At 39.6% G+C, this 144179-nt stretch overlaps 2 protein-coding genes and 1 long non-coding RNA gene across 5 annotated transcripts in view; 1 reads left to right on the forward strand and 2 right to left on the reverse strand.

Moving 5' to 3' along the window:
• Positions 1 to 581: 581 nt before the first annotated feature.
• On the reverse strand, positions 582 to 68559 carry exoc3l4 (exocyst complex component 3-like 4). Its single transcript, XM_020917301.2, has 15 exons — positions 68108 to 68559; positions 59717 to 59956; positions 58762 to 58845; positions 56257 to 56487; positions 53477 to 53693; positions 48987 to 49388; positions 40505 to 40619; positions 34824 to 34949; positions 34132 to 34232; positions 32649 to 32747; positions 29566 to 29689; positions 24539 to 24661; positions 14074 to 14226; positions 9992 to 10113; positions 582 to 1973 (listed from the first exon to the last, which is right to left on the reverse strand). The coding sequence occupies exons 2-15, from the start codon at positions 59889 to 59891 to the stop codon at positions 1760 to 1762; spliced, it is 2286 nt and encodes a 761-aa protein (XP_020772960.2). The 5' UTR covers positions 59892 to 59956; positions 68108 to 68559; the 3' UTR covers positions 582 to 1759.
• Positions 17032 to 18175, forward strand: LOC129410664 (uncharacterized). Its single transcript, XR_008632974.1, has 2 exons — positions 17032 to 17120; positions 17751 to 18175. It is a non-coding gene; the product is annotated as an uncharacterized LOC129410664 (long non-coding RNA).
• Positions 68560 to 73082: 4523 nt separating the features above from the next.
• mideasb (mitotic deacetylase associated SANT domain protein b) overlaps positions 73083 to 144179 on the reverse strand; it is an 85349-nt gene continuing 14252 nt past the window's right edge. For all 3 annotated transcript variants that reach the window (XM_055161463.1, XM_055161470.1, XM_020917297.2), the window contains 12 exons: positions 127904 to 129295; positions 111057 to 111302; positions 107722 to 108061; positions 106973 to 107039; positions 106319 to 106461; positions 103946 to 104049; positions 97902 to 97977; positions 94085 to 94173; positions 90620 to 90760; positions 89642 to 89737; positions 85047 to 85237; positions 73083 to 80959 (listed from right to left, as the gene is read on the reverse strand). In XM_055161463.1, the coding sequence (XP_055017438.1) occupies positions 80734 to 80959; positions 85047 to 85237; positions 89642 to 89737; positions 90620 to 90760; positions 94085 to 94173; positions 97902 to 97977; positions 103946 to 104049; positions 106319 to 106461; positions 106973 to 107039; positions 107722 to 108061; positions 111057 to 111302; positions 127904 to 129133 (2949 nt within the window). In that variant the 5' untranslated portion in view covers positions 129134 to 129295 and the 3' untranslated portion in view covers positions 73083 to 80733. The remainder of the gene's footprint in view (positions 80960 to 85046; positions 85238 to 89641; positions 89738 to 90619; positions 90761 to 94084; positions 94174 to 97901; positions 97978 to 103945; positions 104050 to 106318; positions 106462 to 106972; positions 107040 to 107721; positions 108062 to 111056; positions 111303 to 127903; positions 129296 to 144179) is intronic.

Here is a 144179-nt window from a genome sequence, read left to right on the forward strand (position 1 = left end):
AAAAAACTCACAATATTGCAATACCTGATCTTTTTTACGACTGTTCTCACTCTTTAATGCTCTAAGTGTAAAACGAGAGAGAAAGAGAAATTCTGCAAAATGCTTTTCATGTTATTATGTTGATACTTCCTCAAAAACAGATCTGGACTTGTGTTTTGTTTCATTCAGATGTTTGAGTAACTCTTTGTAATTACTGTCTACATCTCCAAACCTCAAAATGCTCTGTTCCACCTGGTGATGTCATGAGTAGTGGTAGTTTTCAAGTAAACATCTCCTTTTACCTTTAGGTCAGGAGAGATTTACAATTCCAGGGCTGAAAATGATCCAAATGATTCTAGTGAAGGTGTGTGGAGTTTAAAAACACGACGGAGAACTTCCTGTATCACCACATGACATCATAAAGTGGAGCAGAGTGTTTTCTGTTTGAGAGAAGAACTAAGTCTAAGTTTAAATGTGCAGAGTTTGTGTGTTAAACATGTGAATGAAACAAAAACACAACTCCAGGTCTGAGGAAACGACATTAGAACATAGATCAGAAAATAAAAAAATAAATCAATAAATTCAATCAAGAAAGTCAAAAGTTAAAAGTTAAAGTAAAATAGCTTTATTCTCCAAATAAAATAGAACATGAGGATTTGTACCTAAATGCCCTGAGTTAGTCATTCATAATTATTACATTTATTCACAAAAACACAACATATATTCTGTTTGAAAGTAAAAGTTCTGTCTACAGCATTTTTATTCATTTTGTTTTCAGTAAAGACGTTTAAGGCGGATCACAGACTTATTTTACACAACACAAAAACACTCACGTGAATTTACAAAACTAATATTAGCAGTGTTTGGAATTTCATATTTACACAAAGTCTAAGGCAAAAAGTAGGAGTCAGAGGAATTGTACCCACAACCTACTCACTGAGGTCTAAACCAGGACCAAACAAGGTCTAAACAAAGTCTAAACCAGGATTAAACCAGGACTAAACCAGGACTAAATCAGGACTAAACCAAGTCTAAATGAGGACTAAACCAGGACTAAACCAGGTCTAAACCAAATCTAAACCAGGACTAAACCAAGTCTAAACCAGGTCTAAACCAAGTCTAAACCAGGATTAAACCAAGTCTAAATCAGGCCTAAACCAAGTCTAAACCAGGTCTAAACCAAGTCTAAACCAGGTCTAAACCAAGTCTAAATCAGGACTAAACCAAGTCTAAACCAAGTCTAAATCAGGACTAAACCAGGTCTAAACCAAGTCTAAACCAGGACTAAACCAGGTCTAAATCAGGACTAAACCAGGACTAAACCAAGTTTAAATGAGGACTAAACCAGGTCTAAACCAGGATTAAACCAGGTCTAAACCAAGTCTAAATCAGGACTAAACCAAGTCTAAACCAGGACTACATCAGGACTAAACCAAGTCTAAATCAGGACTAAACCATTTCTAAACCAGGACTAAACCAGAATTAAACCAGGATTAAACCAGGTCTAAACCAAGTCTAAACCAGGACTAAACCAGGTCTAAATCAGGACTAAACCAGGACTAAACCAGGATTAAACCAGGTCTAAACCAAGTCTAAATCAGGACTAAACCAAGTCTAAACCAGGTCTAAACCAAGTCTAAACCAGGACTACATCAGGACTAAACCAAGTCTAAATCAGGACTAAACCATTTCTAAACCAGGACTAAACCAGAACTAAACCAGGATTAAACCAGGTCTAAACCAGGACTAAACCAGGACTAAACTGGGTCTAAAGCAGGTCTCAGTGTTGTGGTGTGCAGAAGCTGAGGCAGGAGTAGGGCAGGTTGGACAGACAGCCCTGGTTCGTGGTCACTTGCATCTCACTGAACAGGAGTCTTTGTTTATCTGGGGTTGGTGCCTTCTTCTTCAGCTCGGACAGTTTTTGTAGAACCTGACGATGATCTCGGCCCCGAACCAGACCCCGAAACCACAGCACGGCCACCAGGTGCTTCCTCCTGCACAAAACAAAAACCACACTGTGTCAGATGCCCTCCCGTCCTCCTACAGATCCCGAGCAAATGATGGAATTCCTAAACATTCCTTGAAAACTCCACATTGTGATGTCATGCATGGGTGATACAGGAAGTGCTCCACAGACATCTTCACTAGAATCATCTGGATAACTTCAGACCTGGAAGTGTCAGTCTCTACTGAACTAAAGGTAAAAGGTAAAAGGAGCTGTTAACTTGAAAACTACACCTTCATGACATCACAAGGTGGAACAGAACATCTTGAGCTTTGGAGATGAAGACAGTGCGAAAGAAACAAAACACATCTCCAGTATGTTTTTGAGAGGTAACATTCTAACATGTTTTAAAGCTCACAAGAGTCCATTTAAGTTCAACATAAATTAAGTCCACTGTAGTGTGTACTGTGCATCTAATTATCGGCGAGTTTCATTGTTGACAAAAGCGTGCGTTGCATGCTGGGAATTATTTTGGTCGACGGCAATAAACACTAATTCAACATCACGGACGGAGCGAGAAAACACGTAAAGGGTATTGATCCTGGTTATTTATCCACTCTAACGGCAGAGGACCCAAGACCATTTGACCAGAAATTGGTCATAACCATCGATGGAGCCAAATCTCCCTTTTCAACCCTGACAGAGTCTGGACCAAACCAAATTTCTGGTCTGAATCACCAACTACCTGGACAAATATTCACTTTGGTGATATCCACAATGACTTGGTGGAAACTCCTGGGCCATTCACAGCAGAAAAGATGAAAACCTCCAAGAGTCTCCATGTGTTGTTGAACTTGTTGGAGTCCACGGTTTGTTAGGATCTTCTACGTTTGCTCTGCAAATGTTTGAAAGTCGTTTAATTCACCGTTAGTGGTTCTTTTCACTCAGAATACGAAAAAGACATTTTCCTTCTTCCGTGCTTCTATTTGTGCATCCGATAATGCAGCAGGAATTTACCATTATCAGGGATAAATACACGAGGTTACACACTGTGTTTGACGCTACCGTGTTTCTTGCCTCCGACCAAAATATTTCCCAGCATGCAACGCGGGCTTTTAATAACAATGACGTCAGCTGAAACTCGCCTATAAAGCGTTTTATTGTCCACGAATCAGGAAGTGAGTAATTATCATGATAGTTATTAACAGTGTTTGCACAGTTTAAACCACAGTATTCATCTAAAACAAATGAATAAAAGAAACAACTGCATTAGAAAACTATGTTGCCATAAACATCAACACAACATTTTCCTAAGATGCGACGCTGCCAAATCCCACGAGTTTCACCGATTAAGAAAATCAAATTGGAGAACAAAGTACTTCTCAGTAGGTATGTACCGGTGGAGCTGAAAACTGGAAAATAAGTGATTAAAGGTGACACAAACTTGCACAAATTGCTCCAAATACAACTTCAGATGGTCAGTGAGAAGAAATGACTATAGCCCTGTTCACATGGGGTGCACATTTGTAAATCGTAGGATGGTAGGGGAAGGGAAGGTCCCCCTCCTCGCCTCTGATTGGCTAGAATGGCTCTCCTCCAATAGACGCATCAAGAATCTCGGACTTCCAGTCATTGTGCAATTCATACTGGGAAGGATTTTCCAAAAAAAGTGAACATCAAACCTCCATGTTTGTTTTCCCAGTGGGATGTGTCTATTGACAAAGTCGATCTTTTCAAGTCTTTTGAACCATATCACTTTTGTTTCTCGTTCTGATATTGTCATATTTTAGTTTTGGGATTCAGACATCATAATTGTGTGGGTGTTGGATCCTAACAGCGGAAAACGGCTCGAAAAATGTGTTTGCGAACTCTATAAATGCAAAAGGGAATCAGATGTGTGTGACTCAAACCTCTGTTCAAACTGTTTCTCTTCCCAACGGAATTGAAAAATAGTGAAAGGTGAAGGCGATGGGCAGGACTGATCCACAGGAAGAACCAAAAAGGAAACATTTGACTGCCTAAATCATCCCGAGTTTGCAGAGAACATTTTGTATGTGGAGAACCAACAAAGAGGGATCCTGTTTGTTAAGTGAGAGGTGCAGAAGACAAACAGACTGAGCTGCACTTTCTTGTTCCTGTAGTTTTATAGCGACACTTTACAGTAGTAGTTGTAGTTTACAACATCACGTCTTGGTCTCTTTGCAGTGGAAGGTGTTTCTTGGTGAACAGTTGGAGTCTTTCACTTTGGCGTTGACTTTTTAAATTCGTGAACAAGGTTGAGTGAGGAATCTGGGTCCCGCTTTGATGGCACTTCACACACAAAATTGTTCTCTGCAAACTCAGGATGATTTAGTCAGTCAAATGTTTCCTTTTTGGTTCTTCCTGTGGATCAGTCCTGCCCATCACCTTCACCTTTCACTATTTTTCAATTCCGTTGGGAAGGGAAACAGTTTGAACAGAGGTTTGCAGTCACACACATCTGATTCCCTTTTGCATTTATGGAGTTCGCAAACAAATTTCTCGAGCTGTTTTCCGCTGTTAGGATCCAACAACCACACAATTACGATGTCCGAATCCCAAAACTAAAATATGACAATATCAGAACTAGAAACAAAAGTGATAAGTTTCAAAAGACTTGAAAAGATCGACTTTGTCAATAGACACATCCCACTGGGAAAACAAACATGGAGGTTTGATGCTCACTTTTTTGGAAAATCCTTCCCAGTATGAATTGCACAATGACTGGAAGTCCGAGATTCTTGATGCGTGTATTGGCTTTTTCATTTGGTCACGAAAACATCACATCACGTTCAGGCTGTGGGTGATTTGCGATGCTGCAGCCTCCGTCTTTACATCTTATTCATTAACATTTTTACTTGTAATCATTTGTACTGTACTACTGCATTTAGATTTTTTTCTAATAATTTAAAAGTCTAGAGCTGATGGATTCATGACGCACATGCTGATATAAGCGCTGTTAAGCAGGAAGCAGGTTAGAGCACATGTGTGGTCACCTCAGGAGCCTTACTGAACTCTGTGTGGCTGTTCTGTTCATTATTCTGATGTTCATGTTGCTCAGTGTCGTGTGACAGTCACTCCATTTCTCTCTGTGTTCCAAACCTCACCCCCCTGTTTATCTGTGGATTATTTAATGAACGTGTTGAATGATTCTGATGTGGCCTTTCATTCATTTGCATGAGTGTAGAAAAGGAACTGTACACAGACTCTGACTCCACAGTGTGACTGATTAGAGTGAATGTGTTTATGTGGACACAGGCAGTTGTGTGCATTGGTGCGTGTGTGTTTATGATGTTTAACTTCCAGCTGTGTCCACTTGTTTATTTGCTGTCTTGGCCACCAGTAAAAGCCACACTTTTCTTCTAGATTCTAGATTTCTAGAAGAAGAATTTTGAAGATGTATTGATACCAAAGCTGTGTAAGAAGGTAGAATCTAAACCATAGACACAGTAAACCATAAGCAACTTTATTTTGTACAGATTCCCCACTTGAAGTAAAAGAAAGAGAACAAAGTGCAGTGAGTGTGTGTGAAGGCAGTGTGTGTAAGGGACTGTGAACACACATGAGACGACAGCTCAGCTTTTACCTCAGTTGTTCAACGATGAATGTGAGATGGTGTTTTTGTGGGCCTCCATCTTACGATTCACAAATTCATGCACAGGATAAGTACAACCTGAGGACATCTGGTCATTTGTAAATGAGCGGCCCACCTATGTGTTACTCACAGCACGTTCGTACAGGATCAGTGACGTCTGTAAATGACTCTATTTTACTGAAATACACTATTTTACTGAGATTGAAAGAGAAAAGAACATGGAGAGTAAAGAAAGAAATAGAAAAGGCGCAATTACAACAACAAACCCTGAGGTGCAGATTGGCACGGGACAAGTGTTATCACCGGACGTCTGTGTTTGGTCTAAATCTAGTAGATCATGTGCGGCAGAATATTTACCCATGACAGACATGGCGCATTTGCACAGGATTAAAATCTCAGGCATCCTCCGCAATTATTACAAATCACCAAAAGTCCACAGGTAACACTAATCCCGTGTGAATAGTGCTGTTAACATGGGTACAAGTTCTGAAAAGCCCAGTTTGCATAACATTTCCACACTACACTTTCATCTTAAGTTAAAACTGAAAGTTCTTCTGCTAAAATCTTATATAATTTCAAGTCTTCAGCTCAAACTTCTGATAATGAGGAACCTGACATGGGAAAAACTCCTGTGCTCACTCAGGTCTTCCCCTGTAACTGTGTCAAACCACAACTTGACTTTTCATATGACCTTCCACCATCTGCCAAGACCTTTTTAAAACAGAACTAGTTCATTTGAAAAGCTTTGCAGTGGTCACAACGGCCGAAATATTCTTCACAAAAGTTTCACACCTTTCAGAGACCAGAGCTTTGACATCACAATAAGCGCCCAGCAACTAGCATAACAATGCACTTCCTGATTGCCTGAGTACAGAAATGCTTTATAATTAGATGCAGACAATACCAGGTCTAAACCAGGTCTAAACCAGGTCTAAACCAGGTCTAAACCAGGACTAATTCAAGTCTAAACTAGGTCTAAACCAGGACTAATTCAAGTCTAAACCAGGTCTAAACCAGGTCTAAACCAGGACTAAACCAGGTCTAAACTAGGTCTAAACCAGGACTAAACCAGGTCTAAACTAGGTCTAAACCAGGACTAAACCAGGACTAAACCAGGACTAAACCAGGTCTAAACCAGGTCTAAACCAGGACTAATTCAAGTCTAAACCAGGACTAAACCAGGTCTAAACCAGGACTAATTCAAGTCTAAACCAGGACTAAACCAGGTCTAAACCAGGACTAAACCAGGACTAATTCAAGTCTAAACCAGGACTAAACCAGGTCTAAACGAGGTCTAAACCAGGTCTAAACCAGGACTAAACCAGGTCTAAACCAGGTCTAAACCAGGTCTAAACCATGATGTGAAGTATCATAGAGATAGATCAGTTTTATGTCATATGGTGGAACATTTTATCTAAAGCACAAACATTTCCATGGCGACAGGCATGTGGAGGTTTCGTCTGAGTCAGGTTTGTGGAGATGCAAGCCGGCTCACATTAAGGGAACATGTTTGTTTTTCAGTGCAATAAAAACACATGTTTTTACTTTAGTCTGTTTTTTTTTTTTTTTTTTTTTTTTTTTGCTAAAAAGTTCCACAGTGGATCTTTAATTATTCTGGAGTTTATTATCATTTATTTGTTTCAATATTGTAATGTGTGAGCTTCAGTGTCATTTTCCTTGTGAATCAGTAAAGCTTATCTAAGTATCAACAGTGAAACTCTGAAAATGATGCACCTTTCCTGAACACCTTTAAAGAGGGAGTACTATACATTATTATTTAGATATTGTTTTGAAAATGTTATATTTACCAAAAACAATGTAGTAAAATGTTTTATTTCTTTCATTTGCTGCTGCTGAGTCCATCTCCGCACTAAGTCACTCCCCCTTCACAGCACCATCACAATGAAACTCCTGCACATCGCATCGGGTTTGTGAAGTCGTTGTCACAGTTTTGGATCATGTTTTTGTATATTTATGGAGAATTATTGGGCTTGTGGGCGGAGCCTTGTACAAAATCCTACGGCTAAACATAAGGAGGGTTCGAATAGGGCCCGGGAGAGATCTCTAGATTACTCAAACATGCATGTCTGACTTCTAAAGCTCTTGTATGGTCTTCATCTAGACCACAGTAACACAGTGGCACAGTAAAGAAAAGACATAATTTATTCAGAAAATTACATTATATTGTTTCCATTATTTTTAAGTTTCCATATCTTTTTAAATAATATCAAAAAGAGTAAATGGAGTACTGCGACAGCGTCAAATACACATCCTGTTTGTTTTCTATGAGCCACAGTTCACTCAAGAATCACCGCGAGGAGTTTATGAACACTTTTCCAAACTCACAGGTCGCAGCTTTGCCATTACAATAATGTTTACAGCTAGAAACCTAACAGCGCACTTCCTGATTAGGACTAAACCAGACCCAAACCAGGCCTTCACCAGGATCAAACCAGAACTACACCAGGACTAAACCAGAACTTAGCTAGGATTAAACCAGGTCTAAACAAGGACTAAATCAGGTCTAAACCAGAACCACACCAGGTCTAAACCAGAACTACACCAGGTCTAAACAAGGACTAAACCAGAACTACACCAGGTCTAAACCAAAATTACACCAGGTCTAAACCTGAACTACACCAGGTCTAAACCAGAACTACACCAGGTCTAAACCAGAACTACACCAGGTCTAAACCAGAACTACACCAGGTCTAAACCAGAACTACACCAGGTCTAAACCAGAACTACATCAGGTCTAAACCAGAACTACACCAGGTCTAAACCAGAACTAAACTAGGACTAAGCCAGATGTAAATCAGGACTACACTAGGATCAAACCAGGTCTAAACCAGGACTAAACCAGGACCAAACCAGGTCAAATCATGTCTAAACCATGTCTGAACCATGCCAGTATTATAAGTCTGTCCATTCTCTTGTAGTTTGGAGCCGTTTGAGTATCAGAACTTGAGTTTGAAGTGTGAGTGTTGCGACAGCGTCATACAGATCCTGTTTTGGTTGTTGTTATGGCTTTAAAAACGGGCCACAGTTCAGTGGAAAATCCCATTAACAGTCTGGCCACAACTTCCTCACAGGTGTCTAAGATTTCCTGCTTTATTGTATATTTTGCTGATAAAACCAAAATGTCCAAAATGCCAACCATGTGAACAATTGCATCACAGTGTTAAAAATATATTTCAAAATACTCGATTGTGACAGAACACGTGGGGACTATTATGAAATCAGACCTGATCCTGAACTCTTTACATGCAACCACAGCAAACAAAGGTTTTCATTTCAGCTTTTCAATCAAATCAAATAAGTGCCTTTTTTTGCACTGTCGAATTGTTGTTCTTATGTTCTATGAAGTATGAATAGGCCTATTCATACTTCATAGAACATAACAACTTTGTTCTTGCACCCAGGGTTGGCCGAACATAATGATGTCATTTTGTTGGGCCAGCTCCTGTTGGGCAGTTCTTGCCATTTGTTCTCGGTACTTCAGCTGAGCAGAACTTTGTTCGGCAGTTCAGCAGCACTGGCGTGGTTGATCTGCTTCCTCGCCGGTGTGGAGCAAGGAAAAAAAAGGATGGTTTTGAGTCACAGCTGGCGGAAATAGAGAGAAAATAAAAACATCAGTATGACACGACGCTCAGTGACTATAAAGATGCCAAAAGGCAAGAAATTCATGGAGGGAGATCGCCGACATTCTAGGCCCGGACAAAAATCCGTTTAGAAAAAGGGTCACCAAAAAACAGAGCGGTCAGGCTGGAGGACGAAAAGAAATACCCTCCCAACAGAGGGGGTGAAGCAGCTGGGCAGAAGAACATCTTTTGAAGTATGAAATGTCAGATGTCAACTGAACTTTGTTCTTGTTCTTATCACCTCAAGAACTAGAACAAAGTTCTTATGTTCTTATGAAGTATGAATAAGCCTTTAGAGTTTTGTCATTGATGTCAGTCCCTAAATCTTGATAAAAATACATGTTTACTTTGTTTATGCCTTTATTCTCGTAAAATTGTGACTTTGTTGTTGAGATGTTCATTCTGGTTTATATTTTTAATATGACTCTTTATACTTCATCGTAAAACCTGAACTTAAACCCCTAACATTCAAATGGAAAATATCCAATCTCCCAGTGGTCTTGAAAGCAGCAGATGCACCAAAATGTATCCATAGAATAAACTTTTCAAGACAACTCACTCAGGACACAGAGACACATAGACAGTAGAAATGTTACGCAGTGAGGCTTTAACTACTACATGCTCTTGTAGCTATTGCTGTTTTTCACTGACATAACCTTGACAAGAGTTTCCAGAGAGCTCACAGCAAACATTTGCAGCATAGCTGCTTCATCTGTGATGATCAAGTCAATAATTATCCAAAGGGGAAAACCCAGTATTAGTAATAGCATTAGCTTTAGCTTTAGCATTAGCAGCACATGAGGAGAATCTTACCCAAAGTCTGGACAGTGCTGGACTATGGGCCCCAGGTGGCTCTTGATGTCAGACGCATGTTTCTGTCCAATGATGTCACACAGAGCGCCACCTACTGGATACAGCCAGTCATGACAAGACTCCTGAAACAAAACACACAGAAGTATGAAATACAACCACTGACAATAACTCTGTGTTCTTGTGTATTTATCTGTATTTATCCTAGTTTAAATAAATGGCACAAAGCCTCTGTAGCTGGTTCAGGTGTGCTGTGATGTGAATATGTCAACAAAAACATTTTTATTAGGCATATTAAGGGTAATAGCCAACCTAGCCTCATCTAGACTATCTACCTTATTTTGTTTTTTGTCTTGTTTTGTTTTTTATCACAGAGATAGCACCATTATTAAATTTAAAAATCAGATACTGTTGCAGGAATTGGGAGCAAGTCTGTCTGTGTGTGTCTGTGTGTCTGTCTGTGTGTGTGTGTTTCATGTTGCTATTTGGACATGCCGCTATTTAGACATTGACGTCTAATTGTCGGAGAAGAGGCATAAACATTATTTTTCAAGCGTCCCACTACTTTGATTATTTTTTTTTCTTTCATTGTCGGAGTAGTGGCACTTTACTATTTTTCAAACATTTGGCTTTTCCGACATGAATAATATTAATGTAATAGCCTATTATACTTTGTGTTCTCATATATCATAAGACGCCACAGAGGATTATCAGACAGTGGGAAAATGTCTTCACTGATCGACATGGGATACACTTGGCTACAGTGTGTGTCGGTTTTGTGTGCGACTTGATAGTTGTTGAGATTCAGAACATTGAAGAACAGTGAACACGCCTGGGGACATTATCACAACTCTCAAAAAAAAAAACCTAAATAAATAATGACATGTCAGAATAGCGATACTAAAAACTGTCAGATAACCACCGTGTCTAAATAGAGACATGTCGGAATGAAGAGATGTCGGAATAGACAGCAGACTCCATCTGTGTATATGTGTGTGTGTGTGTGTGTGTGCGTGTGTGTGTATGTGTGTGTATATGAGTGTATATGTGTATGTATGTGTGTATATGTGTACGTGTGTATATGTGTGTATATGTGTATGTGTGTATATGTGTGTATATGTGTATGTGTGTATATGTGGGTCTAAACCAGGTCTAAACCAGGTCTAAACCAGGTCTAAACCAGGTCTAAACCAGGACTAATTTAAGTCTAAACCAGGACTAAACCAGGACTAAACCAGGTCTAAACCAGGTCTAAACCAGGACTAATTCAAGTCTAAACCAGGACTAAACCAGGTCTAAACCAGGACTAAACCAGGTCTAAACTAGGTCTAAACCAGGACTAAACCAGGTCTAAACAAGGTCTAAACCAGGTCTAAACCAGGACTAAACCAGGACTAATTCAAGTCTAAACCAGGACTAAACCAGGTCTAAACCAGGTCTAAACCAGGACTAAACCAGGACTAATTCAAGTCTAAACCAGGACTAAACCAGGTCTAAACCAGGTCTAAACCAGGACTAAACCAGGACTAAACCAGGTCTAAACCAGGACTAATTCAAGTCTAAACCAGGACTAAACCAGGTCTAAACCAGGTCTAAACCAGGACTAAACCAGGTCTAAACTAGGTCTAAACCAGGACTAAACCAGGTCTAAACAAGGTCTAAACCAGGTCTAAACCAGGACTAAACTAGGACTAATTCAACTCTAAACCAGGACTAAACCAGGTCTAAACCAGGTCTAAACCAGGACTAAACCAGGACTAATTCAAGTCTAAACCAGGACTAAACCAGGACTAAACCAGGTCTAAACCAGGTCTAAACCAGGACTAAACCAGGACTAATTCAAGTCTAAACCAGGACTAAACCAGGTCTAAACCAGGTCTAAACCATGACGTGAAGTATCATAGAGATAGATCAGTTTTATGTCATATGGTGGAACATTTTATCTAAAGCACAAACATTTCCATGGCGACAGGCATGTGGAGGTTTCGTCTGAGTCAGGTTTGTGGAGATGCAAGCCGGCTCACATTAAGGGAACATGTTTGTTTTTCAGTGCAATAAAAACACATGTTTTTACTTTAGTCTGTTTTTTGTTTTTTGTTTTTTTTTGCTAAAAAGTTCCACAGTGGATCTTTAATTATTCTGGAGTTTATTATCATTTATTTGTTTCAATATTGTAATGTGTGAGCTTCAGTGTCATTTTCCTTGTGAATCAGTAAAGCTTATCTAAGTATCAACAGTGAAACTCTGAAAATGATGCACCTTTCCTGAACACCTTTAAAGAGGGAGTACTATACATTATTATTTAGATATTGTTTTATATGTGTGTGTATGTGTATGTATGTGTGTGTGTGTGTATATGTGTGTGTATAAGTGTGTGTGTGTGTATATGTGTGTGTATATGTGTGTATATGAGTGTATATGTGTATGTGTATAGGGGTGTGTGTGTGTATATGTGTATGTGTATGTTTTGTAATGTAAACCTCTAAGTTTTGTTTTCTGTCTATTGTATTGTATTGTATTGTATTGTGTAATATTAATGTTTTTAGACACCCTCAAAAACAAGATGGCACATCTCAAGGGGCTTTCCAATGAAATTAAAACATCATCTGCAGAACTCTCTGCAAAATGGACTTTGTATTCAGAGTGATTTGTGAATGTTTGAACAGTCATTAATCATTTATTTTCAAGACGACATTTAATGGATTTACTGGTACACAGCCACTGTTCTGTACTTTATTGATTATTAATTTAATAATTGACCATCTGCTACTTTATGTTTTGGTTCAAGGGCATTCACATCAAAAGCACACATCTATTTTAAATGGAAAGTAAGTCTTTAGTTGCTGACTAATTAAATCAAGGTTAGTCCCGGCTCTAGAAAACTAGCTGTTTGTGCTTTAGATTGATGGAAAATTCAGATTAATCCACCCAGACACTGGAAGAACATGCAAAAGGTCCTATATTACACAAAATGTGACTCTTTTGAGCTTTAAGACATGTTATTTTATTATTATTTTATTATTTTGTTTCATTCACACATGTTTGAGTACCGTATTTTCCGGGCTATTAGACGTGCTCTTAAGCCTCTAACCCCATCAAAAAACAACTGCGCGCCACAATCCAGATCGCCCCACACACGAATCCACTCGGGTGTCCCAGCACGACTTCAGTAAACTACAAAGCCGCACCACCCACAGAACACACAAACACACACGGAGCAGACAGCGACCACACTCATCACTCCACGCCGACGAGGAGGAACGAACCGAAAAAGCGAGTGCAATGTGCCACTTCTAGACACAACTGAACAACTGAGTCACTGTGAACACGCCGACAATCCAGTGGTCCCAGACACACCCTCCCTACACGCCACAACTGAACAAAGCCCAGAGTCACCGTGAACGACACAAACAAACAAAACCACTCACCCATCACACTGTTGGGTTTCATTTAAAGTCGGGTGTGGTTTATTTGTGAAAAAAGTTCGAAACTAAACCATTCAGTGACAATGCTCCTTATAATCCAGAGCGCCTAATAGTGCGGAAAATACGTTAAGTCTTTAATCGCTGACTAATTAAATCATAGTTAGTACCAGCTCTAGAAAACTGGCTGTTTAAGCTTTAGCTTGATGGAAAATTCAGATTACTCCACACCCAGACACTGGAAGAACATGCAAAAGGTCCTATATTACACAAAATGTGACTCTTGTGAGCTTTAGGCCATGTTATTTTATTATTTTATTATTTTGTTTCATTCACACATGTTTGAGTAACCCTTTATTATTAGTCTGTTTCTCCAAGCCACCTGTCATCTCTAAAGCTCAAAATGCTCTGTTCCACCTTGTGATGTCATGTCCTGTCTACCTTTTAACTTTCGTTCAGTAGAGATCGGCAATTCCAGGACTGAAATCATCCAAATGATTCTAGTGAAGGTGTGTGCAGTTTAAAAACACAGTGGAGTACTTCCTGTATTACTAGATATGCAGGATTTGTGTGTTAAACATGTGTGAATGAAACAAAAGAATAGTGTAATATGGGCTTTTTAAAGTGTCTGGCTGGTTGGTTCAGACAGGAGCGTGTGCGTACCATAGTCCTGAAGAGCTCCTGTAGCTGCCTCCACTGCGCTCTGATCTTTTCGGCCGCTCTCTCGTGTTTCCGGTTTTTACATGAATAATTACTTTTCATCAGCTGACCCAGGTACTCGCGGCTGACATAGAGGTGCAGGGCGCTGGCAAGCTCCTGTCAAAACACACAAAAGCACAGATAAGAGGGTCACAAAACAGGAAGAACATGGAAAGACAATACTAAATTTAATGAACTTGATTGCAATACTAAGGAGTAGACTCGATACTCAATACTGATTCCGATTTTAGTCTTAGTTAGTTAGTCCGGTCTTGGTCTAGAGAGCGGCCTCTAGACAGCTTTTTATGGTCTTGTTTCGGTCTTGGTGGTGCTTGGTCTCGGTCTTGTAAGGTCTGACACTCTATGATCATATTTCATTACGGTCTGTAAATGTGCAGAGGCTAAACATCACTGCAAATCCCGTAAGAGAATGTAACTGTAAATGTTATGAACTTGAAAAAACTTTGAAGTTGTTTTGTGTAAAGTGTCAGTGGAAGTGGGATTAAAGAAGAGGTTCTCAAACTGTGGGTGAGGGTCCAAAAAGGGGGTACAGAGTGTTTAAGTGCAGTACAGTTTGCCTCTGCTTATTTTAAGATTAAATGAACATTAATCAGATCAAATGGAGATAGATTTATCAAAACATTGATATACAGATGTGGACAAAATTGTTGGTGCCCTCTGGTAATGAAAGAAAAATCAACAATGGTGACTGAAATAACTTGAAACAAAGAAAAGCAATAATAAATAAAAATGTACTGAAAAATAACCAATAAAGATCAGACACTGTTTTTGAATTGTTGTTGAGCAGTTTATATATATATATATATAAAAAAAAAAAAAACTAATAAAACTGGCCTGGACAAAAATAATGGTTCCCCTAGAAAAGATTGTAAATACTTGAACAACAGGGATATGTTAAATTTGGGTGTGTCTCTAATCTGCATCACAGGTTCTTCAAACTTGTCCTCAGTCAGTCTGTCTGTTTAAAGTGGGACATGTGTCATTGTGTTTGGAGACGTGATGGACACAACACTGAACATGGACCAGAGAAAGAGAAGAAGAGAACTGTGTCAGGAGACTAGAAAGAAAATGATAGACAAACAGGTTAAAGATAAAGACAATAAGATCATCTCCAAGCAGCTTGATGTTCCTGTGATTACAGTTACACATGTTCTTCAGAAGTTTAAGGTCCACAGGACTGAAGCCAACCTCCCTGGACGCGGCTGCAAGAGGAAAAGTTATGACAAATTGAAGATATGGGTCATGCGAATGGAACCAAAGAGCCCAGAACAACCTCCAAACAAATTAAATGTGAACTTGAAGGTCAAAGTACATGAGTGTCAGATCACACCATCCATCAGCGTTTGAGAAAAGTGGACTTCATATGAGGACACCACTGCTGAGAGAAAATCATACAAAAGTGAGACTAGAATTTGTCACAATGTATATTGACAAGCCACAAAGCTTCTGCTAGAATGTTCTTTGTACAGATGAGACAAAACTAGAGCTCTTTGGCAAGACACATCAGCTCTATGTTCACAGACGCAAAAATGAAGCAGACCAAGAAAAGAACACTGTCCTACTGTGAAACACGGAGGAGGTTTGGTTTTGTTCTGTGCCTGTTTTGCTGCATCTGCCACAGGGCATCTTGAATCTTTGCAAAATACAACGGAATCTCCAAACTATCGAAGTATTTTGGAATGAAATGTGCCTAGTGTCAGAAAGCTTGGTCTCAGTCTTAGGTCATGGGTCTTCCAACAGGACAATGACCCAAAACACACAGCTAAAAACACAAAAGAACGGCTAAGTACAAAACACTGGACTGTTCTGGAGTGTTCTTCTGTGAGCCCAGATCTCAGTCCTACTGAACATCTGTGAAAGGAGCTGAAACATGCGTCTGGAGAAGGAACCTTCAAACCTGAGACAACTAGAGCCGTTTGCTCACGAGAAATGGGTCAAAATACCAGTTGAACAGTGCAGAAGTCTCACTGACAGTTACAGAAATTGTTTGTTTGCAGAGTTTGCCTCAAAAGGTTGTGTAACAAAATATTAAGTTAAGGGCACAATCATTTTTGTCCAGGCCAGTTTCATTATATTGTTTTTTGCAGATTTTTCTTTCATTGCCAGAGGGGTACCAACAAATTCCATGTCTGTATATGGGCCAAAATAACTGTAAAATACAAATAAATGTAGGAAATGACAAAGATGGTCTTGATTTGGTCTCGATGGGCTGTGGTCTCCGTCTTGTCTCGTCTGGACCCTCAGAGGTCTTGGTCTTGTCCTGGTCTTGGGACCCTGTGGTCTCAGACTGGTCTTGATCTCGATTATTATTATTGCTCTTAACTACAACACTAGAGGACATTATGAAGACAGTTCCGCTCTGTGTCTTAAACTTGATTTTTTTTTCCATTTATTTGAGCAAAATGTGTCTTGCTCCAGTACAGATACACAGTGTAAGCAGCTCTTGAGCTCATAATAAGCATATGAAGCATTTTACTGTGTGATAATCAGGAAGTACATGGTTAGCATGCTAGTTGTTGTTAGCTTTATTGTGATGGCTCTGGAAATAGTGAAAAACACTTATATACTCACCATGGTGAATAATGCAGATGCTCTGAATGTATAAGGTAAGTGAGGAGGAACTTTAGAGCACTGCAAACTGTTTACAATGAACTCGTTGTGTTTTTCACTTTTCTGGGACAGGAAAAATCAGTACAGCACCTTTAACATTTTGAGTTTACATAATGCTCCACCTTTGACATTAAAATTATTACAAAAACAGCAGGAAGTTTTGAAATGACAATGAGTCAGACACCTCAGGACACATGGGTTTCTAAAGGGTAAAATGTGGGTTTCTTGTGAAAGATAATCAGTGATTGTTTTGGCAACAATTTTTATAGCAACTTCAAAGTGAGGAAATGAGTTCAACACGACTTGATTGAAAGTATGGACCTGCAACCAGCCTGGCAAGATGTAATTGTGCTCTTGAGTCTTGGACCTTGACAATTATGGTGAGTGTAGTTAGTGTAGTTGTTGTTTTTTTAAAGGTCTTATATTACACAAAACTGACTCTTGTGCTTTAAGTCACGTTATTATGTTGTTACTTCATCAAAAACAGACCTGGAGTTGTGTTTTGTTTCATTCACATGTCTGAGACCCCGGTTACACTGAAACAAATCCATGTGTCACCGTGTCACCGTATCGGAAACGATCTGCGTCCAGACACGTCGTTTCTGTGTCCACAATCCTTCCTTATCCACACAACTTTGAACATATTTGTTTACGTTTTACAGAAATTAAACCTAAAACTGCATGGCTAATTTGCATAAACTGAGGACTCAAAAAAACAGCTCACTATTGTGCGCTGATGTGGTTCAGCTTCTGTCAGACTAAAGGACACGACTCAGTGTTCTTTCTGTGACTTATGTTTAACTTCTGCAAATCAAAACAGCTATATTTCTGGGATACTTCTAAAATCGGCTAAATTACCTTAAAGTTTAAAAACGGTGACGAGATCTGCATTATTAAATATTATTATCATTGTTAACAGCGCCACATACAGGTGTGGCACATGTATTACATCATTTTCACTCAGTGCTCCGTTATCGTGTGAATATTTATTGATCTGAATTTTTTTTCAGCCCGCAAAGAAAAAAATCCAGGAGCGTTGTTGTGAGACTTAAAAGCAGAGGGACAGGACCTTCTCTGTGGTCGGCCCTAAACTCTGGAACACTCTGCCCCTTCACGTTTGAACAGCCCCCGCAGTGGAGAGTTTTAAATCTCATTTTAAGACCCACTTTTACTCTCTGGCTTTAAGCACCGCGTGAGTTGTGTGCTCCTCTGTGTCTTTTATTTATTTTTTATGTATTTTATTGGCTTTATTTATTTATTCCTATTCCAGGATTTTGCTCTTATTTTATTTTACTGGTTTTATTATTTTAAGACTAACATGATTAAATCTGAGCGTTTATTTAATCATTTTATTTTTGTTGTTATTATGTATTTGTGGAGCGCTTTGGAAACTCTTTGTGAAATGTGCTATAGAAATAAAATGGATTGGATTCTATGTTTATTTGAATGTATCGTAGTCTCTGCTCTACTGGATCTGTCCACTGTTGCTGTGACTATGACGATTCAATGGAAAATGAGATAATGAGATATGGACGGCGAGACTAATTTTCCAGTACTTTCCCGTCATTAAAGCCGTATGCCAGTATTCCAGGTTTTCCAGGAAGCTCAGCACACCTCCCAACCTCCTTCACTTCCAAGTCTGATGAACTCTGTCCGGTTTTGAACAATAGATTCTAAAACGGCCCTGCTGGAAGTTCCAAAACAGTCACTAACTAAACATGGGTTTCCTCATCTCTGCCTTTAGATCATTCATCATATCATTCATCCTGAAAATAATTCACAGAGCTGAGCATACACCGCTGGGAATTCTGGGCTCGAACCAATGTGATAAAATGTAGATTAGATTAGGTGAAAAATGACTCCCACTTTTGACCGCTGCCACATACTGACTGATGATTATCACAAAAAACACCCTTTCTTTAGACAATGGATGTGATTTTCAACATTAAATCATAGTCATTTCTTTTCTGTTCCGTTTCTGTAATCCCTCAGAGTCTATGTGCTTTATATTTGGTCTGATCCAGATCAACATCATTCTAAAGACATTCAGGAAAGGTTCATTTCTGTCCTCTGAATGGGAATTTTAGTCTTGACACCTGCTCAAATGAGTATCTTGTTCCGATACCAGTTTTAACAATGGTTAGTATCTGATTTTCGATACTTCTGACAACCTGTTTGGTGGTTTTCAGATTTTAGAACGGAGGGATGGACTGGGACCAAAAAATGGAGCTCAATTTGGGACATACCAGCCCAAATGTGGTCTGAGGTGGACCAGCCCACCAGGCATTTTGGTAGTCTGGATTACGAGTCCGAGCCTGCTAGAACGTGATGATGATGTGATACTCTCAGATGGGGGCAAGGGGCAGTTTTCCCTATTGATTACACTGTACTTTACCATGAAATATCCAAAAAGTAAATTCACAAATGTTGAATCTGGTATTTTTTATTTATTGATTAAATCCAAGAACTCACTGTATTACAACATAATTTTGCATTTTAACAATATTAATTTGAGCTGTCTCCCATTGTTATTAAATAATATTGCCCTATAAATTACAGTGACATCATCTGAAAACAGCAAAACTAGATCTGTCACAACACACATTTTGAAGTGCCAAATATTGCTGCAGAAAACATCAGAATATACAGATGAAGATAAAGATGTGAGACAGACCTCTACTTTAACAATGTTTAAATCCAGACTCAAAATGGTTCTCTTTAGCTGTGCTTATGACTGAAATGTTTTCATTCTGCACTCATCCCTCTCATTTAGAGTCTCTCTCTCTCTTTTAATGTTATGATGATTATTTATGTTTTGATTAGTTTGTATTGTGATTTGAATATATTTCTTATTTTTGTGTACAAACTGTGCTTTGCAAATAAACCTGCCTTGCCTATTTTTATTTATTTTATTAAGGAAAAGCCCCTTGAGGTGAGTCACCTCGTTTTCGAGGGGGATCCCTTTTTTTTTTTTTTTAGTTACGTTTATTTTATTTTATTATTGAAACTAATTTATGCCAGCATATCTCCAAAGACTGCTGAGTCCTGTCTGCATCTAATTATAAAGAGTTTGTAAGTTTGTATCGTCCAAGAATCAGGAATTGCATTGTTAGCATACTGGTTGTCATTACTTTTTTTTTTTTTTTTCCTGGTTTGGTCTCTAAAAGTTGTGCCGTTTTTAGATGCCAGAGCCATCACTTTAATGCTACAATGCAACAACTAGCATGCTAATCACATTCAACCATTACTTCCTGCTTCAAACTGTTTATACAATAACTGTACGGAGGTGAGACAAAATTTGCTCAAATACATGGACAAAAATCAGGTATAGCCCCTTTTAAGTCACCTTTGTGCATTTATACACTCTGGATTAAATTCTTTTCTAGATTTCTCAATCTAATTTGGTCTGTAACTACTGCACTAGACCGTTACATAACGATACAAGCCCTGGTTGGTCTATTGATTGAACTGTGCTAATTGATCGGAAAAGTTTGCTGTGACAGCTGCCGATCACCTGGCGCACGAGCCAACGCCCTGGCCTGAACAGCTGATTGTGCGCACGGTAGATCTGGAAGCAGCTGTTACGAGAAAAGAGGCCGAAAATGGGACCAAAGAGGGCACTAACGATCGAGGAGGTTGAGGACATTAAAAAATCACTCGACAATCTCACTGACAAAGTGTCATCTATCAACGTGAATCAAAAAGAAATCTTGGAGCTCGTCAAGGAAGTGAAGGCGCTACGCTTGCTTGTAGAAGAGAAGGACAAGCGCATCGCATCTCTTGAAAGGAGGGTGACTGATTTAGAACAATACACGAGGATGAACGACGTTATTGTCTCCGGGCTCCGTATCAAACCCCGGTCATACGCTCGGGCGGTGACCGCGAACAACGGGGATGAGCCCGGGGAGCTGGATATGAGCTCTACGGAGCAACAAGTCGCCGCTTTCTTGCAGGCGAAAGGAATTGAGATGAACCCCGAAAGCATCGAAGCGTGTCACCCACTACCCACGAGGAACGCCGCTGACAAACCCGCAGTCATAATGAGGTTTGTTAGCAGGAAAGATAAAATGGCGCTGCTCAGACAAGGATACAAACTGAGAGGATCAAACGTGCACCTAAACGAACACCTCACCAAACACAACGCAGACATCGCCAGGAAAGCTCCATACTTACACAAAGTAAAGAAGATTCAGAATACGTGGACAACAAATTGCAAAGTGTTCATCAAGTTGAATGGGACCCCAGAGGAGGCCAGGGTACTGGTCATTCGGAATATGGAGGATCTGGCAAAGTACGAGGAAGCCTGCTGGACCAATAAGGTAACAAACATACTATGGCTTGCATGTTAACACCAGAGAAAAATAATAGCCTGATGCAAATGGTACTGAACCATGACAATAAGGAACTACATACATCACAATACTCTGACTATAATATGCAGGACTTGGAATATCACATTGACCCGGACAACAATTTCTTCTCCTCCATATTAAATAACTGTGGTTATTATACTGATGAACAGTTCAACAGTGGCATTGATACTGAGGACAAACTCTCAATAATCCACTTTAACAGTAGAAGCATTTACACAAACTTCACCACTATAAAGGAGTATTTGCAACAATTGTCTCAGTCATTTAGCGTCATTGCTGCATCTGAAACTTGGCTTACAGAAAATAAAGGCACACAGTTCGTAATCGATGGTTATGAACTAAACTATTTAAATAGACAAAACAAAGGGGGTGGAGGAGTGGCTTTGTATGTAGACAACAGCTTGAACTACAAAATAATAGATCAAATGACAACAGCTATTGAAAATGTACTTGAAAGTATTACAGTTGAAATAAGAATGGAAAATCGTAAAAATGTAATTGTTAGCTGTGTGTACAGAGCACCTGGGTCTAATATTGAAATGTTCACAAACTGGTTAGAAGAAGCATACTCCCAAATATTGCATAAGAGGATATTTGTTTGTGGTGATTTTAATATTGACTTGCTAAATTCATACAAACATAAAATTACAGAGGAATGTATTGACACTATGTTCAGTTTAAATCCAAAAATATCCAAAAATAACAAAGCCTTCAAGGATAACAGCACATTCTGCCACGCTAATAGATAATATTATCACTAATGACACTGACAAACATACATTAAGCAGGTTGTTAATAAATGATATCACAGATCATCTGCCAGTTTTCATAGTTACTGATTTTAGATTGAGAAAAAAAGTGCCTGAAAAAATACAATACCACAGACGAATTCAATCAGACCAAACGATCACTGCCTTTAAAAATAGTTTACTTTCTCAAGACTGGGATGCAGAATGTGCATACAATGAATTTATAAAAATATTTCTAGAGTTATATAATAGAAACTGTCCGATTGTATACTATAATAAAAAAAGTAGATATAAAGAACACCCTTGGATAAAAAAAGGTCTTCAAAATGCTTGCAATAAGAAAAATAGTCTATTCAGAAATGTTATAAAAAAGAGAACGATTGAGACAGAGACTAGATATAAAACATATAAAAACAAATTAACTACAATTTTGCGTACAAGTAAGAGAGATTACTTTAGGAAATTATTAGATTATAATAAAAACAATGTGAAAAAGGTATGGAAAATAATGAACAGTGTCATAAATAATAAACCAAAAGCAGAAAACTATCCAAAATTCTTTACACATAATAATACAGATGAATATAACATGGAAATGGTGGCAAATAAGTTCAATCAGTTCTTTGCTAATGTGGGTCCAGATTTGGCAGCCAAAATCCCTCAACACACACAGGAGAACGCCAACAACTAACTGACAGAAATCCCCATTCCATGTTTATTTCCCCTGTGGGTGAAACGGAAATTGTCAATACAGTCATGAAATGTAAAAATAAGAAATCAACTGATTACAATGATTTGGACATGGCCCGGATAAAACAAATAATTACAGTAATTGCCAAACCATTAGCACACATCTTCAATCTATCATTTCAAACTGGTACAGTTCCACTACAGATGAAGATAGCAAAAGTCATACCTTTATTTAAATCTGGAAACAAGCAGGAATTTACCAACTACAGACCAGTTTCTCTACTACAACAATTCTCAAAAATATTAGAACAGCTCTACAACACTAGACTGGAACAATTCATAGGTCAACACAACCTCCTCAGTGATAGTCAGTACGGTTTCAGAACAAGCAGATCAACATCACTCGCTCTGATGGACTCAAATGAAGCAATAACCAATCACATTGATCAAAGGAGAATAATAGCGGGTATATTCATAGATTTAAAAAAGGCTTTTGACACAATAAATCATCAATTACTATTTAAAAAAATGGAAAGGTATGGAATAAGAGGGGCAGCTTTAAAGTGGCTAAAAAGTTATTTAGTAAACCGAAAACAATTTGTCAAACTGGGTGAACACTGCTCTTCACATGAGGACATTGTCTGTGGCCTGCCACAAGGGTCCGTGTTAGGACCTAAATTATTTATTTTATATATTAACGATCTATGCAAAGTGTCGACATTGTTTAAAGCAGTGTTATTTGCAGATGACACAAATTTATTTTGTTATGGAGACAACATACAACAGTTATTAGCTGATATAACATCTGAAATGATACAGCTAAAAATATGGTTTGACACAAATAAATTATCTCTAAATTTGAATAAAACTAAAATAATGCTATTTGGGAATTATAAGGAAGAAAAAATACAGTTACAGATACATGGTGTAAGAATAGAGCAGGTCAAGGAGAATACATTTTTAGGGGTCATAATTGATGAGAAGATTAACTGGAAAGCCCACATCCAATATATACATAATAAAATATCAAAAAGTATTGCAGTATTAAACAAAGCAAAGTATGTCTTAGATCACAGAGCACTACACACACTTTACTGTTCACTGGTTTTACCATATTTAACAGACTGTGCAGAAATTTGGGGCAATAACTATAAAACTGCAATAGAACCATTGATAAAACTTCAAAAAAAAGCAATAAGAATTGTTTATAATGTCAAATTTCATGACCACACTAATCCACTGTTTATTCATGCCAATTAGACACAGTATTTCAAAATACTGTGTGGAAGAAATGAGTGCTTAGTGTATATGTGTGCATGTATATGTATGTGTATGTATACGGGTGTATGTATATATGTATGTATATATATATATATATATATATATATATATATATATATATATATATATATATATATATATATATATATATATATATATATATATATATATATATGTACATATATATAGGTATGCATGGGTATGTGATGTGTATGTAGGTATGTATATATTATATCTGTGTATATGATGTGTACTATATCTGTCTACATAATATACATATATTTGTTAGTTTTCTGTTAGATTTGTAATGCAATGGAGGTACTGTGCAATTTGTTGCCTTATAATGTACAGGAAATGAGAGACGTCTGTATTTGTTCTTCGTTAATTTGGGACGGTAGAAAAAAGGGGTGGGGTTAAATAAGTATTTACTTCCTCCCACTCCTTTTTCGGACACAAGGAAAATCCAGCGTAACATTTATTTTGCCTGTTATTATAGAATAGAAATAGTTACTTTTTGTGTTGTATCTATGTATTTACGTTTTTTGGTTTTTTTTTATTATTTAGTTTTTTGTTTTTTATTTATGTTCTATGTATTACTGTCCGAATTAAATAAACATAATAAATAAATAAACATAATAATAATAATAATAACATAAAGTCCAAAAGCCTGAGTGTAGCGCCCCCTGCAGTGTGTGCTGGTATTACCTGATCATGTGGCTCCCGCAGGACGGAGCAGTGCTGGGACAGCTCCTCTGTTCTCTTGGACAGATCCTTAAAGTCTTCATCATTCGTCAGCCATTTTCTGCTCATCATCCTCCTCAAGGGAATCTGCAGCAGAGTTAAAGTGACAGTGACAGTGCTGAGAAATCGATAACCAAGAATTAATAAAAGATTGAACTAATCACAACATAGAAGAGTCCCTATAGTTCAGGGGTGTTGAACCTGTAGCTCGGGGAGCTCTTCACCCTCTTCCAAGTAGCTCACCAAAGGACTTCTGAATTATACGTACTGTCCTGAATAACGTATTTTTTGGACTATAAGTCGCACTTTTTTCATAGTTTGGGTGTTTCCTGTGACTTATACTCCGGTGCGACTTATATATTAAAATGTTCACTCTGACAGCCTCGAGAGGCTCTGGACTTTTGTATCAGCTTTCTGCTCATGTCTCTTGCAGAAAAAGCCTCTGTACTGCTGAAAGTAGTGAAATCTGCAGCAGAAAACAGTAAGTGAGCAGACGAAAGAAAGTTTGGAGTGAATGAGAAACTTGTGAGGGACTGACAGAAAGAGGGAATGGATGACAAAGCCTGGGCTTCAGTGACAACCAAAGTTGAGCAGAGTTGCTCAGAAGTGATACAGAGAATGAAGAATTCAGTGGATTCAATGGATTTAGTGATTTGGAGTGAGATGGAGAGTTTGGTAAACTTATGTTCTGTTGTTTATGCTAAAGTTATCTGAAGAACTGTTCATATGTGACATTAACATTAATGCCTGTTCAGTCTGTTGTTCTCTGTTCTGTTGTTATTACTAGAACTTACCTTTCAAGATAAAATGTCGGTTCCTGTTCTCTGATTTTATAAAATAAATTTCCCCCAAAAAGTGCGACTCATAGTCCGGTGTGACTTATATATGTTTTTTCTTCTTCATTACACATTTTTTGGCTGGTGCGACTTATACTCTGGGCCAACTTATAGTCTGAAAAATACAGTAAGTACAATTTGACCAGTTAAATGAAATGCCTATTATCATTGTAAATGTATCATTTTGATGTCTGACTTTGTATATTAGTAACTGGATAATGGTTTATGTTTAATAAACATCTGACTGTTCACTACCTAAAGCTCGCCTTGGCTCTAACATTTACTTAATTTCTTGTGACCACTAAAACTAGTAGCTCACTGGCATTTTCGTTTTGTAAAAGTAGGTCACTGGAGGAAATAGGTTGGAGACTCCTGCGTATAGTTCACACTGAGCTGCAGACAGGTGAGAATCGTCAGGTGGAGTTTGCTGTGTGTGTGTGTGTCAGACACTTACCCCAGTGTGTGTGTGCGCTGTGTACAAAACCTGAACAGTCTGAATCAGGCCTCTGCTTGAACAATGTTTAAATCCAGACTCAAAACAGTTCTGTTTAGCTGTGCATGTGACTGAAAGGTTTTCATTCTGCGCTCTTCTCTCTTATTTCTCTCACTTTTTTTATTTTATGATGATTATTTATGTTTTGATTTGTTTGTATTGTGATTTTAATGTATTTCTTATTTTGCAAAGCACTTAGAATGACTTGTGTACAAATTGTGCTTCATAAATAAACTTGCCATCCCTTCCCTTGCCTGCACTGGTGTATGAAAGTGTGTGTGTGAATGGATGAGTGGGTTCTTTGATTTAAAGTGCTTTGAGTGTCTTGAAGGTAGAAAAGCGCTCTATAAAAATGACCATTACCATTTTACCATGAAACAAAAGCTGGCACAAAGTTCAACGTCTTCTCTGTCAGGATAAATAAGTGTTTTTTGTTTGTTTTTTTCACAATAGCTTCAGAAAGTGGTGACAATATTCAAACCCAAAGACCTGATGGTTGTCTTGTGAAAGGAATTTAAACCATAAAATGAGTATGACAAGTTTATGGGGCTGATCCCAAACAAATAATGGTCCATTTTATTTTGGATTTCTTCCAAAAACAGTGAATCCCACATAGACTTTTTAATGGTGTCATGAGTTCAGACGGCGGGCACGGGCCTCAATAACAATTTAGTAGATTCACTGTTTTGTTTTTGAAAGAAATCCCCAAACTCCCGATCCATGAAAGCTGAACTTTGTCATTATTTGTTTTGGGATCAGCTCCATTAAAGTCCCTTCAACTGACAACAATCGCGCTATCGGGGTTGAATAGTGAAGCTGTTGTGAACAAATTATTTCACTTTTGTTTATTTATGCTGACAGAGAAGACGCTGAACTTTGTCCCAGTTTTTGTTTCAAGTGGATAGGCCAAGAAATTTGAGATGTGAACCATAAACCACAGCAAACTCCACCTGAGGATTCTGACCCGTCTCTAGCTCAGTTTAAAATATAGATTCAAATTTGACCTTTTGTTTTAATGGCGGCACATGTTTGGGTCACTTTTTGTTTAAAATGACTTAAAAGTAAATTTCCCTCTGTGCGATCCAGGAACGTGAATCTTGTGATGTTTGAGCAAAAATAGAAAGAAGTTGTGGGTAAAAGCAGAAGACTACAATGCACTGATTCCCTTTTTGACAAACCACAGAGTGTCAAAGAAGAAGTGAACTTTCGCCATATAAAAGTCCAGTATTTGTACCTGAAAGCCTGGGCGATATGACAAACACTGTATTTTTCTTTCTTCATACTCATGCTAACTGTGGGAACTGCTCTGTCTGAAGCTCTGTTACTTTAATAGTTCAGTTAGACTTTAATCTGATCTTTGTTTTAACACCATAGACGCATCAAGAATTTCAGACTTCCAGTCACTGCACAATTCATACGGGGAAGGATTCTCCGAAAAAGTGAGCATCAAACCTCCATGTTTGTTTTCCCAGTGGGATGTGTCTATTGACAAAGTCGATCTTTTCAAGTCTTTTGAACCATATCACTTTTGTTTCTGGTTCTGATATTGTCATATTTTAGTTTTGGGATTCGGACATCATTAATTGTGTGGTTGTTGGATCCTAACAGCGGAAAACGGCTCGAGAAATGTGTTTGCGAACTCCATAGATGCAAAAGGGAATCAGATGTGTGTGACTCAAACCTCTGTTCAAACTGTTTCTCTTCCCAACGGAATTGAAAAATAGTGAAAGGTGAAGGTGATGGGCAGGACTGATCCACAGGAAGAACCAAAAAGGAAACATTTGACTGACTAAATCATCCCGAGTTTGCAGAGAACATTTTGTATGTGGAGACATCAAAGCAAAATCCTGATTCCTCACTCATGGTTATAAATTTAAAAAGTCAACGCCAAAGTTTGCCAAGAAACACCTTCCACTGCAAAGAGACCAAAACTTAATGTTGCTGTAAAACCACAAGAACAAGAAAGTGCAGCTCAGTCTGTTTGTCTTCTGCACCTCTCAGTTAACAAACAGGATCCTGCTTTGATGTCGCTCCACATACAAAATCTTCTCTGGGAAACAGTTTGAACAGAGGTTTGAGTCACACACATCTGATTCCCTTTTGCATGTATGGAGTTCGCAAACACATTTCTCGAGCCGTTTTCCGCTGTTAGGATCCAACAACCACACAATTATGATGTCAGAATCCCAAAACTAAAATATGACAATATCAGAACCAGAAACAAAAGTGATATGGTTCAAAAGACTTGAAAAGATCGACTTTGTCAATAGACACATCCCACTGATAAAACAAACATGGAGGTTTGATGCTCACTTTTTCGGAGAATCCTTCCCAGTATGAATTGCGCAGTGACCAGAAGTCTGAGATTCTTGATGTGTCTATATGGCCACAAATAACAGATTTAGCTGGAATTACAACAGGTGAGCTGATTTGTGCTGTTAAACAAGTCCCTCTGATACACAGCCTTATCGGAGTTTGACTTAGAACAAATATTTGACTAGACTGATAAAGAAGTGCCATAGTGTTCAGCTCCAGTCAAATGAAGGTCACAAGGCGAGCAGTTACAGGGCTGACGCTGGAGTCGAGTAGGACAAAATATTTTTTTTTAAAACAGGATCTTGGGGTGATATGAACATTTTAAGGTCCAAAATGACGAGGCTCACAGCAGCAGTTACAGAGAGAGGGGACACAATGTCCTTTAGATGTCCTTTAACTTTCTCCAGCTAAATTAAAATAAGACCAAAATTATTCTATTTGGACCTTGCACTGACACCCTCACATCTGACCGTGGACCTCTTGTCACAGATTTGCACAGTTCAGCAAAGAACCTTGGTATTTTTATGGACTCTCTTTTAAAGTTTGAGAAACAAATTAAGACCAATCCTAACACGCAATAACTTTGAAACAATCATACATGCTTTTGTAACAAATAGACTGGACTCCTGTAATGCACTATATTCATGCTTCCCACAATCCGACATGGATGATTTGCCGAGTGTTTAGGGACTTCTCTCTGGTCTCATTCAGTGTAAATGATGCAGCAGCTCTCAGTGTGGACAGACTGGACAGTGTTATGGGACTGGAGCGTGTGGATGGAGGTCACTGTTCAGTCAGCTTCATTCATGAAGTGTTGTACTTAAGGCCTTTTAACAAACATTTCTAGCATTCACTAAACTTTTTCTTAACTGAAAATGTTCTTCTGGAAGAACAAATCCTCCAAACAGTCAGGAGCACTCGTAAGAACAAAAATTCTACTGTTTTAGAATATTATTACTCTGATAATGCAACAAAAAATTCCAATTCCTGCATGATTGTAAGTGATATATTTTGTTATATTATTTCCTATAAACATATGACTGATCCAGTAACATTCATGATGTGTTTTCTAGAGTCTGTGTCTTTTGTCCGAGCCCCAGCGTCTCCATATGGGCCACTGTCACTGCGCTGGACTCAACACAAACAGTCTGGTGCAGCGTTCTTTTTAAAGCGGAAATTCTGAACATTTTTAAAGAAAAGATTCATGAATGAGGCCCAGTGTTGTGGCATTTTGTATCAAGCAGTTTTTTGTATCCAGCTGTTTACTAAGATGTGTGTGTGAATGACGCTTTAGAAGAGACTGGATGTAAGTCTTGATTCATGTGTAATATAAATGCAGTCTTTACCTTCACACTGTCCTTGAACTGGTCCTGCAGGTCCTCGAGGAGTCTTCTGTTAAACCCCTTTATTTCTTTGGCCAAAGTCTCCACCTCAGAGGGACAGGTCTGTCTGTAGCCCTCCATGTGCTCCCTGTGAAACACAATCACACTGCATTATGACTGTCAGGGCAGAGCGACACTGACCCCAGTATCCTGATCGTTATATTCTGACAGTATTAACGCAACAGAAATGCATTAAAATGTGACCCTCCTCCAGACAGTACAAAAATAAATAAATAAATTTTGCAAAATGAAAATGGCTGCTATTCTTTGGATAAAAAAGTGACATATTGTGTCAGAAAAATACATTCTATTTGGACGTTTACAACAGAAGTTTGTTCCAGTGGTGACAGAGCTCTACAGTCTTATGTTCTTATATGAATGTGCATCTTGTCCTGTTTTTATTTTTAATGAGCCCTTTTTGCAGCACGTACAGAAAAAACAGAACACACAGAATCTTCAAAAATGCATTTTGTTTACAATGGACTAAATAGTGATCTACTCATATTTCAGCACTATCTAAAAAAGCATCAAATATCTTCTTTCTTTTCCCTCGAGCTCAGTGCTTGTGCACAGTAAAAGCGTCAGGCAGAGTGCAGGAGCAGAGTGTGTTTAAAGCATGTTTAAAGCGTGTTTAAAGTGTGTGTAAAGTGTGTGTAAAGTGTGCTGCACTCTTGTCTCTGGTCCTGTTCACACAGACCTCCAGCCCACAGCTTCTATATTTAGTGAGGGCAGCTGCACTATTTTAATAGACACTTGTGTACTTTCGATTTCAAGCGCTTCTCTGTCAGTGCCCCATTTCCCCTACAACACGTGACCAGTGCACCCCCCACACACATGTGTAATACTACACACGTGTAGAATTACACATGTGTAATATTACACATGTGTAATACTACACACATGTGTAATACTACACACATGTAATACTACACGTGTGTAATGTGACAAATGAAAGGTGACACTCTGGAGGTGTCACAAACACTTAAAACTGCTTTGTCCTGCTCCTTTTATGAGCGTGGGAAGAATATGTTTTTCTTTGTAATGCAACAGTGTGTATGTATGTGCCAGTTTGAAACTGGAGGGACTCCTCACATGAGTCAACTGTTCAACTATAAAATCCATTCTTTTATTAAGGAACAATTCATCTTAAAAGCGCAGGATTAAAGGTGTGGTGCACTATGTTGCCTAACTTGTAATAACGAAAGGACAAGACTGCAGATACAAGTGGTCAAAATGAGTTTCCTCCGCAGGGTGGCTGGGTGCTCTCTTAGATATAGGGTGAGGAGTTCAGTCACACGGGAGGAGCTTGGAGTAGAGCCGCTGCTCCTCCACATGAAGAGGCAGCTGAGGGGAGGGCATTTGTTCTGATGCCTCCTGGGCATCTCCCTCGGGAGGAGGACCCGGGGAAGACCCAGGACACACTGGAGGGACTTTGTCTCTCTGGGCTGGCCTGGGAACACCTCGGGTCCTCCTGGAGGAGCTGGAGGAAGTGTCCAGGGTGAGGGAAGTCTGGGAGTCTCTGTTTAGACTGCTGCCCCCGGAACCCAGCCCCAGATAAAGCAGAAGAAAATGGATGGATGGGATAGTTTAGCTCAGGAGTGTCCAACCTGTAGCTCGGGTGAGACCTGTAGCTCTCCACCCTCTTCCATGCAGCTCGCCAAAGGTTTTCGGAATTACACATATTGTGCTGAATAACTCAAATCTGATGAACTACTGTTGCAAATGTATCATTTTGATGCCTAAATTTGTGCACTCATAAATGGATAAAGGTTTGTGTTATATAAGGGCCCGGTCAAGCAGAAGTAAACAACAAGGCCAAAAATTCAAGTTAATTCATCTGATATAAAAATATATTGAACAGATACATATGTACTCTAGTTTATGAAACTGTTGACCTTTTTTCTGTACCATTTTTAGTTCTAAAGTTCCATACGTTTTAAACAGACCATGTATGAAACATGGAACAAAAATTATTTCCCAAAGACCTGCAAATCATGTAAATAAATGGATGTATTTCATCATATCTTGTGTTATTCCATCTTTGAACTGTTGATGAAGGTACAGGATTTTTCAAAAAAAAAAAAGTATTTAAAATGATAAGATATAGAAATAGTTTCTTTCATTTTGAAGTAATATTAAAGTGTTCAGAAGAAAAAAGCGACAAATGATGTAAAATCCTGCACAATTTTCCCTCTGTTACTTTTCCCTCCGTTACCATGAACTTTCTTAATAAAAAATCTCATGAGTCAAAAAGTAAGAGGTTTTTCAACCTAATCTTGCACCATATGGTAGAAAACTATATGAAGCAAATATTCAAACCAGTTTGTTAAGGATATGGAAGTGAGAACCAAGAGTTATCACTGTTTGGATTTATTGTCCAAAAAGTTCTGCATATTTCATTCCCTCCGTTACCGACATGAGTTTTAAAATTTTTTTGTCAACAACTTGAAAGAATATCACAGGTTTAACTTGACCCTGTTGGAGTGTAACTCTTTCCTACATTCTGATACTTTACTTATTTCAATAGTCCCTCTAGTTTCTGAATAAGAGACATTTGAATGTCAAAAATCTGCCCCTGTTTCCCTCCTTTACCACTTGACCGGACCCATAAGCGTCTGATTGTTCCCCATCTATGGTTTTCCTGCGCTCAGTTTCTTGTTATCGCTAAAATGAGCAGCTCTTTGGCATTTTCTTTTCGTAAAGCTCACCAGAAGAAAGAGGCTGGCAACCCCTGGTTTAGACTTTTACAAACATGTCCTGGAATGAAATGCATGGGATTCTTGTGTTAGTTCAGCAGGATCCCTAATGTCTCTCAAGTGTGAATACTTGTGTCCCGTCACTCAAAAGAGTCAGTTAGATGAAAAACGCACACACCCTCTGCTCTTTTAAATCTCTTGTATTAGCACAGACACGCACAGCTGAAGTGAAACAGACCTCAGCCGTGTGGTAAACAGCTGTCCTGGTGCATTGTGGGTGCTGAGGGGAGGTTCTGTGACTCAGACTACCCTAATGCATTGTGGGTAGTGAGAGAAAGTCACGTGACTTACAGTAAAGAGCTGAAGGAGTTGATGTATGTGATGTTGTATTGGGACCAGATGGGCTTCGGTTTGAGGGCATCACAGTGACGTCTGAAGTCCAACTCAAACCTGGGACCAGGAAATACACAACACAAAACAAGAAGGTTAATGAAAGAAAAAAGTCATGTTTATAGTTTAAGGAAAAAGAGAAAGTTAGCAGAAATAAAGTTGCCAAAATTGTTCTCAAGAAAAGTACAATTGCTTCAAAAAATATTACTCAAGTACAAGTACAAAGCAGTGGTTGAGCAAATTAGTCAAGCGAGAGTAAAAAGTATTTTGGAAAACCACTAATAAAGTAAGAGTCTGGGTGTAACATCAGATCTGAAGGAGAGGAGCGAGAAACACTGAAGTTCAAATCATTTCAAAGCTTTTGTCACTTTAAAGTGGGTAACTACAACTTTTACTTACATTTTTTTAACAACTTTTTTTTTTTTTTTTTTTTTTTTTAATTTGAGAACATTATTCATCTCCCACCTTCAAGTCACTTCACGTCAAAGAACCACTCACACATTCACACACACATTTATACATATGTCGTGCTGTCACTATGGCAACAATGAGGATTCATTTGGACTTTTAGATGAAATTGTCTCTATTAAAGTAGTTTTGTGTTGTTATCACAGGTCATTAGAGGTGCTATCTTACGCAAAATGGACTCTTTTGAACTTTAAGCCTTGTTAGAATGCTGATTAAAGCTGGGTATCATTAAGAATACACACTTCGATATGATACATACTTCGATACGACACCTTTTTCGATACAGTACTTTTGATTCAGTATTATATATTTCAAATCAATTCAATACAGTTCAGAGAAAGACAGAGGCTAAATCATGGCTGTGATACTAAGTCCACCAAGTCTGTGCAAAATTAAAATGAAAAACACTAATTTTACTCAAAACAGTGAAAATGTCAACACAATTGTAGCTCTTACAGAAAATAATTTTGTAAAATATACCTAAAAATACTCTTTTGACGATATAGCAATACAGCAACTACAATATCGATACTGTATCATTAAATTAAATACGATATGATATATCGACATTTCAACATTTTTGCACACTCTTAATGCTGATGCAAAATAATAATAATAATAAATGCGTAACTTTAGATCAGTAGAGCTTGGCAATTTCAAGTCTGAAATCATCTAAATAATTAGGTGTAGGTGTATGAAGTTTAAAAACACAGTGGAGCACTTCCTGTATTACCACATGACATCACAACATGAAACAAAGTGTTTTATGTCTGAGAGAAGAACTCAGCCTAAATCTGCAGAGTTTGTGTGTTAAACATGTGAATGAAACGAAACACACAACTCCAGGTCTGTTTGTGACGAGGAAACGACATCATAATAATAATAATGATAATAATAATAATATTGATAATGATAATAATAATAATAATAATAATAGTGTAATATGGGCGCTTTAAAGTGTGTGTTGTGTGTGTACCTTTTGGGGAAGTGTGTGAGCTCAGTGAGACAGCGGCAGGTCACTCTCTGCTCCAGCTCTGGCTCGATGGTTCTGGACTGGGTCACGAAGCCTTTCACAAACTGAACATTCAAATAACAAAGAGTTGTGCTGACACCATGTGGCAGAAACAGGGAACTGCACTTAGTGATACACACACTAGTAGATACACTGAACGTTTGAATTCTTATATTTTGTTTCTTTGCTTTTCGGTTGGAGGGTCTGCCACCTGCTTGTCTCCATGATGTTACTTTATTGCCCAGAATTAAAAAAGATCTGTGACTGAATAAATGAAGGAGAAGTTTAATGTTATACTGTGGAACATTCATTTCCATGGAGACAAACAAGCAGCAGTTACATAGTGCAGTCAAAGACAATAATACTTATAATAGGGGCACATTGTTTGAAAAATGTATGCATACATTTTTTTTAAATTCATGGTTCTTGTAGACTAAATTTTGAGAACTATTCACCATACGAAATATATATAATATTTACTGTAGTTTCAAATTGTCAATTGCTATGGCAACAATCCTATTTTATCGTCATTCTGTATGTATGGATATTCAAAGTTTTCAAGCTGTCAGCTGTACTTTGTTGTCATGGAAATTAAGCAATTTCAGTTTGTTATCATCTGGCAGAACCCTACAGATAAAATTATGCAAAATATTTACAGTCCAGATGTCCATGTGCATGTCTGACATGAGAGCGCCCTCTTCTGTCTCTGGCTCCTTTTCCACACTCCAGAACTCAGTGTTCTCCAAACCTGTGACGTTATCCAAAGATTTACGCAGCTCCTCCTGTCAGACACAACAAAACTGCATCAGCGCACAGGACCAGAGGAGAAAAACCAACAAAACACTCTGGAGGTAAACAGTAGGGGGCACTGTAACTCATAGAGTCATAGACTCATAAACCCTTTTCCCAAATATAACCTCGAGATCAAACAGTAGAGAAATCTTTACTACAGAGTACTGTACTACAGAGTACTGTACTGCAGAGTACTGTACTGCAGAGTACTGTACTACAGAGTACTGTACTGCAGAGTACTGTACTGCAGAGTACTGTACTGCAGAGTACTGTACTCCAGAGTACTATTGTACTGTTAAGGACAGCAAACTGGTGAGTGTTAAAGTACAAAAAGTTGACAGACAGTGCCGAGTTTTCAAAGAACAGTGGACGACTGATTCTTTTGTTGTTCAGTGTTCGTGCAGTTTGTCTGATACGTAAAGAAAGTGTGTCAGTTTTCAAAGAATATAATCTGATAATCTGTGTCGTCAGGGTCCCGACTTCAGCCCCTAAAATGAAGACTGTATAAAGAAGTGACTGATAGATGTCGGATCAGACATCGGGATCCAAATATCGGTGAGGTTGATATCCTGATTGAACACAAATGGATCAATACTGGTCTCATAATGTCTGAACTTGTATTTCTACAGATTCTTGGTCTTTGCACGACTCCTTATTTTTGGGGAACTGACAGTAAGGGTCAGAGGTCAATTCTGAGCTCAATCTTTTTCAGGATATTTATTTACATGATCAGGAGCTCTCAAATACAAATAAAATGCGTCTTCAGTCTCTGTACTGGTATCGGCTGGTATCGAGTATCAGCTGATCCTAAACTAAAGCTATGGTACTGAAATCAGTATCAGAACTGAAAAAGCTGAGTCAGCACATCCTTAAGTGTGATGTCACCCACAGGGTTCAGTCAAATGAAGCTCATCGACGCTGAAATTATAGAGGCAAACTTGGAGCCAGGTCCATATTAGCAACAGAAATGTATTTATGGACAAAAAAGCAAAATAAAACCCAGGATCATGTAGAGTGAGTTAATACCAACAATTATATGTACAGTTTATTCATGGTTCACAACATTCCCACTTTAGACAGGTGCTATGTCACGATACTAACATTTCAAACTCTGGTTTGATTCCAAGGAATTCACTTGATACTGTGACAGATTGTGACTGCAGGTTTCTGTACATGAAGCAGGTTTCTGTACATGAAGCAGGTTTCTGTACATGAAGCAGGTTTCTGTACATGAAGCAGGTTTCTGTACATGAAGCAGGTTTCTGTACATGAAGCAGGTTTCTGTACATGAAGCAGGTTTCTGTACATGAAGCAGGTTTCTGTACATGAAGGGTTATGGCCACTGCTGTTTCATGTACAGGAGACAGAGTTATGAATTATATTTTGTGTAATTAGATTTTGAGGACTTTGAAAGATGAAAAATCCCAGTTGATGTCCATTCAAATCCAGTGCTCAGAAGTTTTTGAGTTCTGCTGTTCATAATGTTCAAGTGACAAGAGTAAATGAAGAATGTGACGGTGAATCAGACACTTCTTTGTGTACGGTTTATCATCTGTTTTAAATATTACAAATGTATTTGTGATTTTTAAGTGTATTTGTGACTTTTCAAACCAAGGTTCAGAACATTCACGTTTGAGAGAAGAGTGAAATCTCAACTCATAAACTAAAAGAAGAATCCCATGTGTTTCAGAACATGTTTGTAGACGTCTGAAGTACAGGGTGAGCAGCTCTGACTCACAATAAAACCCATGGAGACTCAGGGACATTGTGTGATATAAAGAATTAAGCCCCAGAACATGAATCCTTCATATTTATGTTTGAGAGAATTTAGATCTAAAAAATACAAGACTGTGATTCATTGAGGTAATAAAATAATGTGTTTTACAATTTTTGCTGAAATGTCAGGGTCTTGCTGAGACCACTGCTAAAAACATGCAGGTGATGTGTCCTCTACAGAAATGTTACACACTGCTGCTTTAAGAGAAACAAAGTAATAAAAGAAAGATAAGAACAATATTTAGGGGGAGGGGAAATGTTTATTTCTTTTTTTTAATCATTAGACTTGTTGCGTTGTGTCTCTGTGAGTCGGTGTGATCCTCGTTTGGTTCGTGGGAGAAAAGGAGTCGCAGGTTTCATCTGAACAGTTTTTGAAATGGAAACACTTCAACTTCCATTCAGCGTTTTGACTCTTAAAATGAGCTCTGGATGGAAGTGAAACATCTCAATTTCAAAAGTGTCCAGTGACCTTTGACCCCTCTCTACCACACGAGTGACTCTTAAAGGACACAGGGGGCGCTGTCTAACAGACCCTCTTCTTGGGCTTGTCCCACTGTGGAAAGAGCCGAGCCAGAACAGTTCTGGGCCGGTTCCTGAAGGCGCTGAGATGAAAGTTCAGATGTTTCATGGCGTCCTTCTGGAAGTCTGTGGGATCCGGTCCCAGAGCCATGACCAGGAGCTTGGAGGCAGAGCCGTATTCATGGATCAGGTCTCTGGCTCCAGCTTTGCCCAGCTTCTTGATGTTTTTGGGTTTGATGTGAACTTCAGCTGGGACAATAAACTGGTCCAGAGCCTTCTCCAGAATCTGCACTAAAGCATCGTGGTGGGACCTCATTTTGGAGGGCAGCTTTTGTAGCAGTTTTGTCACCAGAGCGTGGATCACCAGGCTTTCCACTGAGCCCAGGGTCTGTGAGGCCTGAGGAGCTGCAGGGGGCTCTGGAGCTGAGGCTGGACTTTCTGGCTCCAACTTCTCACACTCTTCTTCTACTGTTATGTTCTCTGCTGTGTGGAACTGCACCTCCTCTGGGTTTGTCTCGTCTGCAGTTTGGAGGTGATTTTGGACCTCCATCAGTGTCTCTGTGTTCTCAGGGGTTTGGTCTTCTTGAATTTGTGTCTCACTTGGACTGAGGTCTTCCACAGAGCTGATGTCCAGCTGCTCTGGAGTCTGGTTATTTTCAGGAGTTGAACTGTTGTCAAACATACTGAGAATCTCCTCTTCCTCAGGACTTTGTTGTTCGAGTCCAGTTTCTCCTGGTGTTGGACTCTCTGCATCATCTGCAGTCTCTGCCTCCTCTGGTTTTTGATCCTCCTCTGGACTCTTGGAGTTGTCCAGACATTGGGTCTCCTTTGATACTTCCAGGATCTGAACCTGCATTGGACTCTCTGTATCCTCTGGAGTCTCTAGTGTCTCTGACTCCTTTTGATCCTGGGTCTCAGTTTGAGTTTCCACTGAACTTTTGTGGAACTCACCCAGAGTTTGGCGTTCCTCGGAGCAGTCACTTGAAACAGGCTCAGGGTTTATAAAAACCTGAGCCTCTTCGGCAGGTTCATGAGAGCTGTGTCTGTGGCTCTCTTCTGATGTCTCTTCTGACACATCATCACTGTCTGAGCTGTTCAGTGGCTGCTCCTCCTGATTGTCCTGAGCTGTGGTTTGTGGAATGTGGCTCTCCTCTTGGTTCTCCTGGTCTGGAGTTTCCTGTGGAGCCTCTGGACTCACGCTCACATCTGAAAGTGTCTCACAGCGTTCTCCTGACGTCTGTGTCTCTGTGTCTTCTGTGCTCACTGAAGCTGTTTGAAGGGACTGGCCCTCTGAATACTCCTCTGAAGTGAATTCCTCAGGTTTCTCCAGGGGAAGGTCCTTGTCTGGGACTTTAAAGCCCATCAAGAGGAGCAGTGAGGTGGACGCGTTCCTCTTGGCCTCCTTCTTTGTGTGTCCAGCAGGTAGAGCTCTGGTCTGCTCCTCCAGAGTGTTCTCTGGTTGAGGAGCAGGTTCAGCTGAGGTTTGAGAGCAGGTTCAGTTGTGGTGAGAGGAGCAGGTTCAGTTGTGGTGAGAGGAGCAGGTTCTGTTGTGGTGAGAGGAGCAGGTTCAGCTGAGGTTAGAGGAGCAGGTTCAGCTGTGGGGTGAGGAGCAGGTTCAGTTGTGGTGAGAGGAGCAGGTTCTGTTGTGGTGAGAGGAGCAGGTTCTGTTGTGGTGAGAGGAGCAGGTTCAGTTGTGGTGAGAGGAGCAGGTTCTGCTGAGGTTTGAGGAGCAGGTTCAGCTGTGGGGTGAGGAGCAGGTGGGATCAGCTCCTCCTCTGGGACTGTGTATCCCATCATCTGGAGCAGAACTGCAGCCGCTCTCCTCCTGGCCTCCTTCTTGGAGCCCCCTTTGCCCACCGCAGTGTGCTGGTCCACGGACACCTCCATGGAGAAGGTCCAGTGGGTGTGGGTCACCGCGCCCTCCAGCAGGCGGTACTGGGCGGGCGGGTGTTTGCGGGCCATGAGCAGCTCGGACAGGCGAGTGCAGGGGTCTTTGTTCAGACCAAAGTCTGGATGGCAGTGGGGCGGGAGGTGGGCGTAGCTGTTGGTGTAGCTGTAGCCATAAGCGCCACTGTGGTTACCTCTGATACGTCTCCACTATGTTTGTCACCATGACACAGGCCCTGGTCTTCACCTCTCTCTTGTTGGGACCTCGCGTTTCTGCCCAGAAGGGCCCGACCGAAGCTCGGACGGTGAAGACGGGGCGGGGGTGAGGCGCCGTGGTGGACTCGATGAATTTGACGGGCAAACCCAGGCCCTGTGCCAGGCTGTACAGACGTTTGAAGGGGGGCATGGAGCCGTTGGTCGACATGAGGGAGATGTGTGCGGACATGGCGGTCGACAGAGTAAAGTGTTTGCTGAAGTGTCTCGTTCTGAGATGTGTCTTCTGCAAAGGTTTGGTTCGAAGTGAAGAAATCTGAGCTGATCTCCCACTTACACAAGACAAACTGTGATGTCACAAAGTCCAGTGATGTTCCACAGAATCTCCATGGAGACGGCAGATCTCCATGGAGACGGCAGATCTCCATGGAGATCCACAACATGCAACATTCCGGAATGCAACATTGGAATAAAATACATTTTACTGTAAATCCAAACAAATATTTAACTTGAAAACATATGAAATATACAATCCTTAAACGTGTCGTGACCTATTTTTTAAATTACTTTTTGGCAAATAATAACACATCTGCATCTTGTATTTTATTGATTTTTTTTTCTATACAAAATTTTATAAATTTATATTTATATTTAAATATTATATGACGTATTTACGCTTGCCGCAGAATTTTTGTCACCTGACAAACTCGAGATCAAACGCACGTGCAGACAGACCCTGCACCAGAAAAGTTACACAGTACTACAGAGTAATGTAGTGCAGAGTACTGTAGTGTAGAGTACTGTAGTACAGTTAAGGACAGCAAAATGGCGAGTGTTAAAAGTAGGAAAAGTTGACAGAGAGTGGCGACTTTTCAAAGGACCACCGATTATTTTTTTTGTTCAGTGTTGGGCCGTGCAGTTTATAAAGAATATGATATGTAAAGGAAGTGTTGCGGTTTTCAAAGAACATAATTTACGTCGTCAGGGTCCCGACTTTGGCCCCTCATCACAGTCAGGAGCGATAATGTGGCCCCCAGAGAAAAAAGTTCAGTGCCCCCTGCTCTATGGGAAGTGGACTGTTAAGTGTGTGGGCCTGTTGAGAGTCATGCCTTGATCAGACAGCTAGAGGGCGCTGTGGCAGTGTTCTCACCTGGACCCTGGAGCAGTATTTGTCTTTGAGCTGAGAGATGAACCCAGGCTCCAGGTCCAGGTCCGTGCACTGGTCTGTCATGTCCCCCTCCAGAGACACGTGGCCCAGAACCTCACTGCAACAACAACAAACAAGAGGCATTTTAAAAGGGCTTTTTTTTTTTTTTTTTTTTTGGTTTGAGGGACCATCAACTGTTTTTCTTCATGGACATGTTATTGCTTTGGAATGTTTCACAGTATTTTTTACTTCACTGAGACCAGCCCACGTTACAGGTCAGATCTGTGGAGAGGTGACCCCCTCACAGTCAGAATGTCTGTTTTTCGAGGTATTTTTGAGCAATAAAACCACCTGTAATTGAATAAATGTAAAGTAAAGCTGTTTAATGTCACACTGTGGAACATTCCAAGCAGTGCAATTACATCTCCACAGAAACAAGCAGGTGACAGAGCCTAAACCAGTAAAGTTACACATTGTAGATTTAACACACATTTTTACTTTTTCTTAGCAGTGTAATGGTACATGTATTCGTGCCGAACTGTTTTGGTACAAGACGTTTGGTTCGGTGCAGGTCTGTGTTTCTCGCAGCGCTTTCAGTGTTGGGAAGGTGACTTTTAAAATGTTTTCCCTACAGATTACAGATTACATACCCCAAAATGTACTTTGTAACGTAATCCATTAAATTACTTAAAGTGAGTAACATAATCTGAATACTTTGGATTACTTGATTTGCTGTAGAGAAGCAAAGGCAGGAATATCTTCACATAAGAAGTTTTGTCTGCTAAAAGACAATGAAAAGCCCCGTCTTTACTTTACCGTATTAAAAATATTATTGATAGAAGACAAGGAGACACGGTTCACGCGACATGGTTTAGACCTAGTTTAGTCCTGGTTTAGTCCTGTTAAATCCTGTTTTAGACCTGGTTTAGACCTAGTTTTAGACCTGGTTTTAGTCCTGGTTTAGTCCTGTTAAATCCTGTTTTAGATTAGACCTGGTTTTAGACCTGGTTTTAGTCCTGGTTTAGTCCTGTTAAATCCTGTTTTAGACCTGGTTTAGACCTAGTTTTAGACCTGGTTTTAGTCCTGGTTTAGTCCTGTTAAATCCTGTTTTAGACCTGGTTTAGACCTAGTTTTAGACCTGGTTTTAGTCCTGGTTTAGTCCTGTTAAATCCTGTTTTAGACCTGGTTTTAGACCTGGTTTAGTGTCTGGCAATGAGTGGAATTATGACAAAAAAAATAAAAATAAAAAATAGAAAGAAAAATACCGCCGTGTAATGCACATATTTCAACAAAGTAACTGTAATCCAATTACCACTCATTAAAAGAGTAACTGTAATTGAATATAGTTATTCATAATTTGTACTCTGATTACGTAACTCCGGTACATGTAATCTGTTACTCTCCAACACTGAGCGCTTTATAGTTAGGTCAGCCGCCTTAACAACAACTGCCCCTCACCTTGACTACGTCCCTCCAAACCACATGACTCCTCACAAAACGACAGTCATTGTGCCGCGGTCCTCACTTTTGCCTTTCGCCGGCACGGAACCCCCCACTGTAACTGCAGCAGATGTATGAAAAATCCCCAAGTCGTCCAGGGAGAATCCACGGCGAGGAGAAAATTCAGTTTGTTGAGGATGGAGTTGTAAATAGGAGCTAGATGGTGTCTGAGTCCTCCATGTCCTATTTACAACTCCATCCTCAAACCTAAATCAAAACAAACACGAGAACAACAACAGGTGTAGTCAGGTCAGGTCCAGAGGTGTGGAAGCTCCATTATGGCCATGAAGGATTCTGCTAATTAGACCCCACATCCTGTACAGGTCAATAGACCCAACTAACAAACACAAACTGTAAACAAGTGTGTTAGTTTCAGTGTAGTTCGCTCCTCCTGCAGACAGATATAAGGAAGTGTCCACCAGCGTCTGACCACAACTGAAGAAACAGCTTTGATGAACTGAGAAACGTCTTCAACCAAACTAACTTTTGTCCAGTCGACAAACTGAATTTTCTCCTCGCCGTGCAGCAGATGTGCACTTACTGCAGACACTGTGGACTGTGCACTGTGACCCAGCCCCAGATCAGCAGAAGAAAATGGATGGATGGACTGTGGACAAGTTGTTGTTTTTTTTCTGGCCAAAGATATGAAAATTTAACAAAACTTCATCCTGGAACTGTTAGCGCTGCACTTGACTTTTTAAAAAGTTTTGTTTTACCGTTTACTGTGAAAATGAACTGAACCGTGACCTCTAAACCGAGATATGTACCAAACCATTATTTTTGTACCGTTACACTCCTACTTTTTACAAACCTACTGAACTGCTGAGAACTTGTGTGGAGAGAAATATTTTGGAGTTGAATATTTGAGTTTTTGCAGACATGTTTTCAATGCATTCTTATTCTGTACTGCTCCAGAACTCCCCTCTACTTAAAGTGTTTGTAATTCTGACTTAGGTAGGACGTGTGCTATATATTTATCATAGTTTTACACAAGTCAAGTGGTAGTTTGTGTAAAACAGCTGAGAACAAAAGTACAAAAATTCAGGATGATGCGCTGAATTCTACAACAGATTTTCTCTCAACCTATGTCAACAACACGGAAAATTCATCCAAAACTCAAAGAGAATTTATGCAGAAGGAAGACAATTTTCTGACAATTTAAAAATCCATTTAACAAAATAAAGGTGTTGCCATATATTTCCATTTGTAGATTAAATTAGTAGTAAAGATAATAAAGAAGATGATTATTTTAGGTGCAGATGTTATTTAAAGACACATTGTGTAACTTTACTGGTGTAAGCTCTGTCACCTGATTGTTTCTGTGGATATGTCACTGCTCTGTCTGGAATGTTCCACAGTGATGATATATGTCCATGGACTTAGAAAAGGGTAATGCCATACTGTGAAACATTCCAGTCAAAGCAGTAATACTGTATCTGCATGGGGAAAAGCATCTGACAGACCCTTCACCAGAAAAGTTCCACAGTGCACCTTTAAATATTTATTGGGCTCTGAGATGAGCATCTGCACTGACACATAAAGATGCATTTGTAATATTGTCATGACATCCTCCCACAGCTCCCGTCACTGCCTCATCTGTCTGGATTTAGTGATTTTAGCGTCACATGGAAAAAAAAAAACCTCACAGGGGTGTTTGTGGCTGCACCAACTCTCCCTCTGACCAGTGTTGGGAAGGTTACTTCTAAAATGTATTCCCCTACAAATGACAGATTACATACCCCAAAATGTAGTTTGTAACGTAATCCATTAAATTACTTAAAGTGAGTAATGTAATCTGAATACTTTGGATTACTTGATATTGTCATGCTTTTTAAAACTACATGAATGTATCAACCACATCCTGAAAATTCTTTTTTGTTCTCTTCAAATTGTCTGTTGAGCCCAAGTCTCCATGAACAGACTTTTGTTTGATGTAGAGAAGCAAAGACGAAGATGTTTTATCTGCTACAAGACACAAAGAGACCAGTCTGTCCTTAACCAGATTAAAAATATTATTGATAGAGAAATGATTAGTCTATATAGTTTAGTTTAGTCACTAGTCCTAGTCCTTTTAGTCCAGGTTTAGTCCAGTTTAGGTTTAGGTTTAGTCCTGGTGTTAGTCCTGGTTTAGAGGTGCACAGGAGGAAGTGTTCTCTCTTTCTTCTTTAAATACAAAGTGATGTCTGAGTTTCGAGGACACAAATGTGTTTTATTCCGTGCTGCCTCTGTTCTACTGGCTCCTCCACCTACAACAAGATGTTTATGTGGCTCTTATTGTGTTGGGTTTCCGGCAATGAGTGGAATTACCAAAATAATAATTTTTTAAAATGGGATACAGGCCAAAATGTGAAAACAGGAAAATACTGCCATGTAATCCATTTATTTTTTCAAAGTAACTGTAACCGAATACAGTTACTCATAATTTGTACTCTGATTACGTAACGCCGGTACATGTAATCTGTTACTCCAACACCACCTCTGACCCAGAGTCTGCATAAAGAAGTGCACAAAGCGAGTGTGACGTCACCCAGAGTTCAGCTCCAGTCCAAAGGTTCAGCAGGATCAGGCACTTAGCAACAGCGTCAATCAAACCTGTTGCAAACAGTATGGGGTGTGATCGTGGGGAAAGGCGGCGTCTGATTTGTCTGTTATTTATGTTCATATCTTGATTAATGGACAAAATGGTGAAATAAAAACACCAGGATCATGTAGGCCAGGGGCGGCCAATTCTTTTTTCCATGGGGCCACTTGAGAAACAGAAAATATTGTGGAGGCCTAAATGTTTAAAAGGCCCATCATCATGAAAAATAACTCTTCACATTGTGTCTTCTGCACATAAACAAGCACAATCCATTACACAATAGTTCTGAAATCGTACTGATTTTGCAGAAGCACTGAAGACGACTCACTAGAATAAAATGATGTCCTCAGTCTGTTGTTAGTATCAGTGTAATATCGTAGGACGACGTTACGTTTGTCAAACAGGTAGAACGAGGGAGATGACATGCAGATTGAAATAATATGTGGGATAATCTTCAAAAATAAACGCTGCAGTTTGATTTTAGTTCTCTTCAGAGGTTTACTAGCTGTAAACTTACAGATCTAGGATCTCCATCACTGGACCCTGGTATCGTGGGAACATCATCCTTTTCCAAAGTGTCGCTTCTGCTTTGTTCTAAGTCCAGTTTTAAAATTCCCATAGTTCTCAATTCTTATAAGACGCTTGAGTCGGTGTAAAACTCTTGATCAGAGAATACTTGAGCCACATATGGTGTCAGACAGTGGGAAAATGTCCTCACTGATCTCTGTGGGGAAACAGTTATGTATTTTAAAAAGAGCATAGTCCAGACTTCAGGAAAATATCTCATGTAAAAAGGAGACTGCATGAGCCCCTTGTACTTGATCCACTTGATCATGTAGGATATCTGCAGAGAACACCACGTCTGTGTTGGAATAGAGCGACTAAATAATACAAGGAACACAACAATATGGTTTTCCCACGATTCAGTACTTATCTTAATACACGGGTCATGATGTCGATTCAATCTTGATACCTTTTTAACACGCAACAAAAAAAAAGTAATTTTTTTTCTGCTAATGAGTAAAATATAATAACACTAAGACACAAATTACACTAGAGTAGAAGTGCTGCACAGTTGTACTTCATATGTGAAGTGTTTTAGTTCATTTAGTTCAGTGATTTACAAGCTCAGATTTGTATTCAGTGAAAATAAGAACAGTTTCTCAGAGTATTTTATATTTTATAATATAGTCAGTCTACTGTTTATATAGAGTGGTAGAGTATGTATCAGACTTTTCCTTCTTTGATTATTTCTTTTTCTCTTGAGTCTGTCTGTCCTCTCACTATGTGCACACACCTGTGTCCACACGGCTCCAGCAGAGACAGTACGTAGCTCCTCCCACACTGCCCCCTCCAGTCTGTAACACATCACACTCTACCTCCTCCTCCTGCACACTAAAACTATGTTATATTACATAGAAATTTGATTAAAGCAGATGTGAAGCCAAAAGCAATTCTAAAGTATTTAAAAGTTAAAAGTTAGTCATTTCTGGGTCTATCACGCAGGTAAACTGGACTCAAATGCTACACAAGTACACAGGCAAACAAAGGCTTAGTTTAACAACTGAAAGTGTCCTATAACAGGGACTGTTTATGATGGCAGAGCAGACTGAAAATACAACAGAGGAATATATATCAAATGTGAACAAAAATATCTTCCATGACTGGGAAATACACTAGTAGAAAATAGACTGGGAATAAACTCAGGAACAGGGACAACAAACAGGAAAAATACAGAATTGCAGAAGTTACAAACCGAGATCAGATTCAAGGTTTTAAATATAGAGTTTTCAGATATGGAGCTTGATCACGTGGTGCTGCGTGGAGCGTCCCCCTCCCTCTGTCCCACGTGTCTCGGTCAAACCCACTGATTATCGGCTCATGTTTAGGGAAATCTCATTCTTGAGTCTTTACAGGTGAACAGGTGACAAAGCCTGAGTGAGCAGGAGGAGTATATGTGGACTATCCTGGACTGATGAGGGAATGAGACGCAGCTGTAGGAAAAAGAGGGAGGCAGCAAGAGGAGGACCGGAACAGACTGGGAAACGGAGCTGGACTGGGGAAAACGTGTAAACAAATGGCAGAACTGTGACCGGGTCTATCAACGTAAAATTAAAAAGTGAGTGAAAGATCAAACCCTCCTCTGTTAGAATATTTCAGCTGTAAATCCCTGTGAGCTGTTTTCTGCTGCATCTGAGGAGGACGCCAAGAGAATTGATTCTCTTTGGACCAAAATAAATGACAACACATGGAGGGACATGTGCGTATCGACATGTTTATCGAATCAAGAGACCAGTATTGAACCATTTGATATTATTTCAAATATTGTATTGTTGCATCCTTAGTTAATACGAACATTTTAAGAGCAAATGACGAGTCTGGCAGCAGCAGTTACAGAGAGAGGGGAGAGTTTTTCAATAGAAAGTCAACTGGAGCTAGGTTGATGGAGCTGGAAGTGTGTCCATGCTCACTTCCTCTTTGAAACGCGGCGGCTGACGGTTTAGATATGTCTGTTTATTTCAACAGTCTGTGATCTGACTTGAAGCTAGCTGCCCTTTTTTAAAATGTATTCAATATTTTACTAGGTAAGTCAGAACACTGGCCAAGAGGCAATATAAAACAAAAGCACAAACAGAAAACACTTACACATCAACTATAACATGAAACAGTGAAGAGAGATATAAGACAGTAAAACATTTACAGATTCAAGATATAAAAGTGTTTAAACATGTGCAATTATCCTGTCAAATACTCTGGATGGAGTTTTTAAAAGTCGACAGAGGTAAAAATGAACTAAGTTTTAAAGTGTGCTGAAGGTGGTTCCAATTACTGCGGCAGAAAACTGAAATCAGGAACGACCAAAAGCTGTGTGGGCTTTAGTAACGACCAGGGTCATGTAGGTCTGGAGCTGTGGATGTGCAGAAGTGAGCCGAGGTAGGACGGAGTTTTACCAATTAAACATTTATAAATGAACAGTAACCGGTGGGTTTGTGTGCGGGTGTGGAGAGAGGAACACTTCACCAGAGAGTAAAGTGCAGTGATGGTGGAGAATGGTAAACACCTGTGACAAAGCGGAGGCTGCAGGATAAATCACATGGAGCTTATGGAGCAGAGTTTTTGATGCAGATCTGTAAACTAAATCTCCATAGTCAATGATCGGGAGGACTGTCGTTATGACCAAGAGCTCTTTTGTGGGGCGTGTGAACAGTTTTGGGAAGGTTAATTTAAAATGTCTTCTCCTACAGATTACAAACCCCAAAATGTATGTTGTATCGCAATCCATTAAATTACTTTAGGTAATCTGAATACTTTGGATTACTTGATTTGCTGTAGAGAAGCAAAGACAAGGAAATCTTCACATAAGATGTTTTGTCTGCTAGAAGAAAATAAAAAGCCCAGACTTTACATAACCAAATAAAAAATATTATTGATAGAAGAGAAGACACGGTCCACGCAGCATGATATAGTCCTGTTAAATCCTGGTTTAGACCTGGTTTAGATCTGGTTTAGACCTGGTTTAGACCTGGTTTAGTGTCCAGCAATGAGTGGAATTACCACGGAAAAAATAAAAAATAAAAAGGGATATAGCCCAAAATGTGAAAACGGGAAAATACCACCATGTAATCCATTTATTTCAACCAAGTAACTGTAATCCAATGGCCACTCACTGAAACAGTAACTGTAACTGAATACAGTTACTCATAAATTGTACTCTGATTATGTAACTCCAGGACATGTAATCTGTTACTCCCCAACACTGCGTGTGAAACTGTTTTTATGTCGATATAAGAAACATTCTTAGTTTGGCTACAAAGCCGCACCACCCGCAGAACACACAAACACACACAGAGCAGACAGCGACCGCACAGAGAAACACACCCACAGACACACTCATCACTCCACACCGACGAGGAACAGAACGGAGGAACGGAGGAACGAACCGAAAAAGCGAGTGCAATGTGCCACTTCTAGACACAACTGAACAACTGAGTCACTGCGAACACACCGACAATCCGTTGGTCCCAGACACACCCTCCCTACACGCCACAACTGAACAAAGCCCAGAGTCACCGTGAACGAACAAACAAACAAAACACTCACCCATCACACTGTTGGGTTTCCTTTAAAGTCCGGTGTGGTTTATTTTTGAAAAAAGTTTGAAAATAGGAATTTGTACTCTGATTACATAACTCCAGTACATGTAATCTGTTCCTCCCCAACACTGCGTGTGAAACTGTTTTTATGTCAATATAAGAAACTTATTCTTAGTTTGGCTTTAGTGAGCAGCTTTAATGTGCCTTTCAAAATTAAATGAAGAATTAAGCCACACACCGAGGTACTTGTAATGATGGACAGTGCACAGAGCGAACAGAAAACACCCACAGTGAATGTCGTTGGTCTCACCTCTTGTATCTGTTGAGGATCCAGCAGAGCAGAGCGAGGATGTCCTTCACTTCTGTGGTCTGAGTCTCCAGTTTCTTCACGTGCTGTCCCAGTACTCTGTTATAACTCTGCACATATTCACCAAACACCTTAAAACTGCGCGGGTACGACCACCTCAGCTCCCTCCTCACGCCCTCCAAGTCTGTCACCACCGCTTTACCCAGGATCCCCAGGTGCACGGCCAGCCACGACTGGTTCTGCTCCCGGGTCTCCAGCTGGACCCGGTCCACTTTGGTCTGGACTCCATCTTGGATCGCGGATTTCCAGGAGTCCAGCCAGCTGCCGGAGAGTCCTCCTGGCTCTGACGCACGGCGCTGCTCCTCCTGAATGATCCGGGACACGAACTCGAGCAGCTTCTTATTTCTGTGTCAAGACAATCAATCAGACATTGAATCAAACTTTATTTACCCGAGGTGACCAAAGTGCTTCACATTCAAATCAACACAAAATAAAACACGCAAAACATCAAACAATGAACCAAATCACAAAGTGTCACTGCGTTACTGAGCGTCAAAAGCCTGTCTCGTTTGAACCTGGATTTAAACAGGACAAAATGGAGATGATTAGGTCAGTTTAAAGCTGCACTATGGAACTTCTAAAGTGGATGGTCCATTATTTGCTTGTCTCCATGGAGATTTTATTTCTTTTCATGGAATGTTTCACAATGTGACATTAAACTTATCTGTGTTGCATGTACAGTCGTCCCTCACTACAACACAGTTCACCTTTTGCAGCCTCGCTGTTTCGTGGATATTTTTAGTGCAGTTTTCCATGTTTGTTTTTTTTTTACTCCATATAAAGGGGCATTGTGTTGACTGTGGGACCAATGTCATCAGTCTCCCCCATGCAGTGTCTCCTGCACAGTACAGATGTGTTCAGCTTGACACATTTACATAAATGTTGGATCTGTATCAGTGCTGTATGTTTGTAAGTTTTCTCTCCGACAAAACCCACAATGTCAACGAAGTGTTCTGCACTGACAAAGACTCCTGCGGTCGCACCCGAAAGGCAGATGTAACCATCGAACAAAAAGTTGGACTTCTGGAGCCTCATTTATAAAAAACTGCATAAGAGTCGTCATAAGTTAGTGCGTACGCCTAGTAGCCACGAGAGGCAAACTCCATATTCACAAAACCCACCGCACGCACTAAACACGCAATCTTTGCTTTATAAATCCCACCTGCACTGAAAGTGACAACGACTCATCTCTTCATTTAATCATATTTCATAATATTTAGGCAGCACATCTTTGCAGTAAAGCCCATGTGTTTTCTAGCTGTTTCAAGAGTTTTACTGCTATATTTTTAAGTGTGTCTATGATGTGTGTGTGGACTGGCCCTGTATATATATGTATATACACATAGATACGTGCACACGCTGATCTGAAGGGTCACATTATGAGCACGTGCGAGATTCAGATGCCCTCCCATGGAGAGGGAAAGGAGCGAGAGAAGGACACGAGGATATGTGGTCACAGATGTTATTCTGCCAATTAAAGTCCACACAAAACATCCAAACTGCTCACCTGGGTGAGTGCACGGGGCTGGGTCAGGACGGGAGTAGCTCTCATTTGCCAGAAGTCCCCATTACACAAAAAGTAGGGAATATTTAAGGTTGGGGTCAGGTTCGAACAGTAGGCTTCGTGGCGTGCGCAGACTTGGGTCACTCGGCGCATAAAGACTAAAGTAAAAGTGTTAAAATTGCGTTCATTAAATCAAAAGCATGGCCACACTCATGCATAGGTTTCAAATGTATAATATTTTAGAATAAATGAGTGGATCAAAACAGCCCTTCTCTGTTTTGAAGGTCATTCTTTTATATAGGTGGATTTTCTGTTAAGTTCATGAACAAACACTTCCTCAAACTCTGTTCTGCTTCTGCTTTTCCTCACAAGTGTCGTTTTCCCCCGTGTCTCCAGACTTTGAGTAGAGCTTATAGGAGGACCCAAGATGGTGTAGAGTTAAGCAAAGCACCACACTTGAGACGAGTTTCACAAACACCGCAGTTGGCGTAGAGAGCACGAACACAAGGATCTGTGCATAAGCGAGATTTAGAAATGAGGCCCCAGGACACGCTGAGGGAGAGAGAAGTTACGCAGCTGCAGAGCATTAAGGAATAATGAATCTTCGGCTTGTTACATAAAGAAGGAAAATAACATAAGAACAACAGCAGCAGTAAGTTTTAAGAAGGATGCAAAAGGATTATGACTGTGTGAGAATAGTGTACAAAGTTGAAAAACATGAAGTGTTACTATGCAGGGTTGCTTCTCAATAGAGCTGACTAGTAACCAGTCTCCATTGTGATAACCAAGTTAGGTTTTAAACTTGATGCCCAAATCAATTCTGTGGTGACCAGCTTTTTTCAGTGAAGGTTGCTGGTCAAAGTGAAATCAATTTTATCTCATCACAACTTTGAAATTTGAGTCCATGTTTTTATTACGTCTCGTTTAAATGATTGTAACTCACTTTACACTGGACTCAGTTAAACCTCACTCTCCCACCTACAGCGAGTGCAGAACACAGACACTCGCCTTTAACTAGATCATGTAATGTGACCTCATACACACACTCCCGTCCTTCAGTCTCTTCACTGGCTCCTCGTGCACTTTGGCACTGGTTTAAAAATTCTTTGATTTGCTTTTAAATGCCATGGTCCCTCAGTCTGACCTGCTTGTACCTCACACCACCTCTTGTGTTCTCAGGTTCACAGATCAGGCTCTTCTTCATGTCCCAAATACCAGGAGAAAACATAAAGGAGATCGGGCATTTACAGCGGCTGCTCCAAGGCTGTAGTCAGACTGGTGCCACCTAGTGCCTCCGCTTCATTTCATTTCTCTCCAGCGATTAGGTCAGAAATCAGAATACACTAGATGGTTTGCAAAAAACCCTGCAGTGTGAGTTCAGGCACCAGCCAGTCAGCAAAGAGCCAGACATTCTGTGTTGGCAACAATTCCCGAGATCGAGGATTTAAAACCAGAACAAAGAGAATGTTTGTTGAATTGTATCAAGGGGAAAGACGTTATTGTTCTTCTTCCTACAGGATTTGGGAAAAGCTTAATATACCAGTTAGCCCCGTTTGTGGCGGATTACACACGTCCCGACCAAATAGAAGTGATGGGTTAAATAAAAAAGTACCCGCCTACCGTCAAGTGAATGAATCCTAGTGCTGTGAGGTCAGATGGTTTCCACCAAGTGAAACCGGCTGTGGAATCATCTCCCTCTGCACATCAGACTGACCCACTCACTGCCTGTTTTTAAGTCCCTCCTAAAAACTTTCTCTCCTTGGCTTTTAACTCAGTTTGAGGGTTGACTGGATTTGTATTATTATTATATTTCCCTGCATCTGTCACTGTATTTGTCATTGTTTGTTATGTGTTTGTGTGCAGCACTTTGGTTGACTGTGTTGTTTTTCATGTGCTCTAGAAATAAAGTTGAGTTGAGAGTTTATTTCCATACTGCAGAACATTCAAATAACATCCCCATGGAAACAGACTCTATCAGAAAAGTTACACAGTGATTTGAATATTTGACAGAAGAAGGCAGAACATTGATTTTCTCAACGTAAAGATACAGTGTGAAACAGAAAGTTAAAACCATACTACAGAACATTCTCCATGAAGGTTTTTATATTTGTATATATGTATATACTGTGGAAGATTCTAGCCAAAAGAACAACACGTCCATGGAAACCAGCAGGCCAAGTAAGAGTCGGGTTTGTGGAGATGCAAGCCTGCTCAGTAAGGATTTAGGTCAGTCAGTTTTTTGCTAAATATTATGAAAACCTTGATCACTTTTTTCTGCCTCGTCCACTTTCTCAAAATTAGGCTGACCAGAATTTCAAGATAAAAAACTGGGACATCCCTGTTTTTGTTTTTTTTGGTGGTTGATAATAATACATTTGTGAAACAAGTGCATAATGAAGGAAAATTATTCTGCAGAGACCATTCATGATGAACATGTGAGTCAGTATAATCACATTTTCTTTGTGTTTTGGTCATTTTTAAGCAGCTTTTCTGTATTTTACCAAAACACATGACCATTTCTGCCTCTTTACTGTTGGCAGGGATCAGATTGGTCAAAAATAGGGACACCAGGGACATTTCTCATATAAAACTGGGACAAATCAGTGGTTTTGTATAAATCTGTTGGGACAGGGGACACAGGGTTTAAAACGGGGATCCCATTCATGTCAAAGGTAAATTTGTGAAAAGTCTTGCAACATAAATGTGATATAAAGTTGGTTCATTTGTGTAAAATGTTCAGTGTTTCATGTGACCAACAAGTCACACTGCACTGATTCTGTGGAGGATTTAAAGCGGCTTTATCGTCTGGATTGAATTTCCTGTTAGGATCAGCCCCACACAAAATAATACAGCCTGAATAATGAAAACGTCCAGAATAAGGTAAAATAATAAAATGATGAAGCCCACAGAGTGATGTGAGTGTTGGTACCTGGCGGGCAGAGAGTTGGAGTCCCGTACGATGGTGCAGACTTTGGCTTTGAGCTCGGTGTACAGCAGGTTTAAGTCCTTCTCTTTTTTGGACAGATTCATGGAACCGTCAGCTCCACTCTGAGACGATTCAGTCTGAAACTCCAGACGCAGAGCCAGCAGGTTCATGTAGGCCTCCTCCAAAACCTCCTTCTCTATCAGCTTATTGATCTGCATCACTGAGAGAGACAAAACATTAAAAAACAAAAAGTGAGTTGTACATATTTTGACCAAATGAAAATGAAACAGAATGCATTGAAAATGTCATTTAACACTGGGGAAAAAGAGTGTTTATATTTCTACTCACTCCTTTTTGAACATGTAGATCATTTTTGTACATAAAAATTCTGAATCCTGATAACTGGTTGGTTTTCTTACGGTTTTTGTCTTGTCTTGATACTGTTTTAAGAATCTAAGAAAATAATGGCCATATCTAGTGATGGGCAAATGAGCTCTGGAGCTCGTCTCGTTCTTTCTGAAACAAACTGCTCTGAAGCTCTGCCTCGGAGTTCGTCTCGCAGCAGCCGCTCACGTCACCAAAGTGTGGAAGTGTCGCTCCCTCCCCCTTCTGCTTCACTCTGCGTGTCAATCACTTCAGTGTATCGAAGCGTTTCATTGGCTCAGCGAATGTTCCGCTCTGTGATTGGTTCAGAGTGCTTCAGAGTGTTCAGTGCACTTCTGTGGTTTGACGAGCGCTAAACTGCTACAGTATAAAAGATGCACCAATATTTCTTAAAAATGTTGGGTAGTGAGGAGTATTGTGTGACGTTAGTGGTGATTTTGGCGACTTTTGGCATTTGTTTTATTTTCAATGGCATCTACAAGTGGAAAAAAATCCATGGTTTGGGATCATTTTGATCTAATTCCACCTAACAAGGTAACACCTATTTTCTTATTTACAGCATGTTATTTATGTTACTCTTTACATATTATTTTAAATCATTAGTGGTGTTAGTGGTGGGGGCCAATGGTGCAAATTTGCAGCCTCACTTCTGTCAGTGTGTCCCAGGGCAGGGAGTGCGGCGTGAATGAACAAAGATCTGTAAAGTGCTGTGGGTTCATGAAAGGTGCTGTATAAACGCAATGATGAATTCACTTATAAATGAATAAACAACAACAATAAACATAATCCAGAATATCCAGCCTCTTAATATCTTCATCTGAGTCTCAGGTTGTGTGTGTGTGTGTGTGTGTGTTTTGAAGGTCGTGAAAAATAGATGAAGTTAAACCAGAGCTTTTCCTTCATTTTCTACATGAAACTATTCAGTGTTTGTGTTTGAAATGACTTTGTGTTGTGTGGGTGAGAACAAGATGATTATCTGCTGTTCAGAGACTTTACACTGTTGACAAAACACAAGCACACACAGAGACACAGACACAGAGACACAGACACAGAGACACAGACACAGACACAGACACACAGACACAGAGACACAGACACAGACACAGAGACACAGACACAGAGACACAGAGACACAGACACAGACACAGAGACACAGACACAGAGACACAGACACAGACACAGAGACACAGACACAGAGACACAGAGACACAGACACAGAGACACAGACACAGACACAGAGACACACAGACACAGAGACACAGACACAGAGACACAGACAGACACAGAGACACAGACACAGACACAGACACACAGACACAGACACAGAGACACAGACACAGAGACACAGACACAGACACACAGAGACACAGACACAGAGACACAGACACAGAGACACAGAGAGACAGAGACACAGACACAGAGACACAGACACAGAGACACAGACACAGAGACACAGAGACAGACACACAGAGACACAGAGACACAGAGACACAGAGACACAGACACAGAGACACAGACACAGACAGAGACACAGACACAGACACAGAGACACAGACACAGAGACACAGACACAGAGACAGACAGAGACAGGGACAGAGACAGAGCAGAGACAGGGAGAGGACAGGGACAGAGACAGAAGAGACAAAGACTGAGCCAGAGATAGAGACAAGGAAAGAGACAGAGACAGGGACAAACACAGAGACAAGGACAGAGACAGAAACAGGGAAAGGGATAGGGACAGGGACAGAGACAGGGACTTGTCTCACATGGCGTCATGCTACATTGAATTCTACAGTGAGCTGCTGAATCCCACTGGTGACTCTGAGACACGACCACCATGACTTTTTTTTTTTTTTTTTTTTAAATAAATGATAAAATGTTGTTTTCCCCCAAAGCGTGAAATATAAAATAAGTGATTTGGGGAGGCTTGTGGGCGGAGCCTCAGAATAAGAGTTTGAATAAGGCCTGGGAGAGATCGCTAGATTACTCAAACATGCATGGATGATGAAAGAAACAACTTGATAACAACTTTACAACTTTATAACATGATACAAAGGTTAAAAAAAATAAAATAAAGTTTAGTTTAAAGGCACACTGTGTAACTTTGGTAGAGTCCTTCACCAGCTTCTCTCCATGGAGATGTTGCCTGGAATGTTCCACAGTATGTCATTACATTTATTTATCTTTACCGAGACACCACGTGACTCCATGGAGCTAAGTTACATGTCAGATCTGAGGAGAGGCGAGCCCACTCACAGTAAGAAGTCGATGTAAACCCACATTATTGAGCAAATGCAGGGTTAAAGTTAAGTTTAATGCCACACTGGGACATTCCAGACAACACAGCAGCATCTCCATGGCGACACATTACACAGTGCATCTTTAAACAGAGTCATTACCTGACAGAGGCGTGTGGGGCAGCTCCGGTAGAGTGTACATCTCTTCCACCTCTTCGTTTTCTGGCTCTTCGTCTCCTCTCTCCTCCTCTTCGTCCACTCTGGCCTCCTCCTCCGTCTCCTCCTTCGTCTCCTCGTTCAGTGTCACATCCTTTCTCTCCTTCTTCGTCCCAAATAAACTCCGTCTGATCTGAGCTCCTCTCTGCAGCAGCGAGTTTGAGCCGACGTTCGGATCTGGGCAAAGAAATGAACAAAAAGAGTCTCAATTATTTTATTACGACTAAGAAACCTCCAGCGCTCCGGTAGTTGTTTTTGTTCCGCACAGGAATTTTCAAGCAGGAAGACGGAGGGTGTTTCCTAAGTGTTTGGATCCTTCCTTTAAACTCTGTGGTGTCACGTGACCACATTCACATGTGACGTGTTCAAATATGGATATTATAATAAAAACTGCTTTATTCTTTTGCAGATTATTTTACAACAAATTCCCTTTATAAGCACTAATTAAATCATCAAATAACTGTCATCTCATTAATAGTTTGGTTTGTCCTGTTTATGTCTGCGCCTGTGAAAGACGTGAATATTTACCTAATTATTCATTGTTTGATAATCTTTAATTTGTAGATATAATGTTCTGATAAAACTTAACTTGATTAACTTGATTCATTTACATAGTTTGGGGAATTGTTGATAAACTGTTGAACTATTATTCATATACTGATTATATGTTTGTAATTTTCGTTAGTTTCGTCGTTTTATATGATTTAAAATGTTGTTGCAGATACCAGCAGAAGAGGACAGGACATTAAAAGCTCCAAAGCTCCAAATACATTCCTGTGTCCTGAATTATTCTCTGACTGGAGTAGTGTTCATATGAAGTGTCCAGTAAACAATCTACAGTCCTACTAGAAATCTTCACTAACTATATTTAGGACTCCAGCCGTGAGGGGAGGAGGTTTTAGCGTCTTCTCTGTCCAAAAATATAAACAACAGTGTAGTGTAGATTGTGCAAAATTGTCATTTAAGAGCTCTTCAGTGTTAATCAGACTGGTGCCACCTAGTGTCCCCACTCAGTTTTCTCTCCAGTGACTAGGTCAGGAATCAAAATACACTAGATGTGTGAAGATTCCCTCAGTCGTCCAGGTAGAATCCATGAGGAGAAAATTCAGTTTGTCGACTTTGAACTGAAGAAGCAGCTTGGATGAGCTGCAAAACGTCTTCAACCAAACTAACTTTTGTCCAGTCGACAAACTGAATTTTCTCCTCATCAATACACTAGACTGTTCGGAAAAACCCCGGAAGTGCGAGTTCAGGCACCAGCCAATCAGAGAAGAGCCAGACATTCTGTGTTGTCAACGATTCCGGAGATCGAGGATTTAAAGCCGAACAAAGAGAATGTTTGGTGAATTTTATCAAGAGGAAAGACGTTATTGTCCTTCTTCCTACAGGATTTGGGAAAAGCTTCATATAAGATTCAAGATGAAATGTCGGTTCCTGGTCTCTGATTTTATAAATAAATTTCACCCAAAAAGTGCAACTTATATATGTTTTTTCCTATATTTATAATATTAGAGGTTTGGTCTTGAACAGTTTCATGGAGATGAAGATGTTAAAAATAGGAATAGTTTGTACATTTAAAGGAAGGAGGAGAAATGTAACTCTCCACTGAGTCCTGGAAACTGAGGAGGATTGAGAGTGTAGATCCAGCAGGACTCTCTCTCTCTACTCATTTTGTCAGTCTGTCTCCTCTTATTGTTTCTTTAATATGTTCAGTTACACAGTTACTTTGTCTTTTACAGCTGCTGTGGCTCTGTGGTTGTGGCTTGTAGCAGTAAGACACAGGGTCACAGGTTCTTACAGTCTGTTTGTGTTCAGTCTGTTTTTCACTTTGTGTTTTGTTCGGTCAGTGTAAAAACGACCACATGGGCGTTCGAGTCTGTACCACATAATTAGTGATGAATCCTGATATCAAAACTTTGACCTGATGTAGTGTCCATGAAAGAGTTTGCCCGTTATACGTGTTTACAATAGGTACAGTTACCACACCTGCAGCAAGAAGTGAATTTATTTTTGACATCAGCTTCAGGTGAAAAGACTTTAGACCAGAAGAATCTATGACAAGTTTCTGGAGCCAAATCCCAAACAAAAATGAGAAGTTTCAACATTTGTGGATCAAAAGTTTGGAGATTTCTTTCAAAAAGTGTGAACACAATTTCAAGATGCACTGTGTAACTTTTTGTTTAGGGTCCGTCACCTGCTTGTTTCTATGGAGATGTCATTGCTCTGTCTGGAATGTTCCACAGTGTGACATTAAACAGCTCTACTTTATATTTATTCAGTTACAGGTGGTTTTAAAGCTCAAAAACACCTAGAAAACCAGACCTTCCAGACAGACAATAACATCTCTGTGGAGAAAAGCATTTGACGGACACTCCACCAGAAAAGTTACACGGTGCAGCTTTAACAGAACGTAAGAGAACATGAGAGAAGGTTGGTGAGTGTGGGTCAGACCTGTGTTGGAGCGTGACAGCCCTTTGGTCTTTGGAGAAGCAGAGGCCACATCGTTTTTCTTCAGAGAAGAAACAACACTGGGACCTGACACAAACACACGAGAACATTAAAAACCACACTCAGAGCAGCTCTCACACATTTACATTTGAAGAAAAAATAAATAAATTACACTACTTTTTAGGTCAAGGGTCTACAAACTCTTTCCTGTGGTGAGTTACCTTTACAATATGAAAATGCCACAGAGTGACTAGTTTTCACAGTCACAAGAAATGGAGTTTATAAAAGAGGCACGGAGAGTTATGACGTACAGTCTGATGCCTCCAAAATATAAACCATAACCACTGTGTGAACAAAGTCACTACAGGTTATTACAAAGTTAGTATGTAATGGTAATAGTTTCAGATCACCTCAATTAGAACCTGCTTTAGGTTTAGTATCCAAAAGATGATTTAGGAAGAAATTTGGAAGAAAAGTGAGATGTTTTAGATCAGGAGAGTCAAACTCAAATTCACAGAGGCCAAAATTCAAAACTGGGACTAAGTTGTGGGCCAAACTATATATTTATGGAAAAATTTCAACAACATCTGCATGTTTTTTCTTCTTTCAAGGTATGTAATGTTAAACTTTTTCTTATTAAAATAAATGTTTAATAATAGTTTTGCTTAAACACTGAATCCAGAACAAGCAGAATATAAAAATAATAACAACATTTTAAATAAATAATGTCTCTATAGTCAATCTGTAGCCAGGGGGCCAAATCTAATACAGATTTGATATAAGCTCATGGGTCAAATATGATTAGATTGCGACAGACAGTTTAAGTTCCTGGTCACAGATTTCACTGCTGTTTACTCGTGGGTGTCAGGAAATAATCCTTAAACCTTCTTTTCACAATAAAAACATAAAAATGTGAAAACTCAGACAGAGAAAGAGTCAAATGTTTTGGGAGACTCACTGGGAGAAGACGGAGGACAGGTGGGGTCCCCGTTGACCTTTGACCCCTTCTGGAGCGGGGACAGGGGACTTTTGGCGGCGGCTTTTCTGATGCTCGTCCTCAAAGTCTTCACGATCCCCAGAGGAGTTTTCCCGTTACTGTGAACGGACACGCGGTCTTCCTCCACCGAATCCATGAACCCACACGACCGACCGACCGACGACGACGACGATGACAGCGACAGCGACAGCCCACTGAAACCTGACACACGAGAGAGAGGGAAGAGGAGAAGAAGAAGAGAGGAGGAGAGAGAGGGAGGGAGAGCGACGAGGAAGAGGAGGAGAAAACGATAAAGAGGGAGGGAGAGAGATAACAAAGAGATAGGGAGAGAGTGAAAGAGAGTGAGAGGAGGAGAGAGGACGGAGAGAGTTAGAAGAGGAGGAGAGTGTGTGTGTGAGAGAGAGAGGGGGGAGGAAGAAAGGGAATGAGAGAGAGTGCAATGAGGAAGAGGGAGGAGAGAGAGATAAAGAGAGAGGCAGAGAGAAAAGAAAGAGGAGGAGCGAGGAGGAAGAGGAGAGAGATAAAGAGGGAGGGAAAGGGAAAGAGAGAATGAGAAAGAAAGAGAGATAAAAAGAGATGGAAAGAGAGAGAGAAATAGGAGGAGGAGAGAGGGGAGAGTGCAAGAGAAAGGAGAGGTGGAGAAGGAAGAGAGAGAGAAGGAGAGACAGAGAGAGAGAGGAGAAGGAGAGAGAGAGTGGAAGAGAGAGAGAGGAGAAGGAGAGAGAGAGTGGAGAGAGAGATAGAGAGTGAGAAAGAGAGGGAGAGGAAGAGACAGAATAAGAGAGAGAGCAATGAGGAAGAGAGAGATAAAGAAGGAGGGAAGAGAGAGGAGAAAGAGTGGAAGAGAGTGAGGGAGTGGGGGAGAGAGAGAGAGAGCAAGAGAGAGGAGAGATAAAGAGGCAGGGAGAGTGAGCGAGAAAATGAGAAAGAGAGAGATGAAAAGAAAAGAGAGATAGAGAGGGGGAGAAGGAAGAGAGAGAGAGAGAGATAAAGAGGGAGGGAGAGAGAAAAAAGAGAGGGAAAGGAGGAGGAGAGGAGGAGATAAGGGACAGAGAGAGTGGGGGTGAGAGCGAGAGATAGAGAGAGAAGAAAAAGGGAGGAGGAGAGAGGGAGGAGGAGAGAAGTGGAGGACAGTGGTGTTTACAGTCAATAAAAGCTCCTGCGTGTTCAGCTTCACGTCAACAAACTGAAAATACTCGACTTTGGAAAAAGGTTTGACTCCCGCAGCGCGTCACAAGTATCGAAAAACACACACCAACCGATACCGAGACTGATATCGAAACTACACACACACCTGAGCAGGTATCCAACAAATACAAATGTCCCACCCCCCGTGTTTTATCCTGTTGTCACGGCAACAGTGAATGGACAAAGAAATGATAAAAGACGTAAACATCAGCTCTCACGGATGAATGCTGTTGTTGTGTCCTTGGGCAAGACACTTAACCCACCCTGCCCCTAGTGTCTGCATGCACTTGTGTATGAGTGTGTGTGGTTCCTTGTTGTAAAGTGTTTTGAGCCTTGAATGAGTTGTTCCGCAGTTGTAGGGAGTATTATCTGTTACATAAAGGTGAGTTGTTGTACAGTTGTAGGGAGTATTATCTGTTACATAAGGTTGTTACAGTTGTGAGTTTGTTGTTGTACAGTTGTAGGGAGTATTATCTGTTCCATAAGGGTGAATTGTTGTACAGTTGTAGGGAGTATTATCTGTTCCATAAGGGTGAATTGTTGTACAGTTGTAGGGAGTATTATCTGTTCCATAAGGATGAGTCAAAAATCTGATCATTGATACTGAAATTAGTACTGATACTAAAAAGTGGCATTCACAGAACAGAAATGAAGTTGAATCTGAACATCTTTCTCTTTCCTCGCTTCCTTCTCCTTCATTCCTCTCCTTGATTCTTCAGCTGTCAATCAAGTGTGTCATTTTAAAAGTCCCACAGAAAACCACAGAATGAAAGAGTGAACCTGACACCAGACTAAACAACCACATGTGAGAAGTGTCTCCTCTATACTCCTCTCTTCCACTATTCTATGTTCCTCTTCCTCTCTCCTCCACTCCTTTTTCCTCTCCTCTCTTCTCTCTCTCCTCTCTCTCTCTCCTCTCTCTCCTCTCCTCTCTCTCTTCTCTCCTATCTCCTCTCTTCTCTTCTCTCTCTCTCTCTCTCTCTCTCTCCTCTCTCTCCTCCTCTCTCTCTTTCTCTCTCTCTCCTCTCTCCTCTCTCCTCTTTCTCTCCTTCCTCTCTCTCCTCTCTCTCTCTCTCCTCTCTCTCTCTCTCTCTCTCTCTCTCTCTCCTCTCTCTCTCTCTCTCTCTCTCTCTCTCTCTCTCTCTCTCTCTCTCTCTCTCTCTCTCTCTCCTCTCTCCTCTCTCTCTCTCTCTCTCCTCTCTCTCTCTTCTCTCCTCTCTCTCTCTCTCTCTCTCTCCTCTCTTCTCTCTCTCTCTCTCTCTCTCCTCTCTTCTCTCCTCTCTCTCTCTCTCTCTCTCTCTCTCCTCTCTTCTCCTCTCTCCTCTCTCTCTCTCTCTCTCTTCTCTCTCCTCTCTCTCTCTCTCCTCTCTTCTCTCTCCTCTCCTCTCCTTCTCTTCTCTCTCTCTCTCTCTCTCTCTCCTCTCTCCTCTCTCCTCTCCTCTCTCCTCTCTCTCTCCCTCTCTCTCTCTCCTCTCTCTCTCTCTCTCTCTCTCTCTCTCTCTCTCTCCTCTCTCCTCTCTCCTCTCTTCTCTCTCTCTCTCTTCTCTCTCTCTCTCTCCTCTCTCTCTCTCTCTCTCTCTTCTCTCTCTCTCTCTCTCTCCTCTCTCTCTCTCTCCTCTCCTCTCCTCTCTCCTCTCTCCTCTGGCCCTCTCCTCTCGTCTCTCCTCTTCTCTCCTCTCCTCTCCTCCTCTTGCTCCTGTTTCCTCTCTCCTCCTTGTGTCTCCTCTGTGGGCGGGGCTTCCTCACTCATTTCCTTGTGTCTGCTCCAAACTGCACTCTCAACACTCCACCTGCAGGGGGAGCTCATGCAAAAAACACTGCAGAAAAAGCACCAGGAAACAATTTTATATAAATAAACACAGACTAAAGGTACACTATGAAACTTTTTGATTGAGGGTCTGTCACCTGCTTGTTTCTATGGAGATGTCATTGCTCTGCCTGGAATGTTCCACAGTGTGACATTAAACAGCTCTTACGACCACTGTAGGCTGATAGGCTTTCTATGGTTATTATTGATAATGATGATGGCAATAATAATAAAAATAATAAATTATATAAAAAAAATTATAACACTAATATAATAAAATACAATAAAAATATACAAATAATTTAAAACTATAAATAATAATAAATTATTGGTAATAATATAATGATAATGTGTTATGTTTTTGTTTATGTATTTATTTTCTTTATTATGTTAGTGTGCACATTTGTGTGTATTGTGTTTAATTTTTATTTATTTTTTTTGCCTGTGTCGTGTCCTGTGTTGATCTTGCACCTGTTTTGTCTGCCTCTAATCAACTCCAGTCTGTTATTGGTTGATGTGTTCTACTTGATGAAGACCATTAAGGTTGAAACATGTTGGCTTTGGCCATTCTAATAAAGGCCTTCTAACTATATTTTTCATCATGCGATTTTTAACTTTTTCTACTTGTTTGGAGTGCCTGGAATCCGTTGTGTTTTAGTTTTGATCCTTTTTTCCAAGAGCGCCCTCTACCTGCTCCTACTGATTGGAACACCTGCAGCAAACGGACACATACTTGTTCGTATTCAAACAGCTCTACTTTACATTTATTCAACTACAAGTAGTTTTAGAGCTCAGAAACACACAGATTATGGTGGCAAAGATTTTTTTTTTAAATAAAATTTAAAATCTCATTCAATTTGTGGAAAATAAATCATATATATATATATATATATATATATAATATATATATATATATATATATATATATATATATATATATATATATATATATATTATATATATATATATATATATTTTTTTTTTTTTTTTTTTACCAATGTAGTAAATGTATATATATGTACAGTAATAACAATGAGCAACACTCTCTCTTTGTTGTGCCAGTATACCAGTATAATCCAGGATGTGCAGAGAAATAGATGGAATAATAGTCGGTGCGTTCGCTGGATCATCACTGAACTCAAATAACAATCAAGTGTTTGGATCCAGACTGGGTAAATAAGTTAATGAATGAACATGTTTGGACTTGTGTTGGTATTAGAAGACACAGGCATTTGACAGTTGACACTGAATAAATAACATCCCAGCACATGAGAGCGCCTCAGGTCTCCTCTTTCATAGTCCAGGATGTTCTGGAGTTTTAGACTCTGAGGGCATCGTACTCTCCTCTGTGCAGGCTCCATTTCTGACTCAATTTCATATTTTCTTATTAAACTTAAAACTGCAGTGTGCAACTTTTCAAATGCCTTTCTCCATGGAGATGTTATTGCTTTGTCTGGAATGTTTCACAATATGGCATTAAATCTTTCTGTCTTTACAGAGACCAAACCAGAGCAAGTTACAGGTCAGATCTGTGGCCAGTGGTGATACTGGTTTGTCAAAGTCTGATCCTGTCACATCTCTGAAGCTCAGCAGAGTCTGGTCAGGACTTGGAGCGAGACACTGGGGAAATCAGGAGCCACAGGAGGCACCAGTCACAAAAACTGTCATTGTGTCCTTAGGCAAGACACTTCACCCACATTGCCTAGTATGAAAGTGGTGTGTGTGTGTGTGTGTGTGTGTGTGTGTGTGTGTGTGTGTGTGTGTGTGTGTGTGTGTGAGTGATGGTGGTCAGATTGGCAGCCTCACTTCTGTCAGTCTGCCCCAGGGCAGCTGTGTACAATAGGAGTTTACCATCACCGGGTCTGGAGTGACTGAATAATGATCTGTAAATGGTCTTTTTAACAAATGTCTGTGAAAAGTGTTATATATATAAAAAAAACGAAATAAAACTCTGTGGAGAGGCGACCCCGCTCAGTCACAATGTCTGTTTTTCTACGTACTTTTGAGCTCTAAAACCACCTGTGATTGAAAACATGTAAAGTAGAGCTGTTTAATGTCACACTGTGGAACATTTCAGACAGAGCAGTGACATCTCCATAGAAACAAACAGGTGACAGACCAACAACGGTAAAGTTACACAGTGCACCTTTAACTTTAACCTCCACTCCAAACCACAGTGTTTTCCCGACAGATGATTGGCTGTGGTCGTCTGTATAGGCGAGTTTCAGCTGATGTCATTGTTATTAAAAGCCCGTGTTGCATGCTGGGAAATATTTTGGTCGGAGGCAAGAAACACGGTAGCGTCAAACACAGTGTGTAACCTCGCGTATTTCTCCCTGATAATGGTAAATTCCTGCTGCATTATCGGATGCACAAATAGAAGCACAGAAGAAGGAAAATGTCTTTTTCGTATTCTGAGTGAAAAGAACCACTAACGGTGAATTAAACATCTTTCAAACATCCACAGAGCAAACGTAGAAGATCCTAACAAACCGTGGACTCCAACAAGTTCAACAACACATCGAGACTCTTGGAGGTTTTCATCTTTTCTGCTGTGAATGGCCCAGGAGTTTCCACCAAGTCATTGTGGATATCACCAAAGTGAATATTTGTCCAGGTAGTTGACGATTCAGACCAGAAATTTGGTTTGGTCCACCTTTTGTCGGGGTTGAAAAGGGAGATTTGACGTCTGTCGATGTTTATGACCAATTTCTGGTCAAATGGTCTTGGGTCCTCTGCCGTTAGAGTGGATAAATAACCAGGATCAATACCCTTTACGTGTTTTCTCGCTCCGTCCGTCATGTTGAATTAGTGTTTCTTGCCGCCGACCAAAATAATTCCCAGCATGCAACGCACGCTTTTGTCAACAATGAAACTCGCCTATTAAAAACACTCACACTGATCACTGAACATGAGAAAGTATTTGATTTTGATAAAAAAAAAAAAAAAAAAGAAGATAAAAATACACACCCCTAAAACGTGTAAATGTAATCTCATATTTGAGTAAAAGTGCAGTGGAACCAGCGCACGGTCTTATCTGTGTCTTATCGTCACGCAGTTTGAGAGCGAGGAATGTATTTTGAACGACCAAAACAAGTTGTGCTGTTTTTAGTTTCACATTTATTCAGTCTAAGTCTGAGTGCACTCAGATGAACCAGTTTATCTGTTTTAAATACGACTTTATTTGTGAGGAACTGGTTTTGGTTTCATTTTGTTCACAAACTGACCATTTGCATGAACAGGTGCAGCACTGGTCTTTATGTATACAAATACACATATTAAAGATGCACCATGGAACTTTTTCTGGTGGAGTCTGTCACGTTTATTTATTTACTTTTATTTTAATTGAATGTTCCACAGTGTGCCATTATATCTCTCTATTATAGTCATTTTTATGGCTCAAAAACACCTTAAAAACATTCAGTCTTTCTTACTGTGAGTGGGGTCGCATCTCCACAGATCTGACTCCTAACCTACAATATCTCCAAGGAGACAAGCAGTTGGCGGCTTTCCAACATAAAAGTGACAGCGTGCAGGAGTGTATAGGGCGCTGTACATGAGAGTACACCAGATATACAAAACAAATACAAAACAACTACTACTTAAATGTCAAACTGGAGCCATGATGAAAACAACCTGCACGACTGTCCTGTAGAGACCTGAACCAGGACTGAACCAGGACTAAACCAGGACTAAACCAGGACTGAACCAGGACTAAACCAGGACTGAACCAGGACTAAACCAGGACTTGAACCAGGACTAAACCAGGACTGAACAGGACTACTGAACCAGGACTGAACCAGGACTAACCAGGACTAACCAGGACTGAACCAGGACTAAACCAGGACTGAACCAGGACTGAACCAGGACTGAACCAGGACTAAACCAGGACTAAACCAGGACTGAACCAGGACTAAACCAGGACTGAACCAGGACTGAACCAGGACTGAACCAGGACTAAACCAGGACTGAACTAAACCAGGACTAAACCAGGACTAAACCAGGTCTAAACCAGGACTAACAGGTTAAACTAAACCAGACTAACCAGGAGGTCTCAGGTCTAAACCAGGACTAAACCAGACTGAACCAGAACTGAACAGGACTAGACCAAGCTCTCTCTCTCTCAAGTTCAAGATCAGTCCTGATTTAGTGCTGCTTACGACTTGGTCTAGTCCTGGTGTAGTCCTGGTTCAGTTCTGGTTCAGTTCTGGTTTAGTCCTGGTTTAGACCTGTTTTAGACCTGGTTTAGTCCTGGTTTAGTTCTAGTTTAGTTCTAGTTTAGTCCTGGTGTAGTCCTGGTTTAGTCCTGGTGTAGTCCTGGTTTAGTTTAGTCCTGGTGGTAGTCCTGGTTTAGTCCTGGTTTAGTCCTGGTTGTAGTCCTGGTTTAGTTCTAGTTTAGTTAGTCCTGGTGTAGTCCTGGTTTTGTTAGTCCTGTTTAGTGGTTTAGTAGTCCTGGTGTAGTCCTGGTTTAGTCCTAGTTTAGTAGTTTAGTCCTGTTTAGTTTAGTCCTGGTGTAGTCCTGGTTTAGTCCTGGTGTAGTCCTGGTTTAGTTCTAGTTTAGTCCTGGTGTAGTCCTGGTTTAGTCCTGGTGTAGTCCTGGTTTAGACCTGGTTTAGTCCTGGTTTAGTCCTGGTTCATGTGTTATAGTCTGTGGTTTATGTTCTCTTGGTGAATATAAATGGTGTTAATGTTAATAACATGATTCTGCATCATTTTGAGTTTAAAAAAAACAAAAACCTCTAATCTTCCACTTTAAAACTCTCCCTGACACTGACAGAGCCGCTTTATGGCCCAGTTGTTCCTGTGAGTTATTTTATATTGGGGTTATGACCTAGAGAAACAGAAAGTTAAACTCATACTTGGGAACAGTTTCCATGGAGACAGATACGTTTTTAAGTGTCAAATTACATCCAAAGGAACAACATAAACCAAGTAAGAGTCAGGTTTGTGGAGAGGCAAGACACATGTTTTTCAATACAATAATCACAAAAAAAACACGAAAAACGAGTCTATTTTTGTAAAAGGTTTCACACTGTGGCTTTAAACACTGCACGGATGCGTAAAAGTAGCTCCACAAGTGTTATTTTGGAAGGTCTCCTGTAAGGTCACTGACTGCATTTTGAGTGAAACCCAAGGCAAACCCGTTACACCCTGATGACTTTAGCAAACGCCTATATGTACCAACTCAACACTGAACTGAAATTAAAACAACAACACAGCAAATATTTGACTCGATTTCATCAACTCTGGCGATTTCTTTCTTTTTATTCACTCTAATTAAGATTCAAATAAACCCTGCTCCAAGATTTACAACGTGATTTTCTTTGCTCAAGGTGAAAAGACGTAAAAGTGCTTACCTGTTGTCCTTGCGTCAGGTGTGCTGTACCGTACGTCGCAGCTCACGTCTTCTCCGGGGTCACTTTCATTTTCTAGCGCTTTAAAACGTCCCTGGACAAACTAACCAAACTCGTTTTCAAGTTCGTTTCGGTTTTTACCTCGTGCGTAAAAAGCGCACGGCTCGGTCCTTTTTGTCAAACCAAAAACGAGCGACAACACAACGGATTAACCGACTTTGAGTTAATGATTATCGGAGCGTAAAGCGCGAGGGCGGACACGCGTTTCTTGGAGGACACGGTGCGTCTCTGAAACGGCCGGTTGCATAAAGAGAAGCTCGGATTTCATGTTTTTTTCCGTTGTTTTCCTGCTGAAGCTGAAGGAATGCGCTGTTAGAGGAGACAAGCTGTGCACACGTGTGCGGGGGAAACGTTTTCTTCAAGGTTGAGGGAAAGTGAAAAGTCCTGGTCACGCTGTACGTAGGTGACCTTATCAATAAAGAGATGATTGTACTGAACAAACACCGGCCATAAAAAGAGGATTATGTAGAGTGACAGCGAGTGTGCGCATGCGTAAAGGACTTTGTACGCTTAATAATATAATTGTGATACTAATTATTGCCAAGGATGGACAGTACTTACTTTTACTTGAGTAACTTATGAAAGAAATTGTACTTTTCAGAGTATTTTAGCAGCATATTTTACTCCTGTTGAGTAATATCAGTCCCAGGGTGTATTTAACAAACTGTGATGATTTTAAAAAGTCTGACGCTGTAGAAGCATTTATTTATTTATTTATTTTTTATTTATATATTTGTTTATTATTTATTGTTTTTATTTTTTATTTTTATTGATTGTTTTTATTTATTTTATTTATTTTTTATTTATTGTTTTTATTTGTTTTATTTTTAGTACTGCTTTTATGTATTGATTGTATTGTTTTTGTTCATTGATTTTGTTATTGTTATTTTATTTATTTTTCTATTTTGTCTTTATTAAACATAATTCTGCTGATTTATTTATTTTTTTAAGTAAATTGTTTTACATTGCTATGTGAAGCACTTTGGAAACTGTTTTGTTTGTAAAATGTGCTATATAAATAAAGTTGGAGTTGGATTGGATTTAAAAAGAGTATCAAGTGTTATATTTTAAAGACATAGAGCTCTGGAATGAATGAATTATGCATAACATTTAGTTTTCAATTCATATTTTGTCTCTTGTATTTACAGTAAATCATAAGTGAAACTGTAAACACAAACTTGTTGTTCATCCTCTGCTTTTCTTTCTTCTAATTCTGTCATTGTTTAATCAGGTTTGGCAAGTATTTTTTTTTACTTCAGTCATGATGTATGAGGTTGTAGTCTATGTTTTGTTTTGTTTTGTAGTGCTGCAAAATGATTGAATAAACTACTACTACTTTTACTTGATGAATATATAGTACAATGTAACAGTACTCTTCTTACTTGAGTAATAGTTGTACTTCCTCTTCCCAGTGGGAGTGAGTCTAAAGTGACAAAAGTTTGATGTGACAATCTGAAAAGATTTGAACATTTGTGTTTCTTGCTCCGCTCCTTCAGATCTGATTTAGTTTGTCTCATTTTTGTGTCTGCTTTGAAAAATACCAAATTTTGTGCTTTATTTCATGTTTGCTCCTTCACATTACATTACATTCAAATTATAATGTTACATCCTGACAGTTACTCTTTAAGTTACTCTTACTTGAGTACTAGTTTCCTCTAATACTTTCTTACTCTTACTTGAGTAATTTACTGTCCATCTCCTCCCCTCACCTCCGCTCATGAGCTCTGGGTAATGACCAAAAGGACCAGATCATGGATACAAGCGGCTGAAATGAGTTTCCTCCGCAGGTTGTCTGGGTGCTCCCTTCGAGATAGAGTGAGGAACTCAGTCACACGGGAGGAGCTTGGCGTAGAGCTGCTGCTCCTCCATGTCAAGAGGAGCAGCTGAGGGGAAGACATCTGTTCTGATGTCTCCTGGACGCCTCCCTCATGTTCTGGGCACGTCCCACCATGATGAGGCCCTGAGGAAGACCCAGGACACACTGGAGGGACTGTGTCTCTGGGCTGGTCTGGGAACAACTCGGGGTCCCCCAGGAGGAACTGGAGGAAGTGTCTGGGGTGAAGGAAGTTCCAGTCCCAGATAAGTGGAAGAAAATGGATAAATGGATGAATACTTCGTACTTCTACTCCACTAATATTATTTAAAAGTAACATTGTTATTACTCGAGTACAGTTTTTGGTCTGGTCTTCTGACAGAGAGTTTGTGTAAAGCACTTTAAACTTTGTTTTGTCATTCTGATGTTTAATGTTTGCTCCTTGTGGATTATTGTCAGTTCTACAGAAATAAAGAGGTGTGTTTTATTCAAACACAACAACAGGCTCTACATCTACACATTCTATTCAGAAAAGTAGTTTATGCATTAAAGCTCCACTGTGTAACTTTTCTGGTGCAGCCTGTCACCTGTGTGTTGCTATGGAGATGTTAATGCTTTGTCTGTAATGTTCCACAGTATGGCATTAAACATAATTGTCTCTGTGGAAGCAAAAAGGCAACGAGAGGCGAGTCCACTCACAATAAACAGGTTTATTTTTGAAAGTATTTATGGCAGGAAACGATCTGTAACCAACAATCCTCATGGACAGAAAACAGGAAATAAATCTGTGATTGAAGTGAAGACTTGATATAATGTGATGTGTGAAGTTTGTCCTGGATTGAGATGAAACACCACTGACAGTTGAAATCATTTTACACTGCAGATGAATAACACGTGTAACTAAACACAGCACAGTGTCTCCATCTAGTGGTGACAGGTTTTAACTTCACCCAATCATTTATTTATTTATTTTTTTACTTTTTTTTTTTTTTTTTTCAAATATACAATGTCATATACAATGATATGTCTCCATGGAAGTAAAGGTTTAATGCTATACTGTGGAACATTCCAGGCAAAGCAGTATTATCTCCATGGAGACCTGCAGGTGGGAGACAATTCTCGAGAACATTTCAATCAAGCATTAGTGTAAAACTCTGAGGATAGAGGTGAACTGTTGAGAACTACAGAGCAAATACTCTGATACTAGTTACTGCAGATATCCAGGACTGTGGCCTGGAGAAGACACACACATGGATGCATGTAAGGAGCTTTAAAGGGACAGGCCAGAATTTTGGACATAGGAGCTCATTTCCTCGTGGTCCAGAGTGTTGGAGACGTGTGGAGACAGTCGTTGTATTTGCAGAGGTCACTGGTGTTAGACTAGTGCAGGTCAATGCTCAGAGTCTTACCCACTCCACAAAACCCCCCAAACTAATCTATGATTACACCAGACTGTCCATGTCAACGTCTGTGTCGAGTGGACTACTACTACTACTACTACTACTACTACTACTACTACTACTACTACTACTACTACTACTACTACTACTACTACTACGTACTACTACTACTACTACTACTACTACTACTACTACTACTACTACTACTACTACTACTACTGACTACTACTACTACTACTACTACTACTACTACTACTACTACTACTACTACTACTACTACTACTACTACTACTACTACTACTACTACTACTACTACTACTACTACTACTACTACTACTACTACTACTACTACTACTACTACTGTAACTACTACTACTACTACTACTACTACTACTACTACTACTACTACTACTACTGAACTACTACTACTACTACTACTACTACTACTACTACTACTACTACTACTACTACTACTACTACTACTACTACTACTACTACTACTACTACTACTACTACTACTACTACTACTACTACTACTACTACTACTACTACTACTACTACTACTACTACTACTACTACTACTACTACTACTACTACTACTACTACTACTACTACTACTACTACTACTACTACTACTACTACTACTACTACTACTACTACTACTACTACTACTACTACTGTACTACTACTACTACTACTACTACTACTACTACTACTACTACTACTACTACTACTACTACTACTACTACTACTACTACTACTGCTACTACTACTACTACTACTACTACTACTACTACTACTACTACTACTACTACTACTACTACTACTACTACTACTACTACTACTACTACTACTACTACTACTACTACTACTACTACTACTACTACTACTACTACTACTACTACTACTACTACTACTACTACTACTACTACTACTACTACTACTACTACTACTACTACTACTACTACTACTGTACTACTACTACTACTACTACTACTACTACTACTACTACTACTACTACTACTACTACTACTGTACTACTACTACTACTGTACTACTACTACTACTACTACTACTACTGTACTACTACTACTACTACTGTAACTACTACTACTACTACTACTGTACTACTACTACTACTACTACTGTAACTACTACTACTACTACTACTACTACTACTACTACTACTACTACTACTACTACTACTACTACTACTACTACTACTACTACTACTACTACTACTACTACTACTACTGTACTACTACTACTACTACTGTACTACTACTACTACTACTACTACTACTACTGTACTACTACTACTACTACTACTACTACTACTACTACTACTACTACTACTACTACTACTACTACTACTACTACTACTACTACTACTACTACTACTACTACTACTACTACTACTACTACTACTACTACTACTACTACTACTACTACTACTACTACTACTACTACTACTACTACTACTACTACTACTACTACTACTACTACTACTACTACTACTACTACTACTACTACTACTACTACTACTACTACTACTACTACTAACTACTACTATACTACTACTAATACTACTACTACAACTACTACTGCTATAACTACTACTAGTACTTTCACATGCGTCACTGAAATAAACACATCTGATTGGACGTTCAGGTAAAGTGTTGAAGATTTTCCAAATAAAAACATTCACAGATGAGTTTTTTTTTTTTTTTTTGTAATATTTAAAACTTTAATATACAGTGCTTCATAGTTACTAAACACGTTCAGGTGATAAAAACCAAAACAATAAATTACACTGTTGTAAAAAGCCTGTCCGCTCCTCTTTAGTTTGACCCCGGTACGAAAATATCATAGAAACCATTCAGTCGATACAAATCTGACGTTAGCGAAAGAATAACGAACTTTTCACAAGAGTTCCCTTAAACCAGCGCAGTCTTTTGTGACAATTCCCCTTAAAAACAAGTGTAAAAATATAAATAAAACATACAGAACGGGAACAGCTCAAGAGAAGGAAACTGTCCAGAAACATGCACACAACAAGTTCATAACAAAGTCCACATTCACTGCATAGGCCCTGGTTTCGTATCAACAGTTACATTAATTTGATTTTTGATGTTCGGCAGCCGATCAGAAAGCACAACGGACATGAAGCTGTTATTATTGTACATTTTGGAACAATTTACGGTATAATACTCTCAAAAAACTACAACAGAAAGCTTTAAAATTCAAATATTATCGGTGTGTTGTTTGTAACTTTTCTGCTGGAGTTTGACACCTGCTTGTTTCCATGGAGATGTTATTGCTTTACCTGGAAAGTTCCACAATATGCATCTACAAGTAAATGACTGAAGTTACAAGTCAGATCTGCGGAGAGGTGGCTCCACTCAGTGTAAAAATGTGTTTTTTAATGGTATTTTTCAGTCATAAAAACAACATGAGCAAATGACTGAAGTTACAAGTCAGATCTGCGGAGAGTTGACACCACCAAGTGTAAAAATGCATATATTTTTACAATATTTTTCAGCCATAAAAACGACATAAGCAAATGACTGAAGTTATACAAGTCAGATCTGCGGAGAGGTGATGCCACTCAGTGTAAGAATTAATTTTTTAAGGTATTTCTGAGCAATTAAAACAACTATAATTGACTCAATGTGGGATATACTAGCAGAAGCTCAATGCCATATTGTGGAACATTCCAGGCAAAACCATTACATCTCCATGAAGAACCAGGCAGCAGATCCCCAACCTAAAAAGTTACACAGTGCATCTTTAATACAAGAAAAGCGCATTTTGCCATAAATTTTCCCATAGACTTTTATTATAATTCAAATACTACGTTAAGATTTTAAAATCCCAACGGAGACTAACAAGATAAGTGCTAAATAATGTCCATAAAGCAGTTGTTTCCAGTCCAAAAGGCACTAAAACGTATAATTTTGTGAAATACGTATGTTTTTATAGTTTTTTATTTTGAAAATCTATGGGGAAAAATGAATGGGAAATGTACTTTTTGAGAATTTTGTGATGGGCAGCCACTCGAGATGGAAGATCTCGGGATACAAGATCGTGCACACATCAGAAAAATTATCTTGTGTGTAAGTGTTTTCATTTAGATCAGACAAAAAAACAGTTACGTGCTGGTGAGTTACGTCCCTTACAGTTCCAAAAAGCAGTTCTAGAATGGAAACAAAACTATAAAATCAAATAAACAAAACAAATTGTGAAGCCAAAACTGGAATCGTGAAATGTATAGATCAGAAATTCTGTTAAAATCTCGTCTTGTCTTGTATCTCGTCCACCCATTTCGTAAGATAATGCTGCTTTCTGATTGGCTGCCGTGTGGAAAAAAACAAAAGCCGTCTTCACCATTTTCTATTTGGCAACTTTAAATATACAATTTGACCATATATTGTAATAATAATAATAATACCTACATATTTGTTTGAGATGCTAAAAGTTCCAATCTGGACTCGACGTGTCTTATAGGAATTCAGATATTTACAGTCTAATATTCAAGAGAAAGTAACGCCTGTAGAAAGTACAACTGTAACTTTGGAGTTACTTTACCTCTGATGCCCTCCCTGCGTTACTGTGGCACACTCTTCTCCTCTCGGTGTAAAGGAGGTTGTGGGTTAGACTCCTGATCTTGTATTCCCGTAAACTTGCTTTAAAATGGCCCATATTAAACTATTTTCAGATTTGTGTTGTAATGTCGTTTCCTCATCACAAACAGATCTGGAGTTGTGTTTTTGTTTCATTCACACATGTTTAACACACAAACTCTGCACATTTAGTTATATAGAATTCTTCTCAAAAACTGAAAACACTCCATTCCAACTTGTGATGTCATGTGGTGATCCAGGAAGTGCTCCATTGTGTTTTTAAACTGCATACAACTTCACTAGAATCACTGGATCATTTCAGTCCTAGAATCTCCAATCTCTATGAAACAAAAAGGAAGAAGGAGCTGTTAACTTGAAAACTACCGCTTCATGACATCACAAAGTGGAACAGAGCATTTTGAGCTTTAGAGATGTAGACAGACTAATAATAAATAAGGATGTAACAATATTCAATTCTCTTAATATGATATTTTTATGATATGCATCTCATAGTTTGATATTTATTGCGATATTTTATGTAAAATATCAAAAAAAAAAAAGTGAATATGCTACTTTTCTCTCGTCATAATCCAAATAATTAAGATTTAAAAATGATTAATAAGCATTATTTCAACCTGTAGATTGGACTGAAACAACACAAAGGATCATGGTCTTTGTAGTTCCCTTTGCTTTTTAGCAATTGCTGCACCATAACAGTGAATTTAAGAAAATACACTTGTGATTCGATATTTGAGAATTGAGAATTTTGTGATGGGCAGCCACGAATGATGGAAGATCTTGTGAAACAAAATCACCACAAGATCTGTTTTTGCTCTACCACAACAATAAATGTAAAGAAATACACTTGTGATTCGATATGCTGTGATGGCCCAGTTTTTTGATGATACGATATCACGATATTTCGGTTATTGTTACATCCCCAGAGTTATTCAAACATGTGTGAATGAAACAAAACACAACTCCAGTGTGTTTTTGAGGAGGTAACAACATTAGAACGTGTTCCAGTTCCAGAAGTGCATTTTCCTATTCATTTTCCCATAGACTTTTATTATAATTTAAATATTACAGTAAGATTTTAAAATCCCAAGGGATACTAATGAGATGTGAGAAGTGCTAAATAATGTCCACAAAGTTGTTGTTTTTATTCCAAAAGGCACTAAAAGTTATAATTTGGTGAAATACTTATGACTGAATAGTTTTTATCTTTGAAAATCTATGGGAAAAATGAATGGGAAATGTATTTGTGTAATGGGCAGTCACTAAGGATGGAAAATCTTGTAAGATAAAAATCGCCACAAGATCTGTTAAGCGAATACACTTATAATTCGATATATTTTGATGGTCGACGATATTATTGTGGGTTTTTTGACAATACGAGATCACGATATTTCGGTTATTGTTACATCCCTAATAATAAAGAGTTATTCAAACATGTGAATGAAACAAAACACAACTCCAGTGTGTTTTTGAGGAAGTAACAACATTAGAACATGTTCCGGTTCCAGAAGTGCATTTTCCCATAGACTTTTATTATAATGCAAATATTATATTAAGAGTTTAAAATCTCAAGGGAGCACTAAATAATGTCCATAAAGCTGTTGTTTCTAGTCCTAAAGGCACTAAAACTTCTAATTTGGTAAATTATGTACATTTTAATAGTTTTATCTTTGAAAATCTATGGGAAAAATGAATGGGAAATGTATTTTTGTCACTAAAGATGGAAAATCTTGTAAGATCTGTTTTTGATGCACCATAATAATAAATTTAAGCGAATACACTTGTGATTCGATATATTTTGATGATCGACGATATTATTGTGGGTTTTTTGACGATACGATATCACGATATTTCGGATATTGTTACATCCCTAATAATAAAAAGTTATTCAAACATGTTTGAATGAAACAAACCACAACTCTTGAGTATGTTTTTAAAGAGGTAACAACATTAGAACATGACTGAAATCTCACTAGAACCTTTAACTCCAAAGTTGTACTATCCAAATACTTTGTACAGGCTACCATCTCTTATTTGCCCATATTTTTAGATATATATTGTTCTACTCTATCTATTCATTGTGGCTCATTAGTCCAAATGATTGCGCAGAAACCCTGGACTGTTAAAGTGGATTTGAGGAGAGTTTGTTCTATTGCACATTGTACAACCTGACATTTCTTCATGTAAAAGTCACAGTAATTAACAGGCAGCAAAATGCATTATTTCCGCTTAAATAAACCAGCAAATCGCAGCCAAAACGTAGAATATAATATTAATAGAATAATAATAATAACAATATGCAGTAATAATAATAAACATTGAAATTTCACGTAACGCAACACAAGCTGAAAGTCTATAAAAACAGTGTAAAATTGATTGTCTCGGATAGAAAGATTTAAAAAAAGCATAGAACAGTTCACAATAAACAAGTATCATGCGCAAAGTCGGACACGGATTTCGCAAAAAACAGCCCCCAAATAAACGTCCAGTTTTGTGTATCAACGTTTCCAGCTTCAAAAAGCAACGAACGAAATAAAATAATGATAATAAAATGCAAATTCGTGGCTCAACTTTTTTTGAAAAGTTTAAAGGATTCTTGGTAGTCCGTGGCGTCGAAGCGAAAATGACCAAAGTGCTTCTAAGGAGAGGAGGAAGAGAGGAGGAGAAGAAGAGAGGAAGAGGAGGAGGTGAGGAAGAGGAGGAGAAAGAGGAGAGCAAGAGAAGAGAAAAGAGGAAGAAAAGGAGATGAGGAGACATGGCTTATTTTGCGTTTTTGTTTTAGTTCAGAGCCCTGTAAGAGGAGGAGGAGGAGGATGAAGAGGTAAAATGTAAGATTCTGAGTAAAGGGGAAAATAGATCAACACTCCCACAACACACACACACCAGTCACACACACACACACACACACCAGTCACACAGCAGGGCTCCCACACAGATCCATACTCGGACCTTTAACACACACGTCCAGTCAATATTTCTGAGCAAAAAGACAGAAAATATATAAGAATTCATCTGTCCTTTCTGTTGTTTTCTGTGTTTTAAAGCCGCATTGTGTAACTTTTCCGGTGGAGGCTCTGTCAGACGCTTTTCTCCACGGAGATGATAATTGCCTTGTCTGGAATGTTTCAGTGTGGTCTTGTTAAACTTGTTAAAATTTTGATCGCGATTTCGATTTGTGTGTCAAACGATCTCCAAACTCATATAATCGAAGTTTAAAGTTTATTTTGGGATATTTTTTATATAAATAAGTGTTCTCATTTTATTTTTTAAATCTAACGTTTTGTGTAAATTATCAATAACAAAGTGTTTTTTGAAAGAGAAATGCTGAATAAATGCATCGTGTAACTAAAAAAATAATCGTTTGAATAATTGTGATTTCAATATTGACCAAAAATAATCGTGATCATTATTTTTTCCATAACTGAGCAGCTCTAATAGAGCTCAAACCAGAAGAAGTTACAGGTCAGATCTGTGAAGAGGAGACTGCGCTCACAGTCAGAATTAGGGATGGGCATGATTAATCGATTAATCGATAATTGATCATTAAGAATTTCATCGATTACGTTAATTTTAATCGACAAACCGAATGTAGGTTGCTGTGTGTAGTGTGACCAAACAGGTGTGTACATGTGTCTCTGCATCAGAAGGAGCGAGACACAAACAGTAGGTCAGTCTGTAACGTACCGAAGCACAAATGTGTATTTAACGATGATTTGTACAAGAAATTCCAGGCTTTCCGTTGCGTTCGGGACAAGTGTGAGTCCATGTGCACAGTGTATAAAGCAGCACATATGTTTCGGTGTCCAGTGGGAAAAAGTTTTACCAGGTGAGAGTCGCACAATGTCGATGATGAGTCCCCACCTCCCTCCCCCCGTACGGTGTCCTGGTTTGACAAACACAAATCTGCTCACACTAACCTGTATTCCACTGAGTCATGTCTTTTAATCCGACAGAAGTTGAACCACATCAGCGACACAAGAGCTGTAGTTTTATCTTCGCTGAGTTTATGCAAATTAGCGATGTGGTTTTAAGTTTTGTTTCTGTGAGAGTTGCGCTAAAATGAATTAAACACGTTATAATGTCAAACGGGCTGATGTGGCTCTAGAGTCGTTGCGGTTTATATGTCGTAAAGTTGAATTTATTTATGCAGATTAGTGCAGATAGTAATAATAATGATGATCATTTTAATATAAAAAAGTTACAGTAACAGAAGTGCATTTAATTTGTTTTTAGAACACGCTTTTGTGTCACTATTGAATAAAAGCTTTTCTTTGTGTAACTTGACCAATAGAAAATAAATAGAGCATAACAGTGCGTGACAGTCTTTCTAGTTCCATTAGAACTCTCACGTTTACCCCACTATATATTTAAAACAATATTATTAATAACAGAATGATATTTATTATTGCTCTGCTACAGCTACACCTGTACAAACTGCTTTGCTACCTGCAGTCAAAGAAATTGCTTCATTTTCAAACTGAAGATACTGAAAATTGAATTAAATCTGTATCATTTATATATTGCTCTACACATATATTTAATTACTTTCTTTCTATATATTTTTATTTATTTTACTGCATAGGAAGGATCCATCAGACTTTCTCTCAAACAAGCCTCTGATGATTTTTTCAGAATATTTATAAATAAATTTTTAAAAATGTTCTTTGGTTGTAATTTTTGTTATATTTTAGTTTATATTTGTGTTTTTTATTTAATTTGTGGTGTTGATGTTTGTCTAGTTAATGAAGATTGTTCTATCACAGGGACTATGAATAAAAAAAGAGGTAAAAAAAAAAAGTTTTAAAAAAGGTAACACCTTTCAAACACTCTTCATGTTTCCAGACTTTTTCTACAAATATGGATTCTTTTGTAAACACTGCTACTGTTTTTATTTAATTTTAGTTTAATCTCTGCTGCTTTGAAAAAGGGCGACGTCACAAAACCGGGAGACGTTTGGAAACATGCGGATGACGACTTCCTTTGGGCTCTGACAAAATCTGGGAAAACTGAGAAAATTGCCCGTTTTTCTGTGATTGTATTCTTTCTTTTTCCTTTTATAAATTGTATATTAATTTGTGTTTTATAACTTTTATCATAACTTTTTTTATCACATGCCCAGTGTCGGAAACTACACCGCAAGTCGTCATCAGCATGTTTCCAAACGTCTCCCCGTGAGCGTGAATCGAGCCTATTCAGTGTATTTTTGAAGCAACCCTGAAATTTTCCTTTTTCCCTCTTCAAATGAACGCACTTTCAACAGTATTTATCTATAAAGTAGTAATAATATTTTTTGTTTTGGTGCATTTGTGGGTTATGCAGTGGCAAATTTAGGATCTGTGTAGGAACCCCGTCTCTCTCATTCTCTCTTTCACACACACAAATGAAATCTCCCTGATGTTTTCAAAGGGAAGTGTCTCTCTCTCTTTCTCTCTGTACAAGCTCTTAAATGTCTCCTCTTTTCTAATCCTCCTCCCTCGTTCAGTAATTCTCTCATATCTTGTCCTCCTTTCATAGTCTGATATGCCGTTCTCCTGTTATAATCTGGTTTCTGTCCTTCTTTGACCAATTTCCTGTCCTCTGATCTCCCGTCCTCCTGTTATAGTCTCATTTCCGTCCTCTCGTTATAGTCTGATTTTCGTTCTAACCGCTGTAGTCTGATTTCCGTCCTCCTTTCATAGTCTGATTTCTGTCCTCCCATCCCGTGCCAGTCTGATTTCAGTGCCAGTCTGTGTCGTCCTGGTCCTCTCCGTCTGTGGACTCGTCGTTGGTGCTGTCTCCGCCGGTCTGTGGCTGCGTGCCGTTGTGCCGTTGTGCCAGCAGGGCGGCGGTGGCTGCCCTCTGCCGCTCCTCGGCCTCTCTCTGTCTCTGAGCCGCCGCCTTCTTCTCCTGCTCGGCGTGGCTCTTCATGTGAGCGCTACGACTCTTCACTTTATAGAAGATCCTGCAGGAACAGAATCAGAAAAACGCAAATGTGAACAAAGAAACACAAATGAGCTCATGTCCAGGAGAGACAAAACTAGAGACTGAAAGTGTTTTTAGTCAGCACTGTCAACATGGATTTGTATTTGCATGTGCTACGTTGTAATGTATCCTTAAATAATCAGATCTGACTTGTATTTATTTTGTATTAATCACATAACAATATTTGCCTTTCTCATTTTCTTCCTGAAGCTCATCATTTGTTCGAGTTTGTTTTGTCTTGTTTGTACTTGGACCGGAACTGCTCCCGCCAACAGCTCCAGCAGTTTCTGTGCTCTGTCACATGTTTTGCATTTAAATGGTCTCATAGGGTTGAGGTGCTTCTGTGATATGCAAACTCTTTTCTACCCTTTCATTATGTAGTTTCTTTTTAATAGAAATGTCCCGTCCAGCAGACCCAGAGGCTTTCATGCTCCAATGTTTTGTTTTGTATATGTGTGAATGTGTATATACTTGTATATGTATATATAATACACTATAATATGTGTATATGGGTAGGTGTGTTTATGTACAGTAGATGCTGTATATATGCATTACATATGGATATGTATGTATTCTATATATACATTTATGTGTATGTATTAGGGATGGGCATGATTAGTCGATTAATCTGTAAGTGATCATTAAGAATTTCATCGATTACGTCCATTTTAATCGACAAACTGAATGTAGATTGCTGTGTGTAGTGTAGGGTGACCAAACATCTGTGTTCAGGGACAAACAGGTGTGTACATGTGTCTCTGCATCAGAAGCAGCGAGACACAAACAGTGGGTCAGTCTGTAACGTGTCGAAACACAAATGTGTATTTAACAATGACTTGTACAAGAAATTCCATGCTTTTCTTTCCAGTCAGGACAAGTGTGAGTCCATGTGCACAGTGTACAAAGCAGCACATATGTTTCTGTGTCCAGTGGGAAAAAGTTTTACCAGGTGAGAGTCGCTCAATGTGGATGATGAGTCCCCACCTCCCTCCCCCCGTACAGTGTCCTGGTTTTGACAAACGCAAATCTGGTCACACGAACCTGTATTCACTGAGTCATGTCCTTTAGTCTGACAGAAGTTGAACCACATCAGCGACACAAGAGCTGCTTTTTTTTCTTCGCTTAGTTTATGCAAATGAGTCATGTGGTTTTAAGTTTCGTTTCTGTGAGTTGCACAAAACTGAATTAAACACATTCTAATGTCAAACGGGCTGATGTGGCTCTAGAGTCGTTGCGGTTTATATGTCGTAAAGTTGAGTTTATTTAAGCAGATTAGTGCAGATAGTAATAATAATGATAATTTTAATATAAAAACGTTATTGATTAATTGATAGTCGATCGTTAATTCTCCCGACGATCGATTAAGAAAATTTAATCAATTGCCCATCCCTAGTGTGTATTCTATATCTGCATTTATGTGTCTGTATGTGTACATGTGTTTTACTGCAGATGCCCATCAACAGGGAGTTTAAGGGTGGGGGGTGGGGTTTAAAAGGGAGAAAAATTCAATGCTAACTGGAATATGTATAACTGTAAATAATAACACCTGAATAAAAATGTGATCACATGCTCCACTGTCGTAGTCAGAAGTGTGTGCGTCAGTACACTTGGCGTACCACCACATGTTGCACTGACAAACGCTTGCAAAAAATGCTTTAATATTTTTAATGCAATATTTTCTTTGTGATTAATTCGTGAATGTCCCACACCTAGTTTTTAAATGAAAGAATGGGAGATTACATGGTTTGATTGTAAGTGGATGGATATCTGGATGTAGTTTAGTTTAGGTTTTATCCCACAGTCAGTGAGAATTTCAGTGTCTAACTGCCGTGTGTTAATACTGCATAACAAACAAGTAGTTCTGTACAAGTAGTACTGTTCTGTATCACTGCTCTGTGGCCATCGCCAAACGCTCAACCACTCTGAGTCAAATGTAGTAACTAATGTCATTCACCTGAGTCATGCCTTACAACTTGTCTCAAAATGGCTTAGTGTGTCACACCTGACTTTGAATGTGAAAAAAACAGTTTCTCTTTGTTTTTCAGTGTGTACACAAACAAAAAACTGTGACTTTGAAGTGACTATGCACAATGAGAAAATTCAAGCAGTCAGTGAAGTTAAATACCTTGGCCTCATTCTAGACGAAAATTTAAAATTTATCGGTCACACAAAATACTTGGCGAAGAAGATTAAGACTAGTCTCAGTTGCTTTCGTTTCATATGTAAAGATCTATCGCTCCACACCTCTAAACTATTCATGAACGCAATGATCTTCTCTCATCGATCTTATTGTATCACCTCAAGGTCCCAGGCTCCTCAACCACACTGAAACCACTTTGTTCATTTTACACACTGACCCTTAAGATCCTTGACAAAAAGCCCAAACACTGGCACCACTGTGAAATTACAAAGAAACATCAACTTTTTAACTTTGTAAATTTTACCAATTTTAATCATCTTAAATTATTTTTGAAGTGTCTTAACTGGGATACACCACTGCACTCAGAATTTGCCAGGACCATAAAACGAACACAAGAGGAGCTACTCGTGGTGAGTGTGTTGTTCCTCGGTACAGGACGACTCTGGGTCAGTCCTCGTTCTCTTTTAAAGGGGCCAGACTGTGGAACGATTCACCAGCTCATTTAAAATTGGAAACCAACAACAACAAATTTAAAAGGAAATTAAAATGATTGTATGTTTCCAATCAAAACTGCATCCATTGAAAATGTTCTGTATATATTTTATTTGTATGTAATTTATGAGTCTTGTATTCTCTGTTTTTATGCGTGTAGTTTATATTTTTATATGGACAGGTGTTGAAAACTAACACTTGTGCTAAAACACTCAAAGCAACGCATCTGGCTTGTCTAATGCGATTGTGATGTCCTTAATCAACATAAATAAAAAAAATTCAAAACATTAAAATAACTGATGTTTTGGACGTTTACAGACGGGGAAAGGCTTTTCAAATTCACAGGCGACACATTTCAGTTTGTAGCCGTGGTAACAAAGCATTAAACAACTTAGATCCGTGCGTTAAAACTGCAGAACACACGGCTCCTCGTTGTTTACGACGTCACCTGCACATGGAAACTCACTTCAGCTAAATGTGGTGAAAAACATCTCTTCTTTTATGAGAATAATGAGATCCCTGTTAACATAAACTAATAAACTAAACTAAGATACAGTTGCCACACAAACATGAAAACTTTAATTCGGAATAAAAATAATTGAATTGTGAATAAAAATTACTTCCATTTTAAAAAGACCAAGTAAATACTTAATTCCTATTGAAAATGATTATGATTAAACTTAATTCCGAAGTACAGTGGGTGGTTTATTCCGAGCAGGATTAAATAAAGGTGATTTAAAGTGTTTTCCATGGAGACCTCAATTCGGAATTATTATTTCCATGTGAACTCGAAGGAAAATATTTTAATTCAGATTTAATTTGAAATAAAAAAAATATGTAAATGTGGACAGTGTGTAACGTTCTGAAAACAGGAAGTTAAAACAGTACTTTGGAACCTTCTCCATGGAGACAGAGGTATTGTATTATATTAAATCTGTACTGTGGAAGATTAGAGTCAAAGGAAAAATATTTTCATGGAGCCAAGCAGGAAGATGCCTCCAGGCCAAACGAGAGTCAGGTCTGTGGAGATGTAAGCTCCCTCACAATAAGATGTTGTTAAAATAAATAGACAAAACATTCTTTTATTGTATTTATCTTAGCCAAAGTTACGTACTGTAGCTTTAAGACGGACTCTTTCATAACAGTTGCAGTGCATTTTGACCGGTGCTGCTTTTCAAAGTGCATTCTGGGAAACCGTGCACTACTTTTCTCAGCTCTGGCCGTAGTTCAAACCCTCTGAAATGGCGTGACCCTAAACAGAGCCCCGCGTGGGGAGCAGTGGATTATGGGAGGTTTGGACACAGCGTGGTGCCTGAGAGGTGGACTTGTGTTTGTTGACGCTCTGTGCAGCTCAGTTACAGAGTTTGTGTTGGATTTGTTTGTTGCTAGGAGACGGTTACAATCATAAAAGCTCAAAGAGAAACAGGACACTGACCTGCCGCACTTCTTACAGGGGAACTCTCCCTCCTGCGCCGCTGCCGCCCCCTTGTGGCCGGTGTTGGGGCTGGGCTTCCGCGGCTGTGGGTCGTACCGAGGTTTGGAGATGTGAGGAAGAGGAAGAGGAGGGAGGACCACCCGAGGGAACGGCGGCTGCTCCTGGGCCTGTCTGATCACAATAGTCCCGGCCTGGAGATGGAGAGAGAGAGAGAGAGAGAGAGAGAGAGAGAGAGAGAGAGTGGAGTGAGAGTAGAAAGGAGATAAAGAGGGAGAGAAAGAGGGAGAAAGAGGAGAGAGGGAGACAAAAAGACAGAGAGGAGAGAAGAGAAAGAAAGTGAGAGAGAAAAGAAAAGAGGCAAAAAGAGAGGAGAAAGGAAGTACAAAAACAGAGAGGAGAGAAAGAGGAGAGAGAGAAGAAAGGAGAGTTAATGATTTTCATAAGAATGACCTAAAGCAACAGAGCCAAAAGGTTTCTGGTTCAACCCTTGGCTAAACACTTCACCCATCTCCTTTGTCAGAGTGATAAGTGATGTAGATGTAGGAGACATAGGGAATAACTGATAATACTGCAATCTTTAAAACTACTTCAACATGTTATCAAAGCTTTCTCAAATATGATGATATAAACCATGACAGTAACTTTACTTTACTACAGAAACTGGGCATCACACGTCAATATTTACTGGGAATTGGTAAAAATGTGTTTGTGTTTAAAGGTTGCATGGAGGATTTTTTTGTTTTTCATATTGTCGATGAATGTTCAAAATAAAATTATAGAGATGCAGCAGCTTTGTAATTATGATAACAAAAAACAAAATGAAAAAGAATGAAAATCCATCAATTGTGGATGTGGTGGGGGCAGATAAACATCAGCCAATAGATAACAAGGCTACCTCTTTATCTATTGGCTGTTGGGTTGTCAATCAAACTCCCTACGTTTCTAGCGTCGCTGACTCGCCGGCGCACTGGGATTATGCAGTTTACGTTCGCCTCTCACGCACTGATGCCGTTTATTCAACCGACACAGCGGTTCTTAGTGTCTTTTTCGAACTGTAGCTTCCTCTCACACAAAGTTTTGCACAAAGTTCCCAAAAATATATAGATACTGTACTTATACGCTTCAAAATGTGTTATTGTGACAGGCTTAGATTTAGTATTAGCATTCTGTTCAAAGTTCACATTTTAAACACGTCCAGAAAAACTGACAAAAAGACTGAAATCTGTTTTTGACAAACTGAAACAAGAATCACATTTCGGGACATGTTTGCACAGATCTAAACTACAACATGAGCGGTTTGTATGCAGAATACGACAGGAGATTTTGTTGTTGGTGAAGGAAATTATAGTACTTCAAAATCTGCAGCCTTTGTGATTTGTGAATTGTGTCCATTTCAACTGCGATTTCAGCTCAAATGTGATAAACCCTGCAGCTCTACTCTGCTTAAAGGGCCAATATTACATTATTTTCTGATCTGGAGTTGGGTTTTGTTTCATTTGCACATGTTTAACACACAAACCCTCCACATTTAAGCTTATGATGTCAAGTGGTAATACAGAAAGTGCTCCACTCCATAAATCTTCACTAGAATCATTTGGGTCATTTCAGCCCTGGAACTGCAAATTTGTACTGAACTAAATATGTTCTGAGCTTTGGGGATGTAAACAGACTAATAAAAAAATTACTCAAACATGTGAATGCAACAAAACACAACTCCAGGTCTGTTTTGAAGAAATAAAAATTAGAGGTGTCAAATTATCGCTTTAATTGCGGACTAATGTAATTAATTACAGTCATATTTAGCGTGTTATGTTTTTTAAACGCGTTAATCTTATTTTTAATCTCTAACTTTATTGTTTCTGTGTGCGAGTTGCCTTATTATAAAATCTGTTTTTATGTGTTGTTGAGACACATCGCTCCCGCAAAGAATTGTAATTTTCATTCCCGTTCTTGCCACATCTGCGATAAACCTGCACACGTCTGATCTTTGAAAACATCACGACACACACACACACACACACACAGAACAGACTCACCCTCACCATCACCATCCTCTGTCACAGACAGAACATCTATATTTCACTGAGTCGTGTCCTTTAGTAGAAGCTGAACCGCATCAGTGACACAAGAGCGTTTTTTTTTTCCTTTTCTCCGCTTATTTTATGCAAATGAGCCATGTGGTTTTAAGTTTCATTTCTGTGAGAGTTGTGCAAAACTGCATTAAACACATTCTAATGTCAAACAGGCTGATGTGGATCTAGAGTGGTTTTGGTTTATATGTTGTAAATTTGAGTTTATTTATGCAGATTATTAATAGTAATAATAATGATGATACTTTGGCTATGTTCAGACTGCAGGGCTTAATGCTCAATTCCGATTTTTTTGTGAAATCCGATGTTTTTACGAGGTCGTTCACATTTCCAATTAAATGCAACTTGTATGTGATCACACACATATCCAAGTGTCCTGGGTCACATTTGAAAAAATCGGATCTGTGTCGTTCAGACTGTCATTAAAAGATCAGATACAGGAACATAGAGGCAAAAAATCAGATTTGGATCACTTCAGGCTGCAGTCTGAACACAGCCTTATATAAAAACGTTAATGATAGTATGAAAATAATGTAATAATGAATTCAAATGAAAATACCTCAAATTGAAGGATTTTCTCAGCAATTTTTAGGTGAGATTAAAAAGGAGATGAATTAGATTAATTAATTACAGATCATAATTAATTAATCTCTTAATTTTTTTAATCGCTTGACAGCACTAATAAAAGCATTATAACATGACTTAAGTTCACAAGAGTCAATGTTGTGTAATATAAGAGCTTTTATAATCACCGTTTAAATAAAAAATAACCCCAAATACGTTGATTTAAAACGTGGGTCTAGACGGGAAAAGTGGATGAGGAAAGTGTCTGCGTTGGAACAGGAAAACACTCTTGTAGCTACTTTGTTTTGTTTTCTAATGGATTTCTATTCAAACCTGCTCTTCTAAAAACAGCTTATTTTCTGTTTTGTTGCCATGACTACCATTCAAAGTTTACCTTTTTTTTTTTTTTTGTTTGTTTTTTGTTTTTACCAGATTTGATTTTGTGTTCAGTTCTTGTTCAGCTGCGGATCCTTTGTTAAAGATTTCTTGTCGAGTCACTGTTTACCAATGATACAACATAATGGCATTACGCAATCTGACACTGGCGCAGGTGGCGTGAGTGTCCACCAGGGGGCGACACAAACAGCAGCTCGGCATAAAGAACTGTGTCAGATGCAGATTTGTTGACCTGGTTTATGGTTTCATATCTCTCTAATTACTGGGCCTATCCAAATGAAACAAAAACTGGCACCAAAGTTCAGCGTCTCATCTGTCAGAATAAATAAACTAAAGTGAAATTATGTTTTCACTTCAGAAACTAGAGCCATTATTCAACCCCAAAGACGTGAGTGTCGTCAGCAGAAAAGACTTTGACCCGTGAGATGAATATGACAAGTTTATGGAGCTGATCCCGAACAAATAATGAGAAGGAGAAACGCTTATGGATCATACATTTGGAGAGTTCTTTCAAAAATACTAAATCGTCCGTTATAAATAGTGAATTTAAAAACTGAACCTAAACTAGACCAGGACTAAACCAGGACTACAACAGGAATAAACCAGGACTAACACAGGACTAAGCCAGGACTAAACCAGGACTAAGCCAGGACTAAGCAAGGACTAGAACAGGACTAAAACAGGACTAAACCAGGATGAGAAGAAGACTAAACCAGGACTAGAACAGGACTAAACCAGAACTAGAACAGGACTAAACCAGGACTAGAACAGGACTAAACCAGAACTAAAACAGAACTAGAACAGGACTAGAACAGGACTAAACCAGGACTAAACCAGCACTAGAACAGGACTAAACCAGCACTAGAACAGGACTAAACCAGGACTAAACCAAGACTAGAACAGGACTAAACCAGGACTAGAACAGGACTAAACCAGGACTAAACCAAGACTAGAACAGGACTAAACCAGGACTAAACCAGAACTACAACTGGAATAAATCAGGACTAGAATAGAACTAAATCAGGACTAGACCCGAACTAAACCAGAACTAAACTAGGAGCAGAACAGGACTAAACAAGAACTACACCAGGAATAAATCAGAACTAAACCAGAACGAGACCAGGACCAAACCGGGGCAAAACCAGGACTGAACCTAGACTAAAACAGGACGAAAACTAGGACTAAACCAAGATTAGAACAGAACTAAACCAGGACCAGCGTTCATGATCCTGTTTAGGTTTAATTTTCGACAAAAGGCGAGAGTGAACTGAAAAACTGTTAAGACAGAGCAGAGACAGAGCAGTGCTTACAGTTAGCACCACACTCAGCTGCAAAATATTAACTCTGTGTAGTTTAGACATCTACAGACAGACGTGGGATTCTTGTTTGAGTTTTTCAGATCAGATTTCAGTCTTCTCTCAGATGTTAATACACCTGGACATGTTTAAACATTGAGTTAAACTAAATAGAATCGTGTTCGTTTCCTGCACGTTTGCCTCATTCATTCATTCAGACAGACAGAGTCCAGCCAGAGCGCCCACTCACGTTGTTGTCCGTGGGCTGAAATGTGTGGGCCACTTCCTGTTTCCTTTCAGCTGACCCCTCCCACTTCCTGCTGTCCTCCTCGAGTCGCTGGGAGCCCTGAGAGAAACAAGAATGGGTCAGTACATCAACCTCCAGATGCCCTCCCGCACAATTCTCTGCAATCGAATCGAAATGAAAAAAAAAAAAATCTTGCAGGTTTCTGTGTCAAAGTTCTGTCCTCTGTAAATATGTTTCATTCATGGGATTGTTGGATTGTTGAGCGGTTCATGTTTGAGGTTTTCGTGTTTGGGTTGAAGATGTAAATAGTGAAGTCAGTCTTTGGATAAACTGCACGTCTCATCACAGTGGAAATGTTTTTCTTTCAAGATCGTGCAGCGCTAATAATGAAAAGTTCACAGAGACTGACTGCACCTAGACTTAGAAACAGTCAAACCAAAACTGGGACTAAACCAGGACTAAACCAGGACTAAGACAAGAGAAAACCAGGACTAAATGAGGACTAAACCAGGACTAGAACAGAAATAAATCAGAAATAAATCAGCAATAAACCAGGACTAAACCAGAACTAAACCAGGACTATACCCAGGACTACAACAGGAATAAATCAGGACTAGACCAAGACAAGACCAGGACTAGAACAGGACTAAACCAGATCTAAACCAGGACTAAGATAGGACTAAGACAGGACTAAACCAGGATTAAATGAGGACTAAACCAGATCTAAACCAGGACTACAGCAGGAAAAATTCAGGACTAGACCAGGACTAGAATAGGACTAAACCGAGTCTACATCAGGACTGAACATCTTAAACAAGTGTAAAGTGTAAATTGACCCATAAAAATGACACTGCAGTGTGTTGTTTGTATAGCTGATATAAACTTCTGTCTGTATGTTAGTGTCTCTTGAGTCTTGAGTCTCGAGTCTTGAGTCTTGAGTCTCGAGTCTTGAGTCTTGAGTCTTGAGTCTCGAGTGATCACCTTGGGGTCCAGCTCCTCCTCTGTGGTCCTGGTCTCTGGTTCGATCTCTCCGTACAGAAGAACCCCGTTCCTCCCGATCTTCACGTGCTTCTTAAACGAGTAATAAAACTCCACACACTGCGCCACCGTCTTAGTGCAAACCTGGAAATACAAAACCAAATATTCAACAAATACAGAGAAAGTTAAAGGTGCATTGTGTAACTTTTCTGCTTCAGGGCAATGAATTATTTAAAACCAAAAATGATATAATTCTCGTGAGCTTTTAGCCATGTTATAATGTTGTTACTAGTGTTGTAGTTGAGATCGCACTACCAAAACCAAGATCTGTCCAAGACCACAGGGTCCCAAGACCAGGACAAGACAAAGATCTCTGAGGGTCAAGATCAAGACCAAGATTTTTAAAGGTCGAGACAAGACAAGTTGAAGACCACAGCCCATCGAGACTAAATCAAGACCATCTTTCAAGACTGAGTCAAGATCGAGTCCAAGATCGTTCAAGACCCACACAAGCCCCAGTCTAAGTGCCTACAAGACCGAGTGCAAGTGCGTTCAAGATGGAGACAAGACTGAGTCCAAGCGCCTTCAAGACCGAGACAAGATCGAGTCCAAGCATGTTCAAAATGGAGACAAGACCGAGTCCAAGCCCATTCAAGATCGAGTCAAGACCGAGTCCAGGTGCCTACAAGACCAACAGTCCAAATGTGGTCGAGTCCGAGACCAGATCAAGACAATAAAAAACAGTCTTAAGGCCGGTCTTGAGACTAAGACCGGTCTCGAGTACTACGACTCTAGTTGTTTCCTCATCACAAACTGACCTGGAGTTGTGTTTTGTTTCATTCACATTTTTAACACATAAACCTGCACATTTAGGCTGAAACAGAAAACACTCTGTTCCACCTTGTGATGTCATGTGGTGATACAGAGCTTCACTGTGTTTTTAAACTCCACACACCTTCACTAGAATCATTTGGATCATTTCAGCTCTGGAATCGCCAATCTCTACCGAATAAAAAGTAAAAGATAGCCGTTAACTTGAAAACTACCACTACATGACATCACAAGGTGGAACAGAGCCTTTTGAGCTTTGGAGATGCAGACAGACTAATAATAAAGTGTCACTCAAACTTGTGAAGGAAACAAAAACAACTCCATGTCTGTTTTTGAGGAGGTTACAACATTAGAACAGGACTTAGGAACTTTAAAGACCTGCCTCCGTCCTGTTTTTCTGACTCCTGCAATGCATTGTGGTCTGTAATACTGCCTGGTTTTGACTACTTTTCAGGATGCATTGTGGGTAATTTTGAGTGCACCATTTTCACCAACCGACATTTGGACAAAACTACAAAATGCCGTGCCCTGGATTCGGTGGCCTTCACGTGGTCGGGGGACACTGGCTCAGTCTACAGATTCATTTAGAGGCCAATTTAAAACTTGATACTGGACAAAAGTGAAAAACAGAACAAAACCATAACAAAAGGTTTCATATCTCCTGGAATATGACTCTCTTATATAATGTCTCAGTCTAAATACCAAGCGCCTCTGGGGGGAGTCAGGTGATGGGCGTGTCTCTGGTACACGGGGCCACAGGTGACAGGAACATGAGCCGTTTCTACCTTTTTTATGTTTGTTTTGTATCGTATGTTTACATTTTTGGAGCCTGAGAACTACTGATGTGTGCTAACTGTAGGTATTCTTCTGTCTAAAGCTCTGTTGCTCAAATCAGACTTTAATCTGAGCTTTTTTTTAACACAATCTGATCATAAATGACTGTCTTAGCTGGAACTACGACAGGCGAGCTGATCTGTGCGCTTAAACAAGTCCCCTCAAGTAACACTTTTTTGTTGAAAATCAAACTCCTAAACATGATCATAACGCTCGTACTGACCACAAAATCCTGAAAATGTGCTGTTTAAACCCATTTCAGTCAAGAAATGGGCATTCGATGAAATTATATGAATCAATCGTCGGGAAAATTAACGATCGATTTTTGATTAATAATAAACGTTTCTATATAATAAGTATCATCATTATTATTACTGTTACTAATCTGCATAAATAAATTGAACTTTACAACATATAAACCATAATCACTCTAGAGCCACATCAGCCCGTTTGACATTAGAATGTGTTTAATGAAGCTTTGCGTAAGTCTTACAGAAACAAAACTTAAAATTGCATCGCTAAATTGCATAAACTAAGCAGAGAAAACAAAAACCAAAACGCTCTTGTGGCTGATGCAGTTCAGCTTCTGTCGGACTAAAGGACACGACTCAGTGGAATATGAGTGTTCTTTCTGTGACAGAGGGATGTTGATGCTGAAGGTGAGTCTGTTCTGTGTGTCGTGATGTTTTCAGAGATCATATGTGTGCAGGTTTAGTGCAGCTCTTTATGTTGTAACCGGGATACAGCGTTTACATGCACCATGATGAAGCCTGGATACAGATGTGCATGTAAACACACTCACTGAGAGGTACAGTGTCTCCAAGGAACCAAGAGCCAAACATGGGACTGTGAGGCACAACTCCAGTGTTTGTGTCAGACGCAGCGTTGTATCTACACACAGAAACCTACATTCGGTTTGTTGATTCAAAATTAACGTGATTGACGAAATTCTTAATGATCAATTATCAATTAGTTGACTGTTTTAAAACTTTTTTGGCTGTGTTTCCCATGTGTTTATTGTGTCACCATGGTAACTACTGAACAATCCCCCCAATGTAAAAAATCTGTAGCGTATTTACCAATTTTACATATTGAAAAAGGAGAAATTTAATTTGTCAACTGGATAAAAGTTTATTTGGGTTGAATATGTTTCGCAGCTCATCCAAGCTGCTTCTTCAGTTCTGCTTGGAGGAGCTGCAAGAAGTATTCGACCAAAATAAACTTTTGTCCAGTTGATAAATTAATTTTCTCCGTTTGCCAAGGATTCTACCTCGGCAATTACCTTACAAATGATAAATGTACATATTATAATAACAATTTACAAGTGCAACTGTCATTTACTAATACTGGGCTTAGTGGTGGTAATAAAACATCTTTCTGCCAATGACAACAAATGAATGAATTTAAACATGCCCACGAAGCAAAAATCTATTTTCACTATCACGGAATAAATCAATTATTTAAAGCTACTGTATGTAACTTTCTGGAGGTGGCACATCACCTGTTTGATTCCACGGAAACAGAAAGTGAAAACCATACTTCAGCACATTCTCTATGGAAAGAAATACGTTTTTGTTCCATACTGTGGAAGAATATCCAAAGAAACTACATTTCCACGGAAACAAGCCCCTCCTCCAGGCCAAATAAGAGTCAGGTTTGTGGAGATGCAAGCCTGCTCACAGTAAGGACGTGTGTTTTTCTATGGTTTTCAGTGCAATAAACAAAACCAAGATGATAACTGAGACTGTGTGAGCTCTAAAACAGTCAGAGGACAAAATAACAGTGACAGGACGAGTTCTGTACCTGTTTCTGGACCATGAAGAAGTCCTTTTTGTGAACGGTGATTCCTTTGTTGAACTGTCGTCTCTCTGCAGTGCTCCAGTTATCAGACCCTGAACACAACACAGAAATCACAACACAGAGATCAGACCCTGAACACAACACAGAGGTCAGACCCTGAACACAACAGAGATCAGACCCTGAACACAACACAGAGATCACAACAGACATGTCAGACCCTGAACGCAACAAAGAGATCACAGCACACATGTCAGACCCTGAACGCAACACAGAAATCACAGCATAGAGGTCAGACCCTGAACACAACACAGAGATCACAGCACAGAGGTTACAGCACAGAGATCAGACCCTGAACTCAACACAGAGATCAGACCCTGAACGCAACACAGATCACAACACAGAAATCAGACCCTGAACGCAACACAGAGATCACAACACAGAGATCAGACCCTGAACACAACACAGATCACAGCACAGAGGTCAGACCCTGAACAAAACACAAAAATCAAAGCAGGGATCAGACCCTGAACAACACAGAGATCAGACCCTGAACACAACACAAAGATCAAAACCTGAACTCAATACAGAGATGAGAGCACATCCATTGTTACTAAAACTTTTGCATTTATTTTAAAATGTAGATTACTACAGTTTACGACAGGCAGAGGATCAAATTTAGTTTTTCTTTTTAGAAGAAAAACAGAACACAACCTTCACAATCTTTGGAATGACAAAACAAGAGAGAGAAAAGAGCTGAAAGACACGGAATAAAAAGTGATTTAACTTGATTTCTTTAACTGCATATTTGTATTCTTCTGCCATACTTTTGAGTTGCAAAATTGGAATTTACCCATTGCCATAGAAATGAGGTTCTTTCATAATCAGAAGTCTTGAACAGTTAAGTCAATGAAAGAGTGAATGAACAAAAGCCCCTTTGGTTTGTGTCAGCTGTGCAGTCCCTCTCAGCTGGTCTCTGACATTTTTCGGTTTGGGTGGGGCATTATTCAAGTCCAACCCCACCTCCCTTTAAACCCACAAATCTCTCTCCTCCTCCCTCTTCATTTTCTTCTCTCCATCTCTCCCAGCCCCCCTCTTTTTCTCTTTACCCATCTGCGTCTCCCTCTATCTCTGCCCCCAAACCCATGTTCTAGTTCAGCCGCACCTCCTTTTTCCACCGTAAATCTCTCTCTTTCCCCATCTTTATCTCGCTCTCCGGTCACTCCCCTCTTTCAAGTTCAACCACCATCTCCCACTCGCCCGCAAACAAATCTCCCTCCCTCCTCTCTTTCTTTCTCCCTCTCTCCCCAAACCCAGACTCGCCCCAGTGAATCATGGGTAAACAAAGCCAGCTCTGTCTCTGTCTCAGGATTAGCCACAAGCTGCTACTGCCCCCTCCATTTTCACTGTTACAAACCTACACCACCACCACCCACTCCCCTCTCTCCTCCTCTCCACTCCCCTCACTTTTTCTTTACTTAAAACAGACTATAATGATCTTTTAACTGTGTCATAATGTAGTTCTGTCATAATTATCTATTGTATCAGTTGTATTTGGATTCCGGTATGTTGGAGTAATCCTGTATTGTCCTAAATTTGAGCCTTGAGTGCTCACCTACCCCCTATCTCCGCCCACTGCCCGCAAAACATCTAAACTCCGCCCACAAACGCATTTCAAACAGTCTGGAGGCCTAAAGGGGAGAGTGAGGGGGGAGGAGGAGGGGTGGGGTCTGGAGGACTAAAGGGGGGAGTGAGGAGGGATGGGATGTGGAGGACTAAAGGGGAGCTGAGGGGGGAGAGGAGGAGGAGGAGGGGCGGGGTCTGGAGGACTAAAGGGGAGAGTGGGGGGGGTCTGGAGGACTAAAGGGGAGAGTGAGGAGGGAGGGGGGTCTGAAGGACTAAAGGGGGAAGGAGGGGAGATCTGGAGGACTAAAGGGGGGGGGGATCTGGAGGACTAAAGGGGAGAGTGAGGAGGAAGGGGGGGGGTCTGGAGGACTAAAGGGGAGAGTGAGGAGGGAGGAGGGGTGGGGTCTGGAGGACTAAAGGGGGGGAGGAGGGGTGTTGTCTGGAGGACTAAAGGGGACAGTGAGGAGGAGTGGGGTCTGGAGGACTAAAGGGGGAGGAGGAGTGGGGTCTGGAGGACTAAAAGGGGGGAGGAGGGGGGGAGGGGTGTGGAGGACTAAAGGGGAGAGTGAGGAGGGGTGGGGTCTGGAGGACTAAAGGAGAGAGTGAGGAGGGGTGGGGTCTGGAGGACTAAAGGGGAGAGTGAGGGGGAGGAAAGGACTGTGATTGGTCTAACAGGTGTCCACGCCTTTTCCACGTCACCTTTTTTCTCCTCCATATCCCTTTTATGCCTCTCTTTTATCTCCCCCTTCCATTTTCTTCCCTGTCTCACTCGTCCTCCCTCTGCTCCTCATCCTCCCTTGTTTCTATCTCTCCCCCTCTCCCTCACTATTTCCTTATTTTTTACTTTCACTCTCTTCTACCTCTCCTGTTCTCCATCCTTTTCTCCCTTACCTCTCTCACTCCCTCCTTCTCTCTTATTTTCTTCCTCCATCTCCCTCTGGCTGGCTGTCTATCTGCCCCTCCTTCCTTTTCTCTCTCGCCCTCTCTGTCCTTCTCTCTCTTTCTCTTCCTCCTCCCTCCCTCCCTCTGTCTCTCTCCCTCTCCCCCTCTCCTCTGTCTCTCTGTCTCTCTGTCTTTCTCTTCCTCCTCCCTCCCTCCCTCTCTCTCTCTCTCTGTCTCTCTCCCTCTCCCCCGTCTCTCTCTCTCTCTGTTTCTCTTCCTCCTCCTCCCTCCTCTCTCTCTCTCTCTGTCTCTCTCCTCTCCCCCTCTCCTCTGTCTCTCTCTCTCTGTCTTTCTCTCCCCCTCTTCTCCCCCCCTCTCTCTCTCTGTCTCTCTCCCTCTCCCCCTCTCCTCTGTCTTTCTCTCCCCCTCTCCTCCATCCCCCCCCCCTCTCTCTCTCTGTCTCTCCCCCTCTCCTCTGTCTCTCTCTCTCCCTCTCCCCCTCTCTACCCCTCTCCTCCTCTCTCTGTCTCTCCCTCCTCTCTCTCTCTCTGTCTCTCTCCTCTCCCCTCTCTCCCCTCTCCTCTGTCTCTCTCTCTGTCTTTCTCTCCCCTCTCCTCCTCTCTCTGTCTCTCTCTCCTCTCTCTCTCTCTGTCTCTCTCTCTCTGTCTCTCTCTCTCTCCCTCTCCCCTCTCTCCCTCTCCTCTGTCTCTCTCTCTCCCTCTCCCCCTCTCTCCCCCTCTCCTCTGTCTCTCTCTCTGTCTCTTGTGCAGCTGTGGAGGTTACTGCTCTGGTCTGGGTTGAAGGAAGAAACCACCAAAACATTTCTGCAGAATTCAGCGCCACATTCAGGCCAAATAAGAACAGTTTTATCTTTCCTCTGCTCGGGGCTCGGGTTTATCCGGAAACAACAATTCTGTTTCTCATGAACTAGAGCCGCCGCCTGATTTCTGAAACACAAATATTACAGCTAAAAATGGGAACATTGAATTTCTAGCTAAAACTTTCTGTTGGAGATGTTATTGCTTTGCCTGGAATGTTCAAGAGTTTGGCAGTAGATTTATCCATTTATTAGGCGACCAGACCAATTTACAGGCCAGATCTACGGAGAGGAGAGGTTGCTTTACAAAACGTTTTAAAAACTCTGTGGATGTAATGAATCAGGCAAGCAAAAACATCGCCAGAGAGAGAAGCAGGTGGAAAAGTTACATAATGCACCTTTAAGTTCCACTGTCTCGTAATGTTCTTCTGTTTTCTTAATCGTATAATGTGTGTGTTGATGGACTATTTCTTTACCACGTGTTTGTGGGGGTCTTACCTGAGTAGTGGTAGTTGGACAGATGATGAGACTTTGGGAAAATCGGATTTCTCAACATCATTAACGACAAAGCGGCCTGGAAAACAAAACAAAAGAAACACACATTAAGAAAATTTTACAAATATTTCAAGGGCCCATTCTGAGCTATTTTTTGATCGATGTTATAATGTTTCCTCATCGCAAACATGTTTTGGTCACATGTTCAACACACAAACCCTGCAGATTTAGGCTCAGAAAACACTCTGTTCCACCTTGTGATGTCATGTAGTGATACAGGAAGTGCTCCACCGTGTTTTTAAATTCCACACACCTTCACTAGAATCATATGAATAACTTTAGACTTGAAATTTCCAATCTCTACTGAACTAAAAGTAAAAGGAGCTGCACTTGAAAACTACCACCTCATGACATTTTGAGCTTTGAAGATGTTGTAATATATATATATATATATATATATATATATATATATATATATATATATATATATATATATATATATATAAAAGGCACGACTCCAGGTGTGTCTGTGAGGGGGAAATTATAGCAGTCACCAGCAGAGGGAGTGATGAGTGCATACCAGAGGAAGAAGAAGAAGAAGAGGAAGAACCAAAACATGAAAGTGGTTGAAAGGGTTCAGACAAAGTTAAAGCTCATGGATTTGTAATAAAGTTTAGACTTCTGTGTTCTCGTTTCAAAAAAATAAAAAAAACAAAAAAGCTTTGGAGATGTCTAATATGTCATTGTGGAGATGTTAATGTTTTCTTTGGAATGATCCACCGTATGGTATTTTTCTATCTCCAAAAAGCATGTGACTTCACCAATTACAAGTCAGATCTGTGGAGAGGTGACCCCGCTCACAGTAAGAATGCAGCTTTTTCAAGTCCATCCGTCCATCCATTTTCTTCCCCTTTATCCAGGGCCGGGTCATGGAGGCAGCGGTCTGAGCAGGGACTCCCGGACTTCCCTTTCCAAACACACTTCCTCCAGCTCTTCCAGGGGGATCCCGAGGTGCTCCCTGGCCAGCCCAGAGGCATAGTCCCTCCAGCGTGTCCTGGGTCTTCCCCGGTGCCCCGCCTTTTTTTTTTGAGCAATGAAAACAATTGCAATGAAATAAATGCAAAATAGATTTGCTTTAATGCCATACTGTGGAACATTACAGGCATGTCCATGGACACAAGCAAGTGAAAGACCCTCCAAGATCCTCCAAGAAAAATTGCATAACATGTTTTTAAAGGGCCCATCTCATGCAAAATAACTCTTTTGTGTCTTCTGCACGTATTCAAGCACAATTTGGGTTTTGGAACATCCATTACACAATAGTTCTGAAATCTTACTGATTTCTTGGAGACAGTCACAGACCAGGAACTATGAAAGACCGACTATTGCTCCTCCCCCCGCCCGTCCTGAGAAAGCACAGGCTCCGCCCTCCAAACGTGACGTAGGCGACGAGTGAGCCGCCCTTCCTCCGCCCATCTCAGGGAGGGAGGGGGAGACAGACGTGCACCCGATAGTGGTAGAAATAAACTTTTATTCATCATGGAGATACAGCGCGTTCAGCCGCATGTGTTGGACCCGGAATCAGATGAGGACTTTGAGGAGCACGAAGCTCAAGCACCGCGTCCACATCAGCTGAACATTACTGATTGGTAAAGTTTTAATAAACACTAGTAGATAAACTTATTATATCGTGGACACTGCAGTGTAGAACAATGAGCTTATGCTGTCACTTTTGTTTAGGTGTTTATGTGGGAATTGTCAGCTGATGCGGGGTGGAGTCGGTGGAGGCGGGGCGAAGGGGCAGGAGCGAAGTTCTTTCTGCTACATCAAACGTGTCATAGGTGTATCTGCCGCGTCATCATTGTAGCAGCTTTAGTTTGTTGTCAAGTGGGAGGGTTGCAGATATACGCTGCAATTTGTTAAAAAAAAATGCAGAATCAATCTAAAAAACACTTCAGCGACAAATGCAAGGCCCACACATCACTCTTAGAAGGTAGAAAGCTCTGAAAAGTTGATTTTAGACCTTCAGGTAACCGCGGGCGAAAGGACCGACGCAGAACTCCACGCTGTTTAGACGTGGTTGAGACTTGGGTCAGTTCTGGCTTAGTTCTGGTTTAGTCCTAGTTCAGTCCTGGTTTAGTCCTCCTCTTCAGTCCTCGAATCAGTCCGAGGTTAGTCCTGTTATAGTCCTGGTTCAGCTCTGGTTTAGACCTGGTTTAGTTCTGGTTCAGTCCATATACGGCGCAAAAATTCAGCATCTTCGCAGTTATTTTGGTGAGAGTAACTTAAAAGTGCTGCAATAGTAATGTAATGTTTTACATTTTAAATGCAGTAATATTGTAATGTAACAAATGACTTTGAAATGACAGTAATAAGTCATAAATAATGCATTACAGTTTTAAAGTCACTTGTCCAACAGTGGTAAACACAGAGCACCCTCGCTGCGGTGGACATCATCGTGTCTCCAGTGCACATGTGGAACACTTTCGGGCTGTTTAACATTCACACAGGGGATCACATACAAGTCGCATTTAATTGGAAATGTGAACGACCTCACAAAAACATCGGATTTCACAAAAAAATCGGAATTGAGCGTTAAGCCCTGCAGTCTGAACGCAGCCTTAGAAGGTAGAAAGCTCTGAAAAGTTGACTTTGCATGAGATGGGCCTTTTAAAGCAGTTCATCATCTGCAAGGAAATGCTTTCTGTAATAAAATCTCAAACTGGATTTCTGCACCGGCTTGTAACTGAACCTTTGGCACATTTTCAGATTACATTGTGTTAAACTATTGTGTAACTGGGAGTGAGCTGACTGCAGATTCCTCTCTCTGTTCTCAAGAAATCTACACTCCCATTATCAGGGTGCTAGTATTAGGGGAGTACATTATTAAAAGCACAGAGAATCTCCAGGTCTCAGTTTCACATGGCTCACTGTGCAATAATATTAAGATGATGCTGATACATGCAGTAACTGATAGACTGCGTGTGATTTTTTATATTTTAAACACATTTTACACAGTTCTGACCTCTGCTCTAATGCTGTTTCCTCATCACAAACAGACCTGGAGCTGTGTTTTGTTTCATTCACACATTTTTAACCCGCAGATGCTGGAGTTAGGAGTTCTTCTCACAAACGGAAAACACTCTGTCCCAGTTTGCGATGTCATGTGGTAATACAGGAAGTGCTCCACCTTCACAAGAATCAGTTGGATCATTTCAGTGCGGGAATTGCTATTATCTACTGAACTAAAGGCCCTAAACTCTGGAACTCTCTGCCCCCCCACGTCCGAACAGTTCCCAGAGTGGAGAGTTATAAGTCTCATCTTAAAACCCACTTTTATTCTCTGGCTTTTAACTCTGCATGAGTTGTGTGGCCCTTTGTGTCTTTTATTTATTTTACTTATTTATGATTTTTATGGTTTTGATTTTATTTCATTGTTACTGTTTTTTTTTGTTTCAGGATTGGTATGATCACATTTTTTGCAATTTACCTTTTTGTTGTCTTCATTTTATGAGCTCTGTGCAGCACTTTGGAAACTGCTTTGTTTGTAAAATGTGCTATAGAAATTTTGACCTGATCCCTGAAGGGTTGACCAGGTTTTGTGTTCACCCTGTGTGTGTGTGTCTGTCAACCTGCGATAATTCCGCCATTTATGGACCAATTGTCACCAAATTTGGTACGTGGGTCAAGCCCCCGTGCCCGATGCCACAAAAAAAAAAGTTTGATGATGATCCGAGGTCATTTGAGGTCACACAGGTCAATTGAAAGGTCACGCCATTATAAAGGATCTGCAATTTCAGCAATTTCTGAACCATCTGCAACCTAAAATATTCACCCAATCATCACACAAGTTGGCACACACATAACCGGGGTACACTGGATGTTACAGGTTGAAACCGGTCAAGGTCACTTGGAGGTCAAGGTAACCAAGGTCAAATATGTGTTTTTGGTCATAACTCCATGAAGGATCGAGCTCGAGCAACGGGAGTGTCTCAAAATCTCAGAAAAATTATTAACTATTTATAATTCTATGCATTTGTATAGTCAAATATGAACAGTTTTCCAGATAATCACTAATTAAAACAGTTTCTTTCTCTTTCAGTGTAGCCGTTAAAATTCTAATTGGAACAAAAATAATTTCCATTTCTTGTTTTTCTGGTGATACACAACACACTGATCTACAGTCACACAACTAACACACACACAACTCATGAACAATGACATTTTGGTTCCACACTAGTAAACACAGACATTCTCATGTGTGACCAACATCACACAAATGTTCATGGGCCTGTACACATACACACATTGTATTGTGGATATAATGATCATGTGATATGGGCTGAGCTCCTCATAAACTGCTTCTGTGGTGAAGAACTGACCCACCGACGCCTCATGGGGACCAGGTTGATATCTCTGATTGTTCTTTTTGGATTTGGATTTAAAAGTAAAAGGAGCTGGAAAACTACCACCATACAACTGCAGGTCTGTTTTTGAGCAGGTAAAAGCATTATAACATGGCTTAAAGCTCACAAGAGTCAATTTTGCTTAAGAAAGGACCTTCAAAATTTGCATGAGCAGCAGACTTGACATAATAAATTTGGCAAGGCTTGTCCATTTTACACAATAGTTATGAAGTGATGAAAAAAGTTTGCTATTATTCTGTTAAATCATTGTTGAAAACCGGGATTCTGTTTTAGAACTCAGCACTTCTTCTTGTAAATTTACATTTTTCCCCTCAAACTGCCAGTGCCACCACAGATATTATCCCACCAAACAAAGTCTTAATTTGAAAATCATTAAAACAAAAAACGTTATATGCATTTACGCAAAAAATGTAGAATTCAGTGCATCACGAAGAACAGTTGCAAGTCAGAGAAGAAGAGAAGAGAAAAAGACGAGAGGAAGAGGAGAGACACATTTGCTGCTGCTGGAGTCGAAGGAGGAGATTTTTGGGCCCGAGCGACCGTTGCCGGGCTCACGTCTCCATGGAAACGGTTTGTCTCAAGACTCACAGCTGACACAGTCCATTCACTCAGGTTATTAAAAACACACTAGAGTTATTTCCACTTCTATTGAAAAGCAATGGGGATTTTACTCGGACAAAAGGGGGTCACTGGGATGTATTCAAATCTTTCAAAATGAAGGAGACATGTTTGGGTGCACACTTCAGGATAAAGAATAAAGAGTCAAAAAGTTGATTTATTTTTAAATTAAGAATATAAAGTGTTATTTTTGAACTCTTGTGGTTCATTGTTTTTACTTTCTATGTGTTTCTTTCACCACATGTTTACGTATCAGATGGATCAGGAAAAGTTTCTCTCGACTCTCTCAACCTTGTAGAATAGTTATTTGGTATTTTAAAAATTTTCCTGATCTTATTGTTATCAAGAAAATAAAAAAAACAAACAAGATATTCACTGTTTGTGTGAGATTGTTTGAGCTTGGAACAAGTTAGACAGACTTTATTCTTAGTTATTAGGGATGGGACAAGATTTCGTGCCACAAGAACTTGCGAGACAAAATTGCCACAAGACTGTGCACACATGGGGAAAATGAACTTGTGAGATTTTTTCCTAATATTTTTACATTTGCCTTGGATAAAAAGGGGGTTAACTTTGCAGAGTAACTCCTCTTGAGAAGCTGTAATTCCAAGATGCAGTGCTACAATGACAGCAAAACTATAAAATAAAATAAAAATGTTAAGTTATAATTGTGCACAAAAGGGCACAATTCATTTATTAAAAATTATCTCAAAATCTTGTCTTGTCTCATTCTCATGAGCCAAATCTCATGTCATGTCTCGTCTTATAGACATTGTGTCTCCTCTCTCCTCTGTCTGGAGGTTAATGTTCAGGCGACACCGGTTCAGATGTGATTATATATATATATATATATATATATATATATATATATATATATTTTTTTTTTTTTTTTTTTTAAACAGAGTAGAGGCTACACTCCTTTAATTACACAGTTACTCCTTATCACAATTTCAAAACTTGGGTTCTGCAGGTTAAAATTGCAATTAAAAAGGGGCGTCTCACCAGGACGTCTCCTCGGCACTGGAACAGACAGTGATGGGCCAGCTCCTGGTTGGTTCCTCCTCCAGAGAAGACACTGGAACAGGCCAAGTGCATCAGGTCCTGAACTGTAACAAGTAAACATGAAAAAGTGTGAGAAGTTGGGGCTGCAGCGTAAATATAGTCTCATCAACCCAATTACAATATAATACTAGGGAAAAGGCTTGATATGCAATCCCAATTTTGATACCACAATATACAGCTTAAAGGGCCTGTACTTGATCTTCTCCATGTGTTTGAGTAAAATGTGTCTTTTCCAGGGATGTAACGATACCCAAATCTCCTGGTACGATATTATCATGATATGCATCTCACGATACAATATTTATTATGATATTTTGGAGAGACTGATTGAATTGTAGATTGGACACTTTTTTGCTTTTGAAATACCCTGACAAGATTTTGGTGTGAATTATTTCTGTCATAATCCCAAGAATTTAAGTCAAAAACATATTTCTTCATGTTGTTTGCACTGAAATGAATCATGGGATATGCAGTTCTTGATGTTTATAAGCTACTCCTACTGTAAAACCTGCATTTAAGCAAAGGAACGTGTGACTTGATATATTATGACAGTCCGCGACATTTTACGATACAATATCACAATATTTTGGTTATTGTTACATCCCTCGTCTTTTCCCAGTACATTTATATTGTCTCAACAGGTCTTGAGGTCAAATAAGTCCACTGGGTCCTGTCTGCATCTAATTCCAAAGCTTTTCATTCTCCGATAATCAGGAGGTGCACTGATAGCTTGCTAGCATTACTGTGAAAAAGCAAAACTCTACTCTCGCCTCTGAAAGTTATGAAAAGTGCTTCTGAACTCATCATGGTGGATAAATAAGATCCTCTGAATGCATAAGGTAAATGAGGAAGAGCTCTGGACCAATGAACTCAGGTACAGCGCAACACAAAATAACTTAAAAATAAATAAATGAAATTACAGAGTGAGAAAGAAGGTCACGCACTGTAAAATATGTGAGAGGAAAGTGTGAGAGCAGGTTACACTGTAAAAAAAACGGCGCAAAAATGAGTAAGAATGAAGCTACAGGAAGTCTGGAGTTTACTCATCACTTTCACTACAGCGATGACTAATGCTTGAATCTGATACATACAAATAAATGGGCTTACACCGGGGAGTGAGGTTTCAACTGCTGTTAAAAGATTATTATTTACAGACTGCTGAGGTGTTAAGAGGAATTTTACTGTCTTTAAAATGGGAAAAACTGAACTAGTTCATTCTACACAGTTTGCAGTAGTCCAGAGTTCTTCCTCACTTCCCTTTTGCATTCAGAGCAGCAGAATTATTCACCACAATGAGTTTCTAACAGCTTTTCACAACTTTCAGAGACCACAGTTTGACTGTTGCATGAGTATAACAACTAAGGCTTAAAGGGCCCATCTCATGCAAAATCAACTTTTCAGAGCTTTCTACCTTCTAAGAGTGATGTGTGGGCCTTGTATTTGTCTCTAAAGTGTTTTTTAGATTGATTCTGCGTTTTTTTAACAAACTGCAGTGTATTTCTTTGCACAAGCCCACCCTCCCCTGCTCCACCGCCTCCACCGCCTCAGCATAAGCTCATTGTTCTCCACTGCAGTTACACGATATAATAAGTTTATTGGTAAAGTTTAAAACTTTACCAATCAGTAATGTTCAGCTGATGTGGACGCGGTGCTTGAGCTTCGTGCTCCTCAAAGTCCTCATCCGATTCCAGGTCCAAGCACATGCGGCTGAACGCGCTGTATCTCCATGATGAATAAAAGTTTATTCCTACCACTATCAGGTGCACACCTGTCTCCCCCTCCCTCCCTGAGATGGCGGAGGAAGGGCGGCTCACTCGTCGCCTACGTCACGTTTGGAGGGAGGAGCCTGTGCTTTCTCAGGACGGGCGGGGGGAGGAGCAATAGTCGGACCTTCATAGTTCCTGGTCTGTGACTGTCTCCAAGAAATCAGTAAGATTTCAGAACTATTGTGTAATGGATGTTCCAAAACCCAAATTGTGCTTGTTTATGTGCAGAAGATACAATGTGAAAAGAGTTATTTTGTATGAGATGGGCCCTTTAAGGTACACTTTACTAGCATGCTAACAGAGCAGTTCCAAATTATAAGCTAAAACACTTTAAACTTATATGCAGACGGTACACAGCACACTTATTTTGACCTGATAAGTTAAGTAAGAAAATAATAATAATAATAATAATAACTGTGAGAATCTTTAATGCATTCTCTTTCATGCTTTTAGACCAAAGTAAAGATGCAATATGTAACTTTTCTACTTCTTTTCTATCCTGTAGTCTCTCTTAACACCAGTGCACTTGTCAGAACAGACGTGTCACCTTTCTGTTGGTAGCTAAGGTTTTCCTCCATCTCTTTGAGTGGAGCCCAGAGCAGCGTGGCCTTGTGTTGGTCCTGGTCCACTGCAGCCCTCGACCTGAGCTCCGGGATCTCCGCCTGGTACCGCGACCCGATGTTTATACGACTGGAAACATTCAATAAAACCATCAGTGAGGTCAGTGTTTATTCCCTGCATCTGGCTCAATGTTGTATTTTTAGAAATGAAATACCAGGGAAGTATAAGAAGACCTGAAGATGAAGCAAAGCTGGTGTCAGGTTGTATTCAGTGACTTGTGATCATTACCCCAAAAAACAAAACTGAATACAAACTAATGCAGCCAAACGTGTGATGCCAGAGACGTGTACCACATGATCAGTTGTGACCAATCAGAGCTAGTGGGAGTGGGAGTGGAGCTAGTGCGGCTCAGAGCGGGGCTAAGCTAGTTGTGAAACTACAAAAATATCCCTACAAAATCTTGGTGAAACAGTGCCCTGTTCCCCCTAAAATACTCTATGTTGTATGGGAGAATTCTTTCTGGGCCTGAGCTCCGAGAGTTGCTGTACCAGGAGTGGCCACTAGTTGGTCTCGTACAGGGACAGAGGGGGAGTGTCTTTTCCAGGTCTTATTATACAGTAGATCAATGTGAAATACTCACGGCTCGAGGCTGACGGGAGTGGCCTCTCCGATCGACGTCAAAATTGGAGGAGTTATGTCTGAACTGTCTGAAAGGACAGAAGCACAGACTTTAGTCAAGGTGAAAACCATTACAGTCGTCCCTCGCTCTATCACCTTTCGCAGTCTTCCTGTTTCTCAGATTTTTTTTGTGCAATTTTGCAATTTTTGTCACTCCGAGCCCGTCCTGACAATGAGTCCTGATTGAGTTCTGGTTTGGTCCTGTTTTAGTCCCAGTTCAGTCCTCCTCTTCAGTCCTGGAATCAGTCCTAGGTTAGTCCTGGTTTAGTCCTGGTTTAGTCTTGGTTCAGTCCGTGGCGTATGCAGCGCAAAAGTTTGATATAATCTCGGGTTAACGGGCGGGTGCGGTGCTGTACTGCGCGGTGCAGGACTCTGTGCTGTAGAGATCCATTACAGAATAAATGAATCTTATCGTTACATAAAAAACGAAAATAACAAAAGGATGACAGCAGCAATAAGTTTTAAGTCTGAGAAGAGTATGAAAGGGGTTTTACAGTCTTAAAACATATATACAGATATAATAGTTGTAAAATATAAAGTTGACTACTTCAGGGATTTCACCTATCGCGGGGTTATGTTCTAAAAATAACCTGCAAGGGACCACTGTATATCAGGATTAAAATCTCATAAGAACAATTTGGCATAATATCCCTCCAACAAAATTCAAACAATAGTAGAACCACTCGTATCGTTATCATTCCAGTGACTTACTGGATCGTAGCAGACTCCTAGTGGCGGACTTGGGTGTTGCGGGCGGGAGGCCCTGGACACTGGCGGAGGCGGAGGAGAGGAAGGTGGAGAAGTAGAGACCCGAGCCCTCCCTGACGGGGCTGAGGATGGGAGGGGGCGTGTAGGGGGGCATGGCCAGGGGGTTATCTGCCAGACGCACAGGGGAGCGCAGGTGGGACTGGTATGGAGTGATGGACGAGTAAACGGGTGGAGCGATGAACAGAGTGGGTTTGGGAGGAGGGATGAAGAGAGGCTCAGGGCGAGGGCGCCGTTTGGACTTTTTAGGGTCATCGTCCTGTGAGCTGTCCCCAACTCCTCCATTCTGCAGAAAAAAAAACAAAAAAACTTAAAATTACTGAAATCAAGATTGAGACATTCATTTTCATTTCAACTTTTCAAGACAAACTCACAAAGTCACTGAGTTCGACTAATATGAAAAAAACAAAGCAATCAGAACTGGGGGCTATTGTACAGCAAAAGAAAAAAAAGTCAAATAAACCAAAAATAAAATACAATACAATGAAATATAATTCGGTCTCATCCTACTGACTAGTGTTTATAGTAATAGCATAGTAACTCCAAACCAAACATCATAGTACTATCCCTGTTGTTTTTTTTTAACTTAGTCAGCAGCATACACTCAGATGAAGCCATTTTAGTCTTCAGTCTAGATTTGAATCTCTGGGACTGTTTGGGTTTTCCTTGGCTGCCACTGAAACCCCAACCATACTGACTGAGAATTACCCACCTAAGACATCAACCCTTAAATACATTTGACAGATTTTTTTTCTCAGTAGGGACCTGTCCCTGTGTGTCAGATGCCCTCCCTGTGTCTTCATGGACTCTTAAGGCCTATTCATACTTCATAAGAACATAAGAACTTTGTTCTTGTACCCAGAGCTGCCCCAACAAAATGACGCAATTTTTTCAGGCCAGCTGCTGTTGGGCAGTTCTTGAGGCTTGTTCTCGACACCTCAGCTGAGCAGAACTTTTTTCAGCATCGTTGTCCAACATGTTTGCTTTGATTGGTTATTTATGTGGCTGTGGTTTATCTGCTGGAGCCAACAGGCGAATGAGATCCAACGGCTGCTTCCTCGCCGGTGTGGAGCAAAAAAAGGAGAGGATGGTTTTGAGTCACAGCTGGTGGAAATGGTGACAAAATACAAAAATCTACACAACACGATGCTCAGTGACTATAAAGACGCCAAATGGCAAGAAATTCATGGAGGGAGATCGCCGACATTTTAGGCTGGGATGAAAATCAATGTAGAAATGTCTGGTGTAATCTCCGTGACAAGTTTGCAAAAGTCAAAAAAATACGGGTCACCAAAAAAAAAAAAAAAGAGCGGTCAGGCCAAAGGACAAAAAGAAATACCCTCGCAATAGAAGGGGGCAGTGCAGTTGGACAGAAGAACATGTTTTGAAGTATGAAATGTCAGACCCTCATGAACTTTGTTCTTGTTCTTGTCACCTCAAGAACAAGAACAAGAAAGTTCTTATGTTCTTATGAAGTATGAATAGGCCTTTATTCTGCATAAAAACATCTAACCCTGTAGTTTAGATTTGTACAAACATGCCCTGAAATGTGATTCTTTTATTAGTTTCTGTTCTCAGAACTTTGAATCGTATTATTAAAACATGAAGCTCAAAATTAATTTCAGTGCTTGTCAGAAAAATGCTATTAGATATTTTCACCAAATCATCCAGTCCTGGTATGTTTGTTTTTCAAGGTACCTGAAATTAAATACATATTAAATACACTTCTATTAAGTAGTGAAACTCCACCAGAAACACAGTGCACCTTTAAGATCCAACGGCAAAATGATGCAAGTCTCATGTAACCAAGTACTGCAGCAAGAGCCCCAGTTCCTCACAGTATATGGAACAGTACAGAGGGGTACAGTAACAGATAAACCCGTTAATCTCTTTATCTGGGACATGGGTGGGGGGACATGTGAGAATCCCCCAATGACAACAGAAAATACAGTGACCGGGGGAGGGGTGGAGGGCTAAACATGGGGGAGGGTCTGTTATGGGAGGATACAGATATTTAAGGAGTTTAAAGCTGTGCTGGAATCAGGGAGTTGCTTTTGCTCAGTGTTGTGATGCTGCTGGTCTCTGATTGGCTGCTGAAGTCATGTGATCAGGGTCAGTGAGGATGTGCTGGTGTTGCAGTAGAAAGTGCAATCTTGAAAACTTAGAAAAGTGGATTTATAACTCCAAGAGTGTTTGATCCTGATTCATTTCTGTGTAGCTACGAAATACAAATAGAAAGTGTGATTTGAATGGTAGAAAAATACAAATGGCAAAGGCTGTAATTATTTAGGTTATATAATGTTCTTTTTGAGAGCTACATGTCCTTGTGTGTCAGATGTCCTCCTCGTGTCTCCAGGGGCTCTTACTCTGTGTAAATCTTGAAGAAACTGCACTAATACTCCTGCAAGGGAAAAGGGGCAGGATCTATACAAGTTTCACTTCTACTGATTCATTTTCAAATATTGCTTTCTTATTTTAAAGCCACAGAATATAAGTTCTTTGCCAAAAAAAATAGACAAATAAAAGCATGTTTTTTATATTGATTTTGGTTGTGGTTTTGGTTTATTGGTCTGAAAAAAATACATCCTTACTCTGAGCGGGCTTGCATCTAGGGCTGGGTATCATTCAGAAAATGCCGATACGATACACAGGCCACGATACGATACATACCTCGATACAGTGAGCTTTCGATTTGATAGAGTTCAATAAAAAATAAAGAATAAATCATGTCTGTGATACTAAAAGTCTTTGTTAAACCACGTCTTGTGCAAAGTTCATATGAAACACAAACATTTTAATCATCAGTGAAACTGTGAAAATGTCAAATATGTCTCATAAACGAGTTTCCTTCCCCTGAACAAGCACCAAAACTGTAGCTGTAACAAAATCATTTTGTAAAATATGCAAAAAAATACTCTTGGTGATATATCGACACAGCAGCCCACAATATCGATACTGTATCATCACAATAAATGATACGATATATCGATATTTGAATATTTTTGCACATCCCTACTTGCATCTGCACAGACCTGACTCTTATTTGACATGGAGGAAGACCACCTCCTGCTTGTTTCCATGAAAATGTTGTTTCTTTAGCTATAATATCTCACAGTATGGCAAACAGCATATCTATATCCATGGAGAATGTTCCGAAATATGATTTTAACTTTCTATTTCCAAGTGACATGACCTTCAGAAAGTTAAAGTTGAAATAAAGACTTCAATAAATCAGTACTATTGCACTGAGAAGCATTAGCCTCAGTTTGATTTGTTCTTACCTGGTCTGTGTTGTCTGAGAGGGAGTTCCTGAGGGACCTCCTCCTCGCCACGATTACTGAGGGCTTATGGTCCACTCTGCTCAGGTCTCTGGTCCACACTAGAGCTGGTTCTTCCCTGGAGTCTGGGGAGGACTCCGGTCTTCGGACTGGGACTGAGACCGGGATCACCAGAGGGACCAGGCCTTCGTCTCTGGAACGCTTTGAGTTGAGCCCCTCTTCCACAGGACTCCAGGGTCTGTGAGGGTCCTGAACAAAAACACAGACAATAACATCATGGTTTATTGGTGGTTTTCAGATTCTACAGTGTGATGTGAAGCAAGACACAGTTCTCCCATTGATTACACTGTACACTCTACCACGAAATATCCAAAAGGTAAATTCACAAATGTGGAACCTGACCATTTCTATTAGTGACTAGACCCAAAAACTCACTGAATTACAACACAAATCTACATTTGAACAATATTCATTTAAGCTGCCCCATCTGTATTAAATATTATTGGCCTAGAATGTTGTAAAGTCGTCTGAAACACAGCAATATAAAAATATATATACTACCAGTCAAATGTTGTCTTTATTTTTACTGCTTTCTATATTTTATATTAGGGATGGGACAAGTTCTCATCCCACTCACGAAACAAAATTGCCACAAGATCGTGCACACCTAAGAAAAATGATCTTGTGAGATTTATTCCTGGACAAAAAAAAAAAAGTTAAGAGCTGGTGAGTTACACAATTTGAAAAGCTGCAGTTTCAAAAAGATGTACTACAATGACCACTAAAGTATTGCATAAAATAAATAAAAACAGTGAAGCCGAAGTTGTGAAATGGATTGCACTACTTCTTTTTAACAAATTATGTCAAAATCTTGTCTTGTCTGGTTCTCATGGATATAATCTTGTGGTGTGTCTCGTCTCGTCTTGTGAAAATTGTGTCTTGTCCCATCCCTATTTTATAAACTCACAGAAGACAACAAATATATGACGCAAAGAAACTAAAACGAAACCAATATTTACTATTTATTTATTGAAATCCTCAAAGTGGCCACCCTAAAAAAATATTTTGTAGAGTTATTCCATTTTTTTCATGTCCTACTTCACATATTTGAGGTCTTCTGTGTATATGTACAAAGTAGTAAACATAAATAATTATTTTAAAATCAAGATTGAGTCATTTCTTCTGTATTTTACAAAACAAAATATGAGTGTTTTTGTGGTTTTATACTAGTTCTAATATAGACCATTTAAAACAATTCAAAGAAGGTTCTGTGTAAGTGATTCTTTTACACTATTATTCAATATCAAGTTTTAGTATTGATTAGTGTCTTGGTATCAGTTTTCTTTTTACAGCTTTAACCACAGCGACCCGGTTTAAATCACTGGAGACTTACATCACACTACAGAACACACGCTTCATTCATACAGTCTTTTGAGCCTGGTGCATGATGGGAGTGTGTTGAGAGCCTGGTGCATGATGGGAGTGTGTTGAGAGCCTGGTGCATGATGGGAGTGTGTTGAGAGCCTGGTGCATGATGGGAGTGTTCCAGGTGCTTATGGTGCGGCTCTGGGGTCATGTGATCAGGAACATTCTCCACATTTTTGCTTTGAGTCAAATGAGAAACACGACAAATTTCACACTCCACAGAACAAAAGAAACAAAAGAGAAGAGGACAGACGAATAGAGAAGAGAGGAGGACAGAAGAGGAGACAGAAGAAAGAGAAGAGGACAGAAGAGGACAGAAGAGAGGAGGACAGAAGAGGACAGAAGAGGAGAAGACAGAGAGAAGAGGACGAGAAGAGGACAGAAGAGAGAGAGAGAAGAGAAGAGAGGACAGAGAGAGAAGAGAGAGAGGGACAGACGAGGAGAGAAGAGAACAGGAGAGAAGAGGAGAGGACAGAAGATAACAGAGGAGAAGAAGAGGACAGAAGAGAAGAGAAGAGGACAGATGGAGAGGACAGAAGAGACAGAAGAGAAGAGAAAGAACAGAAGAGAAGAGGACAGAAGAAGAGAAAGAGGACAGAAGAGGACAGAAGAGGAGAGAAGAGAAGAGGACAGAAGAGAAGAGACAGAAGAGAAGAGAACAGAAGAGAAGAGACAGAAGAGAAGAGGACAGAACAGAAGAAGAACAGAACAGAACAGAGAAGAGAAGGACAGAAGAGAGAGAAGAGGACAGAGAAGAGAAGAGAAGAGGACAGAAGAGAAGAGAAGAGGACAGAGGACAGAAGAGAAGAGGACAGAGAGACAGAAGAGACAGAAGAGAAGAGGACAGAAGAGAAGAGAAAAGGACAGAAGAGAAGGGAACACAAGAGAAAGGGACAGAAGAGGAGAGAAAAGGACAGGGAGGAGGGGAGGGCATCTGACACACAGGGAGGCAGCACTTCTGCACAGTGGGACAAAGACATACTGTTTAAAGGGACTCTACACATGTTTTTTTCCATGTGATGAAGTAAAAATGTGTGTATTGTAAAAACAGCTCACACAGAGACCACTGTGTGCATTTAACATCTGCAAACCAGGAAGTACACCATTAGCATGCTATATTTATATTTATAGCTGTAGGTAATTTTTGTGGTGAAGGTTAGTCAGCTGCTTGATGAAAATGTTACTGCTTTGCCTACAGTGTTCCACAGTACTGCATTAGGTTTCTCTATCGTCATGGAGACAAGCGAGTGCCCCCAGCTCACAGTAAAACTACACGTCTACTCTGACAACCAGACAAACAGTAAAAAAGAAACTTTTTTGCGATATAAGCTTCCCGGATCTTTTAGTGTATTTTAGAACAATAAATACACCTGCACGTTTAATGCCACTGTGGAACATTCTGGGCAGAGCATAAACATCTGCATCCATGTTTGTAACTCTGAGCTTCTCGCACGTGTTTTTCCAATATGTTTTTAACTACAAATGGAAACTAAACTAAACTAACCCTGTCCAAAAGATGCTATCTGTTTTCATGAGAGTCGACTCATTTCATTGTTTAACCTTCAATACAAAAACAAACAGACAATAGAAGTCGGGTCTTTAATCTCCTCAAACAGAGAAGCTCAGACGCAGGTGAAAGGACCAAAATACAGCTGTTTGTACTGACAACACTAACAACAGATAAGGACAGGATCTGACATCATCTCTAAACTTTATCTCTAAAACATGGGGTTCCAACCATTTCCCTCAAAAATGTCAGGGAGGACGGTGGCTGAGTGAGCCTGGGCCCTGGTGTGGAGTTTGCATGTTCTTCCTGTGTCTGGGTGGGTTTCCTCCGGGCTCTCCGGCTTCCCCCATCAACCCAAAACATGCACCACAGTTAAAATCCTCCAGCTGAGGTCGTCCTGACCAAGCCTAACAACAAGATCATGGAGATAAGTCCCAGGACGCTCCATGTGCTGCCCACTGCTACAGGGATCATTTAAAAAAGTACTACTACTACAAATACATTTAGTATATAAGAGCCCCAGCAGGTCTTGATGCGTACAGTTAGAGGCCTATAAAACATAAACCAATTTATTAGTGCACAAAGTTATGAATCAACATTATAAATTTACAATGTTCTAGTCATTCAATCCATCAAATTTGAGTTATTCAGCACAATATGTATAATTCAGAAATCCCTTGGTGAGCGACTTGGAAAAGGGTGGAGAGTTACAGGGAGCTCCTGTGTTACATGTGGGAGACCCCTGCACTAAAGCCTGTTTCTCTAGATCAGGGTCACCAAACTTTTTTCTCTGGGGCCCACATTATGGCTCCTGACTGTGATGGGGGCCGGGGCCGGGGTCAGGTCGGCTGTATAACTGTAGAATTGTATGACCCTGAAGACACAGATTATATTCTTTGAAAACTGACACACTTTCTTTACATATCAGACAAACTGCACAGTCCAACACTGAACAAAAGAATCAGTGGTCCACTGTTCTGTGAAAACATTCTGTCAACTTTTCCTACTTTAACATTCACCATTTTGCTGACCTTAACTGTACTACAGTACTCTGCACTACAGTACTCTGTCCTTAACTGCACTACAGTACTCTGTCCTTAACTGCACTACAGTACTCTGCACTACAGTACTCTGTCCTTAACTGCACTACAGTACTCTGTACTACAGTACTCTGTCCTTAACTGCACTACAGTACTCTGCACTACAGTACTCTGCACTACAGTACTCTGTCCTTAACTGCACTACAGTACTCTGTCCTTAACTGCACTACAGTACTCTGCACTACAGTACTCTGTCCTTAACTGCACTACAGTACTCTGTACTACAGTACTCTGTACTACAGTACTACTGCACTACAGTACTCTGTCCTTAACTGCACTACAGTACTCTGCACTACAGTACTCTGTCCTAACTGCACTACAGTACTCTGTCCTTACTGACTACAGTACTCTGTCCTTAACTGCACTACAGTACTCTGCACTACAGTACTCTGTACTGCACTACAGTACTCTGTCCTTAACTGCACTACAGTACTCTGCACTACAGTACTCTGTCCTTAACTGCACTACAGTACTCTGTCCTTAACTGCACTACAGTACTCTGTACTACAGTACTCTGCACTACAGTACTCTGTCCTTAACTGCACTACAGTACTCTGCACTACAGTACTCTGTCCTTAACTGCACTACAGTACTCTGCACTACAGTACTCTGTCCTTAACTGCACTACAGTACTCTGTACTACAGTACTCTGTACTACAGTACTCTGTCTACAGTACTACTACAGTACTCTGTCCTTAACTGCACTACAGTACTCTACAGTACTCTACTACAGTACTCTGTACTCTACAGTACTCTGTACTTAACTCTGTACACAGTACTCTGTACTACAGTACTGCTACAGTACTCTGTCCTTAACTGCAGTACAGTACTCTGCACTACAGTACTCTGTACTACAGTACTCTGTGCTACAGTACTCTACTAGTACTCTGCATTACAGTACTCTGTACTACATACTCTGTACTACAGTACTCTGCCCTACTGCAGTACAGTACTCTGCGCTACAGTACTCTGTCCTTAACTGCAGTACAGTACTCTGCACTACAGTACTCTGTGCTACAGTACTCTGTACTACAGTACTCTGTACTAAAGTACTCTGCATTACAGTACTCTGTACTACAGTACTCTGTACTACAGTACTCTGCGCGTGTGTTGACTGTCACTGTTTGAGCTCCAGTTTTTCAGATGATGTAAATTCGGCAGCACATGTAAATATGTCATATAATAATTTAAATTTAAATATAAATACTTCATATAAACATAATTTTTTTATTTAGAAAAAAAAAATCAATAAAACACAAGCTGCAGATGTGATATTATTTGTCAAAAAGTAATTTTAAAAGTAGGCCATGACACTTTTGAGGATTGCCTCATAGGGTCAGTTCAAGTGGTGGGGGCAGAGGGGCTGGGGCCGGTCAAAGGGGCGTGGAGGACCAGAGTCGGCCCGCAGGCCTTAGTTTGATGACCCCTGCTCTTAGAGCCTGTGTGGGCCTAGTGTTTTATTGTTCTGTAAACAGGAAGTGCACAGTTAGCATGCCATTATCTGCAACACCACACTGGCCTCAGAAAGTTGTGCAAAGTGTTTATAAAGTCATCATGGTGAATAATGAGGATGTTGTGAATGCAGAAGGGAAGTGAGGAAGAACTTTGGAGCACTGCAAACTGTTTCAAAAGAACGAGTTCTGTTTTTGTTTTTTATATTTTTGCGAGAGTAAAAATTAGGTACAGACCCTATAAAAGTAGATTTTGTACATTCTCTGGAGCCACAGTTGCTCTGAAACTCTGAGTCCAACATGTGGTTTTGTTGTTGGTGGAAAGACCCAGAGAGCTCCAAAAAACAGGGAGATTTTCTGCTGAGCTGTGCACTCTCTTTCTTTCTCTCTCTCTCCCCCCTCCCCCCTCCTCTCTCCCCCTTTCTAAGTGAGCCTTCTATTTCCTCCTCCTCTCTCTCTCCCTTCACTTTCCCTCTCCTGCTTTTCTGAGCCATTATTTTTCTTTCCTCTCTCTCCCTTCTTCTCTTACTTTCCTCTTCTTCCTCTCCTTTTTTCCTCTTATCACCCATTATTCATCCCCCCCCTCTCTCTCTCTCCTTCCGTCCATCTCTGGTCCTCTCCTCTTTCTCTCCTCTCCCTCCTGTCTCTCCCTCTTTTCCTACAACATATTCATAGCCCATCTATTACTTGTTTTTTCTTCTCTCTCTTACTTTCTCTGCCCCTCCTGCTCTCTCTTCGTTCTCCTCTTTCTCTCACCTCCCTCCCTCCCTCCTCTCCTCCCTCTCTTCTGTCTTTGAAAGTTTCTTCCTTTTCTGGTGGGGGAGGTGTGAGTAACCAAACACAGCTCTTTCTGATCCGCCGCCCCAAAGGCAAAACCAGGCCACAGACTCACTCCCTCATCAGGAACACTCAGAGTACTTCAAACAGCAGTAAAAGTACTATCTATAGTGCTACTAGGACGTGATGTAGAGGCTGCACTAGCACTGATTCATGATTGGAGTTTAGGGAGTGAGCATTCAGATTAGAGAGAGACATTTTAGGTTAAAAACAAATGGATTTCAGCATTTTAACTGGCAACCCAAATGAGAGAGTCGTGTGAGGCTCATTCTGCTTTCTGATTGGATAATCGTCTTGAACCAAAACTCCAAATTATATTACTATATTTTTCAGACTATAGGTACTATACTTAAAATCCTTAAATTTTCTCATAAATAGGTGCAAATTATAATCTGGTGTGCCTTATGTATTCATTTATATGTATTATGTATTAATATGTATTCATTCTGGTTGTGTTACTGACCTTGAACCGATTTTCTGTGGTACATGGCGCTCAAAAATCTGTCAAAATGTTTTAGTACGACTTTGGTCAACTACGAAGCCACACCGCTTGATGGATTGTCGGAGCATTATGGCCACTGTAGTCTGATAGTCAGGCTGGCGCCACCTAGTGCCTCCACTCAATTTCATTTCTCTCCAGCGACTATGTCAGGAATCAGAATTCACTAGATGGAAAAACCCCGGAAGTGTGACTTCAGGCACCAGCCAATCAGCGAAGAGCCATACATTCTGTGTTGGCAATGATTCCCGAGCTCGAGGATTTAAAGCGGGAACAAAGAGAATGTTTGGTGAATTTTATCAAGGGGAAAGACATTATTGTTCTTCTTCCAATGGGATTTGGGAAAAGCTTCATATACCAGTTAGCCCCATTGGTGGCGCGTTACATACATCACGACCAAATAGCAGAGATTGGTTAAATGAAAAAAGTACCCGCCTACTGTCAAGCAAACGAATTCTAACTCTGCGTTGTCAGACAGTTTCTACAAAGTGAAACCGGCTGATGAATCAGGCTAGTAGTCTGGAGCCTCGTGCAGTAATCCACATTCACCAAGACAGGGAGGCGACGTGGGGCGAGTTGCTCCACGATCTGCCGATGGATCGTGGACACCTGGGCTAAGGGATCAGTGACAAATGTCGTCTGAAATTTCACGAAGGCCCGAATCATCACTGAACAGTGAAGTAACACCGAAAAGACTGACTCGGATAATGACGAGAGTGATCAGGGCTTGATGCCAAAATCACCAAACTGTTAAAAAAGAATATGATGGATTTGTGGAAGAGGAATAAACTGAAAAAGTGCATTTATTGTTTTGTATTTTATGTGTTACAACTGAACAATGTTGAGAGTTACTGTGAATAAAGTTTGACTTATAATCTGGTGTGCCTTATGTATGAAAATAGACGAGAGAATTCAACATTACTGATATAGCGCCTTAAAGTCCGAAAAATACAATATATATTTTAACAAGCAGAGGTATCGTGTCCAATATTTTTGTAATTAAAAATAAATCAGCTTTACAATTGTTATCAGTAAAAGTTATATTTGATTTGAACATGTTTAACTCATATTTGGGGTCACAGAGAGGTCAAGTTTATGAAATTTGAAATCATAATCAAATATATAGTTTCTTTAACAACACACATTTTATCCATTTTTATCTTTAATCACCTCTTTTTGCAGAATCTTGAGATGTTTTTTTATTATAAACAAACAACATCCCCAATGTTCATATATACTGTGGGATCATGTAGTAAAATTGTGCAGGTTTACAGCGTTCACGTTAGCAGAGTAAAAGTATGTGTTTTGATAAGGCCTGGTCACACCTCCGGATCACGCTTGTACACACAGAGTACACACAAAGTACACACAGTACACACAGAGTACACACACACAGAGCACACAGGAGGTGTTGAGTGAAATCAGCTTCGTTCCAACACACACAGTTGGCAGAGCTCCTGTAGCAGCTGGGGCAGAAGGCTCTTACACAAGAAGGAGCTCAAACCACCAGTATACAAACTAAGATACATGTATGTGAGACAGGGCTACACGAGGGGAGGGTTTCAAAGTACTCTGTTGTCAAATTTCCAAAAAAATACATTTCTAAATCTTGAAACTGTCCATTTTTATCAGTTAGATATGACACAATCTGCATTTTAAGTTTTTAGTATCAATACCTGCTCAAACAAGTATCTAGTTTTCTAGTTCTAGTATTCTAGTTTTAGTATCGATTAGTATCAAACAAACAACAAAGTACAGTGTCTTTCTGTATAAACGCTGCTCACTGTGTAGTTCAGGCCTCCACAAACATGTTCTGATACGCACGGGCAAAACCAGACTAGGAGTAAGTAGTAGTAGTAGTAGTAGTAGTAGTAGTAGCTACCTCAGCAGTAGTAAAATTGCACAACAGAAAGCAGTGATTGTTCTTTTGTAGTAGTAGTAGCAGCATCAGCAGTAGTAGTAGCAGGAATAGTAGCAGTAGAACCAATACCAGTAGTAGTAGTAGTAGTAGCAGGAATAGTTGTTAGCATACTTGTAGCAGCAGCAGCAGCAGTAATAGTAATAGTAGTAGAGGTTGTAGTAGTAACAGTAGTAGTAGCAGCAGCAATAGGTCTTGTAATACTGTAAGTAGTACTTATAGTAGCAGTAATTGTAGTAGTAGCAGTCCTTGTTGTAATACTGTAAGAAGTACTTGTAGCCGCAGTAGTAGCAGCAGTAGCAGTAGTAGTAGTAGTAGTAGTAGTAGTAGTAGTAGTAGTAGTAGTAGTAGTAGTAGTAGTAGTAGTAGTAGTAGTAGTAGTAGTAGTAGTAGTAGTAGTAGTAGTAGTAGTAGTAGTAGTAGTAGCAGCAGTAGCAGTAACAGTAGTAGTAATAGTAGCAGTAAGCAGTAGTAGTAGTAGTACCAGCAGTACCAGCAGCTGCAGCAGCAGCAGCAGCAGCAGTAGCAGTAGTAGTAGTAGTAAGTAGTAATAGTAGTAATAGTTGTACTATCAGTAGTAATAGCAGTAGTAATAGTAGTAGTAGGAGGAGTAGTAGTACCTTAAATTGTAATAGTTGCAAATGCAGTATTATCAGTAGTAAAAGCAGTAGTAGTAGTAGCAGTGGTAGTAGTAGTAGTAGTAGTAGTAGTAGTAGTAGTAGTAGTAGTAGCAGTACTAGTAGAAGTAGTAGTAGTAGTAGTAGTAGTAGTAGTAGTAGTAGTTAAAGTTGTACTGGTTGCAAACGCAGTGTTAAATAGTGTAAATCCAGAGTGGTTGTGAGTGGTTTTCTTGGAGGAAGATGAACGCTGTGTACTTTTGGGGCTGTGTTTTATGGGCTGAAGGAAAAGAGGTTACAAAAGAATTACTCAGCAAAATGATTCAGGCTGATGGAACGGTGCTGACTGCAACTGACCGACAAGAGGGACAAAAGTTTAAGCAAATACTGTTTCAGATGGCTCATTTGGTGATGTGATTTTGAGATGATTCAAGGCTACAACTCAACTCGTCATATTAAAAGTCATATTAATGCCCTCCCTGTGTCTGCACAGAGTCTTATTCTGCATAAAAACTGCTAGTCCTGTAGTTTAGATGTGTACAAACATGCTCTGAAATGTGATTCTTGTATCATTAAAAGGCCAGAGCTGCAACAAATAAAAAATAAAAACAAAATGTACAATTAGTAGTCAATAATTAGCCATACTAGTTATTTATTCAACCTTTTACAGCTCAAATGAAAATACCCCAAATCTTCACACTTACACAAAGAAACTGTACGCATAGTAAAAAATAAAAAAAAAAGCCCCAAAATACACTATATTGTTCCAGCTTTCATATATTGAACCATAAGTCAATATAGTAATAAGGGATGGGCATGATTAATCGATTAATCAATAATTGATCATTAAGAATTTCGTCGATTACGTTCATTTTTAATCGACAAACCGAATGTAGGTTGCTGTGCGTAGCGTAGGGTGACCAAACATCTCTTTTTCCCGGACATGTCTGTTTTCCACATCCTGTCCTGGCCGTCCGTTTTTTTGTTTTTTTTTAAATAAAGTGATGTAAATGTCCGGGTTTTCATTTCCTTCACTGGGCCATTAAACTGAGCGTCTGTGCATCAGAAGGAGCGAGCAGACACAAACAGTTGCTCAGCCTGCAACATGCCGAAGAACAAATGTGCATTTAACGATGACTTGTACAAGAAATTCCACGCTTTCTGTCGCGGTCGAGACAAGTGTGAGTCCATGTATAGAGTGTACAAAGCAGCACATATATTTCGGTGTCCAATGGTGGTGCCAGGGTTGTCAAAGCACCAGGACACCAAAAAACATGAAAAAGCTTTGCCAGGTGAGAGTCGCTCAATGTCGATGACGAGGCCCCACCTCCCTCCCCCCGTACGGTGTCCTGGTTTTGACAAACACAAATCTGGTCACACTAACCTGTATTCCACTGAGTCATGTCCTCTAGTCTGACAGAAGTTGAACCACATCAGCGACACAAGAGCTGCTTTTTTCTTCGCTTAGTTTATGCAAATGAGTCATGTGATTTTAAGTTTGGTTTCTGTGAGACTTGCGCAAAGCTGCATTAAACACATTCTAATTAGAGATGCGCGGATGGCCTACTTTTTCATCCGCAACCGCATCGCAAACTCATCATCCGCCCGCTATCCATTTGGAACCACAGTTTTTAACCAGTTTTCAAAACCGCACCTGCCCGCCATCCGCTCGATCCCCTCCCATTTGCTCCGAGTTCAGAGTTTTTTATTTGAGTAGTGAAAACCGGCGGTTTAGCCGCAGAGTCCGCGGCTAAACCGCCATCCGCGCATCTCTAATTCTAATGTCAAAAGTGCTGATGTGGCTCTAGAGTGGTGATGGTTTATATGTTGTAAAGTTGAGTTTATTTATGCAGATTAGTAGTGCAGATAGTAATAATCATGATGATAACTTTAATATAAAAACATTAATGATTAATCGAAAATTGATCGTTAATTCTCCCGACGATCGATTAAGAACATTTTATCAAATGCCCATCCCTAATAGTAATTACCATGACAGGCCTAATTAGTAGGGATGGGACAAGATACAAATTCCACGAGACGAGACAAAATATGAGATTGGGTCCACAACAAGCAGACAAAACGGGATTTTAACAACCTAATATTGACATTTCCCAGTTGATTTTCCAATTTTGGCCTCACATTTGGTATTTATTTGATTTCATATTTCTGTTTCCATTCTAGAACTGCTTTTTTCCCAAATAGTTCATCTCTAGTTTGATGAAAACCTGTGTGTAAAAGCCCCAGGTGCAGCCCTTCTGAGGAGCACTATGAATAAGTCTATGTGAGGAGCACCAAGAATGAGCCGGGGGTAAATATTAAAAAACCCGCCTCCAGATTTCCAATTAAGACATTTTTAATAATACAGAAATTAGGAATGATTTTACACAGGAGGGCAGTGAATTAATAGGAATTATGACAGGAGCTTATAGATGGCTACCTTCCAAAATTTCTAAACTGTATAAATGTTTACAAAATGCTAATGAGAATAACACAATGGATATTAAACAAAAGTGGGAAACAGAATTGCAACTTGAATTGTCAGAGGATGATTGGTGCTCTATATGACTTTTACAGCTCACTTCCACCTGCTCAAGTAAATGGAGAGAATTTGGTTGGAAAAATCTGGTGAGGTATTTTATTACTCCACACATCAAAAGCAGCAACTGAAAACCCCTCAGCAGTGTTGGAGACAGTGTGGTGAATGGAGTGCCAATTATTCTCATGTGTTTTGGAAATGTATTCAAATTAAATCCTTTTGGGAAAATTTTGCAATTGTAATTAGGGGTGTCAAATTATCACATTAATTGCAATGAATTAATTACAGTCATATTTAGCGCGTTATGTTTTTTAATTGTGTTAATCTTATTTTTAATCTCTAACTTTACGGTTTCTGTCTTATTATAAAATCTGTTTTTATATGTTGTTAGGACACAGTCGCACTGTGCAGTCCTGCTCCGCTCGCTCCCGCAAAGAATTGTAATTTTCTTTTCCGTTCTCGCCACATCTGTGATAAACCTGCACATGTCTGATCTTTGAAAACATCATGACACAAACACAGAACAGACTCACCTTCAGCATCATTATCCCTCTGTCACAGAAACAACACTCATATTCCACTGAGTCGTGTCCTTTAGTTCCACAGAATCTGAACCGCATCACTGCACAAGAGTGTTTTTTTTTCTTTTCTCCGCGTAGTTTATGCAGATTAGCCGGTTTTAAGTTTCATTTCTGTGAGAGTTGCGCAAAACTGCATTAAACACATTATAATGTCAAACGGGCTGATGTGGCTCTAGAGTCGTGATGTTTATATGTTGTAAAGTTGAGTTTATTTATGCAGATTAATAATAGTAATAATAATGATGATACTTATATAAAAACGTTAATGATAATATGAAAATAATGTAATAAAGAATTCAAATGAAAATACCTCAAGTTGAAGCCTTTCTCAGCAATTTTTAGGTGAGATTAAAAAAGAGATTAATTAGATTAATTAATTACAGATCATAATTAATTCATCTCTCAATTTTTTTTATCGCTTGACAGCACTAATTGTAATGGAAGAAGTATTTGGCTATAAAATACACAATGACTCATGGGTTCTGTACTTGGGCTTGTTGCGTGAAAACAACATTCAAATGGAGGAATTCTACTTGTTGTGATGCTCTTGACTAATAAGAAAGTAAAAATAAGGAATTTTCTGAAGGATGATTCTTTAAAATTACAGCAATAGACAGCTATCATGGAGGAAATTTAAAGGATGGAAAAAATAATGTATTATTTGTAACTGAAAGCTGGTCAGTTTGAAAAGCAATGGTCCAGATAGTCTATTTACAGAGCTCACTCCAATGTATGAGGTATTTTATTTTTCAGTTTTTTTGTAGAACCCCACAGACTGTTTGTTCTTGTATGTACATTTGTTAAAATTTGGAAAAAGCACAAATAAAAAGTTTAAAAAGATTGGCATTAGCTTTAGCCTGTTCCTCTTTAAACAACAAGATGATGCAAGAGCGATTGCCTCACAGCTGACACAACCAAACTGTAAACAAATTCTCTGACAACAATATGATGTTGACAGATTCTAGTTTCAGATAATTTGCATAATACAGAACTTAGGTTTTAAAAATGAATTACCAGTAAGTAGGAGTGGAACAGGTTGGTTAATGCCAGACACAAGATTGACCAAACATGTGTTTAACTGGAGTCTGTTACATAAATCGTCCTGGAGCAGACAGGTTGAGAACATTTTTGAGGATGCAGATCTACAGTTTATCTATAGAAATAAGTTGATCTGTAGTGTCAGACAAACTAGGAAAATGTACTTTGACAAGTATAAACAGAAATGGCACACTGAAATCTTATGTAAATTAAGAAGGACTACTTTGGTCCTGAGCCTTATGTCACTCTGAACTTGAGCAGAGGTCAGAGGTCAGTATGTGCCCAGCTGAAGTGTGGGACTCTGCCTCTGGGACTGGAGACGAGACGCTTCCAATCAGTGCCAAAGGAGGAGCGCTGTGCGATTTAAAGGACATTGAAAATAAGATGCATTTTCTGTGCTACTGTCCTTTGTATCATGACCTGCGCTGTCAGTTGTTGTATATGTTGTATACGTTGTATACGTTGTATATGTTGTATATCTTACTGTTTGTTGCTGTGTCTGCTGAGGAGAGAATGGCGTATTTGTTTAAATGTAATTTTTGTTTTCAAGCTGTCTCAGTTTGTGTTGAAAGCCTGGGGCCCCCGTAAGAGGACACTTTATGTCTGGTGAGTGATCTGTCTGCTTATTGTTTCATGTGTGTTATAAACCAACACCAACTAAATGGTGCATGACACTAAATAAGTAAAATAAACTAAGAAAAAAAAACAGTAAATTCATAATTATGGTTACACAACACAATATGTATTATCTGTTTTTGTCTTATTTACTTTGTTTGATTACATAAGACTGGTGACATTGGAAATAAAGGATTTCACTGGCTTTTTTTTTTTTTTTTTTTTTTTTTTAGCTTTCTACCATATTATAGGGAAGGGGGAGTGACTTGGTGCTGGGAGCAAAGGGAGAGGAGCATCCGAAACAAAAGTGAAACTAATTAAACATGTGAATACATTATAGCATTTTCAAAACAATAAAAGGCAACATGGTGATCTAAATATGTTCTGTGTTAACAGCTAATACCCTATAAGAAAAAAAACAACTCGCTCTTTAAATGACATCTGACGTGAGTAATCAAAGAGAATGTTATCAGAAAGAAATCAGATGAGTGGGCTGTTTACATGTCATTTTAAAAGGGTTTTAATTCCAGAAATCTGATTTTGAGTGAGCATGTGACCACAGACACTCTCTATGGTTATGGTTTCACTGTCAATAACAGTTAGTAAACAGTGAGTCAAATTTAAGTTTCTTCTAACAATAGTTTTAAATAAACTAAAACTAAATTTGACTGAAATAAAAAAAGAATGTATATAAATGTAAAGAATGCTACAGTACAGTTTTTAACAAATTAAGTGTTATTATGATTACAATAACTTTGGGTTGTCAAAAGTACCAAAAGTCAGATAATAACTGATGCTAAAACAAGGAGAAGACACGAGTAGGACTGGGACGAGACAATTTCTACAAGACAAGACGAGATACGAGACTGGGCCCATGAGAACGAGACAAGATTAGATTTTAACATAATTCCTAATATATACATTTCAGTTTCCAATTTTGGCCTCATAATTTTGTATTTATTTGATTTAACATCCATTTTATTACTGTTGTTTGGAACTGTAACTCACCAACACAAAACCCTTTTCTGTCCAAATGTAAACACGTGGAAAAAAATCTCACAATATCAATTTTCTCAAAGTATTACGATTTTTATGTTGAAAATCACATATTGTCTTAAGAAAGTGTTTTTTTTTTTTATTATCATCTTGGTACTGGAATCAATATTGAGCATCAAGTCCTTAGTACAGGGTATCTGCAGGTTTGACTACCTCAAATTTAAGACTTTTAAAGACCTTTTTAAGACCACTTTTATGAAAATTAAGACCAACATCGCACCCATTATGCGGGCAAAACACACCAGATCCTAATTCTAATAATGACCAACCAACTATTGTACTATATCTAGAATCTAAGAGCATGATTTCACGTTGCTGGTTTTTTTTTTTTCCCCTCCATTTAACATTACACTGCAGCCCGGTTGAGTATACAAAAAAACCCAGACTAATAAAATTTTAAAAAATAAGACTTTGACAACATAATTTAAGACTTTTTACGGCCTTAATTTAGGAACATGAAATTAAACACCTTTTTAAGACTTTTAAGACCCCGCGGCTGCCATGTAGTATCGAAATCAACTTTGAAATTTTAGTATCATGACAACACTACTATAACTACTACCGTTAATATCATAATATAATATAAGAAGAAGTACCCAGATTAATTACTCTAGTAAAAGCACTAGTTGGCTTCTCCATCAGAGCTGTTTATGGAGATGGAACTGCTGCCTTATTACATAATCTTAAAACACAGGCTATTTTTAGTACAGTGCAACAAAAACTAAAATATTTACAGCCAAAGAGCATGATTTTATTTTATTTTTTTGTCATTTTTGTTCTTATTGTTTCTTGAAGGTGCATTGTGTAAATTTTCAAGTGAAGGTCAGTCAAATGCTTTTCTCTGTGGAGTTGTTATCGCTCTGTCTGGAATGTGTCACAGTACAGCATTAAAACGTTCTATCTTCATGGAGACTAAACCAGACCAAGGTACAGGTCAGATCCGTGGAGAGGCGACCCCGCTCACAGTCAGAATGCCTGTTATTTTAGGTATTTTTGAGCTGTAAAACCACTTGTAATTGAGGACTAAAGTTGTAAATGTAAGATAGAGAGCTGTTTAATGTCATACTGTGGAACATTCCAGGCAGAGCAACGACCCTCGAGAAGAAAAGTTACACAATGAACCTTTAAAGTGGCCAAATGTGCATAGAATTAACGGTATAATTAAATATGAAAAATTACATTGTACCTATGTATGTTTTATTAAAGTCCAAAATGTAACTTTCTTACTCAAAGTATTTTATTTTACCTATAATTTTTCATTCTTCTTTTATTCTTTTGCTTATGCATCATTCTTATATCTTTTGTTCTTTCTTTATTATCATGTTCATTAAACAAATTCATATTATTGACTTGACTTTCATTATTAAAGGTGCATTGTGTAACTTTTCTGGTGGAGTCCGTCACCTGCTTGTTTCTATGGAGATGTCATTGCTCTGCTTAGAATGTTCCACAGTGTGACATTAAACAGCTCTACTTTACATTTATCTTTTCATTTACGCCTTTCCACAGATCTGACATGTAACTTGGTCTAGTTTGGTCTCCATGAACATAAAAAGGTTTAATGTCATATTGTGGAACATTCCAGACAAAGCAAGGACATCTCCACGAAGAAAAGCATTAGACGTGACACAATGCACCTTTAAAAAGCGTTATTGATTGTTATTTACCTTGACGAAGTTGGACGGTAGCGACTCCATCTCTGAAGCCTTCTGCGCTAATGTCTCTAGGTTGACCTCCTGCGACACCCTCCTCTTCCTGCGGGTGCTCTGGATGACACCCGTGGGCGCGCCGTTTTGGATCTGGCCGCCCTGATCCGGAAACGAAGCCACTGACGAAGAAGAGGAAACCAGAAACGGATTTTCCACGCTCGGCGCTCCCCCTTCTTTCGACAACCTCCGCGACCTTCTCAGAGACGGCTGCGGCGACACGGGTTCGCTCGGCTGGATCTGGTGTAACGGATCTGTGCTCTGCTGCTGCGGTTCCGGCGTTATATCTTGAATGATCGGTTCCTGGATTTTCGGGGGAGCTGGGAGAGAGGATTCATTTGAGAGGACGACGACAGGCTGCTGAGCGGAGGGGAAAAAGTCATGCATGTTTTGTTGGTTCAAACGCTGATTCTGCAACTGCTGCAAGTTCAGCCTTTGTTCGTGGACCAATTGTTGCTGCGTGGAACCCTGGCTTTGTATCATTTGCATTGGATTGTGTGGTAAAACATTATGCGCTTTACCCTGATAACTAGGAGGATTGGGGAGAGCTGAAGTAGTCCGATTAGGCTGAAACGCGTGGTAATATGACGTCAGATGCTGCGTTTTTGGCTGTCCGAATGCCAACTGAAAAGGCTGCAAAACGGAGCTACTGCTGCTTGCGTTGCTGTGTGGCTGTTGGCTAAGAGTTCCCGGTTTTAAAGTGTCCTGAAACGTTTGGGAAGGGGGCTGAGCGGAAGTGGCGTTCGGCTGCTGGGGCTGCGGTTCTTGCACCGACTTCCCAAACCCAGCCTGGCTCCTCGTATCTCCCATAAAGTTTCCATAATTTGGTGCCCAGTTTGTCATGCTGTTAGTCCAAGCAGCTTGCCTTTGCTGGCTCTGCTGCTGCTGCACTGCTTCTTGTTGCGACCACTTCATTGGCACAGTCTGTTGGTAGTGCCCTCCTCGGCTCTGATCTCCTTTATCCGGGCTAAAAATAACAGAGTTTAAATACATATTATGGTGCCCGTCCGTGTTAGAAGTCACCGTACTCGCCGCTTCGCTTTGCCCGGGGTCCACAGCGTTGCCGGACTGGAGGTAGAAGTCCTGCTGCTGGGATGCCTCCTTCATTGCTTGTTCGCTGAAAAATGTGATGCGTTTTCCGGTTCGTTTGGCGCCTGGTTTTTGCGGGGCGGGCACATTCATGACGGGCATCAAGAAGCAAAGGAGAGATTTCAACCGACCATCCAAAAAGAACCGAAAAGACTACATTTAAGGTCAAATACTGGGGACGGTTTTCAAACATTCACTGTAGAAACTCCTCTTCTTCAAGCTGACTTCGCTGTAGAGTTGAGTTCTTTATGCATCTGTGAATCCCTGTGCAGAAAAGAGAGAAACAAAAATAGATCAGATGTGAGATTGAGCAAACACTTGAATAAATGTTAATAATGATTTACTGAAACTTTTCTAGTGAAGAGTTGCCTCCTCCAGCTTGTTGCATAGAGATGGTGTGTAAGATTTTCCGCAATATGGCATTAAACTTATCACTCTACACGGAGATAAGCAGGAGATGCTACCAGGCCAAGTTACAGGTCAGATCTGCGGAAAGGCGACCCCACTGACACTAATCATGTATCTTTTTCAATGTATTTTAAGCAAACAAAACTCCTTTAATTAAATGAATAAATGCAAATAGGGGAGTGCAAAAATATTGTAATATCGATATACCGTATCGTTTAATTTGATGATACAGTATTGATATCGTGGGCTTCTGTATCGATATATCACCAAGAGTATTTTTTTGGTATATTTTACTCAATTATTTTGTTACAGCTACAGTTTTGTTGCTTGTTCAGAAAAAAGGAAACTTGTTTAGGCATCACATTTTACATTTTCACGTTTGACATTTTGATGATTAAAATGGCTTTTTTTCCATATTAACTTTGAACAAGAAGTGGTTTAACAAAGACTTTTAGTATCACAGCCATGATTTAGCCTTTATTTTTTACTGAACTGTATCAAATCGACGTCAAACTGAATTGAAAATGCACTGTATCCAGATATGTATCGTATCGTGGCCTATGTATCGAGATATGTATCGTATCAGAAACTTCTAAATGATACCCAGCTCTAAATCCAAGACAGATGAGTTCAATGCCATACTGTGGAACATTTTCACCAAAGATATAACATCATCATGAAAGCAAGCAGGTGGTGGACCCCTGTCAGAAAAGTTACATTGCGCACCTTTAAGCAAAATTAAACAGAAAAAAAAAAGGTACAAACATGTTCTGAAATACATGGGATTATTAGATTAATTTGATGACTAATGCAATGGGAACAGCAGAACTAGAATGTTAAGTATTTCACTAAAATGTAATTAATAAAAAAATTTAAATAAAATGAAAAACATGAAGTGAAAGTTTTATTGTACTGTAAATCTTTTTGAGTGACATATTAAGGCAGATAAAGACTCCGCTATTCATGGTTTCAGAGTGATCAAAAGTGAGCACAGTTGCCATAACAATTACCAATAAAAAAAAAACATTATACTTTTTGAATGGTCCAAAGTACTCAAAATGGAACCTATAAACAAGAAGAAGAAACTAAAATCCATCAAAATTTGTATTGTTATTGCTCCTGAACTCAAGAATCGTCCAAGTGGATTCCATCACAAAAGGAAATTGAATTCTAAGCATACGTTTTTAAGAGTGAATCAATTTTTAAAACTTCTGTCCAGTTTACAGAATCCACAAATTATAATGGGAAATGCAAATTGTCAGGACACCATAAAATGAGCGGCTTTTCCCCGAATCACTGAGCCGTACTTAAATACCTTAAAGTCACAACACCAAAAAGGGGGTCTTCAAAAGGTGGTCCCGCCCAGAACTGTGCGTTTAAACATGGTGTTAGCTCTGGGAACAATGGGCCAGGTCAGGGAAGTGTGGAGAGGTGTGGAGAGGGGGAGGAGAGGGAGGAGAGGGAGAGGGAGGGGTCTAAACACTGGAGTGAGATCATATGACTCAGGGATAAAGGCCCCATGCTGCAGGCCACAGAGGAGCAGAGCTGAAGAGCAGGACTTTACCCAGGAGTCTTCATTCAAAACATCTAAATGTCACAGTGTAGAACCAAGATCAGTCAGAAGAGACAAGAGGACAGTGCTGGAAAGACGAGACACGAGACTGGGACCACAAGAATAAGACAAGATATAGACAGATACTAATGCACCCCGCTTATTTTTTAGTTTATCAGTTTATATGTTTATTATTATTAACCATTGGAACCATTAACAAGTTCCATGTTTGTGAATTTTGTTCAGTGAAAATGATTCTGATAGTTAATTAATTGCTGACACTATTTTGTACTTATTTGATATCTTTGCTGTCATTGTATTACTGCTTTTTCAAACTACAGCTTCTCAAATGTACCAACTACCAACCGAAACTTACGAGCACTTAAACCTTTTTGTCAGAGCCAAATGTAAACACATATTTTTCACATGTGTGCACATTAATAATGTGGTAATCTGATCCAGGTGCATGAGGTTTTGTCCCACCCCTATAGAACAGGACTAGAGACTTCACAACTGTTTCACACTTAGGCAAACTTCATAGATCCACAAGGGAAATGACTTAGTTCAGAAGACCTGGTTAAGACCTAATTAAGGCCTGGTTCAAACCTGATTCAGACCTGGTTTAGTAGTGGTTTACTACTTGCTTAGTCCTGATTCAAACTTGGTTCAGACCTGATTCAGATCTGGTTCAAACCTGATTCAGATCTGGTTCAGACCTAGTGCAGACCTGGTTCAGTCCTGGTTCAAACCTGATTCAGACCTGGTTCGACCTAGTGCAGACCTGATTCAGACCTGGTCCAGACCTGGTTTAGTCCTGGTTTAGTCCTTGCTTAGCCCTGATTCACACTTGGTTTAGAACTAGTTTAGCCCTGGCTCAGACCTGGTTCAGACCTGGTTTAGTCCTGGTTCAGACCTGGTTCAGAACTGTTTTAGCCTTAGACTTAGACAAACTTTATTGATCCACAAGTGAAATGACTTGGCTACAGCAGCTCATACATCACTATATAATATAATAACAAAGACTATACAATATAAATGGTAATAAATTCTAAATAAGTAGCAAAAATAGCAAGAGACAGGTGTCAAATAAGGCAAAATTATATAAATGTAAATGTACAAGTCAAAATAAACTATACAAATATAGTAATACAAATATATCTCGGCTATTTAAAAGAGGTGGTAAAAGGCTGTTCTCTGGACTGGATCAGCAGGAACATTTATTTAACCTGGACGTGTCAGAGGTTTATTTGGTTCATTGTACATTTTCAGGAAAAGTTGCGGAGCTCCGTTAGCTTCTTTCAAAGCTCTATCTGAGTCCTCTGCCGACAGCTCATCTGAAAAGCAGCTGTATCTAAATCCTTTCCAAACTAAGTCCACGTTGTATCCACACAGAGGGCAGAGGCACACAAGCTTTTCCCTCATTAGTTTTGTCCAGGAGCGAAGAGCATGTAGAGCTAAACTGAACTCGAGCTGTACAATACAAATGTGTAGTAGACCTACAATATGAAGCAGAAATGCACATATTACTAGGAAAGTAACAATAACTGAAATATCATGATACCGTATCGTCAAAGTTCTCACAGTAATATAGTGGACCGTCACAATATATCAAATTACAAGTCTATTTGCTTAAATGAAGAGTTATGGTGCAGAAAAAAAGACAGGGAACTACATAGACCATGATCCTTTGCTCCTTTTCAGTGCAGACTACAAGAAGAAATAACAGTTCTAACACTTTAAAGTATTAGTTCTTTGGATTAAGTCTTGTCAAGTCATTTTAAGAGGAAAAAGAAGCATATTCACAGTTTTGTTTTTGCCTGCACAAAATATTGCAATAAATATCGTACTGTGAGATTGGGATTTTGTTACATTCCTATTCGTGAGCCATATTGTGAGCTTTCCCACGATATCCCACGCAATAAATATCGAACTGTGAGGTTCATACTGTGACAAACTTGGATATCGTTACACCTCTACATATTACACAACATTTAAAAGGTACATAGAGTAACTTTTTGATTTGGGGTCCGTCACCTGCTTATTTCTATAAAGATGTCATTGCTGTGCCTGGAAAGTTCCACAGTGTGACTTTAAACAGCTCTACTTTACATTTATTCAATTACAGGTGGTTTTGTAGCTCAAAAATACCAAAAAATGAAATACTTTGAGTAAGAAAGTTATATTTTGGACATTAAGAAAACACATATAGGTACAATGCTTTACCTGTAATTCCATGCACATTTGGCACCTTTAAAGGTTCATTGTGTAACTTTTCTGGTGGAGGGTCCGTTTCTTTTGATATGTCATTGCTGTGCCTAGAATGTTCCACAGTATGACATTAAACAGCTCTCTATTTACAACTTTAGTCAAGTGTTGTAAGTGTTTTAAAGCTCAAAAATACCTAGAATAACAGGCATTCTGACTGTGAGCGGGGTCGCCTCTCTGCAGATCTGACCTGTAACTTGGTCTTGTTTGGTCTCCATGATGAAAGAAAGGTTTAATGCCATACTGTGAAACATTCCAGACAAAGGAGAAAAGCATCTGTCTGACCTTACCCCATAAAAGTTACAAAATGTAGCTTTAAACTTATTTATACTGGGGCAGGAGGAAATGTATTTGTTTCTTGTCCTCGTAAATGTCTGGAGTCCTGAACTGGACAATGGCACAACAAAATCTCACTTAGTTTTTTCCTCGTATTAAAAAAGTAAGTGCACTGTTCAAAATGCTGCTTAAATATAAAATTCGGGTAAAAGTGACATTAAACTCCACAAATTGTATGAAAGAAAATGATGAAAACAGAAAGGATTGGTGCTCAGTCAATCCAGTGCAGCTCTTCTCCAGTAAATAGCCCAGTGGAGTGCGCTGATTCACCCTTTGGAGCCTGGAGCCGTTTATTATCACAAATCCAAATACACAATAATTTTCCAACCATTAAAAATGAGCTTTGGGGCAAATTACACTGGAATAATTATCAAAACAAGAGCTAATTTCATTTTAACGAGCTTCACTGTTTCACTGATAAACATTTCTGCTTGGTGAAATGGCACAGTCCTGGTTTAGTCTTGGTTTAGTCCTGGTTTAGTCCTGGTTTTAATCTTGGTTTAGTCCTGGTTTAGTCAGGTGCAGTCCTGTTTAGTCCTGGTTTAATCCTGGTTTAGTCCTGGTTTAGTCCTGGTTTAATCCTGGTTTAGTCCTGGTTTAATCCTGTTTCAGACCTGGTTTAGTCCTTGCTTAGACCTGGTTTAGACCTGGTTCAGGCCTGATTTAGACCTGGTTTAGACCTGGTTCAGTCCCAGATCAGACCAGGTTTAGACCTGGTTCAGACCTGGTTTAGTCCTGGTTTAGTCCTTGCTTAGACCTGGTTTAGATCTGGTTCAGTCCTTGCTTAGACCTGGTTTAGACCTGGTTCAGGCCTGTTTCAGACCTGGTTTAGACCTGGTTCAGTCTTTCAGACCTGGTTCAGACCTGGTTCAGACCTGGTTCAGACCTGGTTCAGACCTGGTTTAGTCCTTGCTTAGACCTGGTTTAGACCTGGTTTAGACCTGGTTCAGACCTGGTTTAGACCTGGTTTCAGACCTGGTTTAGACCTGGTTCAGACCTGGTTTAGACCTGGTTTAGACCTGGTTTAGACCTGGTTTAGACCTGGTTTAGACCTGGTTTAGACCTGGTTCAGACCTGGTTCAGACCTGGTTCAGACCTGGTTTAGACCTGGTTTAGACCTGGTTTAGACCTGGTTCAGACCTGGTTTAGACCTGGTTCAGACCTGGTTTAGACCTGGTTCAGACCTGGTTTAGACCTGGTTCAGACCTGGTTTAGACCTGGTTGTTTAGACCTGGTTAGACCTGGTCCTGGTTAGACCTGGTTTAGACCTGGTTTAGACCTGGTTTAGACCTGGTTTAGACCTGGTTCAGACCTGGTTTAGACCTGGTTTAGACCTGGTTCAGACCTGTGTGACTCAGAGGTGAAATGTGAACAGGAAGAGCAGTTGGGATGATGGCATCATGAGTCAGAGTGAAAGAGTAAAAACAATAGCGCTCTACACTCTGTTGAGACTCAGGGACAGAGCCGGGCTTCCCCTCACATCACTCCAGTCACTCACTGCAACTGTCAAGCACCAAAATAACTACAGTTACTGCTGAAGTCTGTTTGCAGCCTATACTGCTGGTTTCAGATGACGCTACAGCATTCTATTGGCCAATGCATGAAAAGATGTAATTACAATTTTTCTGGCATTTCTGGATTTATGATTTATTAATGTGATTCTGTTTACAGTTCACATTTCAAACACACCCGTAAGAATTGACAAAAAGACTCCAAACTAATGCAAGAATCACACTGGACAAATCTAATCTACAGGGTTAGAAGGTTTTTTTTTAAAATGCAGATTAAGACTTTGTTGATGGTGGAGGAAATTATGGAACTTGGAAGAAGTGCAGCTTTTGTGACTGCGTTCACTCAAATTGTGATTTTGATTTGATAGTGGTAAACCTATTGGCGTTTGATAAAGCATACATCTGGGAGAATGACATCATCACATTTTAGAATCTGAAACCACCAATGGAGAGGCAGATGAGACAGCACTGAGGAACTGAGAGAAGAACTCATAGTATGAACTGACCTGGACACAGCTAATATTACTACAACTACTGTGTTATCCAGACAGAATATATTAGAGTAAGAGATGGCAAATTAAGAGACAGGAGAGCCCTGACAACTATGTAAAACTATGTAAACTCATTTAAAAGGAATGCAAAATTAGATCAGGAGGATGGGTCAAGTAGAAAAAAGATGTACAAGATTTGCAAGATGCTCCACTGATTTGATGTTGACAATATGTTTAACTATATTAATGTTTTTATGCTGCTGATAACATTTCTGTGTATTTTCAAACTGAAACAATAATAATAATTATTATTATTATTGTTATTATGTATTTATAAATCACCTTTCATGCTTGTTAGCAGGTGCTTTCCAGAGGCATAATGAAAACAGAATTACAGTATTAGAACAAAAACAAAATAAGGTGCAATAAAGAAGACAATTAATTACAGTGGAGGAGCAACACAGCCCATTTAGTGCAAATAAGGGCGCACTCACACTAGGATTTTAGAACTGTGCCGTGCTCAAGCACAACTGCAGAGGATTCTACGGTCCAAACTCACACCTGCACAACCGAACCAAGCCACGGCCCAATGACGTCATCACACTGCACTATTTGTTTACATGTCGCGCACAGACTGTACGGTCGTGCAGCAGAGCTACCACCACCTCCAACTGGACCATGCCTGGCACGGTTCGACTGCACTCACACTGGACAAACATATCGCGCTTTAGGGGCTAGAAACATTCAGATTAGCTGAACACTAAGTTACAAAAATGGGTCTTAAGTTTAGTTTTGAATGATTTCAGAGAGCTGGCTTCTTCTGAAATGACAAATATATTCTGATACTATTAATACTGGTTTAGCCTTAGTTCAGTCCTGGTTCAGTCTTGGTCCAGTCCTGGTCCAGCGCTGGTTCAGTCCTGCTTCAGTCCATGCATCCCTGCTGGACAACAGCAACTGCACAGTTTATTTAGGTCCTGGATCTGAAAATAAGACTACATGATACTGAGTTCTGCAATATAGATATAGCAATATTTTAAACTATATTTTCTGATCATCATTTTAGTTATATTACAAAAAAAAACAACAAAACAAAACAAAGCCAAGACTAAATTCAGGACTCAATAAGGAAAATCTTTAATAAAACCACTTTTAATGTTTCTATGAAAAAACTGTACATTTCTTTCAGATGGGGAACCTTGGGTGTTATTGCGATATAAATTATTGCATAAGCTACTACTGCAAACTCTATACTTTTTTTTTGCAGCTCTACCACAAAGTATCCAACACACAAACTTGCCTAAATCATAAATACCTAATGCAAATGTCAAATAAGGACAATAGTATAAAACTGCTTCTTAAAATTTCCACAGTCCCTCTTTAAATCCTGCTGGAGTATTTTGCTGTAACCTGCTTGTGTGGGAGCCATGCTTTGCTATCGCTATGGGAACCTCACTCATTATCAATAACATAATCTGGAAGCAACTGGCTCAGAGCAGATTTTTGACACGACGTCCTCTGCCAAATTGTGAGGAGGCACAGAGATCCTGCTGCTCGAGTAAAAAAAAAACAAAAAAAAACAAACCTCTCAAATCTCTTCTCCAAATGCGCTCCGAATGAAAGCTGTTGATAGCCACCTACTCCTGCTACTGCAACTGCTACTGCTACCTACGGGACCAGAGTTACATAAAACTGTTCAAGGAGGTTGCAAATTCATCTGTTAATCAGTTTTTATGACTTTTTCCCCATTGAAAAGACATAATTTTTAACTATATGTTCTAATCATTTCAGTCATATTAAAACAAAAACTGCAGGCCTTAAAGCTGCATTGTGTAGCTTTTCTGGAGGAGGGTCCATACTTTTCTTCATGGACATGTTATTGCTTTTTATTTCACAGAATGGCATTGAAATTTTCTATGCTCATGGAGACCAGACCAAGTTACAGGTTAAATCTGTGGAGAGTCGACCCTGCTCACAGTCAGAATACTTTGTCATTTTTGACATTTATTTGTATTTTACAGTTATTTTAGCACATATATATCAATGTTTTTTTGTTTTTTTTTATCTATCCCCATTTTATCACCCGTCGAGTGTCAGGCCATGAGACCAAGACAAGGCCAAGTCCAAGCGAATTCAAGACCAAGACAAGACCAAGTCCAAGCGAATTCAAGACCAAGATAACACCAAGTTCAAGCACCTTCAAGACCAAGACAAAAACGAGTCCAAGCTCCTTCAAGACCGAGACAAGACCGAGTCCAAACTCCTACAAGACCGAGACAAGACCAAGACTGCAAAAAAAAACGATCTCAAGGCCAGTCTACGTCACTAACTAGTACTGCTACATACTGGACTAGAGTTACATAAAACTGTGCTGATTCATCTGCTCATGGGTTTTCATGACTTTTTTCCAATTGAAAAGATATAATATTTAGTTTTAGGTTGGTAATCGCTACGGCAACAGGCCGAATTAATCCATCATTCTGAGCTAATGAACACTAATAGGCAGCCATTAGCAATCGCAACGAGATGACGGATATAAATGAATGTCACATGCCTAAAAATATCTGGTAGTGATATTGATTGTGATTAGGTCTGCAATTTATGTTTTAAAAATAGGAGTCTGCTCAAAGTTCACATTTTAAACACGTCCAAAAGAATTGAAAAAAGAGGAAATCTGAGCAGACAAACTAATACAAGAAGATGCTAAACTTCAGGGTTAGAAGTTTTTACACAGAAAAAGACAGAAGATTTTGTTGTTTGAGGGGAAAATTAAGGCACTTCAACAATTATAATTTGCGATTTGCTAACTGCGTCCGTTCGTATTGTAATTTCCACAAGAATTAACAAAAACACTGAAATCTGAGCTGACAAACTAATACAAGAATCACACTTCAGAGCATGTTTGTGCAGATCTAAACTACAGGAGACACGGGGAGGGCATCTGACACACAGGGACCTTTCAGAACAGGTTTGTAAAGATGTAAACTACAGGGTTAGTGGCTTTTATACAGACTAAGACAGGAGATGTAGTTGTTTGTAGAGGAAATTACTGTTCTTGAATGAGTGTACAACCACATAAAAAGCCTCTCGCTTAGTCCCCCTTCATTATATAGTTAATACAGCGTTGTCTAAACTGAATGACCCTGTGTCTCTATAGGGTCTTATTCTGTGTAAAAGCTGCAAACAGTGGAGTTTAAACCTCTACAATCATGTTCTGAAATGCATGGGGTTCTAGGGTTGTCAGTTAGATTCTCATTTGAGCAGGTGTCAAGACAGAAATGAGCCTTTCCTGAAGTTTTAGAATAATCTAGAGCTACTATTTAATGTTAAAATCACATTCGGAGTGTTTTATCAACAATTGTAACTTGTGATTTGCTAATTGGGTCCGTTCATATTGTAATTTCCACAAGAACTGACAAAAACACTGAAATCTGAGCTGACAAACTCTTACAAGAATCACATTTCAGAGCATGTTTGCGCAGATCTAAACTACAGGAGACACGGGGAGGCCATCTGACACAAAGGGACCTTTCAGAACATGTTTGCACAGATGTAAACTACAGGGATAGCAGCTTTAAGCCAGAGTAAGCCAGGAGATATAGTTGTTTGTAGAGGAAATTAAGGCACTTCAACATTTGTAATTTATGATTTGCTAAGTGCATCCCTTCATATTGTAATTTCGATTGTGATTTATCTTACAACACTGAAGCCCAAATACTTGGACTATGACTTGGCACTGACAGAGAACTGACAATTGTCACCGTGTGCCTGTGGAGTCTGACTCTGAGCAGAGCTTAAAATAGAAAAGTGCAGCTGTTCAGATCCTGCACTGGCCCTGGGCTCTGGGGCAGCCACACAGCCAGGCTCAGTCCACAGCACCCATCCAGCTAAGACAACAGCAAGACATACACGAGACACGAGTGATGATGAAGCTGATGGTTTGGACGTGTTAAGAGGTGGTAGACTGGGTTTATCAGAAAAATATTACGTAATCTTTTTTTGTTGAGTCAGTGAAGGTGACATTTGAAAAGGAAATGATCTCATACTTTAGATAGAGCCGTGCAAACTGTGATTTCAATGATTACTCTACAGATAAACAAAATATTATACTCAAAAACACAATTCATTACCTTTCAGAATGATGGTAACAACAGTTTGAATCTACCCATTATTAGTAATGTTGGGTAGATGGTAGATAGATGTTAGAACATTAGTAATAATGAATACTGTATCGGTGTGAGAGCAGAGGATGCAAAGGAGAAGGTCAGATGGTCAGAGGAGAGGGTCAGAGGAGCAGGGGACAGGGTCAGAGGAACAGGGGAGAGGGTCAGAGGAGCAGAGGAGAAGGTCAGAGGAACAGAAGAGAAAAGATGGAAGGCTAGTCGCTGTTGTCAACTCTTTAATCTTATGTTTGTAATTAGGTGTAATTTAGCTTGAAGGTGTAATTAAAGCACAATAAGGCACCACAGCTCTTACAATATCAGGCTGAATAAACAAATCATTAAAGTACTAGGCGCGAACCGCTAATAGGCTTTTGACTAATGGCTCATATTAAAAGGAATGTTAAACTTGCAGAGAAGCTATTATTGCTAGCACAACCACATAAAAACCTCTCTCTTAGTCCCCCCTTAATTATTTAGTTAATACAACGTTGTCTCAGCTGAATGACCCTGTGTTTCCATGGAGTCTTATTCTGTGTAAAAGCTGCAAAGTTTAAAGTACAAACATGTTCTGAAATACATGGGATTCTTGGATTAGTTTAGCAGTGAACCCTTCCAGCTCAACAGTATCGTACATGATACCTGGGAATAGGTTTTATATAATCATTAGGGGTGTGCAAAAATATCAAAATATCGATATATCGTATCGTTTAAAGTGATGATACAGTATCGATATTGTGGACTGCTGTATCGATACATCACCAAGAGTCTTTTTTAGTATACTTTACTAAATTATTTTGTTACAGCTACAGTTTTGTTGCTTGTTTAGAGGAAGAAAACTCGTTTACATTTGACATTTTCACTGTTTTGATGAATAAAATTTTTGTGTTTCATATCAACTTTGCACAAGAATTGGTTTAACAAAGACTTTTAGTATCACAGTCAAGATTTTGCCTTTATTTTTTACTGAACCATATGGGATCGATTTGAAATATATCGTATCGAATCAAAAGTGCACTGTATGGGGATATGTATTGTATTGTGGCCTATGTATCGAGGTATGTATCGTATCGTCAACTACTTAATGATACCCAGCCCTAAAAACCGTGCATAACTTTCCAACCATAAAAAATAAGAAACTTAGCTGAGACTTGCAGCTTTCTGTGCATATTTCCGGCATTATCATACGTCACACTCACACTGTGTGATGATGTAGGGAAAACGAGTGTCCAATAGGAACTCTGTTTTCCTCCAAACTCATGTGCTCCATTTATTTTGATTGGTCCAAACTTTGCCAAAGAGTGTAGTGAGTCAAAATGATCGATGCTTTGAGCTTCTGTGTTTATAACAATTGAAAAAGTCGCTCTAAGTGCAGATATTTCTCTAATAAATTGCAAATTATGCATTTTGGTTTGTGTAATTGTGCATCACTTGCTATTTCTATTTTCAGGTTTATTTCAGTCCAAATGTACAAATCCAAATGTAATAAACTTCCATGGAAATGCAGAAGTGATGTGGCTCTGTGTCCTGGACCTGACACCAGCTGTTTCCATGACTGACACCAGGAAAGTCATGAGGCCATTGCACTTTTTTTTTGTTTTGAGACAATAAAGATATTTTGAGTTTACTTACACACTTGATATTTTACACTTTTGTAGTTCTAAATTAAGCATTTTTTATGTCCAAAAAGTTTTTTTTTTTTAATGAAAGTAGTTTGAAGGTATTTCTGGTCCTGCAGCTTTTATTACAGTCATATGACACAACTACAGCAGCAGATTGTGAAATAACAAGTTGTACTGGAAAAAAGGATGTCTAACACTTCATCAGGGGGTAAAAGGGGGAGTTTTAAAGCAAAATTAAGGAAAAAAAATCCAGGCGAGGACAAATTAACTAAAACTGCCCTTAGGTCTGGAAGGGTTAATAATTTCTGCAATTCTACCATTTAGGCAATAACTTCTGCAATAAAAACAACCATTTTCATTCAAATCACAAGCACATTGCCAACCACCTTTCACTTCCTAGTTTGCCGAGTGAAACTGCCTTGTCATCTGGCAGTGTAGCGTCTCATAGCAAATTTAAGGCTAACCATTTAAAAGTGTGTAATTTCTGGTTTCTAAATGACAGGGGGAAATGCACTACAAACATGTCACTTTATTCATCTTTAACCATTCTACACTGCTTTTATGCAATTGTACAGTTCCTTCCTCTGCACTAGATTACATGTTAACTAACTTCCTTTTAAAAAGTCATGAATATGTGTCAGAATATGGTCAGAGAGTTCAGCAATAGCAAAATGAACACGAATTTACAACCATTACTTGCACAAATTGTTAATAATGCATTTCTTATACGTTCATGGTTGCTATGCATATTATATGCTTTTTTACATTATCAACATTCCCCTGTTTGTTTCTATGGAGATGTCATCGCTTTGCCTAAAATGTTCCACAGTGTGACATTAAACAGATCTACTTTATGTTAATTCAATTACAAGTGGCTTTATAGGTAAAAAATACAGAGAAAAACAGGCTTTTTGACTGTGAGCGGGGTCGCCGTTCCACAGATCTGACCTGTAACTTGGTCTGGTTTGGGCTCCATGAAGACAGAAAGGTTTAATCCCAGGCAAAACAATTTGACTGAACCTCCACCAGAAAAATTACGCAATGAACCTTTAAACTTGCGTTGCTTTTTATAAAATATGTAAAGATGCACTATGAAACTTTTCTGGTATTATGTTTCCCTCCATCTTATTGTTTCTTCCTGGATTGTTCTACAGTATGGCACTGAATTTAACTTTAAGCTCCATGGAGATATCACTAGGCCAAGTTACAGGTCAGATCTGTGGAGAAGTGAACCCACTCACAGAAATGATGCATATTTTTGTAGTAATTTTGAGCAATAAAACCATCTGAAATGAAATAAATACAAGATTTATTTATTTAATGCCATGCTGTGGTAGCCAGGCTGGCGCCACCTAGTGCCTCCACTCAATTTCATTTCTCTCCAGCGACTAGCAGGAGAGAAATAGCCAGTTAAATGAAAAAAAAAGTACCCGCCTACCGTCGAGTGAACAAATCCTAATGCTGCGAGGTCGAATGAAGTTTCTACGAAGTGAAACTGGCTCATGAATCAGGCTAATACTGTGGAACATCCCGGCCGAAGCAATAACATCACCACGGAGACAAGCAGATGGTAGACCCTCCACCAGAAAAGTCACACAGTGCACCTTTAACACTCTCTCTGCAGCTTACACATTATGCCATACAATTTACCAAAAGCAAAATCAACTAAGTAATTCCAAACTATTCATTGCACAATACTTTTATAATGCAGTACTTACATGGTTATAAGCATATTATAAGCTATTAATCATGTAGTTCTATCAGCATCCTTCTGTACTCATTTATATAGTGTTGAAATGCCTATTGTTGCTATTGTAGTCAACAAAATGGACTTAACTTTATCTTTAGTCAATGCATTGCCTCTCTGAAATATTTAACACTGTCTAGTTGTTTTGCCTTGTTTACAGCTATGTACCATCCTTTTAACAGCTCACAAATATGTCAAAATAGGGCCAAACAAATCAACAATGTCATTTCAAACCATTACTTGCACAATACTTTTAATGCATGCCTTTGCCTATGTTTTGCATATTACGATTTAAAGCCACAGTGTCAAAAATAGACTCAAAGAAAAAAACAAATTCTTTCACTCTGGTTGTGTTTACTGTACTGAAAAACTAAACAGAAAAAAAATAACATGTGGCTTAGCTGTGAGTGGGCTTGCATTCCCACAAACCTGACTCTTATTTGGGCTGTAGGAGGGCCACCTTCTGCTTGTTTCCACGGAAATGTTGTTTGTTTTGGTCATGATATTCCACAGTATGGCTTAAGCTGTATGTATCTCCATGGGGAATGTTCCAAAGTGTTATTTTAACTCTCTGTTTCCATGGAATTATGCAGCTGACATGCTACAACCAGAAAGTTACAGTTTGTGCTTTTAATTAAACATGTATTACATCTATATTACTATATTAACCTTCTGAACTCATTTATATTAAGTGCTAACTTGAATGCTGCTGCTATTATAGGTAATAGAATTAACTGAACCTTATGTTTAGTCAATGCATTGTCTCTTATGAAATATTTAACGCACTCTAACCTCGCCTGCAGCTTGTGTGCACCATCATGTCTCTTCTGCACATGCCCTCCTCTGCAGCCATGTTGTATCGAAGCGTCGCACGTAAACACGGGCTTGTTGTTAGTTGCAGAAAGCTTTGGGCAAAAACACTGGAGCGAGGGGCCACGCTGTTGCATGGTCGGTGACGCATCATCGTGCAAGCGAGCTTTTGGACCTAAATAAACGAGCGACACGTTTTTAAATTGGCTTACAAAACATGTCAGGCGCCCTAATCCACCGTCCCTT

This window comes from Boleophthalmus pectinirostris, unplaced genomic scaffold (genome assembly GCF_026225935.1).
Source record: "Boleophthalmus pectinirostris isolate CB_2022bp ecotype Guang Dong unplaced genomic scaffold, ASM2622593v1 HiC_scaffold_10, whole genome shotgun sequence".
Taxonomy (NCBI): Eukaryota; Metazoa; Chordata; class Actinopteri; order Gobiiformes; family Gobiidae; genus Boleophthalmus; species Boleophthalmus pectinirostris.

Bases quoted from the DNA above. Each gene is read 5' to 3' on its own strand.
- exoc3l4 (XM_020917301.2), bottom strand. From the start codon at position 59,891: ATGGATTCGGTGGAGGAAGACCGCGTGTCCGTTCACAGTAACGGGAAA. The intron at 49,389-53,476 runs GTACCAACACTC...GTCTTGACACAG, and splicing joins TCCAACTCTCTGCCCGCCAG to AAATAAGAAGCTGCTCGAGT. The intron at 1,974-9,991 runs GTAAGATTCTCC...TGTTTTGTGCAG, and splicing joins CAGCACTGTCCAGACTTTGG to GAGGAAGCACCTGGTGGCCG.